The sequence below is a fragment of the Convolutriloba macropyga genome, chromosome 7 (assembly GCF_964194025.1).
Source record: "Convolutriloba macropyga chromosome 7, txConMacr16.3, whole genome shotgun sequence".
Taxonomy (NCBI): domain Eukaryota; kingdom Metazoa; phylum Xenacoelomorpha; order Acoela; family Convolutidae; genus Convolutriloba; species Convolutriloba macropyga.
The window spans coordinates 6633051-6777229 of record NC_134474.1 but is presented as its reverse complement, the minus strand read 5'-3'; the positions used below and the strand labels follow the sequence as shown (position 1 = coordinate 6777229).

At 36.7% G+C, this 144179-nt stretch overlaps 1 protein-coding gene, 1 long non-coding RNA gene and 1 pseudogene across 2 annotated transcripts; 2 read left to right on the top strand and 1 right to left on the bottom strand.

Moving 5' to 3' along the window:
• The first annotated feature begins 11494 nt into the window (after positions 1 to 11494).
• On the top strand, positions 11495 to 21458 carry LOC142342567 (uncharacterized). The gene is made up of 4 exons (XM_075393940.1): positions 11495 to 12183; positions 15133 to 15298; positions 19502 to 19935; positions 20649 to 21458. Exons 1-4 carry the CDS (start codon positions 11587 to 11589, stop codon positions 21012 to 21014), a joined length of 1563 nt encoding a protein of 520 aa, XP_075250055.1. The 5' UTR covers positions 11495 to 11586; the 3' UTR covers positions 21015 to 21458.
• A 22418-nt stretch (positions 21459 to 43876) lies between these two features.
• On the top strand, positions 43877 to 48476 carry LOC142342538 (uncharacterized; annotated as a pseudogene).
• A 25438-nt stretch (positions 48477 to 73914) lies between these two features.
• On the bottom strand, positions 73915 to 142357 carry LOC142342067 (uncharacterized). The gene is made up of 4 exons (XR_012759145.1): positions 142156 to 142357; positions 141464 to 141569; positions 140286 to 140309; positions 73915 to 73959 (listed from the first exon to the last, which is right to left on the bottom strand). It is a non-coding gene; the product is annotated as an uncharacterized LOC142342067 (long non-coding RNA).
• Between the last annotated feature and the right edge of the window lie 1822 nt (positions 142358 to 144179).

Here is a 144179-nt window from a genome sequence, read left to right as displayed (position 1 = left end):
CTTGTGGCAACTTCAGCATTGGCAAAGAAAGAAAACAGTAAACGGCGCAAAAACGGAAATTGATGAACGGCTGCATTATTTTGCGTTAAAGTTACAAAATTCGGATATTGATTACTATCATACACTTTCGGAGGACACTAGGAAGAGCTATGATGAGACCGTAACATTTTTCAGTTAATACTATATTGAGAAAACTGTAGTTTTCCGTTGGAGGCTAGCTAGGAGAGTCCAGCAGCCGGGTGAAAAATTAACAGATTTTCTCGGTTATTTGTAAATTTTAGCCTTGAAAGCATACCCTCAGGAGTCTAATGAGATAAGAGAGCATCTCATTTCGAGCGGATTCCTCGAAGGCATAGAAAATAGTCAGGTGCGACTCGACTTGAGAAAGAACTTGGGTGACGCCGATATGACTTCAGACTAAGCTTTAGAAAGAGCACCACATATTGAAGCAGTCACGAGAATTGAGGATGAGGATAATGAGCAGCGGGTTTCTGTCATCCAGTCGAATGAAAACACTCAGTTAATTAATTCAGTTAACGATTTAGTGCAAACACTTCAGACTAACCAACCTAACAAGAAAGATAATCAAAAGTTTTCATCCCAAAGAGCGAGGCCAAAAGACTTTCTGCGCGGAAGTGAGCCTAGTTCAAGAGAAACCGGACATAAAATTAGAAACTACAATAGCTGTAACAGAAGCAGCGCTGATAATAGACGAACCAATATCGACAGTGGAGCGCAATCGCCAACACCAGGAGGCGAGAACAGAAGCCGATATTGGTCGCACGAGAGTCGTGCTGAGCAGTCAAAGACAGCGGTGAGTTTTGATAGAGAAAAATGTTGCCGTTGCGGTCAGCGAAATCATGCATCTAAGGAATGCAGGAATTGTTTTGAATGTGGGCGTCCAAATCATTTCAAACAAAATTTCCCGTATTTAAACGAGAATTAGCTTAAGATGGGCTTCATTTTCAGCTAGCAACGAAAAAATTTTGCGTAGCGGAAACAGCCCAGTGGAGGCCTTGTTTGCCAAAAATATGATAAAAGAGAAACTTATAAAGGCCCTAATTGGTAATGAAAGTAGTGTTAATCTTTTAAGTAACACACTCTACCAGCAACTGGAGAACTGAGCCAGATTAGAGTGTGCAAAAAAATATAATAGCTGCCAACAATACAAAATGCCTGTGAAAGGTTCAACAGCTATTCAGGTCAAACTTCAAAAATTTACACCTGAGATAACAATTGAGTTTCTAGCGACCAAAACTGAGATAACGCATTGTATTATGGGTATTGAATTCTTATATAATTTTGACTGTAATTTGAACCTCAGGAAGAACGAATTTTTTTTCGGGACAATTGGGAATTCATTACAATTGTCCCCATCCCATCGAAGTGATAAGAATCTGTTTTTAATTGCTGCTGAGGATCACGCACGAATTACCTCGCTGCTGCGAAGGTTTTGTTAAATCCAAAATTATAGATGAAGAAGGTAACATAACACAGCAAACAGAAGAAATTATATGCAAACCCATGAAAGAGTTTCAATACAAATCACACTTATTAATAGCGAAATCGCTTGACATGATTGATGATGTCGTATGTGTCCGATTTTTGAAAACTACATAAGAACTGAAGAAAATTTACAAAAATGCGAGAATTGTATGTGCGGAAAACCTTGAAAAAATTTCAAGTGTACGACAAAATAATTCTTACAATAATGGAAAACATAGGGATGAATTGGACTTTGAGAAACGTGTGAACTCAAGCTCAATGACCTTGACTTGTGAGAAAATGACAAAAATGATGTCATTTTGCACAATATATAAAATAAAATTTTCGCGAAACTCAAATGATATGGGATTTTGCGACCGAATTTATCATAAAAAAACCAAAAAAAGGATGCTGAGTCATTCAGACGTACATACGGCAGCATGAGCTTCAAGAAAAGAAAAGTCATGAATAAATTGTTGAATACTTGATACGAGAGGACATAGTCGAAACAACACATTTCGGCTGGGCAGAACCATCATTACTTGTACCAAAAAAGGATGGAACCTACCGCTTGGTTGTAGACTATCGTGGTCTGAACAGACAAACAGAAAAAACATGCTTGCCTTTACCACGAATTGATGAAGTTATTGATTCACTAGAGGGAAATATGTTCTTTTCGGATATAGTTCTCTTGTCGGGGTACTTTCAGATGACGATTGAGGAAGAGAGTCAGAATTTAACAGCTTTCATAACGCCTCTAGGCCCGTATAAGTAGAAAAAGACTCCCTATGGGACTAGCGTCTGCTCGGGGTGCTTTTCAAAACCTAATTGAGTTATTTTTGGTAGCCTCTCTCGCTAAATGACTCTAGTGTATCTAGATATCTAGATGTTGGTATGGTTTACGGCAGAAATTTCGACGAACATCTGAAACAATTAGAACTGGTTTCCAACGTTTAGCGGAGAAAGGACTAAAGATTAAGGGATCAAAATGCAATTTTTTTTTCAAAAACGTCTTGGGGCACACTATAACCGAGAGTGGAGTCGATGTTGACCCAGAGAAAGTAAGAGCGGTAGAAAGGATGAAATAACCAAAATTTATTCCGGGTTTCGGAAAAACAGCAGAACCTCTTTGCAATTTACTGAATAAGTCAAGTAAATTTGAATGGAGTACAGAGTGCAAAAATGCGGTAACAGCGTTAAAAAAGAAGCTCTTAGACGCCCCAGTTTTAGGATCTCCAAGCGATAAGAATCCGTATACATTTAATACGGATGCTTCGTTGATAGGAATTGGAGCAATTTTTACCCAAAAGCAAGGAACGGAGGTTAGAGTTTTGCATTTGCTAGCAAAACTCTGGGTAAAAGTCAGCCAAATTACTCAGCCGCTGAGCGGGAATTATTTGCAATTGTTCATTTTACCGAGCAATTTAAAGTCTATTTACTTGGTCTGCACTTTTTATTTATAACGGACCACAGGGCGCTTTTCTGGATCTACAGTTTTAAAGAACCAGACGGCATATCATTTATCAATTCAAAAAGTCACCAAATACAGCCCAGCGTAAGTGGTACGGGGTTTTCCACTGTCACTACATATAGACTGCGTCTATAGCACACCACAGACCGCAATATAAGCAACACCAAGTGACTATGTTTTCACTATGAAACAGAGACTACAGGAAACGCATCAGTTGATGCGAGAATATATGGATGTCGTACAAAAGCTCCAGAAGACCTATTATGATCGCAGTAAGTATGGACCGCACTATAAAGTTGGCAAAGGAGTATTAGTTTTCAACCCAACGGTTAAACAAGGGGAAACAAGAAAATTTACTTTTTTCTATAGAGGACTACAAATATTTGTTGAAATTACAAACGAATTGAATTTCAAGGTTTAAGATAAAGAGACGAGGAAAACTATTAAGGTCCATAATGACCGACTGAAGAAATATAAACACGAGAAAAACCATTCACGCCTGAGCCTCAGGCGAAACAAAAAACAACCGTTAAGGAGCAGAAGGATACCGGTTTGAACAGCTCAGACGATGGCGATATAATTGAAATAGAATCATCAACAGACACTGAAAGCAATCTAAACACAGAAAATCAATCCGAAGCTGAGGATGATATCGATTCACTAATTGTTACAAATGACACGTCTGAAAATGAAGCAAAAGAATCAGAGCAAGAAACCTTTAAAGGGCAAAAGAAGGCACAAAATGTTACCAAGTGATGAGGTGCAACTTGATCAAAACCTACAGAATACACGGAAAAAAAGCTGCAGAAACAAAAATTCCAAAACCAGAAAAAAGCCTCAGGAATCAAATAGTAAAACAAAAAGTTCTGAAGAAAAGATTAATAGTGATCCCAATGCACCAAAAATGGCTACAAGTTCTAGCAGCCAATTAAAATTGGTGCCTGAGAAACTAAAGAAATACTTAACTGAGCAAGATGGAGCAAGTACTTTAGCAGCCAGGAAACTGATGTTTTTGTTTCAGGAAAATCCAGAAAGAAATATTGGAATCGAAAAGAAAGACAAGTTCGTCCGGAGCATCGTGTGATCAAGTATCACTATGTTTGTATCTGGCATTACTAGCCATTCTTGCTTCTCAATTTCCTTGTATCAAGCTATACGGTTATGATTTTGACAGTATTGTATCAACAAAGATCTATTCTTTAGATCACAGTACAAACTGTGATAACAAAATTGGAGTAACGAAAACAAAAGAAGAAGGTAGTTTGAGATATGCTGAGGTTCAACCTGAGATGAAACTAAAATTTTGCATGAATGAAGCGGTAGATACGGTGTCGTTACTTAAGAGAAACAACATATACGACAACGTCGTTTTTCTCACACAAAATTCGAGACTATTAAAATCAATATAACCTTTAAAGGAGGTAGTTTGTAGGAAATTTTGACAGAACAAAAACTTTGCTATACCAGGTTTTGGTGATAGGACATTCAAAGTCAACAGGTCGGTAACCGAAAAACTTCTACCACAGACCAGTTAAACCACGTATGTCGAAGAGCATAGTCAAAGCTAATGACAAAAAAGGGCGCGAAAGCGCAATGCATGCGGAGCTTGTAGAGTGGACTTCGTTTACAGGACAAAAAATTATCGGAAATGTCGTAATTAATGCAAAAATTTACATTGGAACAATTTGGGGAAATTTGCTAGAAAGAAATTTATTAAATTTTAAGGATCCGCTAGGTTTCTCCTTTTTTTTTATCAAAACCACATATGTTGAACACGACATAGTGAACTATTTTTTTGAAAACCAAGTTGAGCAAACATGTCAAACGATCAAACACTTTAATAAAGAGGACCCTGCAAAAATTTTTGGTAATAACAAGACCCCTTTTACACCAAAAATTTTACACCAAAAAAAATATGAAGATTTTTCATTAGAAATCTTACAGGAAAAAGCAATTAGTTTGTGTGGACAGGAGGTGAAAAAAGTTCCAGGTGTTTTTTACTCCGAGGAAAGTTGAGAACTGAAAACTGGTAAAGTTAAAAAAACCATGGAAATGTTTCTTTCAAGCGTTGTTGACACCTTATTTTTCGATCTTCTCAAGGCGAGAGAAATTTTTTATGGAAATTAGAACGCTCCAATGCGACATTCAACTACCAAAAATTCAAAATATGGTTGAAACATCAAAACCATTGTTAGTCCATCAGTAACGCTCTACAAGAAAGAAACTCACGAAAAAGCAGGATCTGTGTTATATCTTCATAAATGTGCAAAGATGGTAGCAACAATAACTAAACTTCCTTTTTGCACAGAAGAAGTTCCTGTGTTAGTAGAGGGTCAGAATTTTTCTTCTATTAGATATATGGACCCTATTACTTAAATTTTGTATAATAATTATACGATCGCTGCATGCGACCCGCTGTAACCAAATGTTGTCAAATTAGAAGACGCCATTTTTCAACAATATGGAGAAACGCTGAAGATATTCAATCGTGAGACATATCAGTGGTCGAGGAATAGTAACATAAATAAAAGTGACGAAAACCTGCATCGCAGCCTTTTCTCCATATCAGACGTAAAACAGAGTCAAATTGCTCGAACAACTCGCAATAATAGTAATGGAATTATCAGTCGGGAAACATTCCGAGATTTGGATGGAGAAAAACAGTCATGAAAATTTTATTCACTGGAACAATCAGTTCCAACAACAATTTTTTCTAGCAATTGGAATAACAATTTTTCGGACTTTAAGAACCGAAATCTTATACATTTGGTTAAAAGCGAAGGACTTTGCTGTGTGAGTCTTAACAGACTACCTAATTTTTCAATTTGTAAAAATTTTCCTAAATTGTTCATATAATTAGGATTAGTTATTGAGCGTCTTGGCAACAACTATTGCGAAATCTTGACCCAGTAACCGGAATACGTATGTATAATCAGTTACTCAAATTTATAAATGAACGCCGAGAACAAAACAAATTGATTGAACAAAAAGGGTCTTTAAAGGAATCAGTTGCTTAAAAAAATTGTCTTGAGTTCGAGACCAAAACAAAACTTTGTCTTGAGTGCAACACCAAATAAAGCAAGGAACGTCTTGAGTTCGAGACCAGAAAAAACGAAAATCAAGAACGTCTCGAGTTCGAGACCAAAAATAGGAAAATTCTTGAATTCAAGATTTAAAATATTGATAAACTTTAGAAGCAAAAAAGATTTTTTAATCCAATTTTGATCGACAAAAGAGTACTCATAGGAACGAAAAAGCCAAAACAAACGCCACGGATAAATGTTTCTTTCGAGATTCGGACCAAAAACATTTTGAACCGGCCTGCAAAGCTATACGAAATACTGTTGGTAAAAATTTCAGCTTCAAAAGATCAGATCAGGTAACACTACCACAAAATGAGCCTGTTGACGCACCCTAATGCTGGTAGAGACGAAGAATCCTTCAAGACCATCAACCGGGCATATCGAATTTTGACAAATGATCAGGCACGTGAAGCGTACAAAATATTTGGACTTGACGAGGCAGAAAAAATTATGAACAACCAAAACATAATTAAACTGTCCATATGAAGCTACAAACTTTTTGTATAGTACGTCGTTCACATAACAAGATCTGTGAATGAAAATATTATTTAATTTTGAACGGGTGGTGCACTCTATTCTTGTTAAGAGTGGGCAGTGTGAGTGTCACACATATATAAAAAATTGTACTAAAAATCTTGGGTTTCAAGGTTAAAGATTTAGTTTAAAATTTGAATTATTACCTGATTTATGGCTGACACAAGGTTGATAGGTGTCAGAAGAGAAAATAGACCTGTGATTAGACAAAGCTCGGGCTTCGAGCGAAATAAAAAAAACGTAAAATTTCTTTGTTGACTTTGATTTACCACAATGATAGAACCGATATTGGGTACCGACCAAAGCGAGGAATATATTCATTCATTGAACACCAAACTTCCATCAGAGCTAACCAGTCTATTAAATCTCATCTAAGTAAACGAACTTTTCTTCATAATCTACTTAACAATTTAACTTATAACTTTGCATTTTAACCAAGTATCACGCTCAATTAGCCAAGGACACAGAGTTTTGCGCACGGGCGGCTACTATAGGTGGACATCATGGAACCAGTGAAATAACACACAAATCTGCAAAGCATACTATCACCAAAGCATACTAGCACCAAGGCATACGCGCACTTTTTCACAACAATTCAGCCTAACAAACAAATGCTCTTGCCGTATAATTTGCAGATGTGACAATTGTAACAATTGGAAAAAAAACTTGACAACTGAAACTGGACTGACAGGGGCAAAAATTGAGGCTCCGGGAAACATACCCGAATTCTCTACTACTACTAAATGACTCTGCGTCCCTCGCTGCTATCAAGCGTCCTCGGTACCAAAACCTAACGGGCATCCAACTCAATCAAGTTAAGATCACCCAGAACGAAAGCAGCGGTGCACTTAAGAGGACAAAATTTTACAAAAAAGGGATACTGCACAGATTACCGGAAGACATACTTCACGTTATCCAATAGTCATCGAAAAAGCAATGCCATGCTACGCTACGGTTTCACGCTGACAATCTTGGTTTACGTGACGGTTTGCGCATTCGGTACAATCTTGGAGCAAAAAGATACCCATTGACTGCTCTTGTGGGGAAAAACTCGCTCCTTCAATATTATTAATCCGCTGGCCAAATGTCCAAATGAAATAAAAGAAGCGTACATATATCACGAGGTTTTCAATACTGCTTACACCGTACATGGGGTACACGTCTCCAACACTCACTACAGGACAACTAGCAACAAAAGATGCAAATTTGGACAAATTAGCGTACATTCGCATGAAGATAAGTTTTTTTACGGCCGAGATGTAAAATATTTCTAATATTGTACGGGAGAAATTTCTTGACACATAATTAGTATTACTAATTAAAGATTTTGTCGTGGGTCCTAGAGACAAGCGTATTGCTGTAAGTTTTAATTACAATCCTTGAGTGAGATTTTTATATGCGCTGTAATGGGGGCTTTCTTCAGTTCATTGGGTAGATGCTATCCTTTTTTATTTATGATTCTAAACGCTATCAAATGAATTGAAGTGCTGAGATATTAAGAGCTTTTTTTGTGATGACCGACAAAAGTGAAGGCACAAAATGCGGTTTTACATTAACAATTGCCTGCTTTTGAAGTCCATTTAGTAAACATGTTTTAGTCGTTACTTTTGATTTTTATGTCAATCGACGCATAGTCATCAGAAATTCACTAGATCTTTTTTGGTAAACCTACAAGTTTAATTACAGATACAATTTCGCAAGTTTTCAATAAGCAGCTGTATTTTGAGTTCCAAGTGATATCTGTTCAACCTGTTCATAAATTTTGTTGAATGTTACAACGAGAAAACATCCTGCACTTGGAGAATCTTATGCCTGTGTGGCTCATGCAACCCCCACGGAAAACTCACTAATAGATACCACCAGAACTGTACAAACAAATGAACACTCAATCGGGATGAAAGATGACCCTGGAACTCCAAAAGCCTATTACTACTACTAAATTTATTGAATGAGCAGGTTGAACAGATTTCACGTATTCAAAATACAGCTGCTTATGGAAAACTGGCTAACTTCCATTTGGATTTTTTATGAGTTAGCATGTCAGTTTATCTATAAATAGATCTATTCAACATCTGATAATTGTGTGTCGATTGACATAAGAATCAAAAAGAAAAACCAAAACTATGTTGACTTCAAAAACAGGCAATACCATGTAAAACATGTGCGTTTACTTGTGTCACTCTAGTGCCTAGTAAATATCGACATGGAAAAGCGTTTGATAGTGCTTAGACCAACGGTCTTCTCTATAAACTCAAAAGGCTATAGAGCCAGCGCTAATCTTTTGAAGCTCATTTAAACATTCTTACGAAAAAGAAAAGCTTACATACAGATTGACTCCTTTTGCTATGACGAATTCGAAATCCAATTTGGTCTGCCTCAGGGAAGCATTTTGTCGAAGATCCTATTCATTTTGTTTATCAACGATTCCTTGATCAGTGGGCACAAAGTGTTCAAATATGCAGACGATACATGGGTACTGGTTCATGGGGATTCGTCAGCTAACCTGGCAGTCGAGCTCAGAAATCTGTGCAGTACGATAGAAAATTGCTGCTTCAACTGGAAGATGAAAGTGAACGGATTAAAAACTGAAATGTCGCTCCACGCAGATGAACCTATACCATCGACAATCTATCTCAACAGTAAATTATGCAAAACAAAAAAATTCACTAATTCATTAGGATTAATCATCGACAGGAAGTTGACATACAAAAATCATCTCAACAATGCTATCAGGAAAAGACAGAAAAGTTGGAACTCGATCCAGCAGAAATGTTCGAAGCGTTAGGGTCTCACACTTAACACTCAGACGCTCCTTTTCAAATCCGTTATCCACACGCAACTCATCTATGCTTCCCCAATTTGGGCACATTCTCCCTTGAAAAAGCTACAAATGAAACAATCGCATTTTAAGGTCGATATTCAAGAACTGCATGTCTCCGCCAATGTCTGCCTGTGAAGTGTTGATTGAAGTCCTCCCACTAGATCTTCTGTTCCAGAGCATTAGCTCAAAGTTTTTTTTACAAAACTAAAACAGAATCAACCGGATATAGTGACTGAAGCTCACTTCAACGCACTTGACCACGCGATCGACCGGGCGTCTCCTCGAAAGCTGTCTGAGAAGATTTGAAAACGTCACGGGTAACTATCCTGCTCTAGGATATAATAGTCAGTCAGGGCTTTCATCAATGCTTTGTGGCTGAGATGATGGTCCTCACCTGATAACTTTGCTGTCCTGAGAATGTTCAGAAATACAATGCCAGACTGAGACAGCAAGAGCCCACTGATCCTTGGAAATAGTAGTACTAGTAGTAGGTCAGGTTTGCGGTGTCATGCCGGGGTGTTGTTAGTACCCCTTTTGTATCTTCAGTGGACAATGAGTTTGTTATGCGGGTTGCAGTTTCTATAAAAACATAGTATTCGCCAGAAATCTTTACTTGGCCAACAGAAAATGCACCATGTTTTTGGTAACACCCCTCTTTTCAGAGAATTCAATTGGAGACTGAGTCAGTCTGCAGCACCCCTGTGTATGTGCGGCTTAGCTGAGCAAAACTCGACAAATTACTTCTATTGCCGTCTATGGGACCACTACAGACCAGAGAACATTGAAGAGCTCAATCTACTGACTTACGATGACTGCCAATCCCTCAGCAACTTCATAGAGCTGACTGGATAAGTGAACAAGCAAATCACTCAGTGACCGTTACTCGATTCATTTTATCAACCCCCCAAACCAAACTAGCAATTGAGCTTACATTTCGCTTACAGCTACAAAGTCCCCAAAGAGGGGACTTTCTTAGACTTCATATGTATTTCATATATAGTGTTTGTACTTTCGCTAGTGATTGTACAAACTTTTCGTCTGAACGTTTTTTCGTCTGACCATCTGACTTTTTGTCTTCAAAAACGGTATAAGTTGGTAAAACCCGGAGAATTTTATCTTTATCTAATCTTTACCCGAGAATTTTATCTAATGAGCTTTACGCCTCATTATTTTCTGAGCATGCGATTCACGAAATCTTTTAATTTAAGAGACAAATTCATCGTGGAAGTGTCGGATGCCCTCCCACTCAACCTCGTCCCCTGGCACCGCTTCTCCGCAGTCCAACTGATTGCACCCGTAAGCACGCACGCTCGCACCCAACAGCGCTCGCCTCTCGTCCACACGATCACTCGATGGTCCGCCCTCAATTAAGCCAAACCTGGCCTCCCTAAGGCGTAGCTGATGACAAAGCCAACCACTCGAAATTCTTAGAGTAATTCGCCTGACGGATGAACTCTATGCCATCCTGGCCCCGAATGCCTTAATTGTGAAAGAGGGTGACGGTAGATCCGAACGGGCGTAGAGCAGAATGTTTTAAAACGAGATTTGAAGCCAAATATTTCACGAGCACTGATCGGTCAATTGCGCATGAGCATCTTTTTTGCAGGCATTTTTCGTTAAAACTGCCTGTAAAATTATAACAGAGGTCAATTTGTGGCTGCAACCTCACCAACACCATAAATAATCAAGCATCGAAAACTGATTAATTCGCTTTATCATTTGTAGTGCTTTAATTTAGACCGATTTTAGTCTACCGCTCTGTTTATCTCATTCGCCTCCGTGCACGTCCGACTATTATTCCTAGCTTAAGTTTACTGTTAGAACTTAGCACGACTATAATGCCCTGCGGCGTTGTGAAACAATCAAAATATGTGGTAGAAATATACGAGTTTGTTTAGCTGGGCATCGAAAAGCGTTTCGTTAGAGCTTTACTGGGCTAACAGAGCGAAAGGTAAGCTGATCGAGATTGGGATTATAAAAGTGAGACTCTATAAAGAGGCTAATTAATGTGCTTAGCGAATAAAATAATCGTGTTAGCAAATGTTATTCAAACCTGTCAGTCTTATCAGTGCTTGCGTAGTACTGCTTTACCGTATCGTGAACTAAAGCTATCAACGTTTGCCAAAGGGGGGTTTACTGAGTAAACGCACGCCTTGAAACCACTTTGGTGGCCTAGTTGGTAAATTATATGAATGCAATTCACATTTTATTTCAGTCATTTTATGTTTCATGCTTGTATCACGGTGCTCAGTTTACGTTTATCTACGAATTCCTTGAATGCTTTCAAATTCTTGACCACAACAACTAGCTTTGCTTTACCAACTCTTGCGCCCGTTTCTCTGTTCTCTAACATATCCAAAATTATGACTTCTAGTTATTCCGTTGAACCCAGAGGCAAATTCTATACCGAGAACTACAAATTGTTCTTGAAAAATGAGTTCGGTCAGCCGATTTCACCCTTCCACGATATCCCCTTAGTCGCTTCCGAAGACAATGAAACTTATAATATGGTTGTCGAGGTTCCTAGATGGACGAATGCTAAGTTAGAAATCAGTAAATCGGAGCCTTTGAATCCGATTGTTCAAGATGTCAAGAAAGGCAAAATGCGATTTGTATCAAATGTGTTTCCACACAAAGGGTACATCTGGAATTACGGCGCATTTCCCCAAACTTGGGAAGATCCGAAAGTTGTCCACCCTGGAACCGAAGCCAGTGGAGATAATGATCCCCTAGATGTTTGTGACATCAGCTCCATCATTGTTCCTAGTGGATCCGTCATCCAAGTTAAGGTAAAAAAGTTAACCTGGTTAATGAAAAAAACATCAATTAAAAACAAAACCCAGGTTACTTGGGTAAGGGCACAAGCTGGAAAGAGCCACGTTAATATGTATGTATTAATATAAAAGTTTACCGCTAAAATTGCGTATGTGTTGTGTGAAACTTCGCATAGAAAAATATGTAAAACTTGATAGAACTTCGGAATAAACCTTCATCGAACTTCTCTAAAATGCATACAAAAGACGTTTGGACATATCTAACTTGACCTTCTTAAATAATTTTTCGTGCGCTCGATTTGACTGGCTTCCTTTCCAGTGTTTAGTTGGTTTGATTAGAAATGTTAACCTTTAAGCCTCTCACAAAATCAGAAGTAATACAGGACTAAAAAATGCTTGATTTATCACTGAGTTAGATTAGCTCGGGTGTGCTGGTGTTATGCATTTTGTCTTACTGGTTTCCCTGGCAACGATAACAATTTTGCATTCGAGTGACTTTTTCGGTTTTTTGTGCCTCCAATAAATTGAAATGCATTTTAGTATAGTCTAACACGTTTCGAGATATATTTTATATCGAAAATGGTTCTAATATCATCCTGTAAAGCAACTAAAGTTTGTTTTAATTGCTTTATTTTTTTAATTGCTGTACAGCGATGTATTAAGCAACCCTTTGGGTCCTGCCGGTCTTTTTAATTGCTCTTGAACGAAGTTCATAGCAATTATTGTAAACGTGTTGGTCTTTTTTATGCAAATGTTTTGCGTGACCATCTTGCGCTTTTCTTCTAGAAAATTCTTTTGACTTCTCAAGTGATATTTTCACGCTTTCGCTCTTCATTTTTGAGTGATCGCTTTTGTTCTCACTAAATCTTGTTGCTAATATAAAATCGATTGCAGCAAAGCAAAAATAAAGGCCTGATAGCCGAGTGGGCAGGGCATCTGGTTATGGAGCGGGAGGTCAGTGGTTCGAATCCCGTCGGGGTCGAAAGTTTTTCCACCCGCCTGTCGTTTGAAAGCAATTCTTGCGACATTAGTTGGTTTATGTTTCATTGTTTTTTGGGACGATTCTGAACTCTGTCGAGAAAAACGAAAAACTTGTGAAGCCCGAGGACATAAAGTTGCTTTTCAGTGCTCTTACGCGGCGCTAATAATTATCTTAAATTACCCTGTTCAGGAAAATATGCATCTTTTAGTCCCTTTAATTCTCTATCCTAGCAATTAGGGGTTTTTGATAATTAACTATTTTACACTTTTTGGCTCTCAATCTCATATAAGGCCAATTATCTCGGCGCACCAATTTTCAATTTTTTGAATCTTTTCTATCGTAGTTTGACATGTGGCCAGAATTTTGAAATAGTCTGCGAAACCAAGTAAACATTTTTCATTAAGAGCTGTTGGATGATCATTAACAAAAACAATGAAAAAAGGGGGACCAATGCAGAACCCTGTGGGACACCGTTTATTACGCAGAGCATTTGTAATCTTTCATTGTTCACTCTGAGCCATAGTTTTTGATGGCTTGCTTAAATACGATTTAATTAGACCCAGAAGTTTTCCACCGAACCCTAGCCCAAGAGCAGTAATTTTCTCAAGAGTAGCTCCTACGGAACGTCAAAGGGTTTCTCAAACTTTCTACGTAAGAATCTTAGTGTTTTGTATTTTTTCAAAATCCAGATTTTATGTAGATAAGGCGATGAATTTTTATTAAAGCGAACATTTTTTTCCTAAACCCGAACTGTGGGGGTATGCAGAAGGTCTTTCACCGTGTCATAGATGTAATTAAGTTTCTAAAACCTTAAATATGCAAAAAATTTAATAGGCTTGTGGTGCGGTATCTGCCAATTTCACTATTGTTACCATTCTTGAACATTGGCGTAATTTTGCCTTTTCCATTCTCTAGGATAATGTCATTTGTTGAGGGAAAGAATAAGTTTGAAGAATTTACGGATTTACATATAGTTACTGATAGAGATTTATAGAACTGCTGACCGAGACCATCCGGTCCTGTTGACTTCAGTCCTTTTTTGTATATCGTTTTCATCAATCTTAAACAAATTGTTCTTAGCATTTGCAATTATTTAAGCTTTAATTTGCGAGATGTTTGTAAATACACTGCAGAAGAAGTTTGTAAATACACTGCAGAAAAAGGTTTGACATTTTTTGATATCTGTTTCTAAAATTTTTCTTTCAAATTTGTGTAGGGAAACGAGGACAGTAGGCTTAACGAAACCAGAGATTACTACATGACAAATTGTTCTACCACTAATATATCTAATCTTATTATTTTATTATTTTTATTATAGCTTTGGCACTTGTTTTAAGAATGTTTGGTCAATTCCAAACCTTGTGTTTGCTGAAAAATTTTCAATGACTTTTGAAGGTTTATATAAACCTGTAATTGTTCATGCCTAATTGAAGCACACGGCTGGCTTCTGCGGTTCCGTTTTGGGAGGAAAAAATTATCCGCAGAAGTCCTCTCAGCAAAATTGCTTAGCCAGTTTATATAGCCTAAGTTAACCACACTTTCATGAAACTTATAAAATTTTGTAGTAGTTATATTTACCACAAACCACGGCAGACGTTTTTACTATGTTTTTTTTTGAGAGGTTGGTTAACTTAAAAGCGTTTTCTTCGAGCTCTGGAGGTTGAATAAGTTTTGGGCTCATAATAACCCATTTAGAATTTCTGTCCTCAAGATAATTTTATTTGTAATCTTGAATTGCTCTGAGACATCGTTTGTAGCAATTATTTTAGTCCGGCGGGTCTTTTATGCAATTTTTCTCAAAACAGGATAAACAGGTAACGCCCGGAGAGCATTAAGTTCTCTCAGAATCATACGGTTTACTAGTTACTAAGTATACAGTTGACCAAAACTTTGAGACATAAATTTATAAATTGAGGTTGTGTATGGCGGGTCTCGTGTTGATTAATTTGTGCTGTGACTGATAATAGTACATGTGTTCTCAGGTGCTGGGCATTCTGGCCATGATAGACGAGGGAGAGACAGACTGGAAGGTGATTGCGATAAACACTGCTGATCCTCTGAGTGTTTTGCTCAATGACGTCACAGATGTGGAGAAGTTCAAGCCAGGACTCCTCCATGCCACCTTGGAGTGGTTCAAGTACTACAAGGGTAAGCATTTCGTCGTACTACCACTGTTCCCCGTGAACATTTTTTCAACAAGGCGTGTGAACGAACTAATGTGCGTTTATTAATGGTTATATTAATTGGGAAAAAGGAAACTTTCGCAGTACTGGTATCATTGTTAACAGTTGCAAAGAAGGTTAACAGTTGGTTCTAGAAATTTGGGTCGATATTATTTTTTTACATTAAATTTTTGCATCATTACGTTGACCCCTAGGATACGTGGGCAAATATTATTTTAAACCCCGAAGCTCGCTTTCTATATTTAAACATGAAAATTTATGTAATAGCACGCGTTCTATAACGGGACTCATGACGTAATGAGAGAAAACGGAAAAGAGCATGCCGCAGTTACAAAACATTAAACCTAAACTGTCCGTAGCAAGCTAATGACGAAGCCAACCGCTTCAAACGAAGTCAGTCGTTTGAGAGCAATTCTACCGATTTGGTTTGCTTTTTCATCGGTTGTTTCGCTTTTTTTTATTGCAAAAAGACAGCTGGACTCTAATATCCGTTATATAGCTTTGCAGTTATGACCATCTTTTCAAACCAATTCGCAATGAGCAATTGAAAATCAGGCAAGTAGTTGGGAAAAAGGGGTTGCATTCAAATTCTTGTAAATTGACAAAAAATCCTTATATATTCGAAAACATGACAGTCTGAGAAATGATAACGTGATAAAGATGTCGTAACGGAGAGTCAGCCTCAGTCGGTTATGTTTTAATATAGATCGCGCGGGCGGAGTTGATGTTAATGTGCACCGACTTCATTATTTTTTAGAAATAATTGTTCATTGCGGCGACGAAGTTACTTCGTTAAATTTATAAAGTGGATTTATTAACTTTCATTTCATGGTTAATTTTCACGTTTTTGTTTTTATTATAGTCAATTTTGTCTCAAAATCACGATCTAAACAATAGATTGGAGACTTTTGGCTACCTCTTACCAGACTATTTTTAATTGCCCTCAAACGAAGTTTGTAGCAATTATATTAGTACTGTGGTCTTTTTTAATGCAATTTTTTTGCTTGGTCTGACCCATTTGACTTTTCGTCCTCAAAAACGGGATGAACAGGTAGCACTCGGAGGGCATTAATTGGCCGAGCAGCTCTCTTAAAGCCGTACGCCTAACTAGTTTCTAAGTGTGCGATTCACCATAATTGTTTTGAGGAGACAGTTTCAAGGTGTGAAGGGCGGCTCCTAGTGTAAAAAGTTTGACCCCCCTCAGTATGACTCGGCACGTATAGGCATCAAAAGGCACAATGAAACTACGCTCACGCCAACCTTATGCATCCCTAATCCTCGGATTGCTGCTACCGAAGTCCAGCGCTCTCCAGTGGTTTGTGAGGAATTCGCCCGACGTTAGTCGGTTAAGCTCTTATATTATATTAGAGTTTTTAATTTCTCGAATGAATTTTGAAGCAATTATTATTATCGTGTGTCTTTTTGTTAGCAAATTTTTGCTTGATAAATTTTTTGTTCTAGAGTATTCTCCGCCTGCTTCAGAGGTTCGGCTTTTCGAGTATTTTTTTCACGCTCGGCCTCTCGACGTTTGTGTGATCTAAGTTGCCCTCATGCTTTAATTGTGCTCTCTTTATTTAGGTCAGATTATTATATAAAACTAAGTCGGATGAAGGTGAAGTTAAATTCCAATGGACATCGATTTTTTTGCAATTTTTTGTTCTTGATAGTGAATACTGTGGGAAATTTATTCTGCATATTTCCGATTAATTGCTCTCAACGAAGGTTGAAGCAATTATTGTAAATGTGTTTGTCTTTTTCTTTTTATTCAAAATTTTAGCTGAAATGTTTTGACTTTTCGAGTAATTTTTAGGCCCTTGGTTATGCTTGATCTAAATGTCTCTCGTTCACAAGTGTTAGCAGCTGCATTCAAGTGGCAGCAGTTCACTACTAGAAGTCAAATGAAAAGTGCGCCAAAATTGATGAAATTTTTAAAACTTGGTTTTTTCATTTTTATTAGTGGTTATCGTGGTTCATAATAACCTGTAATGCGTATTTGAAGCCCCCATTAGGGAATTTAGTTACTCCCCCGGACTGAAGCAGGCTGCAATAGATTCTGGCTCCCACTACTAGTTCGATAGCAATTCTTCCGGCGTTTGTCGGTTGTTTCGGTTTATAGTTGCTTTGATTTCAATATTGCTAGATATTTAGTCTTATAGTTTGCCATTTTGTTAGAAAAACTCAACATCTCAAAAGGATAATTTGAGATGAACCGTGAAAAATGCATCCGTTTTTGTCTCAATATAAATTTTTAAAGATTTATCTGATAGATTTTAGGGTTTTGGCAATTCTAATCACGCAGAATCCGAGTGAAACAACGAAATTATATTTGCACTTGTGATATTTTGAAACAAACGTGCATAATTTATACCAGGTCAATAACTTCCAGAAGTAACTCGAAATGTTTTTACACACATCTTATTGTTACACACACATCTCAAACGTTACCCTGAGTGCTTGTCTTAAATATGTCGTATGATTAGTTGATTAATACTAAATAATAGGGCTTTAATAACTCATTTTCCATTAAAGAGATCTTTGGGAGCTTTTCAAGCTGTGAGGCAGCTCATGATTCAACCATGTGATCTTTGTACGTTTTTGGTCGACCATTTTTTTGTGGTCAACTAGTAGCAATATTAGTACATGTGATTTCCTTTGCACAAAAATCAGTTGTGCGTATAAAAACAATCTTTTCAAGGTCAGTGAAATTATCTTGTCGACTTATCTGAAACCTATATACGGGGTGTTCCGCGTTCAGTTAATATAGTCATAATGCAGTAAGCTTTATGTGACATTGCTTAGCGTATCTTAAACTGAATTTTTTCAGAAGCATATATTCACAAACAAATAAAATTTTGGTAAATTTCCGAGTACTTGAATAGTTTTGTGATCTTTGCTAGAGACTGTTTTGACTAGAAATGTAACGTGTTTTTTTAAAGAGACATTACACTCGGTACGATCTGAATAAAGTTAGAGAGGTCTGGCATCTAATGCCGTTGATTTATCTTCCTGTGAGTTATGGCAACACTATTTATAAAGATTGCAATCTTAATCCTTCGTAGTAAAAATTAGGAGACTTAAAGTTAGTGCGCGTGATTTTATCTCAAACTTAAAAACCATGCGGCATCGGAACGCAAATGTTGCTTGTTACGCTGTTTTATGTTTGTACGCACAATTGCACACGCCGTTTGCTAATTCTTAAATAACTGTAATAGCTGCGAAAACACGAATATTTTCAATTTCAAGTTAAGTTCATTTTTCATTGTTCATGTGCTGGTTTTTCAAGATTAATGTTCATGCTTTGGTTGGATAGAAATGTGCCAGTTTTAATTAGTCAGATAGCCTGGCCTAGTTATACAAATCATGCAGTTTTTAAGAAAATGAGACATAGTACTTATAAAATTAGGACCACGCTTTCAAAACGAAAACGTTACTACAAAATTTTTTCCATGTGCGTATGTTAAATTTTTTCCTTTTTCAAAAAAAAACTATGGGAAAGTGCGCCCGGTTCACTTTCTTGTACAAAAAATTGAGACAAGAAAAATACCTCGCTATTTGAGAACAAATGTGACAAAATATTATAATGTAAAATCTTCGCTATTCTATCTCTATCTAAGTAGCGTTAGACAGAATTACTAGATGAGTTATTCGAATTCAAAAAATGGGATATTCATGGTTGAACTCCTTCATGCAATTGACTTTATCGAAATCTAAGGTACATCAGATAATGTGTTGACCATATTTGAGCAATAACCATCATGTCTTCAGCGCTAAATTGAATTGCGTCTACAAAATTTTTTTTTACAAAAGTGCAAAACATGTGGTGGTCTATCTTCCGTTTAATTTCCTGTACAAGTGAAGCGGACTTGATAAATGCTTCTGAAATGAACAGATTCTATGTAGTTTTTGGAACGTAAAATCTATTCTCTGTTCTCGAGCACATTATCTTAAAATCGGAATTTCATGTTCACATTTTTGAACAAAAATGCGGATCTATTCTGTTTTGCACCCCCCCCCGCCGTTACAATTTATATGTTGTTATATAGCACGTTACTATGTAAGAAAATAGAACGTTCGCCTTGGGGGGGGGGGGTGACAGTGATTCTTTCAATGCAATGCACGTTTTTGAAGTGTAATTTGTTAGTTGTCAATTGTTAATTTGCTATTTTAGTGCCCGATGGAAAACCCACCAACGCTTTCGGTTACAAAAACAAGTTCAGAAACAAAGAGTTCGCCCTAGAGATCATCAATGAAACCCACGGATTCTGGAAGAACCTGATCGGAATCGGAAGCGAAGAGAAACTGTCCGAGGAAGACTGCGGCGGTATCCAGCGAATGTCAATCAGCGTGAACGAATCGCCATATTTGATCACATCTGAACAAGCGCAAGAGTATGTGAGCGGCAGTGCCGAGTACGACAGCGAAGCTGCGCCTGTTACTGACCCGAAGGCATCAGAGTTCTTCTTCATTAATGCCCCCACGGTGACCTTTCAGGAAGTGGTAACAGAGGTTGCAGCTCCTGCGGAGGAACCGGTAGTTGTTGAGGAGAATGGTGGTGATGTTGTGGCAGTTGAAAACGGCGCTGCCAATGACGAATCGTCGGAGGTTGGTGGGCTTTGATAGGTTGCTAGCAAATTATGCCCGTTTTTAGTGAAGATTGTGTCTTTTTCTGCAACATTTGTATACAAGGACTGTCGACCGAGGAGTTGATTTTTCGCAGCGTTAAAGCAAGAGTTTAGACTCACGCTTGACCCATTTCAAGTCTGCTGTGCTAAATTTAATATCCTTTTCCTCAAATTGTTGCTTGAGAGCAAATTTACAAACTGTAAATAAGCGCTTAGCCTCGAAATATGTAGTTGATCAGCTGAAGAAAAGGTAGATTTTTAACTTTTTTGAAAAAAAACAGCTAATGATATGAAACAGCTAATGATAACAAACAGCTAATGATAACAAACAACTAATGATAACAAACAGTTATTGATAACAGATTATTATCGCTCAAAGAGCCAAGAAGAGTTCAATTTGTAAACAAATATGCAGATGCCGATTTTTTTCAAAAAGTGGAAATTCATGCGAAAGTAGAACAACCATTGGCTGATACAGTATATATTTTTTAACTAATGGTCAATCAGATCAATAAATCATGTTTTTAATGGCAAAGCGACTCTTGCGTTCAAATTATAATCTATGAGATATTTTTAATATAATTTTAATAGTTTCATTGGGCATTGAAAAAAGAACAAAGATTTCAGTCATAAAGATATACTAAGAATTTAAAAATTGCACTTGCATGAAATTTAGCATAAGTGATGTCCTAGGTATCGGCTGCTGAGCCTTCGGAGGAACCGGCACCCGTAGAGCCAGAACCCGTAGAACCAGCACCTGTGAGCACAGCCGAAGAAACAGAACCAAGCGAGGCAGTGACCGAATCAGTACCACCTGAACCAGTAACTCCGGCCGCTCCATCCGAAGTTGTACCCGAGGAAACTAAAGAGAACGGAGACGTCGAAGTGGCGCTGGAACCGGCCGAGAGTTCGGAAGCTCCCCCAGCAGTAGTTGATGGTGCTGGCGATGCAGTGATTTCGGAACAAGCAGCTCCTGCTAAACCAGTTGAGAGCGAGGAACCGCAAGCGGAAACTCCGGCGGCTACAGAAGTTATGGACACAACTGAAAGCGGGAACTGAGTTGACAAGAATCTGAAGCGAAGGGAATAATGAGTTAGATTACGGGATTTGTTTTCATTAGGCACCGTGAATTCACACAGCTAAAAAAATGGGAAGTTTGTTATTAAGTTTTAGTTGATCTGTGTGTTAATCGAAGTTCGGGTTAATATGCTAGAATGCTATGAAAATGAATCCTTTAAAGTTATTGTCTCATCAATATTTGAAGTCGTCATAATTTATGTAATTATTTGAATCATATTGAATTATGCTAATTGTAATCAAAGCTAACCAAGTGTTATTGAACGTTTTTTAATGCTACCTGAATTTGGTAGTCATATTTGGTTATAGGGTATCTGTTGTTTGATACTGTAACACAGGAATGTTTGTTTGAATACGTTGAATTGAGCTGATTGAGTCAGATCTGAATTTTAAATTACCAAGCGTTAATTTAAATTTTTAATTGCAGTTTTTCTTCTTGACAGAAAATAGCAGTTTTTGCCACGATGCGTAAAATTTCCGTATGGGATTGTATTATCAATAAACAGGTCAATGTCGAAAGCGGTTCATTTAAATATATATTATCGACTGTGTTGACCTAAGGAATGTTTGGCGAACTAATTAATTGCTCTCAAACGAATTTTGTAATTATTGTAGTCCTAATGGTCCTTTTAAGCGAATCGTCATCTGATCCATTTGACCTTTTACTTTAGAAAATGCGACAAGCTTGTATAAAATTGTAAAGTAGAAAATGAGATCTGAATTTACTAGGCAGAATTTGCACAGCAAAACAGACAAATCTGATGGAGATGAGCTTACGTAAAAGGGAAACGATTGATCGGTATCAAGACAAAATGCACAATGCCAAAATGCCCAATGCAACAATATACCCAAAATACACCCAATATTTTATCCTAATGTTAAAACTACCAGAACGATTATTTAGCATAACTAGGTAGTGCATTTGGCCATGCCTCAACGGCCCGTGGGACGACATAAAACACAACCGAACATGGGACTGAATTATGCATCTAATAATGAGAGAACATGTTTGTACTACCGAATACTAATTTGTAATCGGATTAATGAAGGGAAAGATCATAGGGAATAAATTGGTCCTTTGCCCAAGTACCAATTTCCAATGGTCTTTTCCTTTATTAATCGGATTACAAATTAGCAATTGGTATTACAAGCATGTTCTCTCATTATTAGATGCATAATTAAGTCCCATGTTCGGTTGTGAGTTTTATGTCGTCCCACGGGCCGATGAGGCATGGCCAAATGCACTAGTTAGTTATGCTAAATAATCGTTTTGGTAGTTTTAACATTAGGATAAAATATTGGGTGTATTTTCAGTATATTGTTGCATTGGGCATTTTGGCATTGTGCATTTTGTCTTGACACCGATTAATCGTTTCGCTTTTACATAAGCGCAGCTCCATCAGATTTGTCTATTGTGCTGTGCAAATTCTGCCTTGTACATTCAGATCTCATTTTCTACTTTACAATTTTATACCAGATTATCACATTTTCTAAAGTAAAATGTTAAATTCTTATTAATAGCCGCACAGCGATAGCTGGGGCTATTATCGGCCTTCTCTGGGTTTTTTTTTTATCGTCATGATTTTTGTTACGACCATATGACGTCACAGCCACTTTTTATTCATTTGTTCATGCAATTTCAACCAAATTGCATGCGTGACGTCATTTTTCTCTCTTAGTGGAGCGAGAGTTTTTTGTTCATTCGCGTGATTAAATTTTTGGTCACACTTGACTTACCTCACTCTCAAAAATGACTTCCTCACTTTGAAATTGACTTTTATTTACTTTAATTCGAAGAGATAAAGTCAAATGGATGTCTTTCACTCTAAATGAAGGTTATTTGAGAGCAGCTAATAGAGGCAGCAAAAACTTATACAGATTTTAAATCAAAGTGTAACATATCGGCCTTCAATGAAAAGACGAATTTCTTTGGTCTGTCTTTTTTACTGTTTTTTTTAGACTGCCGATCTACGAATCTATTGCGGCTATTTTCTGGCAATCTGCCAGCTATGTTACTTTGATTTGTTTCATTGTCAGATTGAACTGGAATACATAATTAGATTACGAATTTTGGAATCTCTTAAATCGAGTCAAGTTTGATATTTCCAAAAAACTAAACTGAACAATTGAATTATTGAATTTGTAATGTAACTGTAGCTATATAGAAGGTGTACAAATGCAAAAGCCACCTCCAGAGAGATTAAACCACTGAAAGGAATTGGGTTAGGAAACCAAGTATTACAACATCTATTGTTCGAAAAGCTGAATAAATTGACACAAAAATTGATTTTGCCAACAAAGGTTTGAAAAATTGACTTAAACGGTGCTTTTAAATTAGCATCATATTCTAAGTTGACAATAATCAAATTTTATTCTAAAGCTAGCTCCAATTGAAACAAGTTGATAAGATCAATGCTGTAGTCAGCGTGATTAGATGACGGGTGTTCAGTCTTATGTAAAACGATTGTCAAGGATTGTCACGGTTGGTGAGAAACCATTTAACCCGATGGATTTACTCTGGGATTGGCGTGCTATTTATGAAGTGGTTTTGTCTGTGACATTTTCCGGGTACGGGTTTCTGCAATCTTTAAGAGTACAGAAGCGTACGCAAAAAAGAAGTTTATTGACACGAAATAAAATAACTTTTATTTGACATATCTCTCGGAGATGCATATGTCCTAATCCTGTTTTGTTTATGTGCAAGTGGAACCATTGTTCAAATTTATCAGAAAAAATGAAAAAAATTATTCAGTGCGAAGTTGTGCAAATAGGCATCAGATATGGGCTGAGAAATCTCATTGAGAAACAAAGTTTGTGAGATAACCGTGATACTCAACCAATGTGTAGTATTGCATTACTTTAGAAGCTTATTTGCCCTTTCAATTAAAGTTTTCTGACGACCACCGACTGGAAATCTAATTGATATTTTTCTCTTGGCTTTTGGAAGCGAATTTTGAGCTCTTAAGGTAAATTTTTGCAATTAAATTTTAATCAGAAATTTGTTTGCTTCGTGTTTAAAAAACGAATGAAGTGGTGTAACTAATGCTTATAATTGTTGTCGAAAAAAATCTATCTCTTTTTTTTGTAATTGCTCGACTTCCTAATTCCTTATGCAGCAGAATAATAGCACCTTAAATAAACGTTTCCTTGATTTATATATGAGAATAGTCAAAGAAAGTTGTATCGAATTTTTGTGTTTGCTACCTAATTAAATATTATACCTATCCATTGTAAATATGGGCCAGTAATCAAAGAAGTTTTGGGTAACGATATTGGTTGAGAAAAAAATTAAGTTAGGTTGTCAAACATAATATAATAAGCAAAACCTCTTAAAAGTCGAAAGTACAATTCAATATCGTGAACTCGAAAAAAGAAACATTTTATGAGAGTGATCACAAATGTTCAGCTGCGTATATAAACGAAAACTGTTTACAGCTTTATTACTCAAGCCTGCTTTTTATTCATTTTTCACATCATTTAACAAGGTTATTTAAGAACTATTTTAAACAAACACCAAAATTAAAGAAAAAATCGAAAGATATTAGTCGGAATTTTCTCATTAGTCGCGAATTTTCTCATTAGTCGCGAATTTGATGAGATCAAAGAATACATATTAATCAAATTGTAACTAGGTTTCCACAGTAATTTTGAAATTTTTCGATTTCTAAAAGATGTTTTTGTGCAATTTTTGTTTGATTTCTGAACGTTTTTCCGAAAAAGATTTTAATCAATTTTCAATTTTTTCCTTTGCCAGAAAAAGAGACTTCTTACTGGTTTATTTGATTGATTTTTATTCAGCTAGCAGAAAGGTTTTCTTCGATATTGGTTATTTATGTGGCCGTACAATAAATTCGAACCAAAGGCGCATTAGTAAATGAAAATTTGAACGACATTTTTTGTTTTTTTTTGCCCAGCCATAAAATCTTCTGGATTGTTTATTCTGCGGAACTTTGAAAATTCAAGATTATTCCGAAAAGTCAGTTGTGCCTTTTGAAAATTGCTGTAATTGAATATTATGCTACTGAAAATTTTATAATTTTATTATAAAACGAGTCAAGTGTAACTATTGCTTGTAATTGCTGCCAAAAAAAGCTGTTTTTGTTTTAGTATTTGTTGAAGCTCCGAATTCCGTATGCAGCAGAATAATAAAAATTTGAATTAACGTTTTTTGGATTAATTTTTTCTATGAAAATGAATCCTTTAAAGTTATTGTCTCATCAATATTTGAAGTCGTCATAATTTATGTAATTATTTGAATCATATTGAATTATGCTAATTGTAATCAAAGCTAACCAAGTGTTATTGAACGTTTTTTAATGCTACCTGAATTTGGTAGTCATATTTGGTTATAGGGTATCTGTTGTTTGATACTGTAACACAGGAATGTTTGTTTGAATACGTTGAATTGAGCTGATTGAGTCAGATCTGAATTTTAAATTACCAAGCGTTAATTTAAATTTTTAATTGCAGTTTTTCTTCTTGACAGAAAATAGCAGTTTTTGCCACGATGCGTAAAATTTCCGTATGGGATTGTATTATCAATAAACAGGTCAATGTCGAAAGCGGTTCATTTAAATATATATTATCGACTGTGTTGACCTAAGGAATGTTTGGCGAACTAATTAATTGCTCTCAAACGAATTTTGTAATTATTGTAGTCCTAATGGTCCTTTTAAGCGAATCGTCATCTGATCCATTTGACCTTTTACTTTAGAAAATGCGACAAGCTTGTATAAAATTGTAAAGTAGAAAATGAGATCTGAATTTACTAGGCAGAATTTGCACAGCAAAACAGACAAATCTGATGGAGATGAGCTTACGTAAAAGGGAAACGATTGATCGGTATCAAGACAAAATGCACAATGCCAAAATGCCCAATGCAACAATATACCCAAAATACACCCAATATTTTATCCTAATGTTAAAACTACCAGAACGATTATTTAGCATAACTAGGTAGTGCATTTGGCCATGCCTCAACGGCCCGTGGGACGACATAAAACACAACCGAACATGGGACTGAATTATGCATCTAATAATGAGAGAACATGTTTGTACTACCGAATACTAATTTGTAATCGGATTAATGAAGGGAAAGATCATAGGGAATAAATTGGTCCTTTGCCCAAGTACCAATTTCCAATGGTCTTTTCCTTTATTAATCGGATTACAAATTAGCAATTGGTATTACAAGCATGTTCTCTCATTATTAGATGCATAATTAAGTCCCATGTTCGGTTGTGAGTTTTATGTCGTCCCACGGGCCGATGAGGCATGGCCAAATGCACTAGTTAGTTATGCTAAATAATCGTTTTGGTAGTTTTAACATTAGGATAAAATATTGGGTGTATTTTCAGTATATTGTTGCATTGGGCATTTTGGCATTGTGCATTTTGTCTTGACACCGATTAATCGTTTCGCTTTTACATAAGCGCAGCTCCATCAGATTTGTCTATTGTGCTGTGCAAATTCTGCCTTGTACATTCAGATCTCATTTTCTACTTTACAATTTTATACCAGATTATCACATTTTCTAAAGTAAAATGTTAAATTCTTATTAATAGCCGCACAGCGATAGCTGGGGCTATTATCGGCCTTCTCTGGGTTTTTTTTTATTTTATCGTCATGATTTTTGTTACGACCATATGACGTCACAGCCACTTTTTATTCATTTGTTCATGCAATTTCAACCAAATTGCATGCGTGACGTCATTTTTCGCTCTTAGTGGAGCGAGAGTTTTTTGTTCATTCGCGTGATTAAATTTTTGGTCACACTTGACTTACCTCACTCTCAAAAATGACTTCCTCACTTTGAAATTGACTTTTATTTACTTTAATTCGAAGAGATAAAGTCAAATGGATGTCTTTCACTCTAAATGAAGGTTATTTGAGAGCAGCTAATAGAGGCAGCAAAAACTTATACAGATTTTAAATCAAAGTGTAACATATCGGCCTTCAATGAAAAGACGAATTTCTTTGGTCTGTCTTTTTTACTGTTTTTTTAGACTGCCGATCTACGAATCTATTGCGGCTATTTTCTGGCAATCTGCCAGCTATGTTACTTTGATTTGTTTCATTGTCAGATTGAACTGGAATACATAATTAGATTACGAATTTTGGAATCTCTTAAATCGAGTCAAGTTTGATATTTCCAAAAAACTAAACTGAACAATTGAATTATTGAATTTGTAATGTAACTGTAGCTATATAGAAGGTGTACAAATGCAAAAGCCACCTCCAGAGAGATTAAACCACTGAAAGGAATTGGGTTAGGAAACCAAGTATTACAACATCTATTGTTCGAAAAGCTGAATAAATTGACACAAAAATTGATTTTGCCAACAAAGGTTTGAAAAATTGACTTAAACGGTGCTTTTAAATTAGCATCATATTCTAAGTTGACAATAATCAAATTTTATTCTAAAGCTAGCTCCAATTGAAACAAGTTGATAAGATCAATGCTGTAGTCAGCGTGATTAGATGACGGGTGTTCAGTCTTATGTAAAACGATTGTCAAGGATTGTCACGGTTGGTGAGAAACCATTTAACCCGATGGATTTACTCTGGGATTGGCGTGCTATTTATGAAGTGGTTTTGTCTGTGACATTTTCCGGGTACGGGTTTCTGCAATCTTTAAGAGTACAGAAGCGTACGCAAAAAAGAAGTTTATTGACACGAAATAAAATAACTTTTATTTGACATATCTCTCGGAGATGCATATGTCCTAATCCTGTTTTGTTTATGTGCAAGTGGAACCATTGTTCAAATTTATCAGAAAAAATGAAAAAAATTATTCAGTGCGAAGTTGTGCAAATAGGCATCAGATATGGGCTGAGAAATCTCATTGAGAAACAAAGTTTGTGAGATAACCGTGATACTCAACCAATGTGTAGTATTGCATTACTTTAGAAGCTTATTTGCCCTTTCAATTAAAGTTTTCTGACGACCACCGACTGGAAATCTAATTGATATTTTTCTCTTGGCTTTTGGAAGCGAATTTTGAGCTCTTAAGGTAAATTTTTGCAATTAAATTTTAATCAGAAATTTGTTTGCTTCGTGTTTAAAAAACGAATGAAGTGGTGTAACTAATGCTTATAATTGTTGTCGAAAAAAATCTATCTCTTTTTTTTGTAATTGCTCGACTTCCTAATTCCTTATGCAGCAGAATAATAGCACCTTAAATAAACGTTTCCTTGATTTATATATGAGAATAGTCAAAGAAAGTTGTATCGAATTTTTGTGTTTGCTACCTAATTAAATATTATACCTATCCATTGTAAATATGGGCCAGTAATCAAAGAAGTTTTGGGTAACGATATTGGTTGAGAAAAAAATTAAGTTAGGTTGTCAAACATAATATAATAAGCAAAACCTCTTAAAAGTCGAAAGTACAATTCAATATCGTGAACTCGAAAAAAGAAACATTTTATGAGAGTGATCACAAATGTTCAGCTGCGTATATAAACGAAAACTGTTTACAGCTTTATTACTCAAGCCTGCTTTTTATTCATTTTTCACATCATTTAACAAGGTTATTTAAGAACTATTTTAAACAAACACCAAAATTAAAGAAAAAATCGAAAGATATTAGTCGGAATTTTCTCATTAGTCGCGAATTTTCTCATTAGTCGCGAATTTGATGAGATCAAAGAATACATATTAATCAAATTGTAACTAGGTTTCCACAGTAATTTTGAAATTTTTCGATTTCTAAAAGATGTTTTTGTGCAATTTTTGTTTGATTTCTGAACGTTTTTCCGAAAAAGATTTTAATCAATTTTCAATTTTTTCCTTTGCCAGAAAAAGAGACTTCTTACTGGTTTATTTGATTGATTTTTATTCAGCTAGCAGAAAGGTTTTCTTCGATATTCGTTATTTATGTGGCCGTACAATAAATTCGAACCAAAGGCGCATTAGTAAATGAAAATTTGAACATTTTTTGTTTTTTTTGCCCAGCCATAAAATCTTCTGGATTGTTTATTCTGCGGAACTTTGAAAATTCAAGATTATTCCGAAAAGTCAGTTGTGCCTTTTGAAAATTGCTGTAATTGAATATTTTGCTACTGAAAATTTTATAATTTTATTATAAAACGAGTCAAGTGTAACTATTGCTTGTAATTGCTGCCAAAAAAAGCTGTTTTTGTTTTAGTATTTGTTGAAGCTCCGAATTCCGTATGCAGCAGAATAATAAAAATTTGAATTAACGTTTTTTGGATTAATTTTTTCTATGAAAATGAATCCTTTAAAGTTATTGTCTCATCAATATTTGAAGTCGTCATAATTTATGTAATTATTTGAATCATATTGAATTATGCTAATTGTAATCAAAGCTAACCAAGTGTTATTGAACGTTTTTTAATGCTACCTGAATTTGGTAGTCATATTTGGTTATAGGGTATCTGTTGTTTGATACTGTAACACAGGAATGTTTGTTTGAATACGTTGAATTGAGCTGATTGAGTCAGATCTGAATTTTAAATTACCAAGCGTTAATTTAAATTTTTAATTGCAGTTTTTCTTCTTGACAGAAAATAGCAGTTTTTGCCACGATGCGTAAAATTTCCGTATGGGATTGTATTATCAATAAACAGGTCAATGTCGAAAGCGGTTCATTTAAATATATATTATCGACTGTGTTGACCTAAGGAATGTTTGGCGAACTAATTAATTGCTCTCAAACGAATTTTGTAATTATTGTAGTCCTAATGGTCCTTTTAAGCGAATCGTCATCTGATCCACTTGACCTTTTACTTTAGAAAATGCGACAAGCTTGTATAAAATTGTAAAGTAGAAAATGAGATCTGAATTTACTAGGCAGAATTTGCACAGCAAAACAGACAAATCTGATGGAGATGAGCTTACGTAAAAGGGAAACGATTGATCGGTATCAAGACAAAATGCACAATGCCAAAATGCCCAATGCAACAATATACCCAAAATACACCCAATATTTTATCCTAATGTTAAAACTACCAGAACGATTATTTAGCATAACTAGGTAGTGCATTTGGCCATGCCTCAACGGCCCGTGGGACGACATAAAACACAACCGAACATGGGACTGAATTATGCATCTAATAATGAGAGAACATGTTTGTACTACCGAATACTAATTTGTAATCGGATTAATGAAGGGAAAGATCATAGGGAATAAATTGGTCCTTTGCCCAAGTACCAATTTCCAATGGTCTTTTCCTTTATTAATCGGATTACAAATTTGCAATTGGTATTACAAGCATGTTCTCTCATTATTAGATGCATAATTAAGTCCCATGTTCGGTTGTGAGTTTTATGTCGTCCCACGGGCCGATGAGGCATGGCCAAATGCACTAGTTAGTTATGCTAAATAATCGTTTTGGTAGTTTTAACATTAGGATAAAATATTGGGTGTATTTTCAGTATATTGTTGCATTGGGCATTTTGGCATTGTGCATTTTGTCTTGACACCGATTAATCGTTTCGCTTTTACATAAGCGCAGCTCCATCAGATTTGTCTATTGTGCTGTGCAAATTCTGCCTTGTACATTCAGATCTCATTTTCTACTTTACAATTTTATACCAGATTATCACATTTTCTAAAGTAAAATGTTAAATTCTTATTAATAGCCGCACAGCGATAGCTGGGGCTATTATCGGCCTTCTCTGGGTTTTTTTATTATTTTATCGTCATGATTTTTGTTACGACCATATGACGTCACAGCCACTTTTTATTCATTTGTTCATGCAATTTCAACCAAATTGCATGCGTGACGTCATTTTTCGCTCTTAGTGGAGCGAGAGTTTTTTGTTCATTCGCGTGATTAAATTTTTGGTCACACTTGACTTACCTCACTCTCAAAAATGACTTCCTCACTTTGAAATTGACTTTTATTTACTTTAATTCGAAGAGATAAAGTCAAATGGATGTCTTTCACTCTAAATGAAGGTTATTTGAGAGCAGCTAATAGAGGCAGCAAAAACTTATACAGATTTTAAATCAAAGTGTAACATATCGGCCTTCAATGAAAAGACGAATTTCTTTGGTCTGTCTTTTTTACTGTTTTTTTAGACTGCCGATCTACGAATCTATTGCGGCTATTTTCTGGCAATCTGCCAGCTATGTTACTTTGATTTGTTTCATTGTCAGATTGAACTGGAATACATAATTAGATTACGAATTTTGGAATCTCTTAAATCGAGTCAAGTTTGATATTTCCAAAAAACTAAACTGAACAATTGAATTATTGAATTTGTAATGTAACTGTAGCTATATAGAAGGTGTACAAATGCAAAAGCCACCTCCAGAGAGATTAAACCACTGAAAGGAATTGGGTTAGGAAACCAAGTATTACAACATCTATTGTTCGAAAAGCTGAATAAATTGACACAAAAATTGATTTTGCCAACAAAGGTTTGAAAAATTGACTTAAACGGTGCTTTTAAATTAGCATCATATTCTAAGTTGACAATAATCAAATTTTATTCTAAAGCTAGCTCCAATTGAAACAAGTTGATAAGATCAATGCTGTAGTCAGCGTGATTAGATGACGGGTGTTCAGTCTTATGTAAAACGATTGTCAAGGATTGTCACGGTTGGTGAGAAACCATTTAACCCGATGGATTTACTCTGGGATTGGCGTGCTATTTATGAAGTGGTTTTGTCTGTGACATTTTCCGGGTACGGGTTTCTGCAATCTTTAAGAGTACAGAAGCGTACGCAAAAAAGAAGTTTATTGACACGAAATAAAATAACTTTTATTTGACATATCTCTCGGAGATGCATATGTCCTAATCCTGTTTTGTTTATGTGCAAGTGGAACCATTGTTCAAATTTATCAGAAAAAATGAAAAAAATTATTCAGTGCGAAGTTGTGCAAATAGGCATCAGATATGGGCTGAGAAATCTCATTGAGAAACAAAGTTTGTGAGATAACCGTGATACTCAACCAATGTGTAGTATTGCATTACTTTAGAAGCTTATTTGCCCTTTCAATTAAAGTTTTCTGACGACCACCGACTGGAAATCTAATTGATATTTTTCTCTTGGCTTTTGGAAGCGAATTTTGAGCTCTTAAGGTAAATTTTTGCAATTAAATTTTAATCAGAAATTTGTTTGCTTCGTGTTTAAAAAACGAATGAAGTGGTGTAACTAATGCTTATAATTGTTGTCGAAAAAAATCTATCTCTTTTTTTTGTAATTGCTCGACTTCCTAATTCCTTATGCAGCAGAATAATAGCACCTTAAATAAACGTTTCCTTGATTTATATATGAGAATAGTCAAAGAAAGTTGTATCGAATTTTTGTGTTTGCTACCTAATTAAATATTATACCTATCCATTGTAAATATGGGCCAGTAATCAAAGAAGTTTTGGGTAACGATATTGGTTGAGAAAAAAATTAAGTTAGGTTGTCAAACATAATATAATAAGCAAAACCTCTTAAAAGTCGAAAGTACAATTCAATATCGTGAACTCGAAAAAAGAAACATTTTATGAGAGTGATCACAAATGTTCAGCTGCGTATATAAACGAAAACTGTTTACAGCTTTATTACTCAAGCCTGCTTTTTATTCATTTTTCACATCATTTAACAAGGTTATTTAAGAACTATTTTAAACAAACACCAAAATTAAAGAAAAAATCGAAAGATATTAGTCGGAATTTTCTCATTAGTCGCGAATTTTCTCATTAGTCGCGAATTTGATGAGATCAAAGAATACATATTAATCAAATTGTAACTAGGTTTCCACAGTAATTTTGAAATTTTTCGATTTCTAAAAGATGTTTTTGTGCAATTTTTGTTTGATTTCTGAACGTTTTTCCGAAAAAGATTTTAATCAATTTTCAATTTTTTCCTTTGCCAGAAAAAGAGACTTCTTACTGGTTTATTTGATTGATTTTTATTCAGCTAGCAGAAAGGTTTTCTTCGATATTCGTTATTTATGTGGCGTTCTTCGTCATTTAGGACTAGATATAAAAATTGTTAAGCAATTCATTCCACTAAAATGTTATAGTGATTGGAATTGCATTGCGTTTTTTAGTTTGACTAAATAATAAGTGAAAAGAGAACAGGGCTAACTAAATTATGAGGAACAAAGTTTACGGCAAAGTAATGTGTTTGGTGAACAGAAGGTTTCACAAACAGAGGGAAAAATTCATGTTTGAACTAAGATTTGATCAAAACGGTTGGAGTGAATGATAAGACGTAACATAGCTTGGTTCAATTGTACCACATACCAAACGCTTTGGGAATTAATTTCGTTCTTGACATAAAATATTTTAAAATATCAAAATGGCGACAACGTAATTGAAATTCTAATAATTGAGAAGGATCCAGGAAAAATACTAAAGGAAATTGAGCATTAAATCAAATATAATAATTGTAAAGCTGATGTAAGAGCAAAAAACTTTCAGTAGTTAGGAATTAAATGCATCAAATCGAAAAAAATACCGCATATGCAAATAAATCCAAGTTCAATAGTTGAGATATCAAGTCTAGTTGTTGCTTACCATTATCAACTTGAAGACTAGTCATAAACTATCTTTTTATCTTTTTCTAGATATAAAATATCAACGTATCTTTTTCAAAATCTTTTTTAAATGTTAGAGCTCAAATTCTTGCAAATAAAACCTGACTCTCAGCGTCCCAAACTGACTTCAAGACATTCTCTCAGAAGATTGGTCATATACATTGTGGATTCCTGAGTTTTGGGGTCCATTAAGCAAAGGAACGAGATCATTTCATTTTGGGGCTTTTGTTCGGAGATTTTCTTGTTGCATGAGAATGATCAAGCTACTAACTTTTACTGATTTGATCGTCTTCAGTTTTGATTAGGTGCTTTAAGTCCCGTATCTCGTGCTCTCACAACTATTTTCACATGTTTTTGTGGTTTGAAAATAGTTTTAGCTTTAACATCCCTTAAAGTCCTGTGCTGTCATTGGGCGGCTCTTAGAGCTAGCAGAAGAAGCATTCAAACTGATGCGTGTCCGCCTAGGGTGCTTGTGGAATTGGAGCGCAGTTGAGTACTAATTAATTGCTCTCAAACGAAGTTTGTAGCAATTAAATTAGTCCTGTCGGTCTTTTTTAGGCGATTTATTGCTTGGCTGATTTTTCTTCTGACGCTTTTAACTTTTCGTCCTCAAAAGCGGGATAAACAGGTAGCGCCCAGAGGGCATTAGGTGCTCTTAAAACCTTTCAGCTCTGTTTCAGCTTAAAATGTTTTGGAGACTTATACTTATTGTGTGAAGGGCGGTTCTTAGAGGTTGAAGACCCCTCCACTGTTGACACCCCCCCCCACAATTGCCCCAACTCCCCGCGAGCTGTTATCCTCACACCACTGTTGACCCCCCTAACCCCCCCCTCACTCCCCAGTGGCCCTCGGTGCATCCCCCCGTTTCTAGCTGCTGACGAACAACCGCACGCTAAAAACACGCAAGTTTATACTATTTTGCAAATTTTTTCAAGCTTTTTGGGAATTTTTAACATTGACAAAATTACTTTTTTGTCCTCAGCGTTCATTTTCAGCTCGACCGCTTGCCTCCTGCAGCCAGGTAGAAAAATGTGCAGGATTCAAAATCTTGCAATAATCTTGCAACCAGGATTCAATAACCTTGCAAATTTATACTGTTTTGCAATTTTTATCAATACAACATTTTTGATTTTTCTCAGCCCTAGGTGCCACAAAACCTCCTCTAGTTTTTAATAATAGGTTACTGCATAGTTTTTAGTGGTAAGTGAATGGTTTCAACATTTTAACATCAAGAATTTTTTTGACAAAACGTTCAATTTTTTTCCGTTTTTTTTTGAATTTTTACTTTCCTTCTTGGGGTCTTTCCAGACCCAGGGGCCTGAAAACTTCTAGGGTTCAAAAACAGGTTACTGTACAAATTTTTGATGCAATGCAATGTCTTGCAAGATTTTAACATCTTGAATTTTAGCATCTATTTTTACATTTTTTGCCAATTTTTTTTTTCAATTTTTTGACACTTCTAGTCATTATTCAGGTTTTTTGAACCTCAAGGGCCAGAAAACTTGCAATAGGGTTTGACAATAAGCTACTGGAAAATTTTAGTTGCTCATAATTTAATTGTCATCTTTTTAATTTCGCAAGTTCGAGCCTTTTTATTTTTTTTTAAACTTGCAATTTTTTTCAAGCTTTTTTTGAAACTTTTTGCCATTCCTTAGTTTGTCTAACCTCAAAAGCCAGGAAATTTCTTCTAGAGTTTGATAATTTGTTGCTGCATAGTTTATAGATGTAATGGAACATTTTTCAAGATTTTGAAATCACGATTTTAAGCAATTTTTTTTAAACATTTGCTATTTTTTTGATTTTTTTGAATTGAGTTTTTTCCGGCACCAGGGGCCCTGAAACCTCCTTCAATGTTTGACAATAATCTGCTGCTGCATAGTTTCTAGAGTTAACAGAATGGTCATCAAAATTTTTTGTAACTCAGTTTTTGTAATTTCTGGATAAAATTTAAATTTCATTTTCAATTTTTGTAAAATTTTTTATCATGTTCCAATTGTACGGATCTTCACTTTTTGAGCCAGTGATATTAGTTCGGGCATGAAACAGGGATACTGGATAGTTGCTTGAGACAATGAAAAGGTTCTTAATATATTACTATCGTAAACTTTAGCAAAATTTTGTTAAAATGTGCTTTTTTCCCCAAAATTTGTCCATATTTTTTGTCCTTTTCTGAGTTTTTTGATCATTACTGGCCAAAAAAACTTTGGAAGTCTCGGAGTTGTGGTGGCTATTTGAGAGAACTTTCGAGACAAATAATAATTTTTAATTTTTTTTATTGCGAAGTTGAAAACTATTTTTTAATTTTGCCTTTTCAGATTTTTTCTATATGATTTATTTACTAATAAGGCTCGAAAACTAGAAGTTGCAGAGTCGACTCCTACTCCTGTCCTGGAAAATTTTATCTCTCTCTCTTTTCTTTTTGGCTAGCGTATCTTTCCTTCTCTTTTTCTCTTTATCTCTTTTTGTTGATGCCGTACTTCAGCTGCTGTTATGCGGGTTAATGTTATCATCCCTGATCCTCATTAACATTGAGTTATAGTAGAAATTTTTTTTTAATCATAAATGACTTAACAGTCACTTTCTTCGAATTCATTGTTAATTGCTCTCAAAAATAATTTGTAGCAAAAATGTTAATCCTGTTTGTCTCTTTTATGCAATTTTTCGCTCGGCCATTTTTTCGTCTGACTCATTTGACTTTTTTTCAGATACGGGATAGAAAGGTAGCCCTCAGTTTGCAAAAAGTTTTTTTAGAGCCGTTCAGCCCACTAGTTTTCAATTAACAACGCAGTTGGGTAACAATTTTTTCCTTATTTTTTTTCACATCATTTAACAAGGTTATTTAAGAACTCTTTTAACCAAACACCAAAATTAAAGAAAAAATCGAAAGATTTTAGTCGGAATTTTCTCATTAGTCGCGAATTTTCTCATTAGTCGCGAATTTGATGAGATCAAAGAATACAAATTAATCAAATTGTAACTAGGTTTCCACAGTAATTTTGAACTTTTTCGATTTCTAGAAGATGTTTTTGTGCAATTTTTGTTTGATTTCTGACCGTTTTTCCGAAAAAGATTTTAATCAATTTTCAATTTTTTCCTTGGCCAGAAAAAGAGACTTCTTACTGGTTTATTTGATTGATTTGTATTCAGCTAGCAGAAAGGCTTTCTTCGATATTGATCATTTATGTGGCCGTACAATAAATTCGAACCAAAGGTGCATTAGTAAATGAAAATTTGAACATTGTTTGTTTTTTTGCCCAGCCATAAAATCTTCTGGATTGTTTATTCTGCGGAACTTTGAAAATTCAAGATTATTCCGAAAAGTCAGTTGTGCCTTTTGACAATTGCTGTAATTGAATATTATGCTACTGAAAATTTTATAATTTTATTATAAAACGAGTCAAGTGTAACTATTGCTTGCAATTGCTGCCAAAAAAAGCTGTTTTTGTTTTAGTATTTGTTGAAGCTTCGAATTCCGTATGCAGCAGAATAATAAAAATTTGAGTTAACGTTTTTTGGATTAATTTATGAGCATAGTCACAGAAATTTATTTCGAATTTTTTGTGTTCGCCAGCTAATTAAAGATAATGCCGTAAAAGCTGCGAATAAACATTATGCTACTAATATTTTTATAATTTTATTATAACATGTTGCTCTTGTCTCTTACTTTTTTTCGGGTTTTACCCAAGGTTTCAGCATAGCTAAGGATGACCGAACATTTCGGGGGAAATGAAGCACACGTGTTAATGAACAGAGTAACTTGGAGAACCGAATTGCTGAGTAGCGGAATCATTTAGGACTAGATATAAAAATTGTTAAGCAATTCATTCCACTAAAATGTTATAGTGATTGGAATTGCATTGCGTTTTTTAGTTTGACTAAATAATAAGTGAAAAGAGAACAGGGCTAACTAAATTATGAGGAACAAAGTTTACGGCAAAGTAATGTGTTTGGTGAACAGAAGGTTTCACAAACAGAGGGAAAAATTCATGTTTGAACTAAGATTTGATCAAAACGGTTGGAGTGAATGATAAGACGTAACATAGCTTGGTTCAATTGTACCACATACCAAACGCTTTGGGAATTAATTTCGTTCTTGACATAAAATATTTTAAAATATCAAAATGGCGACAACGTAATTGAAATTCTAATAATTGAGAAGGATCCAGGAAAAATACTAAAGGAAATTGAGCATTAAATCAAATATAATAATTGTAAAGCTGATGTAAGAGCAAAAAACTTTCAGTAGTTAGGAATTAAATGCATAAAATCGAAAAAAATACCGCATATGCAAATAAATCCAAGTTCAATAGTTGAGATATCAAGTCTAGTTGTTGCTTACCATTATCAACTTGAAGACTAGTCATAAACTATCTTTTTATCTTTTTCTAGATATAAAATATCAACATATCTTTTTCAAAATTTTTTTTAAATGTTAGAGCTCAAATTCTTGCAAATAAAACCTGATTCTCAGCGTCCCAAACTGACTTCAAGACATTCTCTCAGAAGATTGGTCATATAAATTGTGGATTCCTGAGTTTTGGGGTCCATTAAGCAAAGGAACGAGATCATTTCATTTTGGGGCTTTTGTTCGGAGATTTTCTTGTTGCATGAGAATGATCAAGCTTTTACTGATTTGATCGTCTTCAGTTTTGATTAGGTGCTTTAAGTCCTGTATCTCGTGCTCTCACAACTATTTTCACATGTTTTTGTGGTTTGAAAATAGTTTTAGCTTTAACATCCCTTAAAGTCCTGTGCTGTCATTGGGCGGCTCTTAGAGCTAGCAGAAGAAGCATTCAAACTGATGCGTGTCCGCCTAGGGTGCTTGTGGAATTGGAGCGCAGTTGAGTACTAATTAATTGCTCTCAAACGAAGTTTGTAGCAATTAAATTAGTCCTGTCGGTCTTTTTTAGGCGATTTATTGCTTGGCTGATTTTTCTTCTGACGCTTTTAACTTTTCGTCCTCAAAAGCGGGATAAACAGGTAGCGCCCAGAGGGCATTAGGTGCTCTTAAAGCCTTTCAGCTCTGTTTCAGCTTAAAATGTTTTGGAGACTTATACTTATTGTGTGAGGGGCGGTTCTTAGAGGTTGGAGACCCCTCCACTGTTGACACCCCCCACTATTGCCCCAACTCCCCGCGAGCTGTTACCCCCACACCACTGTTGACCCCCCTAACCCCCCCTCACTCCCCAGTGGCCCTCGGTGCATCCCCCGTTTCTAGCTGCTGACGAACAACCGCTCGCTAAAAACACGCAAGTTTATACTATTTTGCAAATTTTTTCAAGCTTTTTGGGAATTTTTAACATTGACAAAATTACTTTCTTGTCCTCAGCGTTCATTTTCAGCTCGACCGCTCGCCTCCTGCAGCCAGGTAGAAAAATGTGCAGGATTCAAAATCTTGCAATAATCTTGCAACCAGGATTCAATAACCTTGCAAATTTATACTATTTTGCAGTTTTTATCAATACAACATTTTTGATTTTTCTCAGCCCTAGGTGCCACAAAACCTCCTCTAGTTTTTAATAATAGGTTACTGCATAGTTTCTGGTGGTAGTAATGGTTTATAGAATTTTTACTTTCCTTCTTGGGGTCTTTCCAGACCCAAGGGCCTGAAAACTTCTAGTTCAAAAACAGGTTACTGTACAAATTTTTGATGCAATGCAATGTCTTGCAAGATTTTAACATCTTGAATTTTAGCATCTATTTTTACATTTTTTGCCAATTTTTTTTTCAATTTTTTGACACTTCTAGTCATTATTCAGGTTTTTTGAACCTCAAGGGCCAGAAAACCTGCAATAGGGTTTGACAATAAGCTACTGGAAAATTTTAGTTGCTCATAGTTTAATTGTCATCTTTTTAATTTCGCAAGTTCGAGCCTTTTTATTTTTTTTTAAACTTGCAATTTTTTTCAAGCTTTTTTTGAAAGTTTTTGCCATTCCTTAGTTTGTCTAACCTCAAAAGCCAGGAAATTTCTTCTAGAGTTTGATAATTTGTTGCTGCATAGTTTATAGATGTAATGGAACATTTTTCAAGATTTTGAAATCACGATTTTAAGCAATTTTTTTTAAACATTTGCTATTTTTTGATCTTTTTGAATTGAGTTTTTTCCGGCACCAGGGGCCCTGCAACCTCCTTCAATGTTTGACAATAATCTCCTGCTGCATAGTTTCTAGAGTTAACAGAATGGTCATCAAAATTTTTTGTAACTCAGTTTTTGTAATTTCTGGATAAAATTTAAATTTCATTTTCAATTTTTGTAAAATTTTTTATCATGTTCCAATTGTACGGATCTTCACTTTTTGAGCCAGTGAGATTAGTTCGGGCATGAAACAGGGATACTGGACAGTTGCTTGAGACAATGAAAAGGTTCTTAATATATTACTATCGTAAACTTTAGCAAAATTTTGTTAAAATGTGCTTTTTTTCCCAAAATTTGTCCATATTTTTTGTCCTTTTCTGAGTTTATTGATCATTACTGGCCAAAAAAACTTTGGAAGTCTCGGAGTTGTGTTGGCTATTTGAGAGTTCTTTCGAGACAAATAATGATTTTTAATTTTTTTTATTGCGCAGTTGAAAACTATTTTTTAATTTTGCCTTTTCAGATTTTTTCTATATGGTTTATTTACTAATAAGGCTCGAAAACTAGAAGTTGCAGAGTCGACTCCTACTCCTGTCCTGGAAAATTTTATCTCTCTCTCTTTTCTTTTTGGCTAGCGTATCTTTCCTTCTCTTTTTCTCCTTATCTGTTTTTGTTGATGCCGTACTTCAGCTGCTGTCATGCGGCTTAATGTTATCATCCCTGATCCTCATTAGCTTTGAGTTATAGTAGAAATGTTTTTTTTTAATCATAAATGACTTAACAGGCACTTTCTACGAATTCATTGTTAATTGCTCTCAAAAGTAATTTGTAGCAAAAATGTTAATCCTGTTTGTCTCTTTTATGCAATTTTTCGCTCGGCCATTTTTTCGTCTGACTCATTTGACTTTTTTCAGATACGGGATAGAAAGAAAGCGCTCAGTTTGCAAAAAGTTTTGTTAGAGCCGTTCAGCCCACTAGTTTTCAATTAACAACGCAGTTGGGTAACAATTTTTACCTGATTTTTTTTCTTTTTGCGGCATTTGTTAACTTTGTATCAAGTCGTTTAACTATGACAAGGCAGAAAACCGTTGTTTCAAACCATTTTTTTTATTTAGGCTGCAATAAGCTTCACTGATGATTATCAGCCAGATCAATTTTTCCTCGATCCTTTCTTGTTCAACTAAATAATCTATAATGATATTGGTGCTAAAAAAATGCTTTTAATTGCTCTCGAATGAAGTTTGAGGCAGTTATGGTAAACGTGCAGGACTTTTTATAAGCAAAATTTTTGCGCAACGATTTTTTGCGTTTTTGTTCTAGAACATTCTGTGACTTTTCAAGTGTTTTTTTACGCTCCGCTTCTTCATTTTGAATGATTTCAATTGCTCCACTTTCAACCCACCTACCCACCGCCCCACTTCAGCCCCCAATCCACTTTTGCACCCCCGCCGCGCTGCACCCCCGCTGCACTCACCATACGCCCCTTTAATTAATCTTAAGCTAGCCTCACTAAACCGTGGCTACCTACTGACGAAGCCAACCGCTCACCGGTTATTTGAGAGCAATTCGCCCGACGTTAGTAGGTTATGTTTGGCTGTGTCGTTCTGGATTTCGTGGATTTGAGTAAAGCAAGAACACTAGTGATGTATTGTCCTGGTGGCAATGACAAACTAAATTGTGTTGTCTACAAAAATAATTCATTTAAATTTTTTAAAAATTTTCTCGTCTTGGCATGTTTATTGAAAATTTCAACGCCTGTAAAGGCATCATCAAGTAATGTTTTTGTTCACAAATTGTCAAAATATTAGTGCTTTTCAACGTATAATTTTTCAAAATTTCAGCTCACTTCAATGCATTCAAAATTTTTTTGTGCTAATTTTATCAAAATTTTGTGCATTTCAAGTAAATGCAACACATTTCTTACATAATTTCAAGGCAAAAAGTTCACAGTTTTGCGTGCCTACTTTTTTTAGATCAATTGAAACATCGGATCTTTTCCATTGTACCTCCCCCCCCAGCTGCTTAGTGGGCGCATATTATTTTGCTACCCCAGACGCACGTGCCATATTTTTACTTGATGATTTACTATGTAATGCACGTGCTCAGTAACTGGGGGGGGGGGGGGGGCATAACGTACTGGGGGGTCACAAACGGAAAAGATCCGAAATATCTCAATGGATTTCTTTCAACTCCAGCTCTTATCTCGTCGTTCTTAGGAGCACACAGTCTCTCAAAGACCTACACAAACAAATGCAAACATAACCACGCTCACGGACAAGCACACACACACACACGCACAAATCTACTCACACACAGACATAAACAAGTGCACAGACACGCAAGTGCAAAAAAATAACATACAAATGCACACAAACAAGCGCACAAACAAGTACGCAAAACTACATACAAACAAGTTTATAAAAAAAGTAACTACATACAAATGCAGTTACTTTTACCCAAATATAAATCTATACATGAAATAAGACAATAGGTGTCAATTATTATACCATTTCGAAAACGTGCACATATTAAAAATGATTTTTAACCTTCGACTGTTTTTAGTATTTTCCGTTGTTTTTGCTTTTCTGATTTTGCAGTAGGCACGCAAAGAATTTTTTCTGATCAAAAGGAGAGTAAAAATGACATTGTCCCGTTTTTAAAATGTTTTTTCAAAAGCTTGGCGAGCAAAAGGTGTCAAACTGAGAAATTTGTGATTTAGTTTTTTTTTAAAATTAACTTGTCTGTAATATTTTGCTCTAGTTAGTAGAGATAATTGCTATAAATTGGTTCCTAAATAAGATCTCCTTACATTCTCAAACCTAGTTCATCATTTAAAAACGAAGCGGGAAAGAGTTACGAAAAACTCAAAAGAATACCTGTAAAAACATCTCAATTGTAAAAAATGTCTTGCTAAAATATCCTAGACTCCTCTTTATACAAATCAATGAGTGAATTCTCTCATTGATTCATTCTTATGTTGTCTCATTTTTATGAAACAGCTCATACGCTGCAGTGATCAACAACCTATTAACTTTTTTTCCACTAAAGCAAACCTGAAATGATACTTACGCCATTGTTAAAGATCTGTTTGAGAAAAGCTGGCCTAACAACTGTGAGCCAAGTTCAACTGAGTCTGAAACTACATTTATAGTGACCTGCCTCTATTAACTTTAATAATTGTAAGAAATGCGCTGAATTGCACTGTAATTTTTTTATGAAATATAGTCGTATCAACGGAAAAAAAAACTATAATTTAAAAAAAAGATGAAGACTGCATAATGCCTGAGTCGTTCAACTAGTTCGTTAAACGGCGCAACAACCGTCAGCGTTCACCTTAAAACGGTTAATAGTTTTACTTGTTTTTGATTGGGAGGCTAATTGTACAAGTTATTGATGAGACTAAGTCAAAAAACCGCATCTTTTGCGCTCAGATTTTCATTCATGTCCATTTTTTGAACGTAAAATTAGCTGGTAAAAAATTAAAGTTTGATTTGAAATCACATTGGTCTGTGATTATAAAAAAAACAAAAATTTTCAGAAAAATATATGAAGCTCACCATGACATTCCGTTTAATTTTTTTTCTAATAAAACTCCGCGACTAAACCAAAAGTGACCCTGCTGTTTTTGCTCCTCCATTACAATAAAAACTCTTCCAAAAGTTAACAAAATAGCCCATTTGATCAAAAAGTCAGTTTTTCAAAAATAAATGATGAACTTTGGATGCTTATTAAGTTATTTTTACCAAAAAACAACTATGTATCAACTGAAAGCACGAGATAGTTTATAGGTCCATAAATACCAATTAAACATTTAATTCACTATACTCAGTCCTATAACCACAAAAAGAACGTCAAGTACTGGCAAAACTTAAGAATTGAGTAGAAAAAAACCTACGAGAACTATTAGTCGGAACTATAAAAAGTATAAGCTTCACTCATAAAAACTATAAATATCTCATTGGAGACCATTAAAGGATAACAAGAACTCCTGTTATTTGAACTTGGAATGGAAAAAGACTGTCTTTTAATTGGGATTAAAAGATGAAAAAAATTTCATTAATGACAGACCCCAAAACACAATTAGAACCGTTTTTCCTTGCATAAATCAACGATGAGACCAGATCTTATTGTCAAACAAAAATCTTATTTCATCAACAATTAATTGTACATATTTAACGGTTCAAATTAGCAGAAGACCGCAAATTGTTTTTTACCAGAATACTTTGTATGAACCTGAGGTACAAAAAAACCAATTTAGAATGAAGGAAGATTGTGTTGGCAATTTTTATTTCTGCACTACTGCTCAAACCGGACAAAGTGAAACAAGTAGGCATATTTGATGCCAATTTTATGAATTTTTGGAAAAACGCCGATTTTTCAGAAATTTAGCTTACATTTTTGCCGAAAATGTGGCTCAAACTATTCATAAACACTCTTTTACCTTTAAACATTCAGCCAATCAGACTATTGTTAAAAATTTTCTCATAATTTAGCAGAAATCGAACAAAATTTAAGAAAATATTACAAATAAATGTGAACAAAACAACGGAAGTTTGACGAGATTTCTAATGATACCACGCACAAACCTCTACGATGAGTATATCGATCGGCAAAAATTGACTGAACAAAAAAAGCAAGTCAAATATATAGTTCCTCTCCCCACTCAAGTGGGTCGCAACAATGCGCTGGAAGGTCTTTATTGGCGCTTAATATAGCAGGGAAAAATTATCTGAGCTTAGAGAGGTGCTTGATTTCCTAAAATTTTGAGACTCAGAAATTGCTCCGAACGTTGTATAAAATGCACTGAAGATGCAATGTAGTTTCAAAGTCTGGGCGGGCGCTTTTCTAAGCTTGAGTGCGTTCAGCGCATTTCTTACAGAGAAAATGCGCTGAGACGTTGCTGACATCTTGACCCGAGCAACTAATTGCCGCTCAGAAATGTACAATTTTTGCTGTAAAAAGTTTTAGAAACTTCCAATATTTTCCAATTGAACCTCTGCCCAGTTCCTTGTCATATCGTAAGTTTTATATAGAATTAATACCTTTTCAAAATTTTCTCGGGTAAACCATTCTGTATAAATTTGTTGATATAGCTAATCTTCTTTTCTACTACCTTAAACATTTAAATTAACTTTAGATGATTAATTATTGGGTTTTTTTGTGGTTAATAATTAATTAATTGTTAATGCTTTTTAACTCTTGGGAATTTTATATATATATATATATATATATATATATATATATATGTATATGTTTATATATATATATATATATATATATATATATATATATATATATATGTGTGTGTGTGTGTATATATATTCTTTTTGATACCCTATTTGGTATTTGTTGAATTTTTTATACCCTATTTGGTCAATAGTGCAAATAGGGTCTAGGAAATAAACCCCCACGGAAAAAAGCCCCACTTCATTTTAGATAGGAAATAAACCCCCACGGAAATAAACCCCCAGTTTTAAAATTGAATTTTGGTTCAGATAGTTTGTTCGGTTGTGATACTTTTATATCAAGTCCCACGGGCCGCTGAGGCATGGCCATGGCCCGCGAGGCATGGCCAACCGCGCTAAATGCGCAGTTCTTTAATAGTAAAGTGGGGGTTTATTTCCGTGGGGGTTTATTTCCGTGGGGGTTTATTTCCGTGGGGGTTTATTTCCTATCTAAAATGAAGTGGGGGGTTTTTTCCGTGGGGGTTTCTTTCCGCAACCGGTGCAAATAGACAAAAATTGTCACCCTGAACAGCTGAAAATTGAGAGTTCAATTTGTGACGGTAAATTTAATCGAGATGTTTTCACGGGAAAATTACGCAAACTCACCTGTGAAAACAATATTTCACGCCGTGAAATTCAGTTTTGACGTCGACGTTTTAGAAATTCATTTGAACGAGTTGAACGATTTTGTTGATTATTTCGTAATTGCTGAATCAATCCTTGGTCACCGGGATCAAACGCGGAAACCCCTATTGTGGGAATTTGTAAAAAAACCAAGCTAGATTCAGAAAGTTTGAAACAAAGATTGTTCATTTCGTTTTCGATGATTCGGATCTTTCTTCGAAGCTGCCAGAGAGTGACGTATTCGGCTATGAACGTCTGGAGGAGCAACTTAGGTATCTTTTCCTTTTCAATTTTTTTTTACATCCGAGCGAGATCTTGTGGATTTTTTTTAAAACTGTTTGAACCCTAAAATAATCGTTGTTAATACAATATTATTAGTTAATTTTTTTCCAAATTTTTTGTTAGAAAGGTCTCAATTTAAAAGATTACTAAGCATCCAAAAAAGCAAGTAAAAATATATTTCCGTAAAAAGACCAGTAATGAAATAGCGAAAAATTTCAATGCCTTAAACAAAGTCAGGCGCATGTGACATTTTAAAGTTAAACTGTGAAAACGTTTCTTAGGATCATCTGAACTTCAAAAATCCTAAAAATTGAAAACAGAAAAAAAGAATTAAAACATTCTCCCAGAAGTTTGATTTATATTTTTTTTGCTGTCAATCAAACTTCTAGACAACGCAATTTTTTTGTTGGAATGATTGAATTGTAATAATAATGTCTTGGTTAACTTTATGATAGCGAGAACATTTTATCAATCCCAATATTGACAGTTCAGTTTATCGACTAGAGACTCAATTTGAACTCCTCTGTTATTGGTTGATTTCAATCGAACCGAGAAGCTTATATAATTGCTTAGCTCCTCTCTTACAAATTTTTGCTAATTATATATTTTTTTGACATTTAAACCCAACATTTTTAAAGCTTGCAATGCGCAATATACGGTCTCAGTTGTTCGTCTACATTGAAAACATTTCGATTTTTAACCATATTAATCATAATTTTTAATTGCTCTTGAACAAAGTTCATAGCAATTAATGTAAAAGTGTGTGTCTTCTTTTATGCAAATTTTTTGCTCGACCATTTTGCGTCTTTCTTCTAGAACATTCTTTGTGACTTTTTCACGCTTCCGTTCTTCATTTTTGAGTGATCTCTATTGCTCTCACTCCGAAGTAAAGCTTGTGCCATTTTTTTCAATAATTTAGGGTAATTCCTCCCAAAAATGCCAAAAATGCTGGTTTACTTGGAACTCGGCCACTATTATTTTGTTCTATCAATATTTAACGTCAATTATTTAACATTGCTGCCGTTAAGAAAAAAATTAAAAATCCTATAATTAGCAAGTTATTGAAGGGTAGCTTAAATGATAGCGAACAGCATTTTGATGAGACTCATTTGTATATCGATGCAGTGTCAGTTGGTAGTTTTATTGTATTGCAGTCTGTGATTGCAGACCCTTTAACCTCCAGTTTTATACAAATTACCTGTTCTTTTAAACAATTTACCAACTTTTAGAGAGTTTTGCGGGTTTTGTGATCTGCTTTTTTCTATGTTAAGTTATGAGCTACCTTTGTCTTTTTTGTGCCTTTCAGAACCCTTTTTAGACCTAATGAAACTTTATCAAAAATTTGAACTATACAGAATAGGTCTTGGCCAGTTAAATTTTGCAAATAAGAATTGTAAGCAGATATAAATTAAAATTTGTAAGATGTGCACAATACTGCTTAGTGCAAAAAAGAGACAATTCGATTTTGGAATCAGTACAGATTTTAAACATAATGCAATTGCACGTTTTGTCCAGTGCTGAAATCTACTAGGCGTTAGTTCTTAGTTCCCAAAAAGAATTATATTTATATAGATCAAGTGTCTGAATAAAGATAGCAAAACACCAGGAGACTTCCAGGAGCTGCATCAACTTAAAACAATTACAAAACACGCCTGAATTTTTTTAGAATGATGTGCTCTAAAGACCATTTTAAAAAGTGCACTATAAAAACAAAAAGTCTATAGGTTGTGTTACAAGGCTGATAGAGAACAACATATTGTAATTTGTGTATAGGATAAGCTTGACACAGCTTCACAAGAAGTTCTACTTGTTCAACGTATACTTGGCTACAGAAATGAGACCTCGAGGAACAATAAAGAACATGAAGAATGGGTTATAAGAGATGCCCATGTTCGAGAGCCTAAGACCAGTTGGTGTAAATGGGTAGCACACTAGGCTTGCAAGTAAGATATGCTGGTTCAAAATCAGTACTGGTCCATTCTCAGAGCAGTTGCGCCTGCTTTGACCCCATAACAAACTGTTTTTTTATAAAAGAAATTTCTTTTTTCAATCTTGATGAAAATGAAATATATTCCAACCTAGATGGTACAAATTGAAGAAATGGATTGAGTTTCGAGGAATGTCAAACGAGACTCTAATCGGGTTTGGCGATTCCGAGGAAGTTACTGCACGTAACTTAATACACAGAATGCGTCATTGTGAGCTGAAAACATCAGTTTTTGACATCGGAAATTGGTTCACGTACGACGAGGTTCAAACAGCCTTTAAAACCGACTGGCCGATTCGCGGGTTGCCTTATACCTTCGCTGGCGCTTCGTTTTTTACCTTAGCTGAAGCTAAAGAATCGCGACCCTATCCAACTTACAGACGTGGAAAATATTCCCCAAATGCTCTGCTTGGGGGCCAACATCTACCTCATTATAACTATTTGCCATTTTTACTAACTAAAGCTTTAACTATAACTGATGGCAAAAATAACAAATTCGTACAAAACCGGTTTGAAAAGTTGAAGAAATTCGACGACCCTAGAGACGCTACACGCAGTATTTTGGATGAGTTGGATTCGCTTATGAAAGAGGTTGTCGACGAAAGATTCTCCAAAGTGGATAGATTGCTCGCTGATGATCCGGTTTATGAGCATGTTGTAGTTATGCCCTGGTTTCTGATGTGTAACAAAGAAAGATATCCGGCTTGGTTCCAGAAGTTAGACCCTAGACAAATGACATAATAACAAAGACAAAAAATTCAGATTACGTGCATCTTCATCAAGAGACCCGGTATCATGCATAGGTTACGTGACTCTACCTGAAGTCATTGAGAGCTTCTGGCGTTTGTCGAGAACCGCTATGCGGATCATTTTGCTTAGCCAGAATTTTGAAGTGATCTCTGTAGAGTAACGTAACCTGGATAGCTACTCTGTAGAGTAACGTAACCTGAGTAACGTAGAGTAACGTAATATAGAATCTGAATATTTAGGGTGGAGGTTTTACCCTATTCACAATTCCACAATTGTTCCTAGAATCTATCTTAGAGAAAACTACTGGACTGGATAGTAACTTCACAAAACCTACTACTCTTAACTAGACTGAAGGGTTATACCAGGCCCTCCGTTCAAGTCCTAAAGAAAGTATTTTCAGGCGCTATAGAACTGTAGTCAATTGCTAATAATAATGTTATTAAAATATGTTGGTAATGCCTTTCTATGTTATATGATATTTTAGCTTCAAAGAAATGCTTTACAAAATGAAATAAATTGGTGACTCTAAGATTGAGAATTATACCAGGTCCTCAATTCAGTTTCTAATTAATCGATCAACCAATATACTTAAAATAAATAGTAGATGACGTGAAGAGCTCGTCGGTGTTCACTCCACAACCCAACCAGACGAGTATTAACCAACTTGATAGAACGTTAAGACATTGCCCATCAGGTACTTCAGGTTACTGCAGACCTTTTTAATTGTCTACTTGGTTCACCATTCCATACTACATGGGTTAACTTAACTTGCCAAGTCTTCTACGAGCAGGCAGGCCTACCCTCAGAGTGGCTTCACTATGCGGTCTCCTGGAAGGAGCTTGGCCGAATAATACTCTGAGAACTCAATCGTCTTGATGTTGTCCTGGACTCGGTGCTGTCCTCCAGTCCATTAACCTAACTTAACCTAATTATTGATTGGTTGATCACTACTTTACTAGTCACCAAACTAATTTAAATCCAATAAATTGAAGCTAGATTGAGTATGATTTCAGATCCTTAGAGATGTATTGTGAAGTTACTCTAGTTGTACAAGTACGCTTTTGATTAACAGAAAACCGAAAGAAACGATTAAGTTTTACCCAGTCCTAATTATTACAAGACTATGGTTCCTTCAAAACAACTAGTTACAAATGCCTAAGAGTGCCACGTATCAAAGTGTTTAACAAATATCTACTAGATACCAGTTTAAACTCTACTAATTTATATAAGAAAAGGTCCAAAAAGAGAAAGTAGTTGAAAATTTGCTAAGTTAAATTAACGAAAAGTATAACTACCAGGGTATACTAGTTTCAACATTTATTACAAGTTCAGTACCACGACAGAGATCTGTTAACTCACTCCGAAATTTCGATTATCACGACATTATAACTATTTTCAGACTGATTTTGGTTACACAACACGCAACACAACAATTATTCGCACAAATTGTTCTCTTCAAAAATTGGCTAAAATTGAGCCGTATATATACTGCTAATCTATGTTTGGTTATGATAGTTTAGTCCTATTTTTACCAAATGTTCCGAATCTTTGTGCGAAAAATACCTTTTTTGGGAAAAGTTTTCAGAAGGTCATTCATGACTTTGATAACTTAGGCCCCTAATTTGGGTTTCTATTCCAACATTACGTGGGTGAGAATTTTGGTGTTCAATCCATGATATAATCTTTATCAGAATCAATATTTACTTATTCAACCATTCTCATCAGTTTAAATTTCTTTATTATTATTATCTTTGTACAGTTTCAAATTTAGAATTCGCTTTTGTGTTGGGAATAATTCAAGGTCAGTGTTAATTTTGTTCTTTTCCGAAAAAAAGCTTAAGTTTAACTTTCCAATCCTACATCCCACCCATCCGGACTAAACTATTCTCCTGAATAGTACAGTACAGTGAAATTAGAGTATAAAGTAAATGTATATAAAAGCACCATCACCATATTTTGCGGTACAAAATTTTTTATTGGACTTGAGTCTTTTGTTTCGCATTCTCTCTAAAATGTCTAGCCTTTCTTCCGTATGAGTTGTCTTCCCAGCATCTCTGATTCGATCAGTGGGCGGATTCTCCATAGGACCTCTCTTTTTTTGTTCAAGGTATAATGTTTCTCCATAGTCAAATGGGTTGGATGCAGGAATGCACGCATCCATGATGAGGTCTTGAAATCGCCATTTGTTATGAAGTTGGATCCACCTAGGACTTCGTTTTAGTCTGCTCTGTAATCAGTGGTCAACCTCGTGGTATGTTGTTTTCTTCTCTGTGTATATCATCTTGCTTGCGTCACGAACAGAAGGCTCCAGTGATCAGACGACAAGACAGGAAGACTGGTCGGTCAGCTTTGTTTGGGCCTCCATCATGAGGTGGAGTATTACAACTGATGTAATGTAGTGGACCAATCGAATGCCTCAACCGTCACACTGAAGGTGCGAGTTAATGCAAGGTTGATATAATACTGAGTGGAGGTAAAGTTGATCCTCTGAACATGTTGTTTGTTTCCCTTAACTTTGTTCAAAGAAATCCTAAGTCAACTGTGTAAATTCGTAGCCATGGTTGTAGATGAAGAAATGATGAGAGATTTTTATTGGAGTGTGCATGTTCTTCTACAGTCATACCGTTCACTCAAATATAATCAAATGAAATTTAAGCATCTAATCAATTAGGTTGGATACTGCGCCAATTGATTGAGTAATATTCTCTCTATATATTTAGAAGGAATAATACAGAGTTCTGCAAGAGGTCCTTTTTTGTATATCTAGCAAAACTGCAGAAGTTTTGCTATCTTTGTTTTTGCTTTTTTTTCTGCCAGTTGTTACCCCGTATCTCTGAGGAATTGTTTATTTCCTAAACCGTTGCATTAGCGAAGTAGTATCATCTAAATAAAAAGAACCCAATTTAATTTCGCGCTGTTAAAACTAGCATTTATTAACAACGATGTTAAATTCTGGCAGAATAAAATAAAGGTTCAGTACTGGGAGAAAAAGTACTCTGATCAGTGTGAACAATGTTCGAATGTCCCGCATACTGCTGATTTTTATCCACGGTTCAAAAAATTTTAAAGTGAATTCGGAATGCCTTGTTACATACCCAAGTAATCCAGTTTCTATTTTGCGGTTTGGGATTTCTTTTTTTGTTTTTAAGATCGAAATTCGCTTCCAATTGTTTTTGATAAGAGTCGCTTATTCGAGTTCAAAAAAATGTATACTAATCCAAAGAGTTGAACTGATTCCCTCGTTGTATTTCACTGACCCTGCAATCGTCTCCAGAGCATAGAACCTAGGAGAAAAAAACAACTTCTCTTATTAAATTTGGTTTGGAGAACATTTTGGAAAAAAATAATAAGTGATAACTTCTTTGTTTCTTTTGCCTAACGAAACAATACCTTGATAGAAAAATTGTTCGAAAAAAAAATTGTCATTATTTTTTTTAAACAATGTTCAAGTGGTTTGTAATGCTCCTGGATTTTGTTGTTGCTCAAAAGTATTTTTTTCTTTTTTTTAACGTCTCGTTTTGATTGCTTACGGTCCTTTCCAGAGAAAATCTTTCGAAAATTTTTTTTTAAAATTCATTTATTTTGAATAAATGTAAAAGCAACAACTAAAACGAATTTAACAAAAAAACAACAATTGAGTGACTAGATTTTCAACCAGCACCAAACAACAAATTATAAGCAGTCTATTTTATGTTGCATTTTAGAAAGTTTTTATGAATGGACGTCCGGTTTACAATTCTTTTACTCTGGTCTCAACTTCTCTATGTAACTTGGGCGCAACCTCTACTGTAGTGGCTGATTTGCTTGCACTTTCTGCAACGCACTATTCTTCTTGCTGCTGTTTGCTGCTGTTCAATGAGATTCTGTTGCCCTCGAAGCAACCTGTGCATGTCCTCCCGAAGCTGCTGTTGTTCTTTGAGGAGTAGCTCTAGCATTCGGAAAATATCCGTACTGCTGAAGCTCTCATCTATGAGCTGGGTCGCGCCTAAGTCATCACAGCTTCCAGCATCTTGAGGTCTGTTTGGAGTAGTATGGACGATGGCCGTAGTGCTCCACTTGTCCGAGTCGTCCTGGGCTTGCTCCATGGTCAAATCAATAGCCTTGCCTAGGGTTACAGATAATCCAATATAAGGCATCTCTCTCAAATGTTGCCTGAGTTGTTCGTCTCTAAGTCCCTCCAAAAACAACCAGCTAGCGAGGCGATCCAGTTCTGGAGTGCTGATGTTTGCGTCCGTTTTCCGGCACACTTTTACTGCCCTGTCTGCCCAGCTTGTCAAGCTCTCCCCCTCCGCTGGAAGGCTGGCGGGATTTTGGAGGTGGCATCTGTCATCTCTGTTCCTTGCTAAGGTAGCTTCCTGTCTTTTGATTTATTTTTCACCCTCGGAATCCTTCTGGATTCCGATGGTGAAGAACCAATTTCAAAAAACGTAGTCACAAAGAACCAATTTCAAAAACACAAGATCGGACGGAAAACGTAGTTCCTCAAGAATGAAAAATCAATAAAACTATCTTCTAATCAGAAGAATCCCTCTGTGTTCGCCAATATAGAATCTGAATATTTAGGGTGGAGGTTTTGTCCTATTCACAATTCCACAATTGTTCCTAGAATCTATCTTAGGGAAAACTACTGGACTGGATAGTAACTTCACAAAACCTACTACTCTTAACTAGACTGAAGGGTTATACCAGGCCCTCCGTTCAAGTCCTAAAGAAAGTATTTTCAGGCGCTATAGAACTGTAGTCAATTGCTAATAATAATGTTATTAAAATATGTTGGTAATGCTTTTCTATGTTATATGATATTTTAGCTTCTAACAAATGCTTTACAAAATGAAATAAATTGGTGACTATAAGATTGAGAATTATACCAGGTCCTCAATTCAGTTTCTAATTAATCGATCAACCAATGTACTTAAAATAAATAGTAGATGACGTTAAGAGCTCGTCGGTGTTCACTCCACAACCCAACCAGACGAGTATTAACCAAATTGATATAACGTTAAGACATTGCCCATCAGGTACTTCAGGTTACTGCAGACCTTTTTAATTGTCTACTTGGTTCACCATTCCATACTACATGGGTTAACTTAACTTGCCAAGTCTTCTACGAGCAGGCAGGCCTACCGTCAGAGTGGCTTCACTATGCGGTCTCCAGGAAGGAGCTTGGCCGATTAATACTCTGAGAAATCAATCGTCTTGATGTTGTCCTGGACTCGGTGCTGTCCTCCAGTCCGTTGACCTAACTTAACCTAATTATTGATTGGTTGATCACTACTTTACTAGTCACCAAACTAATTTAAATCCAATAAATTGAAGCTAGATTGAGTATGATTTCAGATCCTTAGAGATGTATTGTGAAGTTACTATAGTTGTACAAGTACGCTTTTGAGTAACAGAAAACCGAAAGAAACGATTAAATTTTACCCAGTCCTAATTATTACAAGACTATGGTTCCTTTAAAACAACTAGTTACAAATGCCTATGAGTGCCACGTATCAAAGTTTTTAACAAATATCTACTAGATACCAGTTTAAACTCTACTAATTTATAAGAAAAGGTCCAAAAAGAGAAAGTAGTTGAAAATTTGCTAAGTTAAATTAACGAAAAGTATAACTACCAGGGTATACTAGTTTCAACATTTATTACAAGTTCAGTACCACGACAGAGATCTGTTAACTCACTCCGAAATTTCGATTATCACGACATTATAACTATTTTCAGACTGATTTTGGTTACACAACACGCAACACAACAATTATTCGCACAAATTGTTCTCTTCAAAAATTGGCTAAAATTGAGCCGTATATATACTGCTAATCTATGTTTGGTTATGATAGTTTAGTTCTATTTTTACCAAATGTTCCGAATCTTTGTGCGAAAAACACCTTTTTGGGAAAAGTTTTCAGAAGGTCTTTCATGACTTTGATAACTTAGGCCCCTAATTTGGATTTCTATTCCAACATTACGTGGGTGAGAATTTTGGTGTTCAATCCATGATATAATCTTTATCAGAATCAATTTTTACTTATTCAACCATTTTCATCAGTTTAAATTTCTTTACCATTATTATCTTTGTACAGTTTCAAATTTAGAATTCGCTTTTGTGTTGGGAATAAGTCAAGGTCAGTGTTAATTTTGTTCTTTTCCGAAAAAAAGCTTAAGTTTAACTTTCCAATCCTACAGGTTCCAGAAGTTAGACCCTAGACAAATGACATAATTGCAAAGACAAAAAATTCAGATTACGTGCATCTTCATCAAGAGACCCGGTATCATGCATAGGTTACGTGACTCTACTTGAAGTCATTGAGAGCTTCTGGCGTTTGTCGAGAACCGCTATGCGGATCATTTTGCTAAGCCAGAATTTTGAAGTGATCTCTGTAGAGTAACGTAACCTCGCATAAAACGCGACACTAACATTTTTCAAATGTCAAGATTTATGCCAGTCAAATCAAAATATTTATCCAGAAACTTCTGGCACGTGATCTTCAGATTTTCGGCAATTAAAAAAACGAAAACATTGAATTCCAAAATGTTACACACCTTAAAAGTGTCAACAAAATGGCAATGTACAAATTCTAAAATACATAAAACAAAAAGAATATATTTTATTTACAACGTTTGGAATACTAAAAACATAAAAAAAATATATTGGATAATAAGGACATTAAAAACAATGAAAAATTAAAAAAGGTCCCTCAACAAATCTCTGTATTCCAATGCCTTTGGGTCCTTCATATATTCCTTGAAATAGAATTCTTTCAAAAAACCTTTGATGTTTTTAACCTTATCGAGTTTTTGTCTTTGTTCATATGGAAATTCATTGTACAATTTCATGGCTTGCAGCATCAATGATTTATCGAGGAATTCCGAATTACTTTTCATAGCCGAATAAATTTTTCCCGTTCTCGCATTCTGTTTACAATTGGAAGTTTGCAATACATTGTTGTTAGTAAAAGCTGGTAATTGTTTCCTAACATATTTCAAGAAAAATACCATACATCGATATTTGAGAAGGAATTCAACAGGCATGATTCTGTTCTTTATTTTTAAATCAGTCGAGCGATCATACTTTTTTCTTTTGAAACACACTTTTTTCCCCAATTAAGTTGTTTTTCTAATGTTATCTTGAGATTTTTTCTGATACCAACAAGCATAAGAGATGAGTATTGAATGTGACTTAAAACAAGTGCGTTCAATAGTGTTACTCTAGTTTTTATAGGAAAACAGTTCCCTATATCTTTCAAGATTTTGATGCTGCACGCCATTCTGGAGAGTATTCTTTTGATCTCTTCTTTGAAGTTTAATTTGTTGTCTAATATTATTCCTAGATATCTTGACCGACGAAGATTCTCCTATGTTCACATCGTTAACATTGAGATAAGACGGAGTTCGTGCTTTTTTTGATGGAGCAAACACGATATATTCTGTCTTCTTATTGTTCATCATTAATTGATGTGATTGGAAGTAAAAACATAGTTTTTCAATATTTTTTTCCAAATAACTTCTGGCTATATTTTCATTAGTATGAGAAGAATAGAGAAAAGTGTCATCGGCGTACTGGATTACTTGACAATTGTCATTATCAATAGCTCTATGAAGATCATTCACATAAATGTCGAACAATATTGGTCCTAATACTGTCCTTTATGGCACACCTCTGTTAAGTAAAATCCAGTCGGTCTCATTTCCCGAGAAAACTACTTTTTGAGTTCTGTCTTTCAAATATGATCTAATCAATTGTGTAGATGTTCCGTCGTTGTATCAATTGTGTAGACATCCAAATTGTTTAGGTGACAGCAAGTTATTTGAGGTCAAATAGTCATTAATTTGGTTCCTTATAACTCGCTCAAAAATTTTTGCCAGTGCGCCGGTTACTGATATTGGACGATAGTTAGTGGGATCTTCTGTGTTTCATAAAGAGGTGAGACCAAAGTTTTTTTGAGGTCAGTCGAAAAAGAAGACTCAGAAATAAACTCGTTTATGCGAAAACAGAGATGCTCCGCAAGGACCGATTGGGCATCTTTCAACGCCCACGCGGGAATTTTTGAAGGACCCAAAGGTTTGTTCACATTCAAACATTTTATTAAATCATGGACTTCTTTACAAGTAACATATTTGAAGAAAAATCCATTTGCATTTCCCGTATCAGCTGAGAACAATGTTTTATCAAATTTTTTACTTTCGCCAAAGTATTCCCCCAAAACTGAAAACTTGAAGTTCAAAAGATTTGCGATGTCTTTTCCGTTCGTAATACGCTCACCGAAGCTGTTACGCAGAGTGTCTATTACAATTCGTTGTTTTTCATTGTTCCTAACTTCTTGTATAAATTTCCAGCAACTTTTTTCTGTGTTCAGAGAAATAAAGTTTTTTAACAAGGAAACTTCTTTTTCTGATTTGAAATTTTTTCCAGATAGGAAATTTTTTCTGTTCAGGAAAATTTTCGGTTTATCATTCCTCACAAAAAAAGATTTTAATGGTGCATGCACATTTATTGCTTGCTCGACTATGATACAAAATTGGAACATCATTTCATTAGCATTTTGTGACATCCAGAAAACACACCAATCTGAACTCCGAATATATTCCTGGAATTTTTCTTTAGAATAGCTTTTTTTGTCGAGGAAAGTTCTTTTATTGGCATTTGTTTCCTCATCATTTTTCTTCTAATATAGCAACTGTTCCGTAATGATCACTGTTCAAGATGCTCTCTGTAACAAAACATTTATTGAAGTTTTCTGTGATTATATAATCGATCAGTGCAGTCTCTTTGATACTCTGTCTTGTCCCTATCTTTGTGTTACATGACACCAAACCGTACGGAATAAATAGCGTTTCTAGTTTTCGTTTTTCGTTCTTCTGAAAAAAGTCAATATTGTAATCGCCCATCAAAATTATTCCTTTGTTCTCAGCTGCATCACAGTCAATTCCCAGAGCCAGTTCTGACAGAAACATTTCAGAAAGCTGTTTGGTCGGGCAGTACGAAACATTTATCAAATACTTTTTTTTATTGAACTCACATTCTACCCAGATGCTTTCGAAACGGGATTCCGAGATGGTGGTAAGATCTGAACGTTATTTAGGTTTGAATGGTCTAGGTATAGAGAGCAGCAGACCACCTCCACTTGTTTTGTCATGTAATGAAAGATTCCTATCTTTTCTGAAACATTGGAAATTTTCACTGCGTACTTCCCAAAAACGCAATCGTCATTCATTTTGAGCCATGTTTCTGTAAAGCCAAAAATTGTGTTTTTCCCAAATCATCCATTAATTGCTTTAAGGTGGAGTTCTGACCAGCAATACTTCTACAATTGAGGGAGAAAATCTTTACATTATTCTTAAAAGACGCGCCTACTGTTTTAACGCACTCAGCGTATTTCAGAACTGGCCCTAGGTTTTGTTCTACATCTCCACATTGAACCATGATAGCAGCCTTAACTATTAAGACAAAACAAATATTTAATACACTGGAAAAAGAAATTGGAATGAAATTAAAAGGCGTTCCCGATGTTCTATTGTAAAACACGAAAAGTGGCACCTCATGAAAATTGTCGTATACCAATTCACTTGAAGATACAGTTCGTGAGATAAAATAAGTAGAATAATGAGACTGATTCTCCATTTCCATGAAGTGCCTTCTCTAAACATCGATATCAAATTTGAAATATAAAACAAGCAATACATCATCCCGCGTTACTATACGAATTATTAAAAATGATTATTTCCCCTGGTGTAGTAATACGTTTGGTTGAATGGTTTGCGTTGAAAGGAATGGAATTTATTTCTATTAAACGAATGGTTGAATTTGCGATTGTATTGAGCGTTTGCTATAATATTGTTTGATGTGAGAATTATGTGGTACTTCCTGATCTTTTTTGTATGTTGCCTGATCACAGTCCTGTCTCCTTTCTTTGATGTAAGTGCTGCATTGTATAACATAATTCTTTATAAGGTCATCTTTTTCTTCAACTTTTTTGAAAAGGTCAACATAAATTTGATAAAGTTCGCATTTAGAGAGTTTCTCGAAGGATTGGAAGGATAGCATTGCGGTAGAAATGTACAATTTGTTTATTTACAGATGAAACAATATTAACAATAAGGGTATAATTCGTAAAAGCAAGCAAAATAATGTATCTAATCTAAGCAAAAATCATCTCATTAAAACATGGAGATTAAAAGAGCAATTCTAGTCAAAACGTAGAAGCAACTGTACAGTAAAATGAAACGTTCGCTTGTGAAACGTTTCATTTTACAGTACAGTAAAATGAAACGTTCGCCTTTTGTTTTTGCCTTATAATAATAGCGTTTTTGTCAAGATTGGTTTTCCGATTTTTGACCCCGTCCCCCCCATCTTAGTGAGTGCATATTAGTGCTCCCCCCAAGAGCACGTGCAATATTATAATGGTTTTTTTCGTAATGGCAGGTTTTCTGTAAGGGAGGGCACAAACAGTAATGATTTCAAAATTGTTTGCTTTTGAGGCTTTTTTTTGTACTTAGCTGGATTCATTGATGCTTGCTAATGTGTGTAAGCGAGTGCTTTAATTGACTATCCGAAAATTAATTTTAAGTTACATAAATCTTTCTCATTCGAGGCCCCCTATCGTATCTTAGTATGAATAAACTCCCTCTTTCGATTGTTTTGAGTATATATTTATTGTGATTATCATTTCGAGGTCTGTGGTGGGGGGGGGGCTGTTGGCCTTTTGTTTTTGCCTTATAATAATAGCGTTTTTGTCAAGATTGGCTTTCCGATTTTGACTCCGCCCCCCATCTTAGTGAGTGCATATTAGTGCTCCCCACAACAGCACGTGCAATATTATAATGGTTTTTTTCGTAATGGCAGGTTTTCTGTAAAGGAGGGCACAAAAAGTAATGATTTCAAAATTGTTTGGTTTTGAGGCTTTTTTTGTACTTAGCTGGATTCATTGATGCTTGCTAATGATTAAATTGAGTAAATATTATATTGATTTGGGACTCTAGTAAGTGACTCAATGTTTGACTCGGTGTCACAGACGAGGTATTCAAAATCTCATCTGCTAATGTTCAAGAGCCAATGACGTAATGGTTAAGTGACTCTGCTTGAAGTCACTGAGAATTTCTGGCATCTATCGAGAACCGCGTAACGAATCGAGATATTAAGTCAGAATTTCGAAGTGACTTCTGCAGAGTCACTTAACCATGCTTAAACAACCAAACGCGCATGTTTTAAAGTGACGAGAGTCAACGAAATCTAACTTCTGGCTAAGTAGCAACTTCTGGCGTTTTGACTTCTGGCACTGCAGACTTTCGGCTTTTTAAAATGTGCACGTGAGTGTTTTAACTTATATAAAGATAACGTAGAATTTGATCGATCAGTGTCTCCGAGCTTCTATTGGAACGGGAGCTGCCGGTTGGTTCAAGGTCCGTTCAGTATCTAACTCCATGGCATTAAGAGTCAGCTCATTTTTAACTCGTCTCACCTCATCACTTTATTTTTTTGTTGAATTAAAAACTAGTTAAATATATTGAAAGTTGAAATGTTAATAATTAGATTAATTTCCCAAAACGCTTACAGAATTGTCTCAGGGTTTGTCTTAGGAATCGTCTTAGAACAATAACCAGGTACTAACCAGGTAGAAACCATTTTAATAGAACAAGAAACCAGGTACTGTAAATAAAAACAACTTTGCGAAGTAGCACGACAATAAATGAAGTCAGCGAGTAAAAGTTTATAATGATTATTAGATAAATAAACAGTTCAATAATTTCTGACGAAAAAGTAGGACTGATACATTACCTCTATTAGGATGGACAAATAATTGTGTCTGCAACTTTCTTTCAGAACTCAAGGACGACCAAGAGGTGATAAAATATGACTGCGGTTTTGTTTTTGTCGTCTTATATTTTGCAGTCGGACACCCCAAAGCAGTTCATAAAAAAGGGAGCGCATATATTTTTCAACTGACAGAGAAAAAATAAGCATGTGAATAAAGAAAACTTCAAATGCGGTAGAAAAACACCAAATGCGGTAGAAAACCAACCTGTGCTCTCAATTTGTGTGGTATATCAGGCAAAGTTTAATTCGCTGAGAAAGAGATTGAATCAAATTCTGAAGATCAACTATCTGGTGACTTATCATTTTCATTTACAAATTGGTTATGATTAGCAGACACAGTTGCATTAAAACTCTGCGTACAGTTTTTTAAAGAGCAACGCAGCATTTTGCTCAGAAGTTTCTAATCATAGTGCAAAAAAACTTGAGAAAAACATCAATGCAAACTCGTACAAAAGTTTTTTTAAGAAGTTTAATATCAGTCTAGCAAAAACCCCATGAGAAAGGCCTCTGCGCAAAAACAGATTTTTACGTGAGAACAAATAACCCGCGAAGTTCTAAGACTGTTAGCTTAATTATAGTGCACCCTTTAGCGCAATAACTGCAACGGGTTAAAGAGCACTTGTTGCGACTCGCTGCAAAGCGAACAAGATTTTCAAAGAACTATTTTGAAACTATCCAGCTCATATTCTAAGATACACAGCCAGTTGAAAAAGCAAGACATGACTGACTATACTATTATTATCGTCATCAAAAGTGTATTGCAGGTTTCGGTCTAAAAGGATTTAAAAGTAGTTGACTCACAAGAAAGTGAAGCATCGATTGTAGTTCAACAAATAATTATTCAGCCCTCGCAAGTCACAATTACTTCGACTCTTAAAAACTCCAGTTGGGTTCAAAATTTTTTAGGCATCAGTTTTTACTGATGCACTTTGACTGGACTAATGAAAAAAGTTTTAATTCAGCACCTGACGAAATGAAATAAAGAGATGGAATTTCAAGCGGAAAATCATTTGAGAGACAATGATTGGTGTCAGGAAGCATGTCAGAACCCATAAAATGCTGGCAGTTACCATGTCATTGGACATCTGAAACTAGTTTTGGCATTGATAATTTTGCAAATGGATATATTTTCCAACTACCAGACGGGGAGTTGAATTAAGCCAAAGTATATGAGAAGTTTTATTTTCCGTCTAAAGTTAAAAATAGTATATGCAATAGAAAAATGTCCTGTGCCCTCAATATTTGATGTAATATGTGAAAAATATATTTTAGCTGAGAGTTAGACTGAATCAAGCACCAAGGTTCCAGTTTCTGGGGCATTATACCTTTCATTTGTAAATTGGTCATGATTTGCTGGTACGCCCGGGTTGCTCATCATACACAAATCTTAGTAGTCATACTAGGTCATATATGATTCCTAGTATTCATTCAAGGTCATATATGATTTGTATGATTTCTTAGTAGTCATACAAGGATCATATATGATTTCCTAGAAATCATACAGGGATTATACAACAAAATTCAAAGCCTAAAAACTGTATATCTTTCATTTTCTTTTGATATTGAAAAAATTTCTCGGAAATCATACAAGGTCATATATGACAAATAAAACATTGATTGGTTCCACAAATTCCCGCATAATGTAGTCAGAGGACATAATAAATTATAATATCGCATTTGCATTCCACATTTGATTCTTTGTGTGGGCGAAAAAATTAACTTTCCAACTTAAATATATTCAGAAAAGGAATTTGAGGTTGTCTGCAAAAATTGTTGCAAATATTTTTCTTATAAATGAGCATTTATAGGTATAAACTGGCTTCAGAGAATATCAGAAATTTATTTATGTATTTGGACTTACTGTTTAATTGCGTGCCCAACTTTGCATATGATATTGTACGTTTGGGTCTATTGGCGGATCGCAAAGTGATGCCGGGGAATCACATAAGTGAGTCCTTGCCAAATGAAAATTTTAAAAGACATAAATGGTTTAAAAATTTATGAAAAATAGATGTATGATTCTTGGTATTCATACTAGGTCATATAGGATTTCTGTATAGTCATACAAGGTCCATATATGATTTCCTAGGAGTCATATATGGATACAAGGATCGTACTAGGAAATGCGTTATGATTTGTATGATACCATATATTCAGCACCTGACGAAATGAAATAAAGAGATGGAATTTCAAGCGGAAAATCATTTGAGAGACAATGATTGGTGTCAGGAAGCATGTCAGAACCCATAAAATGCTGGCAGTTACCATGTCATTGGACATCTGAAACTAGTTTTGGCATTGATAATTTTGCAAATGGATATATTTTCCAACTACCAGACGGGGAGTTGAATTAAGCCAAAGTATAAAAGAAGTTTTATTTTCCGTCTAAAGCTAAAAATAGTATATGCAATAGAAAAATGTCCTGTGCCCTCAATATTTGATGTAATATGTGAAAAATATATTTTAGCTGAGAGTTAGACTGAATCAAGCACCAAGGTTCCAATTTCTGGGGCATTATACCTTTCATTTGTAAATTGGTCATGATTTGCAGGTACGCCCGGGTTGCTCATCATACACAAATCTTAGTAGTCATACTAGGTCATATATGATTCCTAGTATTCATTCAAGGTCATATATGATTTGTATGATTTCTTAGTAGTCATACAAGGATCATATATGATTTCCTAGAAATCATACAGGGATTATACAACAAAATTCAAAGCCTAAAAACTGTATATCTTTCATTTTCTTTTGATATTGAAAAAATTTCTCGGAAATCATACAAGGTCATATATGACAAATAAAACATTGATTGGTTCCACAAATTCCCGCATAATGTAGTCAGAGGACATAATAAATTATAATATCGCATTTGCATTCCACATTTGATTCTTTGTGTGGGCGAAAAAATTAACTTTCCAACTTAAATATATTCAGAAAAGGAATTTGAGGTTGTCTGCAAAAATTGTTGCAAATATTTTTCTTATAAATGAGCATTTATAGGTATAAACTGGCTTCAGAGAATATCAGAAATTTATTTATGTATTTGGACTTACTGCTTAATTGCGTGCCCAACTTTGCATATGATATTGTACGTTTGGGTCTATTGGCGGATCGCAAAGTGATGCCGGGGAATCACATAAGTGAGTCCTTGCCAAATGAAAATTTTAAAAGACATAAATGGTTTAAAAATTTATGAAAAATAGATGTATGATTCTTGGTATTCATACTAGGTCATATATGATTTCTGTATAGTCATACAAGGTCCATATATGATTTCCTAGGAGTCATATATGGATACAAGGATCGTACTAGGAAATGCGTTATGATTTGTATGATACCATATATGATCCTTCTATGACTACTAAGAAGTGGTGACCCGGGCGGTTGCGAAAATTATTTCAATCACACGAGCAAAAGGCCCATGTATGTTAAGCCTAAAATTAGTCCAACAAAAACAATTGGTACAGAAGCCTTGACGCAAAAAGAACTTTTCCTAAAACAACAAATAACTTTTAACTTCGTTTGCCTAATTACTGTGCACTTTCTGGCGCAAAACTTTCCCAACACTATTTGTGAAATCTTCAGCTCATCAGAGACGCTTGGACTAAAGGCACAAAGAACGGGATAAGAACATGAACAATAATGAACGGGATAAGAACATGAACGGGAGTTTGAAAAATCAGTTCTCAACCGAAATGATGCATCGCTAGTCGTTTAGTGTCCAAGTCCTTGCCCTTTGCGTCAATTTTTTATATGAGAAAAGACGATCGGAATGCAATCGATTTGAGCTACTGAAAATATTTGAATTGTAAAGACGCTTAGTCTGCATGTAGTAACCTGTTGAGTCAAACGTAATTAGCGTATAAACCGGATAAACAACCTGTTTGATTCTATTCACTAAAAAAATTGCAAAACTTTTCCACACAAAACAGGAGCTTCTTCCGAGAAGTTTACGAATTTTGAAATCAGTCACTTTTTGCGCTTTAGTGAAAGCTAAGAAAACACTTGGTGCTTTTTGTAGCGTGTATGCCCGCGCAGGATCGAGATTCCAGGAAAAAATGGTGCAGTCCACGTTTGAATCCATAGGCGTAACTCAATTTAATATCATCTGACATTCCCTGCAAATTTCAATAAGAAGCGAATTTAGTACATGATGACGCAAAAGGTGCGCATTAATTTACAAAAACTCTATTTCATTACCATAATTGATTGGTCAACCTTCACAGGACACGTTCTCTTAGTCTTTAAAAACTCAAAGTGAGTTGCAAAGAGTTTTGGGAAGAGGATTTAACTTTTAAAATTAAATTGCACTCTGATTGGAGTTATGATTCATCACGTTATCTGACTAACTGATTCGGACTAACATCTGAGCAAAAGTGCGGAAATTTTGAGGAACCCTTATAAAAGATCGGGCAACTGAAATATCGTTTGCACTGGTGAAGCAAAAGTTAGGTTCAACCAATTCAAATTTTTGATGTCCTATGAAGAACGCAATCAGCTTGAAGTAAACTTTTGCGATCTTTAGTATAGAAAACATGGTCAATTAAATTAATGCAAATCTTGATCCAGCGCTTGATTTCTCACATTTAGAACTTCTTGGTAAAACAAAATTCTGCTAGTGGAAGAAATGAAAACCAACTACACAAGGAAAACTCATTTAGGCACAAATGCAAAATTTGAGGGGAAATGTCGGCAACCAATGGCGTGAATTCAAGCATATAACTGTCAAATTGAAAGCCGAAGAATCTTTGGTGCATGAAAAGCAGTTATTTTCACAATAACTGAACGGCTAGAGTGGTTGAATTGTCCAAAAAAATTGACCATTGACATAGTCTTTTATCATCAAAAATCTGCTCTAGAATTTTGTTATTCTTACTTTTTGTGACTAAAGCACTCTTATGTTTTTTATTTTTGCTTCAATGACCGACTCCTCCAAAACTCCTTCAAACAATGGTTCATAATCATCTTTTTTAACCTTGATTTTCGGTTCTTATATTTTCCCTTTATTAAGTTTAGCCACAGTTTAAACATTTGATTGTTAGCCTTGAATTCAGTTTCATGGTTCCATTTGTAGCGTAAATTCGCTTTCTACTTGTTGATTTCAATAACTCTATGAATTATGGTTGTGATATACATTACTTTAATCAACTTTTTACTCTATCTAACAATAGTTGGCCTCGAAATCCAAAACTTTACGTATACATTTGTAGAATTTATGGAGGCTACATCGAAACTACATTACATTGAAGCTTTGAGTTGTTAATTAGTTTGCAGAGTTTAGGAGCTGATCTTGCGCATAGTGACTATGTAAACAAAAGAAACGAACTCGAGCGATGTAAGTTGGGGTCGAATTTATCTTTATTTGTTACGTAAACAAACGAGAGACCAGCTTCATAAAGTGATTAAGTTGCCAGAAACAGTTAAAATGAAACTCAGAGGTCATTAATCTAAAGGAAACAAGTATGATTACAGCAAAAAAGAGGAATTGAAGAGCTTGGGAAAAACAATGATTTTTTTTAATGAATCCCCCCAAATCCAAAATCACACCTCTAAAAGCCAATTTGGTATAATAAAATTGAGTATGTATTCCTTATAAGCAACTACAATTCTGAGGTTAATGTTTAGTGCTTTATGGAACCAATCAATGGGTATGTTAACCAAAAAATACTATAAAAGAAGAAAAAAAAAACAATTCTGCTCTGACGGATTCATGGGTCAATTTTTCTGCATTTTTTCAAAAAAGGATGTTTATTTGCCCCGAAAGATTACACATAGCATGGAAAAGAGAAATCAAGGACAGTCAGATAAAAGTTTACAAACTGTCACAAACTTTATAGACCGAAAAATATAGCGTACCGTTTGGTAAAAATTAAACTTCCCAGTTGTTTTTATATTGCGTCTTATCGGAGCAGGGACTTTTAATGATTAAGAACTGATAAATTTATGGTCAATTCAAAAAATCTTGGTCTCCTAGGCGTTACAGCTAAATGGGCAGGGTCCCATAACAAATTTAAGCAGAAGAGAAGGTTGGTTGAAGGGACATGCATGAAGGAATGAAAAGACAAAGAAAAAGAATGGGAAAAATGTTTTTGTTTTTTTTTGCAATTGTTGTTTGGATCCATGCCCGGTAATCTTTTAGTGGTTGAACGAGTTTGAGTAAACTTTCAGAAGGAAATTTGTATTTGCTGGAGAAAATTGGTAGAGAATTATAAGGATAACTTTGAGAAAACCAAAGTGTCTACTTCGGAACCGGAGCCAGAAAAAAGCAATATTACCACAGTTTTGGTAATTTTACAGTGCATGGACTCAATATCATCAAAAAAGCATTTAAAAAATTATTGGAAGATCAAAAAGTGTTAAAACGGATTTTCTAATAGTAATCATAATTTTTGAATGAAGTTTGACAATTGAGGTACATAGAAAGAACAGAATAATTGCTATAGCTCTTGCTAACACCTATTTGAAGCAACCAGAATGATACAAGGGTTGCTAGAAGGTAATTCTGATAGCAAGAAACTAATTTTTTTTTGAAAAAAAGCGTCCATGATTTTGCGACCCACCGCAAGCCCTCAAAAACCCTACTTCCTAAAGTCCGATCGACCTCAAATTCTAACTGGTGACTCCTGGGATATTTGCTTAAGCAATGCGCAAAAGAACGAGCCCTTTCCGGTAACCCAAAGATGTTTCGTTTGCTTTTAAAACAAACAAACAAAGAGGCGATAACTGATTCTTTGTAATAATTTCTATGAAAGAAACAACATTCTAACCAGAGTCAAAATATCCAACAAAAACCACATTCAAACGTAGGAAACGCAAATTAGTCATTGTTCAGTTTCACGGCATTAACGTTGACTAAAGTCCTACAAAGGTAAGGGCGGAAAATTCTAAATTTTCCCTGGTTGTTACAACATTGTGATCATAAGAAGAATTGTTACGAGATGGTTGAAAACAAACATTGTTACATCATAATGTGAAGCAATGTACCCTTAGGAACAATTAGACATATGTATAGCTGTGAAAACATAACGCCTAGCATGCATGCATAGAGGTTAAGTAACATAAAACATGATTTTTGCTGAACCCTGAAACTATCAAACTATTTGAACCACCGACCTGCGGTCAATTTTTACAATAGATAAAATGCATCTCGTGACTAAACTTTTACGCCCACGATTGCAGTTTTACGTTAGGTCAAAATTTTCTAAAAGGAATGATACGATACTTCTTGCTGATAAAAACTGATATCTTTGAGTACCCTTAAGCACAAGAAAAACCAGCAGATGAAAGAGAGAGAGAGAGAGAGAGAGAGAGCGAGTCTAGGAGACAGACTTATGAGGCTGAAGAACAGCGGTTCGTCAGTCAAAAATGAAAGAGCGAAACCTCAAGAGGAGCAATTGGTTCTCAGAGTGAGGAAATCGTAGTTGTTTAGTGAGTTCTTTGCGAAAGAACATAGTTTTCCAGTTGCAGTGAGTGAAACTGCAAAATTATTGAAAAACTATATGTTGCGAAGATTATAAGTTTTTGGTCAGTAACAAAGCTACTGGGAGGAAGAATTTAGTTAAGTTTTTCGAAATAGGAACCATTAATTGGTTTCAATGGAAAAATTCCTTCTGATTGTTGAATTTACTCAATTAACTGTATTTGGATATAGCATAACTTGTTGCTGGTATTACATATTTTGATTATTAATTCAATTATCCAGTGTGCATTTTTCAAGCAGTCGAGAGAGCAAATTTATTTGGGGACAACACAGTACACTCGCTACAAAAGAAGAACTACCAAATAAATCTTTTGGAATTTTGATGGGGTTTTGAGCGCTAGTCAGTCCCCAGCTAGAATTTTTCTAACGAAAAAAAAAAATAGAAAATTCTTCACCATTGAATTCTGCTAGATACATTTTTCAACGATTCCTATTTAGCAGGAAAAAAGATGCAAATATAAATAGTTGCACCGTGTTTACACTCTTTTCTCCGCTGTTTTTACACCCATTGCAAGGATTGCAATTTAGGGTGGGATGATTAAGATGTTCTACTTTTTTTCACCACTATTTATTTAACCCCCTATCTTTGAACCCTGACTTATTCACCCCTCTATCATTTAACTCCTCTATCATTTCACCCCTCTATCTATGCATTCCTCCAATTAGCAGTTGACATTGAAGCTTTTTTGTCATTACTAAGTGGATAAACTAATCTCAAGTTCGGTTGTGATAGTTTCATATCAAATCCCACGGGCCGCTGAGGCATGGCCACATGATTATTTTGCTATTTTAGTAATTCTTGTTTTATAGAGAGATTAGAATCGAGGTGAAATGACAGAGGGGTTAAAACGTAGAGGGCTTAAATGATATAGGGGTTAATAAATCGGGGTTAAATGATAGGAAGTTAAATGAATAGGGGTGAAAAAGCGGGACACGAATTAAAAAATTATACTCATACATAATAACTTTTAATTACTCTCTTTCCCCCTTAATTGAGCGGAGAAATGGGGTGTATTTTGGTTATTTTGACACTCTTTACTTTGTTTCCCCCCGTTATTTTTCGTGACCCAAGTAGGGGGCTGAATAGATTTGGTCACCTCACTTTTTTCAGAAACTGCTCAAACTCTGGTCCATCAGCATGATGAATCAAAAATTGGACCGATAAGCTCAGAACTCACAGCAGTATATAAAAAGCTGACTAAAACCTTAACGGGGAGGGGGTGTGGTGGTTGTGGCGGGGAGGCGGACACATTTTGCACCCCGTTGTTGCCGGGAAGAGAAAATTGCGTTGCAAAAAGTGTCCCCCCTGTTGAGGTTCTAGTCAGCTTTCTATACTACTCACAGCTAAAAGCTTGAGAAAAGAAATCACCACCCAATTATAATTCACCAAGATTATAATTCACCAAGAATCACCACCCAATTATAATTCACCAAGACATAAATAATTATCATTATTGATACACAACAACATTCCCGGGTCGTAAAACGTAAGCAAGCAATCAATTTTATGGAGATTTTCCTAGGCGAAGACTTTTTGCCAATATATGAGTTATATTTAAAGAAGCTTGCAGCTATCATAGCAAGCAAATTTTTAAACGGATTTAAAGCGATTTAAGAGTTGTCTTGGTTTCTCGCGACCGATTTTTATCCAATCAGATTTGAGCAAAATTTAGCAGTGCGAAAACACAACCGCTATTACAGAGATTTGTAATTTCAATTCAACAAATTTGGCTTTACATTTTTTGGCTCCACAATGTTCTTTTCCAGATTCAAAATAAGATTTAAGGTTTGTAATTTTAATTCAATAAGTTTGGCTGTACGTTTTTTTTTTGGCTTCAAAATCTTTCCAGATTCAATTTGATAATCAACAACAAATCACACCTCAAATCAACATCAAAAGCCCAAAAATCGCTTAGTTCAATTTGGTTTTTTAAAAGTTTTAATTCAACTAATTCATTTATCGTTGATTTCAGGCAAACGATCTCCAAAAAAACCTGCACAACAGTAAGTCAACACCTTCAAAAATATACGAAAATTAGTCAAAAATAGGTCCGCTGTTGCAAAGGTACTGCATGGAGCGGATGGACTGAAACTGATGGAAAACGGATGGACTTGAAATGTTAAATTAAATTTTTCAAAATACATGAATTGTTAATTTATACTTAAAACTATATAACGGTTTTCACTGAGAGGAGAAACTATAGTAAAAATATATTATAATCTATTTAATGGAGTTTTCGTAGCTTATTTTTAAATCCATTTCAAAGGTTTTTTAAGCAATTATAATCCATTTCAAATGAATTAAATAGATTTAAGACGATTTAAAACGTTAAAATGGTCCCAGATTGATGCCGTAGAATGGATTTGTTGATATCATTTTATTGATGAAAACCGCTATAAAATCGATTTTTAATTCAATTATTCCAATGCGGTTTGATTTTTAATATAGGGTGGAATGATTAAAAAATTACACTCATACATAATTACCATGAATTACACTCTTTCATCCTTAATTAAGCTTAATTAGGAACCTAAATAGAGGGGAGAAATTGGGAGAAATAGGGGGAGAAATAGGGGTGAAATAGCGGAGAAATAGGGGCTACAAAATTTTTCAACAAAAACACTCACGGTGCTGGGAATTGGCGCCGAACGAGCGCAGAGTCGAATAAGAGCCGAATGCTTAATTCTGATTGGCCGAATTATGTGGTTTGATTAAATTGAGGGGGAGGGGGGGGGGGGTTGAGACAACGGTTAGACCTTCGTTACGCTAATTTGTAAGTATTTTTTAAACAAAAAATTGCCTTTAAGGTACTGAGTCAGCCAATCAGAGCAAGGGAAAAATTCGGCTTTGAATTTCATTTTAGGGCATTCTGCTCTGCGCCCGTTCGGCTCTAACGGCGTCCTCAATAATTTACACAATCTGCACCCAAATCTAGCACATAGCTCAGAAGGAAAAAATTAACCATCTCATGTACATAAATATGTTTAGTTTAGTCCCAGTCACACACCCAGTTAAGCGCCCTGATTAGCAATAAATTATCAATTTTATCAACCTTTGATTTTGAAATGTCGGATTCTGTTCAGATTTTCTGAATTTTTCTTGATATTAACTTAGCATAGTGTATACGCAATTGAAAAGATGTTGCAATAGTAACTTTTGTATCGACTTGCGGACCCAATACAAGAGCTATGCAGTTACCTATTCACTCTATTATTACCTATTTACTCGATCATACCAGATAAAACGGGATAATCAATTCTTCGACTCTTCTGACATCAGCAACTAGGTGTACTCGAAACTATGGTTTAACTGCAATGAATTCTAATCCGACGCAAAAGAAACTATGCAACCATTGTTTGGTATGTTCGGTTTCAGTCGTAAGAAATGCTCGGTATGTTCACTTTGAATCGTAGAAATCGTTGGTTGTTCTATGCAAAATTTGAGGTTTTTTGTTTATAATTCAGTCGAATGTTATTATAATTTTCTTCAAAAGTTTGAGAATTGATTGACGTTCTTTTTCAGCTCATTTATAAAACCAGCTGTAAAAATATGAACTTTTCGTTTTTCTCCTCAAGTTAAAAACATAACATATTTGTTGAAAGTTGATGCGTAGATACTTGATTCAATCACACTCACTTATTATTGGGATATTTTTCGTTTGTGCCCCCCACCCTCCCAGTGGTGACCGGACAATAGATCGAAAGGACAACAGATCGAAAACAGAAAAATTGTACAGAACATGTTATATGCTGTATAATATATGAGCGCTCAAATCTGATTGGCCAATACGCAACTTGAATAAGTTTATTTTCGATCTATTGTCCCAATTTTCGCTTTCGATCTGTTGTCTTTCGATCTATTGTCCTAGCACCCCTCCCAGTACGTTATCCAGCCGCAGTTACAGAGCACGTGTCATTACTTAGTAAATAATTAGGTAAAAATATTGCCCTTGTTTCTGAGGGGTGCTTCGTTTCAAAACGAAAAACCCGAACTAAGAGTGACTAGCTTATCGGCGATTATCTTACTTCCGAAACTGAACATAGAGAATTTAACGCATATCAACTTATAGGTTCCAGTTGCTTTATGTCTATGTTCCTTTGTTTCAGTTTCATACAGATATTGTCGGCACATGCGAGACTGAATGTCACAATATAGCTCTTAAGGTAGCTGTCAGGAAATACCATATTCATGCCAACCCTCGTCATGCGTTGCAACCACCTGTTCATTTTCTTTACCTTGCGGATTATGTTTGCTTTTTCTTCTCGAGGTCCGCTGTAACACTGTAATTCTTCCCTACATATGTGAACAGAAAAGATAACCGGTTATAGGAAGATGGAACAATACAAAACTTTAACTAAAAAATTGTTTTGGTTGTATTCTCAAAATCTTCTATAGTTGATTATTTGTTTGTAACTCCGCCGTAGCCGGTCCTCAGTCCGTTTGAGAGAAAGAAGGAGGGGGGGGACGCACCAAAAACATGCTGGAAAATCTCATAAAAATGTTCGTTAGTTCAACTGTTGACATTTTTCTGACAGTATTTCTCCTATTTTACATGTTTTAGCTCTCGAAACGTCCTCTGATCCGACTAAAGTGCGTTCGAAACGTCCTCTGACTAGTGCGCGCTCGAAATTGCCTCTGATCAGACAAGGGTGCGCTCGAAATTGACCCTGATCAGCAGACCGTCCCAGAGGGAAGTGACCTCTGATCAGATTAAAGTGCGTTCCAAACGTCCTCTGACCTGACTGGTGGGCGCTCAAAATTGTCTTTGATCAGACTAGTATGCGCTCCAAATGGTCTCTGGTCAGACCGTCCCAGACAGACCGAAGTGACCTCTGATCAGATTAAAGTGCGTTCGAAACTTCCTCTGACCTGAGTAGCGTGCGCTCGAAATTGTTTCTGACGAGACTAGCGTAAGCTCGAAATTTTCTGTGATCAGACTAGTGTGCGCTCGAATTCGTCTCCGATCAGACTAGTGTGCGGTCGAAACTGTCTCTGATCAGACCGTCGCAGACCGAAGTGACCTCTGATCAGACAAGTTCCAGACCACTGGCCAGACTAAAGTGCGCTGGAGTCCTTTTCTAGACCACGTAATTCGAGCGCACCGGGAAAATGTGCGCGCTCGAAGTCGTCTGATCAGAGGTCACTTCGGTCTGGCAACCTTGACCTGGGAAGCCACAAGTGTATTAAGTGACCATGACCAAATTGATCAAAACTCCAGTTCCGAAAATAAAAAAAGACAAAAATTGCATAAATCTGCGGCGTTATTGGTTGGTTCCTTTTGTAAATTAAAACGTAAATTCCAACTAATTCGACAGCTATTTAGATAGGATAGCATGCATAGCACTTAATGAAACACCAAAGATGATCTCAATTTTGGAAATTAACGCAAAAAAGAAATTGAAAAACCAACTAAAAACGTCTGAACTTGGACACGTGAAAAGTCACATCTGAGCTTTTTTAGGCAATATCCGACTTGAAAATTGTGACTAACTGAGGGCAAACGTCAGCGTCAACGATAAAAATTATTAAAATGAAATGAAATTTAATATGATTGGGTTGAATTTTTTGCTTAAAAAGTGGCCAATGCTGCAATTATTTGTCTTTCTACCCCTTATGCGGTAATAATAGTTCAACCACTGCATATAATAAATTCCTCAAAATTTTCTCCCCAACTGATACGAAAGCTCATTGAAAAAACTTTTGGTAAATAATGTAAGAATTGTTGTGAAAGAAGGTAACGGTGGTGAAAATTTTTTTTACTGTAAGAGCTCTAATTTTCAATTCACCAGTTTTTCGATGATCGCGAGCATCTAATCCGGTTTGCCTGGTAGTCAGTTGGAAATTATAATTTAAAAAAGTGTTTAGATCGTCAGGCAGTGAGGTCAACACAACTATCGCTGACTACCAGAGTGACGAAGAGCTGCCCAAATTTAGGTGCGCGACCCTAGACTGCTCTAATCAGACCCAAATTACATGGTCTGAGAAACGCTTGAGTTGCACGATGGTCTGGACAATGGTCGCACTACGGACTGATCAGAGGACAAAGTCGCACTATAGTACAGTAAGTAATCCACAGCAATCTACAGTAAGTAATAAAACACAAAGAAATAAACTCTGAATTATTACCTGAAGTGTTCCATGTCCCACTCAGCTTGAGGCACCTGAAGATTTTCACCACCTGGAAAAGAGTTTTCGTTTTAGTTTAACAAGTTTGAGTTTTAATAAATGATGCAAAATTGGGGAGAGTTAGCTACCCATCTTTCCATGCTTTTTTCAGCTCAAACGTTTCACCATCCTCGAAATAGGGCACATAAGAGGAAGTTTTTTTCAGGGCTGCAAATGAGCAAAAAGCCAAGTGCTGTCGAAGTGATCTTACCAAGGGAAGTGATTTTACGAAGTGAAGTGATTTTACGAAGCAATCTTATTTTCTCGTCACAATTTTCGGAAAAGAATAGTGCATTCCATCGTGTTAGTTCAATAATTTAAACAGTTCAAGAACCGTCTAATACTTTTACTTTGTTCACTTTTTTTACCAACCCGGGTTGGTAAAAAAGGTGAACAGAGTAAAAATTGAAGGCGGATCTTGAACTGTTTAAATTATTTTGAACTAGCACGACGGAATGCACTGTTCTTTTCCGTAAATTGTGACGAGAAATTAAGATCGCTTCGTAAAATTCATGAAAGGTTGCCTATTTGGAGTTTAAGATTTCTATTATGGGATGAAAATTGTAACTGCAATTACACTAAGGTGCTCTACAAATCAGTTGCTATACAAATTGGTCGGAGCAGATTATTTGTAAACCCCATTAATATCTCGCCTTTTATAAGACAACAAACTAATATATATATATATATATATATATATATATATATATATATATATATATATATAAACACACATATATATATATATTTATATATATATATATATATATATATATATATATATATATATAAATATATATAAAGAAAAAATCAATGTCCTTTTCTGTATGGAGAACTAAAGCAAAAGCAGCAAACACTAAAAGAGAATTAAGTTTTGATTGACAGCAATGGAAAGTTCTTGGCGAGGATTATTAATATTATTATTATTAAATTGACTTGGTACCCGCGATGCGGGAATCACTTTGTTAATTAATTACAAAAACAGGACCAATTAACAGTATACTGATAGTTTTTAAAGTTCAAAGCCTTTACTTTCAACAGAAAGTTCAGCTGTTTCCGAAATAACACTGTTGGACAAGTCCAGTCAAAAGTTGAGATGTCATTTCGCTGGGTGAGAACATTTGCATATTTCACAACTCTCAAGACAAAATACTCTTCCAATTTGACTGATTTTGTCCAATTAAAATTGGTCCTCAAAAATTGTTTCGCTGCAGAACGGTTACTGCGTGGTCCCTTGAAAACTTTCCAATAATCATCAAACTTAAGGGCAGTATCACAATTGTAAATTTTTTTTCAGCCCAAGAAGATCATTTCGAACCAGAAGAAAACTGATTGGCAGCAAATCGTTGTAAATGAGGCTCTGATTGTAGTCACTATCTGTAAAAACTTTCTTATTCAAAGCCCACTTGAGCGCTCGTTTTTGCATCTTTTCTAGTTTTCTGTAGTTTGGATTAAGTTGATGTCATGGCCCAGGTCTAGGTGCAGACTCAAGAAAAGACTTTGAAAGTCCAATAGCGGGGGTCAATACTGATTATAAACACACAGTGCAGCAAATAGTTAGAGTGCGGCTGAGTTCTTCTCATGGGTCCAGCCTAAGACTTTTCATAACCAATTAGAGTCGAGTGATTTCTTTTCATGGGTCAACTATTAGTTTTTTCATAACCAACAAAATCAAGATAAGGTCTTTTCATAGATCCACCATTAGGCTTTTCATAAGTCTGCGTTTTTGTGAATTTGGATTTTTTTCTACTTCTCATTGCAGTAGATTTCTTATAGCTCAAATAAGTCGAGTATGGTCTTTTGAATAGTACATTTTGGTTGCGCAGTGTCTTTTCATAAGTCTGCACCTAAACTTGGGGGAACAGCGGGAACAATTTTATGCCCGGCCATCAATCGCAATGAAAACGTGGCCGTGCATAAAATTGTCCTCGCTCTTCGCCCAGTTTTAGATACAGACTTATGAAAAGACACTGCTCGACCAAAATGTACTATGCAAGAGACCACACTCTACTAATTTGAGCTATAAAAAATCTACTGCTATGAGAAGCAGAAAAAAATCCGAATTCACAAAAAAACAGGCTTATGAAAAGACTAATGGTGGATCTATGAAAGGACCTTATCTTGATTTTGTTGGTTATGAAAAAACTAATAGTTGACTCATGAAAAGAAATCACTCGACTCTAATTGGTTATGAAAAGTCTTAAGCTTGACCCATGAGAAGACCTCCAGCTGGACTTTAACTAGTTGCTGGACTGTGTAATTAAAGTCAGTATTGGCCCCCGTTACTAGACTTTTAAAGTCTTTTCATGAGTCTTTTCAAGGTTTAAAAAGGACGAAATTCGACCGAAATTTACTATGCAAAAAACCATACTCAACTCATTTGAGCTTTAAAAAGACTACCGCTAGGAAAAGCAGAAAATTTTTCAGAAAAATCCGAATTCACAAAAAAACAGACTCATGAAAAGACTAATGGTGGACCCTTTAATGGACCTTAACTCCATTTTGTTAGTTAAGAAAAAACGAATGGTGAACCCACAAAAAGATCTTGCTTTTTCTAATTGATTCAGAAAAGACTTTAGCTGGACACATGAAAAGACCTCAGCTGAAGTTTAACTAGTTGCTGGAAAGTTGAATTATAGTCAATATTGCCCCCCCCCCCACTATACTTTAAAGTCTTTTCATGAGTCTGCACATAGACATGGGTCATAGAATCAACTTCAAATCCAAGAGTTTCTGATTAGCGTCATCTTGCTCGCCTTACATTGAGAGAAATGCTCGAGGCGGAAATAACACAACCACGAAAACGAAACAAATAACCTAATAAAATATAATGCAACATGAGAAAAACAAAGATAACAACATCCCAGTAACATTTTTTTGAAACTCGCGTTAGGCATAAAAAAGTTTTCAATTATCCAGAAGACATTTAATTATAGTGCACCGCCACTTACTACTTCCCTAGTTTAATTTCAGTGACAACAAACATATAACACTTTAATAAAGACAGACCGGTTCCAATGAGGCAAAACTTCACTAAATCAGTTAACTTCGGTTCAAAAAGTTTCACCAAACGCTACAAATACCCGGGTTGACCACCATAAATCAATCGTAGATACCATATCAAAGTCATGTATGGTTCTTATGGCATCTTACCCGGGCCGAGGATTTTCCCCAAAAATAACGGGGAAGAGAGTGTAAAGAGTGTATAAATAAAAAAATTACCCCCCTATTTCTCCGCTTAATTAAGGGTGAAAGAGTGTAATTATAAGAGTGTAATTTTAAAAAATAAAGGTGGAAGAAGGTAATGAGAATTGATCCCCCCATCTTCCGCCTGTCGAACATGTTACTTTAATTGTCTGCATTAACCATTGCGCCAACTGACACTAGGATCAGATGTTTCAATTTGGTTATATTAGTAATCGTGTAAGAGTGTAATTTTTTATCAGTTCACCCTAAATTACACTCTTTGCAAAGAGTGTAAAAAGAGTGGAGAAAAGAGTGTAAATACAGTGTAATTTTTTAAAATTACACTCTTACCCTCTTTTCCCCTATAAATAGGAGTGGAATACGCATTACACACTAATCCCCGCTAATTAGGAGTGGATTAGGGGTGAAACCTCGGCCCGGGTAGATACCATATCAAAGACCCTACAAAAAACAAGGGACATACGTGAACGTTCCTACGTGAATGTAGAAAAAACTCGGGAACTCTCAAAGGTTATTATGCGTTGTAGTTTTTTCAATAAAAAATCGAACAGTCTACTGAAATGCGCCGCACTCAGTAACTTAAACATTACAGTTAGATGTTATTATTTTTTTAAGAAAAATACGTTGCGTGAAGCCTAATTTGAATTAAACAAGTTCCGTTGCGTAACGTGAACAAGCAACTGCGTAGTTTTGAATGACTACTATCCTGAAAATGCAAAAACAAACCAACTAGTCAAAACCAAATCAATAATGATATCACTACCAAAACTTATATCTGGATTCAAAAAAATCAGAGACCACTTGTCCACAAGAATGAAAGCAGCTTGAAAACTCAACTACCCACTTATTTTTGCTCAAATAACTTGAGTTATAAATTTTACCTAAATTTTGTTACTAATTGCTAAAATCTGAACTTATTGAGATGGTTTCCAATTTTTTTTCTGACAATTTTTTGGGTTGTAAAATTGACCAAATCATAAAATAGTTTAGTCACAACTTAAACGAAACATTGGATTTGAAGTATTTGCAATCTCGTTTTAAAAACTATTAATTCTTGCTTAGTTAAAAAAATTAGTCTAATTCATTTTTTACTAAGTCAATGTTATTCACCTGATTCAACGTAACAACTTTGTCACTTCATTATTGACTCATATTTGATGCTTCTCAATATAATGTCGTCATGTTAATCTGAAGTGCTAGTAGTAGTGAAGATGCCTGTATTTTAACGGGGGGGAGGGGGGGCTGTCCCCCCGTTAAAATACCGGCATGGCCTTTTTTAGGTATCCTCTTAGAATTTCCCTAACTTAGACTGGAATAAAACTTAACTGTTTCATTTAGTTCTTCGGAAAGTTTCATGCTTTGAGTTGAATTTTGTTTTCCCCTTTCTAACCATGAAAGTCGGTTGGTGTTTGTATTAACAATTTCTGCTTTCGTGTCGAAGATAAAAGTACAAGTGAATTTAATTAACTTCAAGGCGTTAGTCCCAACTTTTGTTTCTAATCAATAACCGTTAGGAATAAAGGAAATGCGGGCTAGTTTTGCCCTGCACATTATCAGCACACATACAAAACTTTTATTCCATAAATTTTACCAGTTCTGTTCACAAAATTACCAACATGCAAAAATTTTAAAGCAAGTTTTTGATTGTTTTCAGTTGGAGTCAGTACTAGATTCATATAAAATTGCACGCCGTGCACGCTTGTGAGGAAGAACTGGGGTGTCCTTGTCGCTCTCTTCAGCTTCAATTAAAATGAATTCGTTATGACTGGGTGTGTGTGGTTCCTCGCTCACTTCACAGCTGTTTACTTCCAACTCACTTTCATTGTACGTGCGTCGAAGGAAACCCCAATCTGTCTCCTTGAAACTGTTGTCTGACCTATCACCCAGCGTGCTTGAATTCAAAATTTTTATTTCCTGGCGTTGGTCGCGGTTACCAAGAGCAGTTTCTGCCCCTTCATTATTGTTGGTGTTGTCCTTATTTACGTCCCAGTTATCCAGATTTTCACGCATGAAAACGTCGTCTACAATTTTATGGTGGCCAAAAGGTAAGCTTGTTATACCGTCGTCAAAAATAAATCGTTTATCATCGTAGGCGGACAAACGGTAGTTCGCTGCACTTTCAGTTGGCTGTTGCTCAGGGACTTTTTTCAAAGACTGGTGATTGCATGATTGAATAAGCGTTGTGTGGAGATGGATATGCCCTTCATGCTCTTTTTCTGGGTATCTAAATGAGAAAAACAAATCTTTTTCCCCGTTTTTTGTTACCGGATTTTTGTAAGCACTTTGGTTTTATATTAAAGAATTTTGAGTTGTCTGCTTTGATTAAACATATCTAGAAGCCTCAGAATTTTAAAGAACATAATTGCAAAGTTTTTTGGATAAGTAAAACAATTGGAAAAACATACCTGCTGTGATTATGGAGTACAACTTGGATTTGATTCCAACAAATTCTGTCATTACTGATCCCGCCAGTTCATCTTTGAATTTGAGGACTTTCTTTTTATTGGTCGGGTTGTAGAGGCTTGCTTCCTTTGGGTAGTTCGAAAAATCGAATTCTTAAGAGACAATGGGATTGTTTTTAAGGTCAGCGTAGAGGTCTTCTGTCATAATTGCATACGTCAGGGAATCTGTATCACTGTACAAAAGTTTGCAAGCAAAGTTTTCTTTCATTATTTTATAATGAAACCTGAACATAAAAATCTTGGAGAGATCCAGTAATGTGGCTCCAATGATCAACGGCTTTGGCCAAGTGAACTCAGTGCGACGAAGAGTTACTGCAGCCAGGTTTGGGTTAAATATTTTGAACGACTTAAAGTTAAACTTTGCGCTTTGTTCTAGCAGCTCTTTCTCGGATCTTACTAGCATGACGTTGGTACGTTTTCTCGGATTTTCACACTTTTTCGCGTACACATTATTTATCATTAATTTGAAGAAATTCTCGTCAAATTTGTTTGTAACCTGCTCTCTCTTTCTGCTATTTAACTCTATATAGGGAGCTAACCAAAATCCTTGCAAAAATCTGAGCACTCTGTGAACTTTAGTCACTTTCAGACCGAGCTCCGAATACAGCTGTAAAGTCAAATAAGGTAAGGTATGGTGGGGCTTGGCAAACATAGTTTGGAGCAGTTTTTTGCTCTTCGTACTAACCCTTACATTCATTTTCTCTCTCAGATTCTCCTGGTACTGACTCAACCAGATTACTTCGACAGACTCTCTGGTTGGAGCAAGTGGATAGTCACTCAGAATGTCGTGCAATTCCGGGGGATATTCCAGGTCCACCTCCACGATGAAGCCGTATGGTGAGTCTTCTGGGGTTTGCAGCATCTCACTCAGTGGCATCTCAACGATTTCAAATTTCAATTGGTAGACAACAGGTTTGCATTATGCCAGAGATTATTTGCGTCGATTGTGAAACCAAAGGAACTCTCAATTGTTTTATCAAAATACTGCAAATATTTGCTGTAAGCTTTGAAAAGTCTACTCGAGTAAACTGAGGACCTGCCACCGCGCATAAGATTTTCAAGATTCTCTCTCTCTCTACAACAAGCCTAACGTTAATATTACATGTTTTCAGATATGCATCACCCGCTAAGTTTGCTGCAGAGAAATACTGAGCGCAATCAAGGCCATCAGTTTCATAGCACACTTTGCTAAATTTTTCAAACACACGAGCCAGCAGTAGGTTGTCAATTGTCAGATACAAATCGTGGTAATCGCCTAATGTTTTGCAATTAAACGTTCGGAAAACTTGGTTAGCATGCGCCAGGTTTTCGAGTGTTATAGAGACTTCACCGCCAGCTAATGTGTTTTTCCACTTGTTTAGGGGAGGCAAACGTTTTCCACTGAATCTTTCAAAATTGTCAAAGTAACTTTATGGGTAGAAACTTTTTTGATGCAACAATTTTATTTGCTTTTTGCAAATTTCTCTTCGAAATGGTTCTCAATATTTTTAAATCCATCTGTAGGCAAAAAAGACACCAATTTTTCAAGTGACATTCCCATGAATCGGAAACAGTCGAGAAAGCGCATATTTTCGAAAAGTTCCATCAATTCTCCTTTTTTTGTTTTTGTACTCGTCAACCTTTACTCTGATTATCAGACATATATATTTTTCATCTGTTTGAGGGATAACTTGCAGTTTACTATTAGAGCTGAAATATTGAATAGCTTGACATATATGATGCAAGTCATAGTTTGATAGGTTGTGGGCAACCACAGGGGTGAAATTTAGACTTCTACGCTTCAAGTTGCATGTGTTGTGCGCCCAACCGAGGCAATCACCCGAGTAGTGGCAATGATCTAACACTTTGATATCTTGTGCATTGAAGTCCAAACCACAGATCCAGCAGGCTTTAACTTCACTTCTGGTTTGATCGAGCTGACCAGTGAAGATTTTATGTTGTTGTTTTCTGTTGTGAATATCATATGCTAGACTTTCTATTGTTTTGATAAAGTCGGACATACAGTTTGGTGAGCGTACCAATTTGAACATTAGTTGTTTTTGTGTGGACTGTTCAATTGCATTTATACAAAAGCCAGACGGAACATGTTTTTCAATGTTGTTACTTGAACTTATTTTTGGGTTATTGAATGCTGTGTGCACAGGTAGTAGAAGCGACTCTAGGTCGAAATATAACACAGTCGGGGCAAAGGACCTGGCTTGAAACTTTTTGAATTTTAGAATGCACGCATTCTCTTTCGGCATTTTAATGTGGACCGCTTCATAGCTGCTATAAAGTCTTTGTGTCTTTCCGTTACTTCAATGTTGCTACTTACATGAAATCAATTTCGGCAAATTTGAAAACGTGGATGAAGTTTTCTACCACGAACTTTCTGTACTAAATTTACCAACTCAGTGATGAGGACGTAGTGGAAAATTTTGCCGTTGCTTAGTAGCAGATGGTCAACCACAAATTCCTGATCCCACTTCTTGGAAATTTGATACGGTATGAGTTCTTCATTCTCGTTAAGTTTGAAACAAAGAAAAAAAATTGCTGTTTTTTGGATCGTAGAAGAATGAGTCGACATTGGTACTAAAGTTGCTAAATCATAAAATAAGTTAAATAAAGCTTGACTCACCGAAAAAACTTTTATTTGGACATCGTTTTCTTTCGTTTTCGAATATACCGGTTTCGTCCACAGGCATTGGCATCTGGTGATTACCATACGGTTGATGAGCTCTTGGGTCTTTTGGTCCGTACAGAGAAGGACTTCGCTTTGTTCGCCAAGTGGTGTCTTCGTTCACGATTGTGGGTCCTTAGAATAAGTGGAAAGCAGCCGTGTAGCAATACAGAAAGCAGTTTGGATCTTGGTAGTTCCTGATGTTCATTAGCGATTGCTCTGATTGGTACTTGACTGGCAAAGCAATGTAGGAGCCAGCACGAATTGGGGAGAACCTTGACAATTTTATTTCGAATTTCAATTGGTAGACAACAGGTTTGCATTATGCCAGAGATTATTTGCGTCGATTGTGAAACCAAAGGAACTCTCAATTGTTTTATCAAAATACTGCAAATATTTGCTGTAAGCTTTGAAAACTCTACTCGAGTAAACTGAGGACCTGCCACCGCGCATAAGATTTTCTGCCATATCAAGATGCTCTCTCTCTCTACAAGCAGCCTAACGTTAATATTACATGTTTTCAGATATGCATCACCCGCTAAGTTTGCTGCAGAGAAATACTGAGCACAATCAAGGCCATCAGTTTCATAGCACACTTTGCTAAATTTTTCAAACACACGAGCCAGCAGTAGGTTGTCAATTGTCAGATACAAATCGTGGTAATCGCCTAATGTTTTGCACTTAAACGTTCGGAAAACTTGGTTAGCATGCGCCAGGTTTTCATGTGTTATAGAGACTTCACCGCTAGCTAATGTGTTTTTCCACTTGTTTAGGGGAGGCAAACGTTTTCCACTGAATCTTTCACAATTGTCAAAGTAACTGTATGGGTAGAAACTTTTTTGATGCAACAATTTTATTTGCTTTTTGCAAATTTCTCTTCGAAATGGTTCTCAATATTTTTAAATCCATCTGTAGGCAAAAAAGACACCAATTCTTCAAGTGACATTCCCATGAATCGGAAACAGTCGAGAAAGCGCATATTTTCGAAAAGTTCAATCACTTCTCCTTTTTTTGTTTTTGTACTCGTCAACCTTTACTCTGCTAATCAGACATATATGTTTTTCATCTGTTTGAGGGATAACTTGCTGTTTACTATTAGAGCTGAAATATTGAATAGCTTGACATATATGATGCAAGTCATAGTTTGATAGGTTGTGGGCAACCACAGGGGTGAAAATTAGACTTCTACGCTTCAAGTTGCATGTGTTGTGCGCCCAACCGAGGCACTCAGCCGAGTAGTGGCAATGATCTAACACTTTGATATCTTGTGCATTGAAGTCCAAACGACAGATCCAGCAGGCTTTAACTTCACTTGTGGTTTGATGGAGTTGACCAGTGTAGATTTTATGTTGTTGTTTTCTGTTGTGAATATCATATGCTAGACTTTCTATTGTTTTGATAAAGTCGGACATACAGTTTGGTGAGCGTACCAATTTGAACATTAGTTGTTTTTGTGTGGACTGTTCAATTGCAGTTATACAAAAGCCAGACGGAACATGTTTTTCAATGTTGTTATTGAACTTGTTTTTGGGTTATTGAATGCTGTGTGCACAGGTAGTAGAAGCGACTCTAGGTCGAAATATAACACAGTCGGGGCAAAGGACCTGGCTTGAAATTTTTCGAATTTTAGAAAGCACGCATTCGCTTTCGGCATTTTAATGGGGACCGCTTCATAGCTGCTATAAAGTCTTTGTGTCTTTCCGTTACTTCAATGTTGCTATTTACATGAAAACAATTTCGGCAAATTTGAGAACGTGGATGAAGTTTTCTACCACGAACTTTCTGGAATAAATTTACCAACTCAGTGATGAGGACGTAGTGGAAAATTTTGCCGTTGCTTAGTAGCAGAAGGTCAACCACAAATTCCTGATCCCACTTCTTGGAAACACGATACGGAATGAGTTCTTCATTCTCGTTAAGTTTGAAACAAAGAAAAAAAAATTGCTGTTTTTCGGATCGTAGAAGAATGAGTCGACATTGGTACTAAAGTTGCTAAATCATAAAATAAGTTAAATAAAGCTTGACTCACCGAAAAAACTTTTATTTGGACATCGTTTTCTTTCGTTTTCGAATATACCGGTTTCGTCCACAGGCATTGGCATCTGGTGATTACCATACGGTTGATGAGCTCTTGGGTCTTTTGGTCCGTACAGAGAAGGACTTCGCTTTGTTCGCCAAGTGGTGTCTTCGTTCACGATTGTGGGTCCTTAGAATAAGTGGAAAGCAGCCGTGTAGCAATACAGAAAGCAGTTTGGATCTTGGTAGTTCCTGATGTTCATTAGCGATTGCTCTGATTGGTACTTGACTGGCAAAGCAATGTAGGAGCCAGCACGAATTGGGGAGAACCTTGACAATTTTATTTCGAATGACAGAAGCTTTTCGAAACGCCGTCCGCTTCAATTTGTTGTTATTGTCGAGATACTGTTTATTAATTGTTCAACTTCATTCCAGAACATTTCATCTGTCAGATTCTCTCCAGGGTAGACGATGGTCATTTATGAGTTTATGAAAAAATTGAAGTGTTCTGGTTCTTCTTGTTCAGATACGTCTTTCAACATTTTTAATTTTGCTGCAAATTGAATTTTCTTTGGTCCCGCTCCAGTCTCACTTCTGACGATCGGTTGAATATCATGTTTTTGATTCATGAGATACTCAAGCATGTCGTTTTCGTTGCCTGACGTGTGCAATTGAATCGACTGTAAGTTTCCACTTATTGATGACATCACGGGTAGGTCACCATTGTATCCATTTTTTCTCAACTGGGGCGTTCCGTGATTTAGTTTTATATGATCTTCGAACACTGATTTCAGCAGGAAAGTTTTGCTGCAATAAACACAATATGAATGGTGTCGGATCCATGCAGTTGCTTTGTATGTTGGATCCTTCCGACTAGCGATAGTGATTCGAAGTTGCATTCATTGCACTGAAGTGGCTTGTTCTGGGTTTTGATGTTGTGTATTGCCTTTCGATGTCTCCTTAAGTTGCGGAAACTTGAGAAAGTTTTATGGCAGATATCACACTGGCAGCTCATTTCCGCAAATAGCTTTAGGCAAACAGTAGGCAAAGTTTGAGTTTGATCAACTTTCTGATAGCAGCCAAATTTTGCAAATGAGTGTTTCGTTAGCAGAAGAATGATCAAATAAAACTACTACGCCCAATCCTAACGGTGTTCTAGCTTGAGAGGAACTTACGTAGACTTCAGTCACACCCTCGTTTCTATAAACAATTTTGTTCTTATCGGTTCTTTGAATTTAACCTTAACATTTGGCTATAATCTGTGTTCATTTAGTTTTCGGAAGCCTCTAGGACCTCACTCGAAGTTTTTACGATTGATTCGGTACCCAAAGGGTATGGAGCTCAGACGCAACCCACTTAAAATCAATTTGAGTTGAATGGTCACCACTCCTTATTCGTAATTCAATTGTTCAACAATGTTTTGATCAGACGTACCGCTAGTTTATGTTTTACGAGATCAAGCTCTGGGGTGCCAAGGTGCGGCCTGCCGCTCGATTGATGTTCCACAGGATCAAAGCCAGCGGTAACAACTGGTTTTCTGTATCATGTCTGTTTGGAACCCTTTTTGTTAGGAAATTTTATTTTTGTTTGGGGTTTGGTTATATGTGTTAAATATTGGTAGTAAACTTTTATTAGTAGCTGGCAACCGGAAGACCACCTAACCTCATTTTCCAAATTTTGCATTTAAGTCACACTTCTCAGTTTCGTTAGTTTATTAACTCTCTTTCAAATTCTAATCGCAATTCTAAATTCTAAGTTAAAATGGATTGTGAACAAAAATCATTCTCGTGCCCCTATATCTTCCCCTACAGAAAACATATAATCAGAGAAATAACGGTGATATTCGATGAGTCCACCCCTCACAAAAAATTGATACAGGAATTCTTCTAAAAAATATTGAGGGGCTGGTAATGATGCTCGACGTTGGTGGAAATGAGAACTTCCGCCTGGTTGATCTTATGAAGTACCAAAATTCGTTACCCCCGAAGAAAAGAGGGACACAAGACTGTAAAACCTTTTCTATATTGTGGTTGCGCCAATTCACTGCGGTTACTTCTTCGGTACTCACTAAGTTCAATACCCTACCCTTACTTTAGTTTAGTTTTTTTTCCTTATTAAAAATGCTTCGCTTTTTTTAACTTGAAAAAAATGTGCGCTTTTTTTTACACTCTGATTAGAATATATACTAGAAATATAGGGTGCTTAAGATTTAGGACCTCATTGAAAGAGGGAAAAGCCCCCTTTTTAAACTTTCTTTTTTCGTTTTTACTTTTCTTTCAGAGCACAGTGTTGTATCCTATAGCCATGGGGTTCCAAAAATCTTTAAAAACTTTAACAAAATACGTTAAAATTGGGTCGAAAACGGCGGCCAGTCCTTGTTTTCGAGGTCACTGATTCCATTAATCGTGTTTTCAGCTCTGTAGGACTTCGGCTTCACCTATTTCTTGAGGTTTCCGGTTTCTATCAACACTTATGCATTTTTTGAATTTGTCAAAAATTTAGTTTTCAGTGTTCATTTTCTGGCTAGTAACCCCATAGGGTGGGTACGTTGCAGATATAGTGTTGTTTTTTGATGATTTTTTTTTCATTTTTGAAAAATTTTGAAAAATTTTCTGATTTTTTAGTAGTTGTTTTCTGTTGAACTGATGTTTTTTAAAAAATAAAACGGAAAACATTGATTCCACTGGGTCATTATTCAGACGTTAATTGTTGCACTGCGTCTGTGGAACAACCTGGGCAAAAAATTTTTCCTCAAAAAGGAAAATAAATTTGGAGATTTTGTATTTGTTTGTTGTGCAAAATTATCGAGATTTTTTCATTTTATTAATTTTGTCCACTTTTTGTTTAAAGAAATGTTGAATGTATTTCAACAAAAGAGCAACAGTATAAGCAGTATTTTTTACAGACACCCGCTGACACAAGAGAAGATTTTCTTTTAAACATTTTCAGAATTTTGCAAAGTTTTAGTCGTCTTCTCAACTGAGCACCTATTATGGTTTTGTTTTGTGATAAATGTTGAATTTGTTCGATTTCTTTGATCTATCTCTTTTCTTTATTGTTTCACCTAACAATCTACCAAGTACTAGTCCCAGTAATATCCCTCTGTTGCTTTCCAAAACATTTATTGTAGTGTTTATTCTCAAGAGTTAGCTACAATAAAAAAATTTCAAAAGAATGTACAATCTCATTCGTTTTTATATTGGCTTAGAGAGTAAGTAAGATTGAATAAATTGAACATTATAGCAGTTTATTCTCTTCAATATGGTTTCATTCTGTTCATCAAGTTTTTCTCTGGATCCGATTTCTTCAACTTTTGTCAGAATTACTGACAACTTTTCGTTTTTTGGGTGCAAGACATCGGCATGCGGGTGGATTCACTTGACTGTCCGAGCAGTTGAGATCATCTACTGATCGAAGCACTGGTGTAGTGGTAGTCTGTGGTGGGAAATTCAGATAGTTTTCACTGTCATTAAATTCGCAGTCGGGGCTATCAAAATTGGGAATTTTCGAGATCTTTCGAGATCTCTCCAATATCCTTCTTGATTTTCGTATAAAGGTATTTCTTTCAAGTCGTAGTCATAGAAGATCTTCCGAACATTTGCTTCAAGAACAGAGTTGTCAAATATAAACTCTCTGGTGTAATTTGTTACGAAATCCAATGTGTACTGGGAGCGTTTTAGTATTGCCTTTTCTAAACGAAATGACTGGAGGAAATCTAACATAACAACCGGAAGAGACATGTGATTTAATGTAACCCAGGTATCGTTTGTCCATCGTTGTTCAATTTTAACGATTGTTTCTTTCCTGTATGTTTCGTAAGCTATTGTTCTTTTCTCTAAGCTTTTCTCGCTTTTCAGAATAATAAATACTGGAGACATTTTATATTTCTTATTTCAAGAACTGCAATGAAAATTTGACTGTTGAAAACGACAAAGTGCTCAAGGAATTTAAACAAGGAATATGTTCACTTTTCAACACTTGCGCATTGTGGTTGAGAACTGTATGTCGTAAAGTTTTATTTGTTTATACAAAGTTTTGCACTAAGTTAAATTCAGAACAGGTGTAAACCCAGACTGATAAGCGATTGCTTTTGGCAAACAACTTAACATAGTGTATTTTATTATGTTATAGTTTTGACATGGACCCCAGAGATAAAGTTTATTATGTTCAATAAGTTGGATCAATTGCGTTAGGTTTTTATGGTATTTGGTCTTGTTATTATCACTCCTGGATCAAAGTTCAGTTTCTAACCTTTGCTTTTATTTTATTGTACTTGGCTGTCATGAAAGCTATGTACTGTAGACTATAGCTAAAATGAACTAGAGTTTCATCGCAATTATGCTTTTATATTAATATGATTTAGGTTCTGAGGAATTATTGTCGACCAATCACATTTTTATAGTGCTCAGAGTCTAGCTGCTCTGTGAGTATGTGTTTTGCATAAAGTGTAGTACTTCAATTTTATTTCCTTTCCCAACCATTCATTTGATTTTAATCTCTTGTAATGAACAGTATATCAGCTGAGTGCATTAAAATGGAAAAATCTGAAACCCTCAAGAAAGACATAGAACTCTGCGATCAGTTTATTGATATCTCGGAAACTGCAAAAAGAATTGTAAGGGTCTCAACTAAAACCTATGAAACTTCTGGTACCTATGTTGCAATAAGGCTGTTCAGTAGGAACAACCAAAGTGATGATGATTACAAATTCTCCCAAAGGGTAAACCTTTCTCGTTCAGAATTTGATAGACTAGTGGAACATTTCCACAGAATCAGAGATCTGATCGATTCAAAGGACACAGAGGTTCCTTTAAGAGGCGAGAACGATAGATTTTCACAACCAACGATACGAATTTGGAAGACGAGAGTCAACCCCTATCGAAAGTCAAGAAAAATCTAGCACAGAAAAAAACTTAGCCTACAAGATAGAAAAGTACAATGGCTGAAGCAATGTACGAACGTTCTCCAGATTGTTTTCGACAATTTCAAAAATCATTTCACTTTCTTCTTTCTTTTGTAAACCAAACTTGGACAAAAATAAAATTGCTAATTTTGCGTTTGCATACCACCAAAAAAGTCTATTTTGTCACAACTCTTCTGTTCATTACCATGTCCTAATTCCATCTGAAAATCTATCAAGCGTAGAAGGAACCAACAGCTCAAAAGCTTATGCAATACCTTGTTTATTTACATGCTTTAAATGTCTCATTTATGATTTTGACGGGTTCGTTGTTCACGGACCAACTTTGGAAAAACTTATTGACGCAGTTGACTACTGTCTACAACAACAGAATCTGCACAGAAATTTTTTTTCTGTGGAGAAACTACCCAGCATTTGCCATGCTGTAAAGCAAAATGTTCAAACTCAAACTGACTTTATACCATTTTTGACTAATCAACGCTTTGTGGAGATATATTACAATGAACAGTACGCTGAATTTTCAAAAATTATTGACATTATACTTAGTGGTTATGGTTCGCTTAATGTTGAAAGTGAAACGTTGATTGTAAAAATTGAATTTGAACAAAAATACAAAAATTAATTTTTCTTTGAGATGACTTATAGCATATGCTTTGCAAATCGTAGTAAGTCATCATCATTCATGTTCATTGTGTAAGGGTATATATTGCTAAAAATAACATGAGCAATATAAATAAGAAACAGACCACATAGTTTTGAGTTATTTTTTTGAATTGGCATCAATGTACACAGTTGAATCACTTCTCCATAGAAACTGTTTAGCCGTTTGTATACTGCAAAGTAGATTTCCAGCGAATTTCCCAACGGGTCAGCAAAATAAATTTTGTCGTTTTTTTACAGATAAGTAGCCAATGAGATCCAATAGTTCGGTTGCATTAACTGCAATGAAAGGGTCTGCAAATAGCTTAGAAAAACTATCAGCTGTGAATACTCCGCAAAACAGAAATTTTAAATGAACAGATTTGTTGATCAATTTGGCAATTTTGGCATTATCACTATTATCCATTAGTCACTGGGTATGTAATAAGAGTGTTTTTTGTGACTTTTTTCTCAGTTGACACGTAAAATGTGGAACTTCGTTCTCCCAAAACAAAATTTCAATGTTATCTGTCAGTGCTCTCGAAAAAGTTAACTCAACTGAAATTGAACACCCTGTCACTTCAGGGTGAATAAAGTCGTGCGATGCTTCCTTTGTTGAAGTTAAGTCAATGGCCATAATAAAATGTTTGGGATAATCTTATAGAGATATACCAGGACCACCCTTATCAAGAAAATCCAAAGCCTCAAGCGTTTTAAAATAAAGCTTTTGATTAAAGGCGGTTGAAATTGGCGTGCCAACTATTGGAAGTCCGTTACGATAACAAAAAAATTTGACTCAGATCAAACTTCTGATAATGAAAAGGTGTTGTTCGATTTGTTCCAAGGTACGCGCGGTTTGTTGTCATTGCGATAATCATTCTTCGAATTGGTTCCTTTGAGAAGACATCTTCTTGTCTCGAACTTTGAACACCAGTCGTAACTAAAAATGTTCTTGGTAAAACATCTGTATAGCGATACACTGCAGGTGTTTTTAGTAGAGTTTTCTCAATTGCCGCCAAAACATGATCCGATACTGTCATTTTTCTATCATATAGATTAGCTTCAATTATTTTAACTTTGTAATGTTTGTTTGACTCGGAAAAAGCAACAAAATCATTTGTAGATCTTCTGAGTAATACCACGAATACCACGATATTCTCAGAGTAATACCACTGAGCAGGTGTTTATCACACGTTAGATTGTCACTTGATGGTTTCCAAATGAAAAGGTTTTCATTCGAGTTGGCTACGTGGGCTTCTCTTGCTGTAACATCCTCGGCGCAACCGTCGGTGCCAACAATTTTAGCTGGCTCATCCTTGTAACAATATCCTTCACAAACTAGCCATGTGTTTTTTGCAGTTTTTCCTGAGGAAAATTCTGTTTCAATGAATGCTTTGTGCGCATAATTTCCGTTTGTGTTGTAAATTTCAACACCGTTAGCAGATACATTGCATTCTGAAAATAAAGAATGCAGTGCGTTGTTGCTTAAGTATGGCAAGCCTGTATTTGTAGCATCAGTTCCTGTCCTTAAATCACCGTCAATTTTTCGGGAGATTTTGCATTTAGTTTCAAGGAGAAGTTTTTGCAAATCTATGAAATTGTTCCTGTCACCCATAACTTCAAACTCAAGCATTGGACCATCCGGGGAGTAGGAAGGTCCATTTTTTGAGTACAAGCATTATCAAAAGCAACTAGCAGAGGTTGTTTTTCAAATAAATCAAGTGTGGTTTGTGTTGCCTCTGCGGGCAATAAATTAGTAAACATTTTGAACTTTTGAGAAGAATTGAGACCGAACTGTTGTCGGAGGTTGTTTTCTGTGAACGGTCTTTGAACGGCTTTTCATCTGTTTTTTTTTGATGTTCTTCTTTTTGACCAATGAACCTCCAACTTGTTTTTGTACAGTTTTTCGAACAATTGATTTCAGTGATTGTTTGGAAGTTTTTTTCTTTTTGACAACCTCTACCAGCTCAAGAGCTGCTTGAACAATTAATTCACGTCCAATCTTTTTTGCGTTAGACCAAAGAAATTTTCTTGCAATCGGTAATGCGGCTCTGCCAATACCTGCTGCTAAAGCCCCAAAACCACTTCCTCGTTGGCGATAGTGTCCTGAAAAGTATGGTGATACCGATTGCTGTTGATAGTAGGCTTCCATTTAGTCGAATTTTTTAAAATTTAAAGTCAAAATAACTTTTCCTGTTCCAGCGAATGGAACTTATTGACCGGTTTCTGTCCGCAATTGAATTTCATTTGACTGAAAATTTTTTGACAATAACTTTTTTGTATTCCAAGTTGCTGACAACTATTCTGTGTGTTGGCTCTATTTCGCAGGGGTTACCGTTTTTCAAGCGTTGTTTTTAATCAATGACTCGAATAAGCGGAATTTTAGTATCATCTTCGTATTGATACTCAATTATGTTAACGTAAATAAAAATCGGTTGCTTCCGTGCAGACAAATCAAAAGGATAATCACCATCAAAACTTTTTCCTTCGTCTTCTGCCATGGTCAGATTTTCAAACGTGTCCAACATCTTGTATCCAATATGATAACCAGACCCATCATAAATACTGTTGAAACCTAGGATACTTGGAATTTCGTTATCCGGAAAAGTAATTCCTTCGTTTTTACCAAAAAAGAGGAACAAAACTCCATTGATTTTGTTAAATTGATAGTCAAAATGAGGCAATCCGGTAGCTCTTCTTAAGATCTCAAAAGATGGTAACCGTTTTCATAGGAGCCAATTCCAATGATAGCTGGTTCTCCTCCGTATGGCCTGGAGACGGCATCAAATGGAATACTTTTCTCATAAAACTTAAGGCCTTCAGAAGAAAAATATCTTCAAATCACTTTTGTTCACTTGGTTTATTTTTGCCGGAAAGATAATTTCACTTAGAGCAACTCGCCGATCCCCCTCCAAATTAATTTCTTCATTGAAATAATTTTTGAAAGAAGACAAAGTGTTTTGAAGGAAAAACTTCATAGAGGCTGATGAAACTTAGTGAACCGTGAATATATTCATGTTTTGCTATTCCACTACTGTTGTCTCTAAATTTGACCAACTCTAATTCATAAAATTTTCCTTTGACTGGCTCTTGGGATGCGTCAATGAGACTATAAGTAGGGGTATTTGTTGTAGGTATATCGTATATCTCAAAAACTTCGTTGGTAAATGTTTGCTTGTATCCTTTTCTAAAAGGAAGATCCGCTTTCGATATTCGCACAAAGTCCCCAACGTAAAACTTTGGTGGACGAACTTTTTTGTCACTTTATTCGGCGCCAATTTCGTTACTCTGTTGACTCTAGAGTTAATGGTTTGAACAAAGCTCTGCAATTCATTAATTTACGAGTATGTCCATTTGTCTTCTAAATACTTGTATATCAAATTTTTGAGCGATCCGCAAATGCTGATTTTTTCTCGCGGAAAGTTTTATAAACTTCAATATCTTTTTTCTGATAAAAGAGTGCTGAATGAGCCCTTAAATTCTGTTCCAGCATCTACCCACACTTTCTTAGGTCGCTTGTTCTTTATCATTTTCTTCAACGCATTTGCTGTAGTTGTGGCGTACTTTGATTTTAAGAGTTCGACTCGTAGATAACGTGAAAGACAGTCTACCGCAACCAACAAATATTTTTACATCTTTGTTCTCTTTTGCTAATTTATCCACATAAGCCAAGTCTAGCGACCAAATCTCGTTGATGTCATAAGCAAAAACTTTCTATGTTGGAAATCTTTTTCTATTTTTCTTATGCGTTGTGTGGGTTTTTTTACCCTCTAGAAACAATTGCACTTTACTTGGTTTCAATTTTGTGCTTTTTTGTAGGTTTTTTATGCTTCCGTATGCTGCGGGACCTTTCGTATAATTTAACTCAAGCAATTTTTTTATTCGTCGAAAAACTCCCAGTCCTTCTCCTCTTGCTGAGTCCTGTCTTCTTTTGAGGTTTCGAAACCACTTCCGGCGTCTGAGGATTCCTCTGTAAGTAATCGGCTTGTTTCTTTGTGCTTAATTTTTTTTGGCGCAAAAGTTTTTTTTTCTTTTTTTGTTTGGTAACTCCTAAAAATTAGACTTGTTGAATAACGCGAGCTGATTTGAACAAAATGATGTGTTTTGTGTTCAATTCTATTGTACGAGACCACTTGCTCCGTTGATAAAAGTTGTGCTTTATATAAATAACATTAATGTTTTTGTGACGCCCTGCAGTGGCCATGTTAGCAAATTCTTTGTCATTGTAAATTTTTTCGCACGAGTCGTCTATTATCCGGAGACAGTTTGCAAGGCTGTTCAGAAATTTTAAATTGGCGTACTTTTTAAACGTAACACCTATTGTTTTCTCCATTTTGATGTATATCTGTTGCATTTCTCTGTATAAAAATATAATGTTGTTAAATTTTGGATAAAATGTGTTTCCACTCAGCATTTTGAAAATCAACTCTGTTTTGCCACAACCTGAAGGCTCTACAACGGCCATGAAGACCCTGTCTTGCGTAGATATAACCTTATTCATAGTCTTGGATTTGGTAAAATGTAACTAAACTTAACAATATTGATATCCAAACTGATGTTTCTTCACAATTTGTTTTTAAAATGGTTAATTTAACAATGCAAAGTGATATTAGCAGTAATATAACAAACATTTGAACAAAAAATACAACTTCTGATCGTGGCAACGTGGTTTAATTACAAAATTTCCATGAAGATTTGCTGCTACTTTCTTCTTCAAAAAAACTTTTTTCTACAGCAGCGTCAACTTGATCAACTGTTACTCCCTCCATCTCGAGACACAAAATTTTTTTTTAAAAAAAAGTGTATTGAGAAAAAGTCACTCTACATAAAACAATTCATATCAATTGAACTCAGTTAGAAAGTATTTCATATGAACCATAAAGCACTCCGAGAGTCTCTCAGTTTTGTCATAATGAACAATTTGTGCACTCTGTCTTCCTTCACCAAGTGTTGAATCTCTTTTGACAGTGATGGATCCTTCTTGTCAATTTGTTCACCAACCGGGTGCTTCGACATCAGTAAGAGTCTCGGAGGACAGACTCTGGGTTGAGTTTTTGACATTTTGCTTTCTCCACTGAAGAAAATGTTCAATATAGTATACTCAATGAGTGATTGAGCGATTTTTGTCCTTAGTCAGCAACAATTTAACTTTTCTCAGTAAAAAACTGGCTTCCGGTTTTTATGGTTTCGTCTTTGAAAATTGAAAGACTCAGATACCCGTCCCCTGTAATCAAGGCGCAAATTGTTGAACTCGGTGACAAGGGTGCTTCCACTTTCGTCAATTCCTCTCTCATTTGTTAACCAGTTGAAATAGAATATGGCTTTTTCTTTTGCACAATGTTTTTTGAAAATGTTTTTGCCCTTTGAATGATTTTGACAGTTTTGTGTAAAATAGTTCATAGATATCGAAGGACACGCGAGTGAATTCAGACCAATAATAGAGCACTCAAGCAAATCTGACAAAAATTTTACTTTTTCCTCTCCCTTAGCTTAGAATATTGCACCCGGATTCCTCAAGCGATTGCTTCGAATTATTTGTGTAAGATAAAAACAGGGATAGTTTCCTGTAACCCACTCAATGCCGTGCAAATTTCTAGTCAACCAACTGACAGATTGCTTTTGTTGAGTTGTTAACTCACTATAACTTGTAGGAGGTAAAAATGACACGCAGTCGAGGTAGTACTCGGTGCAAACACCATGTTCCTTACCAATAAATTTGTCTTTTCTGTGACGAAACCCTTCAACGTCTAACACAACTGTTTTGCTGCTCACCATTCCAATAAATGAAAAATTGACGGATGAAAAACTTTTATATGTAAGCAAAACCATATTACCAACAAATGACCTCTAAAACAATTGCTGCTTTTCCACGGAAGCATATAAGAGTATCCAGGTCCTTGGTTACATTTTTCGTATATAAAACCCCCAGCGTCGTGCAGAACTGCATGTAACCGAAGGACTTTAAAACTTTTAAGTTGATGATCTAAAGACGAGTTGTCAATTCCAATAAGACCACCGTACGGTCTAAGTTTAAGCGCAATATCGCGATCAAAATTTTCTTGTTCGTTAAAGAGCTCACACGCTGATAAAAAGTAATTTAGGCGAATTGAGTTTTGTGGGAATTTTTGCGCTACTGTTAAATAGTTTTTGTGAATAATGGGTAAATCTTTGCTAGCAACAGTTGGGTTGTTAAAGTGCATTTATCAAAAAAGTGGAGTCAACTGATTAGAAAATGAGAAACACAAAAACTGTTTAGAATTTAAAACTCTTTGATGTAGGTTTGTTTTTTTGGTACCTTGTATTGGTTATTAACTTCAATGTTTCTAGTTTTGCCAGTTTTCGTTTTTTTTTATTGAACGAGCGATATTAATTCATAAGAAAAAGTTCATTTTTTTCATAGTTATTACCTTAATTCTCCATTTTATTATCGATTTCTTTCTTGATCCCGTCTTCAATTATCCAGATGTACCAGGTTAGTTACATTATAAATTTTATTAATATCAAATTTTATCTTAAATTTGATTTGTCTAAGTTCTTGCTGAGACAAGAAAGCAGAAATTGTTAATACAAACACCAACCGACTTTCCCGGTTAGAAAGGGGAATACAAAGTTCAACTAAATGAAACAACTAAGTTTTATTCCACTTAGGGAAATTCTAAGAGGAAATACAGGCATTTTCACTACTACTAGTGCTGCCAACTATCTCACTTATATTTTGCTTATTCTATTGAATAGGCTAATCTTTTAGTAATACTCAAAATGATGTCATCGCTTTTAATATTATATATTTATTTTGAATTAGTTGCTTTCTTACAAAATTTAACTTGGTTCTGATGCTGAAAAAACTTTAGTTCTCACTTCAGTAGTTGAAAAACTTATACTAAAATCTAATTGTTCACTGCGATATTTCACAAGCAACGATCCTAATAAAGATTTTGGTTCTCTGCACAGTATAAATCATTTTTTATCAGTTGGAACCAAGCTGACGCTGCACATCAGAGCTACGATGAACTGCTGCATTCCTTTTTGAACTCACTTTTAACTGGCGCAGCTCTGGAAAGATTTGTAACTGAAATGATTCTTTGGCTTCAAAATCTTTTCAGATTCAAATTGATAATCAACAACAAATCACACCTCAAATCAACATCAAAAGCCCAAAAATCGGTTAGTTCAATTTGGATTTTTTAAGTTTTAATTCAACTAATTCATTTATCGTTGATTTCAGGCAAACGATCTCCAAAAAAACCTGGACAACAGTAAGTCAACACCTTCAAAAATATACGAAAATTTGTCAAAAATAGATCCGCTGTTGCAAAGGTACTGCATGGAGCGGATGGACTGAAACTGATGGAAAACAGATGGACTATTATTATTAACGAATGGATTATAAACGGATGGATTATAATTATTAACGAACAACAGCGACTGGAAAAAATTATATGACGAATTCACTCAACGACTCAGAGACGGCAAAAGTTAGTACCCGCTCAGACTCCAGTTTGAGAATACATTTCGATTAGAAGGAGAATTAAAGAAACTCTCTATATTAAATAAAAACCAATGTAGAAAAATTATGGTCATGAAGACGCAGTCAAGTGCAACGCAGTTGAAAGTATATTCCCGTACTTAAGGTTCAGTGACAATCAGTACTGACTCAGAACAAGCAAAATGTGACCTGAATTAGACTCTGACTTAGTACTGAATTTGGCTGAGAGTTAGGTACGGGTTGACTACGCTACCAGGGGATTAGAATCTCTAGGCTCAAAACGTAAATCTAATGGAAAAAGAATGGAAAGTGCTAGCTTTAATTGCAGAAAGTTTGGAGATTATATAAGGCGGCAAGTTTTAATTTTTTTCTGTAGTTGCTAAGGTTACTGGAGAGTAAAAATTGGATACAATTAGAAAAATATCGATTGAAACTAGCGACCTTAATAATTATCTCAAGGGAAATGATGCAAATGCTTTGCATACTACTTGACCTTGAGAGCAAAACATAAAAAGACGACTCAACAGTAAGCATTTTTTTTATTATTGTAGGAACAAATGCTATCTCTCGGAGCACAGAGTTAGACGACAATTTCAACAAACTAAGAGAAGAGCTGGATGAGCCACGAAAGAAAATATCACGTTCTCTAATGATCATGGAAAGAGCAGCAGTAGAAATTCAAGGTGTAATGATCCGGGAAACCAAAATTATTAATCAGTATGTGCTTATTGAAACCAGAATCTTACATTCTTTTGACCAAACTACCGGTAACAAAAAACATCAGTAGTGACAAAAGCGGGGAGGGGGTCTGTCACACACTTTTAAACACATTTCTAACAAAGCCGCTCTCTGTGCGGGATTCGAACCCGCCCATCCGAAAATTCAATCTATTTCCGGAAGTTACCACTCCACCATCGGATCCATGACTGACTATTTTTTCCTATAACTTTGAATTGCATTTTATGCTAAGCTGCACTTTTTGCTTTATTTGAATGCGCATCAGGTTCATTAATGTCTATTTCTCCTATTAACTTTAAATTGCTTGTTATGATAAGTGTCCCCATTGAAAATTTTCAAAAATTTTCAAACAAGACCACTTCCTACTTCACTTAGCTCAATGGAAACTGTTTCTCGAAGTTTGACATCAGAGGAATACTAATCACATGTGGACAAAATTTTGACTCATATTTATATTTTCTGTTAAGGTGGAAGTGCTTGGGTAATTGATCGAAGGGAAAATCTTGATGGGAAAACAATTAAATACAGTCCATTGGGGCCTGCAAACCTACATTCCAACCCCAAAGAAACTGTAGAAGTTGAGAAGAAGTTTCCTTGACAAAAATAAAGTGAGCGATAGCTTTTGGTTCATCTGTTGTGTTCTGGCCGCGCTATTTCTCGATCAAAAAAATCAAAAACCTCCGAGCAGCTATTGATCAAAATTTGATGACCTCAAATTCAACAGAAAAAACATGCCAATACCTCTATCAGCTATTCCAGCTTTTGAGAAAAAAAATCTTGCTGTAAATGATTAGGAATATAACGGAAATGAAATATACTCTAACTATCGGACGAAGCAAAAAAATGTTCAAATAACAAAAATACATCTTTTAATTTTGTCGGACGATCAGAAACCTCATTAATGCCGTGTCAAAAATCCCAATCCACTTCTCAAGACGCTGTTGCGTTCCAAGCGAACAGCGAGTTCAAAAAATATGGACATAAAAAATTCTGAGTGGTATCTCCAGGGTATTGACAAGGAGAAACTGATGCGGCATCGGCAAATTTGCTCTGACCAGAAGCCTCTGTTGATCCAAATGCCAAATAAGCAAGACACATTATATTTCAAAAGCTTCAATCGCCAAATCCTGTGTCTTTTTGTTGTCTACGCCGACTTGGAGCCATTTGACGTCAGACGAGAATCTTTCAGCGAGATGTTGGAAGACTAATCCAACAGCACACTAAACGACTTGAGTAAAGTAACCCTGTATATTCAAGATCAGCATCCAAGCAAATCTGGCACTATTTTGATTGATGTAAGTAGTGGGAAGGCTGAGAAACGAATTTTTACCGCCGAGACCAAGCTATAGAGGAACTGTTGAAAACATTTCGGAGGTGACTGAAATGGGCTTACGGGAGTAACAGAAACTCGGAACACTTAAAATGAGTTTTGCAGAAAAAACAAAGCATTTATCATCTTGGACAGCTCCTTGTTGCCTATGCAATGAGGAGTTTGATGATGATGAAGAGTAAAGTAGTTCATCATTGTCATTTGACAGAAGATATTGCAGAGCGCAATATTAATTGCAGTGTGTTGCAACTTTTTCCAATGTTCTTCCACAATTTGTCTCGCTACGACTCTCACCACATTATTGAACAGTTAGAAAACTGCAATGGGGAAGAGCTGAATGCAATTGCGAAAAGAGATGAGACTTAAATGCATCACAAGTGACATCCGGTTTTTAGACAGCTTGATTTTTATGGCTTCTGGGTTAGATGCACTAGCAATAACACTCTCTGACGACAATCTTAGTCTTCTGAAAGACCTTTTTTCTATCAATTCAGACCCAATGTTTAGCATAATTAGGAGGAAAGGATTTTTCCCAAAGGCTACTTGGACAGGTCTGAAAAGTCAGATGCGCCCTTTTCAAATTGAGGATCAGGCTCGATTAATACGTTCTCGGGAAAGATTGTCCTTACGTTGAAGCGGTACCAGAAAGCCCATGTACCATTTGATGGGCTGTAAAAAATTTGGAGATTATCAAGATGTTTACCTGAAAATTGACCCACTTTTGTTGGCGAGCGTTTTTGAAAAGTTTCGCGACGTCTGCTTGGACGTATGAAATCTGGACCCTGCTTGCTTTTACAGCGCTCCTATTTTAAAAATTTCAATAACAATTCATCTTTCATTTTTGGAATTTTGTTCAATATTATTTCTCTTTACGCTGGAACGATTATGAAAAAAATGCCGATTGGTTCCTTTGAGTAGGATAGTACAATGACTGTGGAGATGATTTCGGCCTACAATTGCGAGGGAGACTACGTTTGTTTTGTTGAGGTTGATCTTGTCTATCCCTCTGAATTCAATAATGATAGTCAAGATCTACCCCTTGTGTTAAAAAAATTTGTGATACAGTCTGACTGCCTGTCAAAGTACTGTTCTGACTTTAAGCAAAAAAGTAATATCGATATTCCAAAGATTGTTGAAAAACCTTATAAAAAAGAATCATAATCGCTATTTTTTGCCATTTGCTATTTACTTGCAGTTTTATATCGAAAACGGGCTTCAGATTGATAATACTCATAAGGCACTCATATTGATGCAGACAAATTGGCTATCAAAATATATAGAGAGAAACACAGTGATGCAGAAGCAGGCCAAGAGTCCTTCTGGGAAAAGTTTTTCACAAAACGACGTTGAATGCTTGCTTCGATGAAAGAAGAAAAACAAGAGAAATCAACGGAATGCTCATTTTGTAAGTTTTGTAACCAACAAACAAGAAGCAATGAAATTAACAAGTAAACCCACATTTATCTTTTGAGATTATCACTGACAATTTTTGCTCCGTGTCCATGTCACAGCAGAAGTTTTTTGTGACAAGCACACACCTGATGGGGTGGTTATTGGTGATCTCTCTAAGTTGTCGTTGTTTGGTTTTCATTACAAAGAGAAGAAGCCACGTTACGGTCAAAATACTTTTGTGACATAAAAAGACACTGACTCTCATCTATACTGAATAGAAACAGGTTACATCTATGAGGACATTAAAGAATTACTGCTCAACTTGTCTGACTATCCCTCAGATCATCTACTATTCGATCCAACGACCAAAAAGATCTTTTGACAATGACGGAGGAGCTCAATGAACAAACACTAGAGGAGGCCATCACTCTGCTTTCGAAAACGCACAGTATAAACTATTGAAGTAGTGCTTAGCAGAACGCAAAAGGAGTGCAAAAAATTGTGAATTTGAGTTTGCATCATGAAAAAATTGTTAAATGCTTGAGGGGCAGAAAAACAGAGAGAGCGCCAATGACACGCATTACAGCAGAGAACCATCAGATCATTGTGATAATGACAAAAAACAATGCGTTGAGTTGTTTCCACATCAAACGGTAGTTTCTTGAGCCAGGAATCCAAACCATGCCAAATGGATGTTTTTGGTTGGACCAAAACAGGGAGGATACAGATTTCCCGATAGATCCAGCTGACGACCGTGTCACCTAACTCAATCAATTTTGCAAGAGCGACGATGGTCAAAAGAGTGAGAGCGAATCAGCGTTCACTCAGCTATCGACAGTAGGCCAGAAAAACAGTGATGAACGCGAATGTTTCAACAGTCCACCAACTGATTCTTTTGGTAAGTAGATATCACCCCTTAAATATCCTTGATACCAAAATTGTTTTAAAACTTTTTTGCTTCTGCTACAGATGCTCCAGATCGGAGTTCAAAGCGAACAACAAGTTTATTCCTGATTTCAGTAGCAATAAAAGTTGCGTTTTTGGAACTGTCTTTAAATTTAATTCTCTTTACGCTGGAACGATGATGATTCCGGCCTACAATTGCGAAGGAGACTAAGTTTAATTTGTTGAGGTTGATTTTGTCTATTCATCTGAATTGCATATTGATTATCAGGATCTACCCCTTGTGCCCAAAAAACTTGTGATACAGTCTGACTGGCTGTCAAAGTACTGTTCTGACTTTAAGCAAAAAAAAGTAATATCGATGTTCCGAAGATTGGGGAAATACCTTATAAAAAATATATTTGCTATTTTCTTGCAATTTGCCATTTACTTGCAGTTTTATATCGAAAATGGGCTTCAGATTGCCAATATTCAGCATGCACTCCGAATGATGCAGACAAATTGGCTATCAAAATATATAGAGAGAAACACAGTGATGCGGAACCAGGCCAAGTGTCCTTTTGAGAAAAGTTTTTACAAGACGACATTGAATGATTGCTTTGATAAAACAGCAAAAAACAAGAGAACTTGGCTGAATGCTCATTTTGTACACATTGTAACCAACGAGAAAAAAAATCAGTGAAATTTACAATTAAACCCACACTAATTTTTTGAGACTTTTATCGAGAATTTTTTCTGAGTGTCGTTGCCACAGCAGAAACTTTGTTGTGACATGCACACACCTGTTGGGGCGGCTATTCGCGATCTCTCCAAGTTGTCGTTGTATGATTTTCATTACAAAGAGATGAAGCCACTTTACGGTCAAACAATTTTTGTGACTTATAAAGACTGACTCTCATCTATATCGAATAGAAACAGATGACATCTATGAGGACAATAAAAAATTAAAACAGCTGCTCCACTTGTCGGACTATACCTCAGATCATCCACTATTTGACCCTACGACCAAAAAGATCTTTTGACAATGACGAACGAGCTCATTGGACAGAAACTAGAGGAGACCGTCACCCTGCTTTCGAAAACGTACAGTATAAAGTATCGAGGTAGTGCTTAGTAGAGCGCAAAAGGAGCGCAAAAAACAGTGAACAGGAGTTTGCATCATGAAAGTTTGTTAACTGCTTGAGAAGCAGAACAACTGAGAGGGCGCTAATGACATGCATTACGTCGGAGAACCATCAGATCATTGTGATAATTACAAACAACATTGCCTTGATTTGTTTCGACAACAAACGGTACTTTCTTGAGCCAGGTATCAAAACCATGCCCATTGGACATTTTTGGTTGAATCAAAACAGAGAGGATACAGATTTCCCGATAGATGCAGCTGACGACCGTGTCAATTTACTCAATCAATTTTACAAGAGCGACGATGGTCAAAACAGTGAGAGGGAATCAGCCTTAACTCAGCTATCGACAGTAGGCCAGAAAAACAGTGATGAACTCGAATGTTTCAACAGTCTACCAACTGATTCTTTTGGTAAATAGATATTGCCCCATAAATATCCTTGATACCAAAACTGTTTTAAAACTTTTTTTGCTTCTGCTACAGATGCTCCAGATCTGAGTTCAAAGCGAACAACAAGTTTAATCCTGATTTCAGTAGCAATAAAAATCGCATTTCTGGAACTGTCTTCAAATTTATTTCTCTTTACGCTGGATCGATGATGATTCCGGCCAACATTTGCGAAGGAGACTACATTTAATTTGTTGAGGTTGATTTTGTCTATTCATCTGAATTGCATATTGATTATCAGGATCTACCCCTTGTGCCCAAAAAACTTGTGATACAGTCTGACTGGCTGTCAAAGTACTGTTCTGACTTTAAGCAAAAAAAAGTAATATCGATGTTCCGAAGATTGGGGAAATACCTTATAAAAAATATATTTGCTATTTTCTTGCCATTTGCCATTTACTTGCAGTTTTATATCGAAAATGGGCTTCAGATTGCCAATATTCATAATGCACTCAAAATGATGCAGACAAATTGGCTATCAAAATATATAGAGAGAAACACAGTGATGCGGAAGCAGGCCAAGAGTCCTTTTGAGAAATTTTTTACAAAACGACATTGAATGGTTGCTTTGATAAAACAGCGCATAACAAGAGAAGTTGGCTGAATGCTCATTTTGTATATTTGTAACCAACGAACAAAAAGCAGTGAAATTTACTGGTAAACCCACACTTACCTTTTGAGATTTTCGTTGAGAACTTTTGCTGAGTGTCGTTGCCACAGCAGAAACTTTTTTGTGACAAGCACACACCTGTTGGGGTGGCAATTCGTGATCTCTCCAAGTTGTCGTTGTATGGTTTTCATTACAAAGAGATGAAGCCATATTACGGTCAAAAAATTTTTGTGACATATAAAGACACTGACTCTCATCTATACCGAATAGAAACAGATGACATCTATGAGGACATTAAAGAATTAAAACACCTGCTCGACATGTCCGGCTATCCCTCAGATCATCCACTATTTGACCCTACGACCAAAAAGATCTTTTGACAATGACGGACGAGCTCAATGGACGAAAACTAGAGGAGACCGTCAGTCAGCTTTCGAAAACGTACAGTATAAAGTATTGAGGTAGTGCTTAGTAGAGCGCGAAATGAGTGCAAAAAATAGTGAAAAGGAGTTTGTAACATGAAAATTTGTTAACTGCTTGAGGAGCAGAACAACTGAGAGGGCGCTAATGACACGCATTACGTCGGAGAACGGTCAGATAATTGTGATAAATACAAACAACATTGGCTTGAGTTGTTTCGACAACAAACGGTACTTTCCTGAGCCAGGTATCGAAACCATGCCATTTGGACATTTTTGGTTGAATCAAAACAGGGAAGATACAGATTTCCCGATAGATGCAGCTGACAACCGTTTCAATTTACTCAATCAATTTTGCAAGAGCGACGATGGTCAAAACAGTGAGAGCGAATCAGCCTTCACTCAGCTATCGAAAGTAGGCCAGAAAAACAGTGATGAACGCAAATGTTTCAACCGTCCACCAACAGAATCTTTTGGTAAATAGATATTGCCCCTTAAATATCCTTGATACCAAAATTGTTTTAAAATTTTTTTGATTCTGCTACAGATGCTCCAGATCTGAGTTCAAAGCGAACAAGTTTAATCCTGATTTCAGTAGCAATAAAAGTTGCGTTTTTCGAACTGTCTTCAAATTTAATTCTCTTTACGCTGGAACGATGATGATTCCGGCCTACTATTGCGAAGGAGACTACGTTTAATTTGTTGAGGTTGATGTTGTCTATTCTTCTGAACTGCATATTGATTATCAGGATCACCCCTTGTGCCCAAAAAACTTGTGAAACGGTCTGACTGGCTGTCAAAGTACTGTTCTGACGTTAAGCAAATAAGTAGTATCGATATTCCGAAGGTTGTGGAAAAACCTTATAAAAAATCACCTTTGCTATTTTCTTGCCATTTACCATTTAATTGCAGTTTTATATCAAAAATGGGCTCCAGATTGCCAATAGTCATATTGCACTCAAAATGATGCAGACAAATTGGCTATCAAAATATAGAGAGAGAAACACAGTGTTAAGGAAGCAGGCCAAGAGTCCTTTTCAGAAAGGTTTTTACAAAACGACATCGAATGATTGCTTTGATAAAACAGCGCAAAACAAGAGAAATTGGCTGAATGCTCATTTTGTACACTTTGTAACTAACAAACAAAAAGCAATAAAATTTACAAGTAAACCCACACCTACCTTTTTGAGGTTTTCATTGAGAATTTTTGCTGAGTGTCGTTGTCACAGCAGAAACTTTTTTGTGACAAGCACACAAATGTTGGTTTGGCTATTCGTGATCTCTCCAAGTTGTCGTTGTATGATTTTCATTACAAAGAGATGAAGCCACTTCACGGTCAAAAAATTTTTGTGACTTATAAAGACTGACTCTCATCTATACCGAATAGAAACAGATGACATCTATGAGGACATTAAAAAATTAAAACAGCTGCTACACTTGTCGGACTATACCTCAGATCATTCACTATTTGACCCTACGACCAAAAAAATCTTATGACAATGACGGACGAGCTCAATGGACAGAAACTAGAGAAGACCGTCACTCTGCTTTCGAAAACGTACAGTACAAAGTATTGAGGTAGTGCTTAGTATAGCGCAAAAGGAGTGCAAAAAAAAGTGAAAAGGAGTTTGCAACATGAAAATTTGTTAACTGCTTGAGGAGCAGAACAACTGAAAGGGCGATAATGACACGCATTACGTCGGAGAACCGTCAGATCCTTGTGATTATTACAAACAACATTGCCTTGATTTGATTCGACAACAAACGGTACTTTCTTGAGCCAGGTATCGAAACCATGCCATTTGGACACTTTTGGTTGAATCAAAACAGGGAGGATACAGATTTCCCGATAGATGCAGCTGACGACCGTGTCAATTTACCCAATCAATTTTGTAAGAGCGACGATGGTCAAATCAGTTAGAGCCAATCAGCTTTCACTCAGCTATCGACAATAGGCCAGAAAAACAGTAATGAACACGAATGTTTCAACAGTCCACCAACTGATTCTTTTGGTAAATGGATATTGCCCCTTAATTATCTTGATACCAAAATTGTTTTAAAACTTTTTTGCTTCTGCTACAGATGCTCCAGATCTGAGTTCAAAGCAAACAACAAGTTTAAGCCTGATTTCAGTAGCAATAAAAGTTGCGTTTTTGGTACTGTCTTCAAATTTATTTCTCTTTACGCTGGAACGATGATGATTTCGGCCTACAATTGCGAAGGAGACTACATTTAATTTGTTGAGGTTGATTTTGTCTATTCATCTGAATTGCATATTGATTATCAGGATCTACCCCATGTGCCCAAAAAACTTGTGATAGCGTCTGACTGGCTGTCAAAGTACTGTTCTGACTTTAAGCAAAAAGTAATATCGATATTCCGAAGATTGTGGAAAAACTTTATGAAAAAAGAATCATGTTTGCTAACTTCTTGCCATTTGCTATTTGCTTGCAGTTTTATATGGAAAACGGGCTTCAGATTGCCAATATTCATAATGCACTCAGAGTGATGCAGACAAATTGGCTATCAAAATATATAGAGAGAAACACAGTGATGCGGAAGCAGGCCAAAAGTCCTTTTGAGAAAAGTTTTTACAAAACGACATTGAATGATTGCTTTGATAAAACAGCGCAAAACAAGAGAAATTGGCTCAATGCTCATTTTGTACACTTTGTAACCAACGAACAAAAAGCAGTGAAGTTTACAGGTAAACCCAAACTTACCTTTAGAGATTTTGATTGAGAATTTTTGCTGAGTGTCGTTGCCACAGCAGAAACTTTTTTGTGACAAGCACACACCTGTTGGGGCGGCAATTCGTGATCTCTCCAAGTTGTCGTTGTATGGTTTTCATTACAAAGAGATGAAGCCATGTTACGGTCAAAAAAATTTTTTGACATATAAAGACACTGACTCTCATTTATACCGAATAGAAACAGATGACATCTATGAGGACATTAAAGAATTCAAACACCTGCTCGACTTGTCCGACTATCCCTCAGATCATCCACTATTTGACCCTACGACCGAAAAGATCTTTTGACAAAGACGGACGAGCTCAATGGACAGAAACTAGAGGAGACCGTCAGTCTGCTTTCGAAAACGTACAGTATAAAGTATCGAGGTAGTGTTTAGTAGAGCGCGAAATGAGTGCAAAAAACGGTGAAAAGGAGTTTGCATCATGAAAGTTTGTTAACTGCTTGAGGAGCAGAACAATTGAGAGGGCGCTAATGACACACATTATGTCGGAGAACCGTCAGATAATTGTGATAATTACAAACAACATTGGCTTGATTGGTTTCGACAACAAACGGTACTTTCCTGAGCCAGGTATCGAAACCTTGCCATTTGGACATTTTTGGTTGAATCAAAACAGGGAAGATACAGATTTCCCGAAAGAAGCAGCTGACGACCGTGGCAATTTACTCAATCAATTTTGCAAGAGCGACGATGGTCAAAACAGTGAGAGCGAATCAGCCTTCACTCAGCTATCGACAGTAGGCCAGAAAAACAGTGATGAACGCAAATGTTTCAACAGTCCACCAACTGAATCTTCTGGTAAATAGATATCGCCCCTTAAATATCCTTGACACCAAAATTGTTTTAAACTTTTTTTGCTTCTGCTACAGATGCTCCAGATCTGAGTTCAAAGCGAACAAGTTTAATCCTGATTTCAGTAGCAATAAAAGTTGCGTTTTCGGAACTGTCTTCAAATTTAATTCTCTTTGCGCTGGAACGATGATGATTCCGGCCTACAATTGCGAAGGAAACTGAGTTTAATTTGTTGAGGTTGATTTTGTCTATTCATCTAAATTGCATATTGATTATCAGGATCTACCCCTTGTGCCCAAAAAACTTGTAATACGGTCTGACTGGCTGTCAAAGTACTGTTCTGACTTTAACAAAAAGTAATATCGATATTCCGAAGATTGTGGAAAAACTTTATGAAAAAAGAATCATATTTGCTAATTTCTTGCCATTTGCTATTTACTTGCATTTTTATATGGAAAACGGGCTTCAGATTGCCAATATTCATAATGCACTCAAAATGATGCAGACAAATTGGCTATCAAAATATATAGAGAAACACAGTGATGCGGAAGCAGGCCAAGAGTCCTTTTGAGAAAAGTTTTTACAAAACGACATTGAATGATTGCTTTGATAAAACAGCGCAAAACAAGAGAAATTGGCTCAATGCTCATTTTGTACACTTTGTAACCAACGAACAAAAAGCAGTGAAGTTTACAGGTAAACCCAAACTTACCTTTAGAGATTTTGATTGAGAATTTTTGCTGAGTGTCGTTGCCACAGCAGAAACTTTTTTGTGACAAGCACACACCTGTTGGGGCGGCAATTCGTGATCTCTCCAAGTTGTCGTTGTATGGTTTTCATTACAAAGAGATGAAGCCATGTTACGGTCAAAAAAATTTTTTGACATATAAAGACACTGACTCTCATTTATACCGAATAGAAACAGATGACATCTATGAGGACATTAAAGAATTCAAACACCTGCTCGACTTGTCCGACTATCCCTCAGATCATCCACTATTTGACCCTACGACCGAAAAGATCTTTTGACAAAGACGGACGAGCTCAATGGACAGAAACTAGAGGAGACCGTCAGTCTGCTTTCGAAAACGTACAGTATAAAGTATCGAGGTAGTGTTTAGTAGAGCGCGAAATGAGTGCAAAAAACAGTGAAAAGGAGTTTGCATCATGAAAGTTTGTTAACTGCTTGAGGAGCAGAACAATTGAGAGGGCGCTAATGACACACATTATGTCGGAGAACCGTCAGATAATTGTGATAATTACAAACAACATTGGCTTGATTGGTTTCGACAACAAACGGTACTTTCCTGAGCCAGGTATCGAAACCTTGCCATTTGGACATTTTTGGTTGAATCAAAACAGGGAAGATACAGATTTCCCGAAAGAAGCAGCTGACGACCGTGGCAATTTACTCAATCAATTTTGCAAGAGCGACGATGGTCAAAACAGTGAGAGCGAATCAGCCTTCACTCAGCTATCGACAGTAGGCCAGAAAAACAGTGATGAACGCAAATGTTTCAACAGTCCACTAACTGAATCTTTTGGTAAATAGATATCGCCCCTTAAATATCCTTGATACCAAAATTGTTTTAAAATTTTTTTGCTTCTGCTACAGATGCTCCAGATCTGAGTTCAAAGCGAACAAGTTTAATCCTGATTTCAGTAGCAATAAAAGTTGCGTTTTCGGAACTGTCTTCAAATTTAATTCTCTTTACGCTGGAACGATGATGATTCCGGCCTACAATTGTGAAGGAAACTAAGTTTAATTTGTTGAGGTTGATTTTGTCTATTCATCTAAATTGCATATTGATTATCAGGATCTACCCCTTGTGCCCAAAAAACTTGTAATACAGTCTGACTGGCTGTCAAAGTACTGTTCTGACTTTAACAAAAAGTAATATCGATATTCCGAAGATTGGGGAAAAACTTTATGAAAAAAGAATCATATTTAATAATTTCTTGCCATTTGATATTTACTTGCATTTTTATATGGAAAACGAGCATCAGATTGCCAATATTCATAATGCACTCAAAATGATGCAGACAAATTGGCTATCAAAATATATAGAGAGAAACGCAGTGATGCGGAAGCAGGCCAAGAGTCCTTTTGAGAAAAGTTTTTACAAAACATTGAATGATTGCTTTGATAAAACAGCGCAAAACAAGAGAAATTGGCTCAATGCTCATTTTGTACACTTTGTAACCAACGAACAAAAAGCAGTGAAGCTTACAGGTAAACCCAAACTTACCTTTTGAGATTTTCATTGAGAATTTTTGCTGAGTGTCGTTGCCACAGCAGAAACTTTGTTGTGACAAGCACACACCTGTTGGGGCGGCAATTCGTGATCTCTCCAAGTTGTCGTTGTATGGTTTTCATTACAAAGAGATGAAGCCACGTTACGGTCAAAAAATTTTTTTTGACAAATAAAGACACTGACTCTCATCTATACCGAATAGAAACAGATGATATCTATGAGGACATTAAAGAGTTCAAACACCTGCTCGACTTGTGCGACTATCCCTCAGATCATCCACTATTTGGCCCTACGACCGAAAAGATCTTTTGACAAAGACGGACGAGCTCAATGGACAGAAACTAGAGGATACCGTCAGTCTGCTTTCGAAAACGTACAGTATAAAGTATCAAGGTAGTGCTTAGTAGAGCGTGAAATGAGTGCAAAAAAGAGTGAAAAGGAGTTTGCATCATGAAAGTTTGTTAACTGCTTGAGGAGCAGAACAATTGAGAGGGCGCTAGTGACACGCATGACGTCGGAGAACGGTCAGATAATTGTGATAATTACAAACAACATCGGCTTGATTTGTTTCGACAACAAACGGTACTTTCTTGAGCCAGGTATCGAAATGATGCCATTTGGACATTTTTGGTTCAATCAAAACAGGGAAGATACAGATTTCCCGATAGAAGCAGCTGACGACCGTGTCAATTTACTCAATAAATTTTGCAAGAGCGACGATGGTAAAACAGTGAGAGCGAATCAGCCTTCACTCAGCTATCGAAAGTAGGCCAGAAAAACAGTGATGAACGCAAATGTTTCAACAGTCCACTAACTGAACCTTTGGTAAATAGATATCGCCCCTTAAATATCCTTGATACCAAAATTGTTTTAAAATTTTTTTGCTTCTGCTACAGATGCTCCAGATCTGAGTTCAAAGCGAACAAGTTTAATCCTGATTTCAGTAGCAAAAAAAGTTGCGTTTTCGGAACTGTCTTCAAATTTAATTCTCTTTACGCTGGAACGATGATGATTCCGGCCTACAATTGTGAAGGAAACTAAGTTTAATTTGTTGAGGTTGATTTTGTCTATTCATCTAAATTGCATATTGATTATCAGGATCTACCCCTTGTGCCCAAAAAACTTGTAATACAGTCTGACTGGCTGTCAAAGTACTGTTCTGACTTTAACAAAAAGTAATATCGATATTCCGAAGATTGGGGAAAAACTTTATGAAAAAAGAATCATATTTAATAATTTCTTGCCATTTGCTATTTACTTGCATTTTTATATGGAAAACGAGCATCAGATTGCCAATATTCATAATGCACTCAAAATGATGCAGACAAATTGGCTATCAAAATATATAGAGAGAAACGCAGTGATGCGGAAGCAGGCCAAGACTCCTTTTGAGAAAAGTTTTTACAAAACATTGAATGATTGCTTTGATAAAACAGCGCAAAACAAGAGAAATTGGCTCAATGCTCATTTTGTACACTTTGTAACCAACGAACAAAAAGCAGTGAAGTTTACAGGTAAACCCAAACTTACCTTTTGAGATTTTCATTGAGAATTTTTGCTGAGTGTCGTTGCCACAGCAGAAACTTTGTTGTGACAAGCACACACCTGTTGGGGCGGCAATTCGTGATCTCTCCAAGTTGTCGTTGTATGGTTTTCATTACAAAGAGATGAAGCCACGTTACGGTCAAAAATTTTTTTTTTGACATATAAAGACACTGACTCTCATCTATACCGAATAGAAACAGATGATATCTATGAGGACATTAAAGAGTTCAAACACCTGCTCGACTTGTGCGACTATCCCTCAGATCATCCACTATTTGGCCCTACGACCGAAAAGATCTTTTGACAAAGACGGACGAGCTCAATGGACAGAAACTAGAGGATACCGTCAGTCTGCTTTCGAAAACGTACAGTATAAAGTATCAAGGTAGTGCTTAGTAGAGCGTGAAATGAGTGCAAAAAATAGTGAAAAGGAGTTTGCATCATGAAAGTTTGTTAACTGCTTGAGGAGCAGAACAATTGAGAGGGCGCTAGTGACACGCATATCGTCGGAGAACGGTCAGATAATTGTGATAATTACAAACAACATCGGCTTGATTTGTTTCGACAACAAACGGTACTTTCTTGAGCCAGGTATCGAAATGATGCCATTTGGACATTTTTGGTTGAATCAAAACAGGGAAGATACAGATTTCCCGATAGAAGCAGCTGACGACCGTGTCAATTTACTCAATAAATTTTGCAAGAGCGACGATGGTAAAACAGTGAGAGCGAATCAGCCTTCACTCAGCTATCGAAAGTAGGCCAGAAAAACAGTGATGAACGCAAATGTTTCAACAGTCCACCAACTGATTCTTTCGGTAAATAGATATCGCCCCTTAAATATCCTTGATACCAAAATTGTTTTAAAACTTTTTTGCTTCTGCTACAGATGCTTCAGATCTGAGTTCAAAGCGAACAACAAGTTTAAGCCTGATTTCAGTAGCAATAAAAAATGCGTTTTTGGAACTGTCTTCAAATTTAATTCTCTTTACGCTGGAACGATGATGAGTCCGGCCTACAATTGCGAAGGAAACCAAGTTTAATTTGTTGAGGTTGATTTTGTCTATTCATCTAAATTGCATATTGATTATCAGGATCTACCCCTTCTGCCCAAAACACTTGTGATACAGTCTGACTGGCTGTCAAAGTACTGTTCTGACTTTAAGCAAAAAAGTAAAATTGATATTCCGAAGATTGTGGAAAAAAGTTATAAAGAAGAATCAAATTTGCTATTTTCTTGCCATTTACTTGCAGGTTTATATCGAAAACCGGCTTCAGATTGCCAATATTCATAATACACTCAAAATAATGCCAACAAATTGGCTATCAAAATATATAGATAGAAAAACAATGGTGCGGAAGCAGGCCACGAGTCTTTTTGAGAAAAGTTTTTACAAAACGACCTTAAAGAATTGCTCTGATAAAACAGCGCAAATCAAGAGAAATTGGCTGAATGTTCATTACACTTTGTAACCAACGAACAAAAAGCAGTGAAATTTACAAGTAAAGCCCACACTTATCTTTTGAGGTTTTCATTGAGAATTTTTGCTGAGTTTCCTTGTCACAGCAGAAGCTTTTTTGTGTCAAGCACACACCTGTTGGGGCGGCTATTTGTGATCTTTCAAAGTTGTCGTTGTATGGTTTTCCTTGCAAAGAGATGAAGCCACATTACGGTCAAAAAATTTTTTTTCCGACATATAAAGACACTGACTCTGATCTATACCGAATAGAAACAGACTCTAATCTATGAGGACATTAAAAAATTAAAACACCTGCTCGACTTGTCCGACTATTCCTCAGATCATCCACTATTTCACCCTACGACCAAAAAGTCTTTTGACAATGATGGACGAGCTCAATGGACAGAAACTAGAGGAGACCGTCACTCTGCTCTCGAAAAGGTACAGTATAAAGTATCGACGTGCAGCTTAGCAGAGCGCAAAAGGAGTGCAAAAAATTGTGAAAAGGAGTTTGCAACAAGACAAGTTTGTTAACTGCTTGAAGAGCAGAACAACTGAGAAGGCGCTAATGACGCATTACGCCGGAGAATCGTCAAATCATTGTGATAACTACAAAGAACATTGCCTTGAGTTGTTTCGACAAAAAACGTATTTTATTGAGACAGGTGTTGCAACCACGTTACATGGATATTTTTGGTTGAACTAAAACAGGGAGGATACAGATTTCCCGGTAGATGCAACTGATGACCGTGTCAGTTCACACAATCATAACAGTGATGAACGTGAATGTTTAAACAGTCCAATAACTGATTTTTTTGGTAAATAGATATCGTCCTTTAATTATCGTGGACACACAAATTCTTTCAACATTTTTTTGCTTCTGCTACAGATGCTCCAGATCCTGGTTGTCTCCCACACGACTTGCACGCTGACAGTCATGAAAGCAGTTTGTTGGTGATGAGAAGTAAAGTAGTTCATCATTGTCATTTGACAGAAGATATTGCAGAGTGCAATATTAATTGCAGTGTGTTACAACTTTTGCCAATGTTCTTCCACAATTTGTCTCGCTACGACTCTCACCACATTATTGAACAGTTAGAAATCTGCAATGGAGAAGAGCTGAATGCAATTGCGAAAAGAGATGAGATTTTTTCTCTTTTTCTCTACAAGTACCTGTAGGAAAATATATCAACAAACGACGCCTCATTAAATGCATCACAAGTGACATCCGGTTTTTGGACAGCTTGATTTTTATGGCTTCTGGGTTAGATGCACTAGCAAAAACACTCTCTGACGACAACCTTAGTCTTCTGAAAGACCTTTTTTCTATCAATTCAGACCGAATGTTTAGCAAAATTAGGAGGAAAGGATTTTTCCCAATGGCTACTCGGACAGGTCTGAAAAGTCTGATGCGCCATTTCCAAATTAAGAATCAGGCTCGATTAATACGCTCTCGGGAAAATTTGACCTTACGTTGGAGCAGTACCAGAAAGCACAGGAGATGTACCATTTGATGGGCGGTAAAACATTTGGAGATTATCAAGATGTTTACCTGAAAATTGACGCACTTTTGTTGGCGAGCGTTTTTGAAAAGTTTAGCGACGACTGCATGAACGTTTACAATCGGGACACTGCTTGCTTTTATAGCACTCCTAATTTATGCTGGGTTGCAATTCTTTTGATACTGGTGTCGAGTTAGAATTGTGTCAAGACTATGACATGTTCTCATTTTGCGAACAAGCAATCTGGTTTGGGCTGAGTGTCGTCGCTCCTAGCTGTACTTCAAAGCAAACAACAAGTATAATCCTGATTTCAATGGCAATTAAATTTTCGTTTTCGGAACTTTCTTTAATGTTAATTCTCTTCACGCTGGAACAAAGATGCACAAATTGCGATTGGCTCCTTTCAGTAGGATAATACAATGACTGTGGAGATGATTTTGGCCTACAATTCGAGGGTGACTACCTTTATTTTGTTGAGGTTGACCTTTTTTATCCCTCTGAATTGAATAGTAATGATCAGGATCTACCCCTTTTGTTAAAAAATTTTGTGATACAGTCTGACTGCCTGTCAAAGTACTGTTCTGACTTTAAGCAAAAAAGTAATATCGATATTCCAAAGATTGTTGAAAAACCTTATAAAAAAGAATCATAATCGCTATTTTTTGCCATTTGCTATTTGCTTGCAGTTTTATATCGAAAACGGGCTTCAGAATGCCAATACTCATAAGGCACTCATATTGATGCAGACAAATTGGCTATCAAAATATATAGAGAGAAACACAGTGATGCAGAAGCAGGCCAAGAGTCCTTCTGGGAAAAGTTTTTCACAAAACGACGTTGAATGCTTGCTTCGATGAAAGAAGAAAAACAAGAGAAATCAACGGAATGCTCATTTTGTAAGTTTTGTAACCAACAAACAAGAAGCAATGAAATTAACAAGTAAACCCACATTTATCTTTTGAGATTATCACTGACAATTTTTGCTCCGTGTCCATGTCACAGCAGAAGTTTTTTGTGACAAGCACACACCTGATGGAGTGGTTATTGGTGGTCTCTCTAAGTTGTCGTTGTTTGGTTTTCATTACAAAGAGAAGAAGCCACGTTAGGGTCAAAATACTTTTGTGACATAAAAAGACACTGACTCTCATCTATACTGAATAGAAACAGGTTACATCTATGAGGACGTTAAAGAATTAAAACACCTGCTCAAATTGTCTGACTATCCCTCAGATCATCTACTATTCGATCCAACGACCAAAAAGATCTTTTGACAATGACGGACGAGCCCAATGTTGGTAAATAGATATTGCCCCATAAATATCCTTGATACCAAAACTGTTTTAAAACTTTTTTGCTTCTGCTACAGATGCTCCAGATCTGAGTTCAAAGCGAACAACAAGTTTAATCCTGATTTCAGTAGCAATAAAAATTGCGTTTCTGGAACTGTCTTCAAATTTATTTCTCTTTACGCTGGATCGATGATGATTCCGGCCAACAATTGCGAAGGAGACTACATTTAATTTGTTGAGGTTGATTTTGTCTATTATCAGGATCTACCCTTGTGCCCAAAAAACTTGTGAGACAATCTGACGGGCTGTCAAAGTACTCTTCCGAATTAAAGCAAAAAAGAATTATATTTGCCATTTTTTTCCATTTGTCATTTAATTGCAGTTATATATCGAGAACGGGCTTCAGATAGTCAACATTCATAATGCACACAAATGTGTCAATATGCAAAATCATGCAGACAAATTGGCTATCAAAATATATAGAGAGAAACACAGTGATGCGGAAGCATGCCAAGAGTCCTTTTGGGAAAACTTTTTAGAAAAAGTTAATGAATGCTTGCTTTGATAAAACAATGAAAAACAAAAAAAAAATGGCTGAATGCTAATTTTGTACATTTTATAACCAACAAACAAGACGCAATGAAACTTACAAGTAAACCCACATTTATCTTTTGAGATTATCATTGAAAACTTTTGCTCCGTGTCCGTGTCACAGCAGAAATTATTTTGGGAAAAACACACACCTGTTGGGGTGGTTAATCGTGATCTCTCTAAGGTGTCGCTGTATGGTTTTCATTACAAAGAGATGAAGCCACGTTATGGACAAAAAATCTTAATGACAAATAAAGACACTGACTCTCATCTATACCGAATAGAAACAGATGACCTCTATGAGGAGATTAAAAAATTTTAAACACCTGCTCGACTTGTCTGATTATCTTTCAGATCATCCACTATTTGTCCCTACGGCCAAAAAGATATTTTGACAATGACGCACAAGCTCAATGGACAAATAATAGAGGAGGCCGTCACAATGCTTTCGAAAATGCACAGTATAAAGTATCGAGGTTGTGCTTAGCAGAGCGCAAAGGGAGTGCGAAAAATTGAGAATATGAGTTTGCATCATGACAAAATTGTTAACTGCTTGAGGGGCAGAACAACTGAGAGGGCGCCAATGACACGCATTACGGCAGAGAACCATCAGATCATTGTGATGATGACAAACATTGCGTTGAGTTGTTTCAACAACAAACGATAGTCTCTTCAGCCAGGAACCGAAACCATGCCACATGGATATTTTTGGTCGGACCAAAACAGGGAGGATACAAATTTGCCGATAGCTGCAGCTGACGACCATGTCAGATTACTCAATCATTTTTTGCCAGAGCGACGATGGTGAAAACAGTGAGAGCAAATCGGCCTACACTCAGCTATCGACAGTTGGCCATAATAACAGTGATGAACGTGAATGTTTCAACAGTCCACTAATTAATATTTTGTTAAATAGATATCGCTCCTTAAATATAGTGGATACCAAAATTGTTTTAATGTTTTTTTTTTGCTTTTGTTACAGATGCTCCAGATCCCTGTTGTCTTCCACACGACTTGCACGCTGACAGTAATGAAAGCAATATCGCTGATTGGGATGCACTCAGCTCTACTGAAGAAACCAACGAAAACAACGATAGAACTTTTCGTAACCACTTCATTGATGACGAAGCAATCGAAGACAATGAAGCCTCCTATTGTATGGAGAATGACGCATATGAAGATGTTGGTGGTAATAATGCCTATGATGACGATGAAAAAGAGCAAGAAGAAGTTAATGATGTCAAACTTTCTTCCTTTCAAAGATATAAGCGGAGGAGATTGACAACGTTGCTGGATTCAGAGTGAGTACAAAAATAGTATACTTGAACATTTCAAGTTAAATGAAAGTAAAGCTAAAATTGGCACTTTATTTAGAATTGAAAAACCACACCAATTTATATTCACGTAGTCCTTTTTTTTCAATCAAGATCAAGACATGTTTTGCGCCTAGAAGTTCATCAACAGACACTTTTTATTCAAGGTAGTAGGTGGTTTCAAAAGGAACAAAAATGTCGCGTATATGCAATGCAAACCGCAAAGAGTTGATGACGCTTTCTCTAGTGATGAATATATTTTGTGCAAATTTTAATCTTTGCTATTAAATAAAGTTTGTAGCCTGATATGATCATCAAAAAAAAGCACGTGGTAAATTTAAACTATTCCAGTTAATAATATTTTGACGCCAAGTTTTTGCCCCTTCTAATGAGACATGTGCTTATAAATCTGCAGATTTTGAAAGACGGCGCGTTCTTTTTCAATTTTTGGGAACTTCCCAGCCGACCACACTCCTGCAAAAACGAATCTGAGTTCCTGGAATTGTTTCAAAACTGCAGTAATTGAACGGTTATCCCTTTAGTCGATAACTGTTGTTTTTTTGAATTTTATTTTTGCTGACATTTCGAGAGCTGTTATAAAAAAATGTCTAAACTTTTCACCAATCAAATAACACTCTATGGCTTCTGGCAGAGTTGTCCCAATCAAAAACTTGAGAGTAACTGGCGCTCCGGCCAGTTCCCGGAAAAGTGTGAGCGACTTGGTGGCCTCTTGTGACAACTTAGGGTCAAGCGTTGGCTGAAAGTGAACGTCAAAATTGTCGAGCTTGATACAATTACCTCCGTTTTTGAAACCCAAAGCCGTCAAAGTGATATGATACAGTCCAGAATTATTCTGAGTTTCAACGGGTGTCCCAGCGTTTGGCAAACCGTTTTCGCGACTGATTTTCAAACGTGTTAGTCCAAATTTGATATAGTGGAACGGGTCAGTTGCTATTTCACCCCTAAAGCTTGCATTCGCTATCATGAACATTGTTATTTTCCGGATCGTTTAAAACTTAAAAACACACTTGTTGACAAAACTGTTTTGACCTGAATGACATGAATTTACATTTTGCAGATACTTTCAATGTAAAGATATCTAGCTGGTGCTTTCAAAAATGCGCGTTCAATAGAGAAATTAACTGATTCTATTGGTGTAATTTTTGTGACGAAAATTGACTCTTTTTCGAAGACCACGGTAAACAAGTTTTTGCATCGTCACCCAAGCCATTGTGAATGAAGTCGTTGTCGGAACGATAGAGCTTGATCCGCATGCTAATACCCGGCAGCAGAAGTCTTTCACACGTAAAATAGTCAACATACAGAGCTCAATATAATTTGAGCTAATAATCGGATTCTAATTTGTTTCAGTCGTTTAGTGTACCGCTCTGTTGGAGTTATCTGGGATCGAGTTGGTACGTGAAGCCTTGACACGCAGCCCACGCTTCACTACTATCTTTTCTGTCGTAAGCTCATTCTCTAAATTTGAAAGATGGTGATACGTTGTTGCTGTCTGATATCAAGCAACCGTTCAGGTAAAGCTCTACTTAAGGTAAAAAATATCAAATTTATTCTTTGTAACGAAAACTGCCGTGCCGTTACATGCTTTCACTTCACCCTTACTGTCTGCACCAGTTCAGCTTGCTACTAGAGACAGATGATTGTGATTCATGTCAATGCAGTGCCTATTGTCCCCACAAACTACAAAATCAAGAGTAAACCCATTTGGTCTGTACTGCGTGAAATTCTCTTGATCAAAAGCGCTTTCATAGTTTGCCAGAGCACTAGGTATCTTAAAAAAGCCAGAGCCGTGTGATTTACTGGGTTGGCAATATCGGCTGCGAGAATTTTGAAAGATGTAGTGTTTGGTGCTCCGAGTTCTTTTGATAACATGATTAGTTGAATTTCAAATTTTCAAGGATATCGGCTAGGGAGGCAGAGAGTCGACTGCGCTTTGAGGGTGATTTTGAGGAAGCGCTAGTATTCAATTTTTTTTTCATTTTTAACACATGTTATCGTTTGTTTGCATGAAGTGTTATTTTCTCTCAAACGCTCCGGACTGCCCCACCCCCGCGCCTGACCGCCCGCCCGCGACGCGCGTTGACCTGAACGCGCCCCACGAGGGAGTTTCCACGTTGCTGCAGCGTGTGAGCAATTCATTTTTGTACAGAAGTTTTGAGGGTGCTCTTAATCTCTTTTCCCTCGCAATGTCCCATCTCTGGAATGACTGCTTCTATAGGGTTACGTCCAAATGTTTTGGCTCGAAGAATGTGGCTTTTCTCGGCCACAGAAGTACTGTCCGCCACTCAATATACCTTTCCACCACTGTATATTGAGTAAGCTCGAATTTGTGCCTCATAATGTGAGTCCACAACGAGAGTTGATAAGCTAGTACGTTGTTGAGAGTTACTTTTTTTTCGGTTTTAATGTTGTCAAAATGATGCTGCAGAATTCCTCTGCGGAGGAAACTTTAGAGTAAGGGATATTCAACCGCTTGACAAAAAATTAACAATAATACGCAATTCTTTCCGTAGACTGACAGTTTTTGGTTGAATGACTGATTTTAAAAAATATCTTTCCCCTGCAACTCTGCAAATTAGCGATATTAAACGGCGGACAATCCTCTGTCACTGTCGTTTTCATGGGTCAACGTAATTCTACGATGAAGAGATGTGCCCATGTCGCTCATGACCTCCTTTTTAACCAAGTCACAGTAAACTAGGATATGTGCAGACAAGCGTCAATGTTTTCCGGTAAACAGCTAGCGGGATCGTAGTTTTTGAACGATTGTACGCTCAAAGTAGTTACCCCCAAGACATTTAACGAATTGGCAGATACCAGTCGTATAAAGAGTAGAGGTGGGATTTCTGCTGCATGTTATTCATTTGATGGAGAACTATTATCTGCTGCATGTAACTCGAGGCGTTGAATCTGAGCCCTGAATGTCCTGGAAAAGGGCCAGCGACAAGTTTTCCTGTTGTTGAATGCCTTTTGACAGAGCTCCGTCATCAGGTCGTCAACAGAATTGTAGCGGCCAGCACCTTTATGATTTTGTGAATGCTGCTGCCTTCTCCGCTCTCAGCGTCATTGTCTTCGTCGTTCGACCAGTTGTGAAAAGACAATTGATTTTTGCGAGAAATTGTCCCAGCACCCTGAGGTAATTGTTTTTTCTGTTGTATCATTGTTGTTGATGCTTGCAATAAGTTTTCTTGCTTGATTTCCTCTTAATCCTCTTCTTCCGTATTTTCAAAATCATCTTTGGATAAGTTTCAAGAGTCGTCGTCATGTTTGTTGAACGCATCATTGGTTTCGATGGTTTTGCAGCATGTAACGATAAATTATTGCCTTTAGTGACCTTACATTCGGTTCTGCGAAAGCACTCTTTTTTTAATTTCAACTCTGATAAAATGCATTTTTTTTTCGATTGGCAGTATTTGATGAATGCACCCAAGAACTCTTCACCGTCATCAGCCCACAAGCGACCGGAAGCAACCCCACTGTTTTTAAAACCTTTCTTGTAGTAATCATTCGGAAAACTGCTTGTTTTGTTGTTATTGCGTATTAGTGATTCAAAACTTTGACTCTCAAATAGTGGCTCAGAGTTTCAACAGCCTCGAAAAGATACCTAACACCGTTGTTGAATGACTGGACAGATTTGATGCCATTTCGATTGGCCAGAATTCGTTCAAGCGACATGATAGAACTTTAAGGCGTGGAAAATGACGCCTGGTGTGCTTATGCTTTGTGTAAGTGGAACTCGTAGATAAATACTTTCGAACAGTTGATGCAGGCAATCCAATTGTTTTTGCGGGTGATTTGGAGTACTCAAAAGAACTGCTCAAATGCGTTACGTCAGATGCTACGTAATGATTGTGCGCTTTATGAAAACTTGAGTTTACTGTAAGCGCTCGAGAAACGACTTTCGCCCGAGAACATCTTGTGCAAGTTACCATTTTTCCATCGTACTACCTGACACTAGTCAAACCAGTACAGACAAAATCAACCCAGTCACAAATGGTACAACAGAGCAATGGCTTTGTTTTAGTGCTATTCTCAAAGCTCTTTCCCTACATGAAGCAACAATTCTTTTGGAGGGTGTGGCTCAAGGCCTCCAATTATTAACAAGGCAGATGAAGGTATGCAATTCCAGGTAGGCATCAAAGCCGTATTTGGCTGATGCTGCTGTCCATGTGACGTGTTTGATGAAAGTTTGACTACTCTCCTGGCAAAAGAATTAGCAACAAAATGAGGTAATAACTGCAATTGTGAGTAAAACTCAAGGTCATTTTTTGTCAATTTTTTTTTGCGACTCTGTATACCAATGAGCTTCTCAAGTAGATTACTGGAAGATTTGTACTGTCTTTGCCTTGTATTGTACTTGATTCACTGTCTAAGGTAAAATCTCTTTGGCTGACAATTTTTAGAATACGCTTGGTTTGCTCAATCTGACAGCCTGACTTGACTGCTTCTTGACTGCTTCGTCGGGAATAAATTCATTTTCAGGCAAGCTAGCACCTTTGTGATCTATTGTGCTGCTGGCGTCTTTATTTGTATTGCTATTATTGACGAGTTGAGACGAAACGCTCAACTTTGCTATTGCTTCTGAGTTGGATAGGCTGCTAGGGCTTGCACTCAAAATGTCAGTTTTTGCTTTGTCTGATTGTTCCTCCTCTAAGTTAACTGAGGAACGTTTCAGCGACAATAAGTCGTTTTAGTAACTCAAAGATTAAAGAACATGCTTTTCAGTGCCGACTTATTTCTTCATTTCTTTGTTAACAAATGAAGCGGGACATCTGGGGAAATTAATTTTACGAGTGCTCTTCCCTGATTAGTCGCCAAAAGACTATGCTTTTCAGAAAAATGTAATTTTTTCTGACGTACAGTATCAGTAATGTGACGAAAGCGTTTGAAAGTAACATTTTGGTTTGACGTTCCCCTTAACCGCATTAAAAACGCAAACTATTCAAAACTTTATAAATTTTAGAATCCACATGATCAACAAAAATTTCTGTTAAACTGTTTTGACAGTTGTAAGAAACTGTAGAATACTTTTATTTTGTAAGAAAATCATTCCGTTCAATAAAAAATTTTTTAGAGTTTACATGAAAAAATGCTGGCAAGTTGCCCGCAGCGCAAATATTTGAAATTAGGCGTAAAAAGTTGTCTTAGCGGGAACCCAAGTCAATCAGATGATGACCAAAGGGCTCCTCTGTAGCTTATCGGTAAACAAACAACAAAAGATCTTGATCTCCCAGATTTCGCCTTAAGCAGTCAATTTGGTTTACGTCGCGTGCGTTTTTAGCAGCGTCAAGTGGGTAGGATTCAAGCCGATTGTTTTGCGTTTTGAGCTTTGTGATAGAGATAATGTTTCAGGAAAATAAAGTGTTGGTATTCGCGGCTACCAGACACAACAAGTTTCAAAAAACTCTAACGAGTTTGTCAAACACGTAATGAAACACCAGATGAGCACTTGGCACTCAAAATTGCTGCAAGCTTCTTCCAATCCGCGCCATTGAGGAAATTGATTTCTTTTTTGTTTGATTTTGAGGCAATGTTGTCATAAACGGGCTGCCAATGCTGAGAGATGTAGGTCATGCAATCGAAATTGTGTCGAAACAATCGACGATCATTCACCAGTAAACCTGCAACGAATTTTTTTTCCGCGACCACTGGGACCAACCACGACCATCAAGAAATGTGGATCAGTGCTGAGGATTTTGTTAATTTTATCAAAATTGACTGTTTTGAAAGAGAGTAGTGCGACGCTGTAGGGTTACTATGGTGTAGGAACAAGGCAACCCAAAAAAAACCAAGTACAGACCAGATTTGATTTGGGGGTTACTATACTGATAATACGTTAATGACATAAAACAAAAAGTGATAGTAATGAGTGAGAGGAAAGAGTGGAGAACACATGTGATTAGAGGACGCTCTAAACGAGGGCAACAATTCTTCAAAGGCGTGCGCTCCTGATTCTTTTTCCAAAACCATCTGATTGCCGCGATCAATAGCGCAGTCTGGATGGTCTGTCATTATCAGCCAAATGTTACACGCTGAGGTGGTGTTTGCGGACCCACTTTAGAACAGGCCTTTGATTTAGAATAAAAATATTTCAAAAGTTTTATGGCCTCTCAAAGCAACTTGTTAGAATATCGATCAAACTATAGTCTTAAACTTAGTGAGAATTAGAAAGAAAGTTTGACTTACCAGATTAGAAAGACAAGCAATGACTTCGATCAAAGAAATTATATAAATGAATCGTCAAGAAATGGTGCTGAGAATCAATATTCGGTTCAAATTGGTGAATCTAGATAACTATTATTAGAGTTAGATTAATTGATGTAAAATCTTCCCAGCATGTATTAAATGATGATGATATCTCCGGAAGTGTGAATGAATCCTTAGAAAAGTGCAAAAGCATTCCATTTATGGTTCCCTTTGCGACTGATTTGCAGAAGCAAACCATATTGGGTAACCCTTGCGACCCCCACTATAAATCACGGTGCTAAGATTAGTTTTGTATCTTGACTTTTTCGCACTGATAATGGGTATATATACAGCTGATTTTTGAGTCCTTTTTCATCCCCAAATTCAAATCACCATCTTGATCTATTAATCAGATCTCTCCTGTAAATCTCTAAATTCTACTGTAAAATATCATTTTGTTATTCTCTCATTTTTGAGAAATTAATTCTTTTACTTAGTTAAAAACGCTTTTTATTCCGCTTGCGAAAGTCCATAACCCAACAGGTTATGGGCCCAGCAATTTTCTAAGTCATAAAATTAATTTCTAAAACTAAACTAAGTTGTTGTTGACAGTCATAATCCTTTTCTGCTTTGTACCTTTTCTTTTCACAACTGTTTTTGCCTGCTCAAACTTCAATGGATCAACAGACAGTGAAGCTGCTGACCTACACAGGAAAGGCACAGGACTTTCCAATCTGGAGCACAAGATTTGTGGCGATGATGCAGACGAAGGGACTCTACAAATCACTACTGGGGACAGAGGAGCAACCCAATGAGCCTGCGCCACTGGCCAATGGGGCAACCAATGATGAGAAGAAGAACCACAAGGTGCTGAAGGATGCATATGAGAAGGAAGTTGCAGACATCAAGGAGAAACGGAACAATGTGTGGTGTCATTTGGCACTGACCCTAGATGCAACAACCCTCATGCTGATGAGACATGACTGTGTGGGAGATGATGGCATTGGAGATGGAGCAAAGGCTTGGAAGCTTTTGCAAGAGAGATTTCAGAGTGTGGAGACGCCGACAGTGGTGACTTTGGTGGCACAGCTTGCTCGACTGCAGCTTGAGGATTCTGAGGATTTGGACAGCTTCTTCATCAGAGGACAGGAGTTGCTCACAAGGCTACAAGAAGCAGGAGAAGCAGTCTCAGAGACCCTCTTCAACGCCTTGGTCCTCAATGGTCTGCCCATGAGGTATGAAAGTTTTGTTATACAGGAAAGCTTCAACCCGGCAACGAACTTCACAGAGTTGAGGAAAAGGCTGCAGAACTTCCATGAGAGCACGGTGCAGAGACACAAGGGACAAAGTGGTTCAGTGGCACTGGCAGTGAAGCGTGACTTCAAGAAGGGACCGAAGAAAGGAAACTGCTTTGTGTGTGGGATCCCTGGACACTTTGCCAAGGACTGCAGGAAGAAGGAGACAGCACAATGCAGCAAGTGTGGTGAGAAGGGTCACCTAGACAGGGCATGCAAGAGACAAAGAGATGGAGGCAAACATGAGTCAGTGGCAATGGGTCCAACATTGGCTACACCAGACGAGGAATGCTGGGCAGCTCTTACCCAGTGGAAGACAGCAGGCATGCTAGTGGACAGTGGTTGTACAGATCACATTGTGACGAACATCGATGCGTTCCTGGACTTTGTGCCCATTCAATCAGTGGTCAGAAATCCCAACGGAGAGGCTTCCAGAGTGGTGGGCAGAGGCTGTGTGAGGATCAGCATACCCTCAAACAAAGGGGAATTCCAATGCGAACTCAAAAATGTTCTGTGTGTGCCGGACTATTCTTCAAACCTCATATCAGTCTCAAGATGCACGGAGTGGGGACATAGCTTCACTTTAGAGAGAGGAAACAGCTGCATGAAACTCCAGAAGGGAACTCGGGTAAAACTAACACAGGAAAATAATTTGTTTTACTTACCCTGCAGCGTTCTAGAGTTCAAGATGAGTTCCAACAGCGTGAAACTTGACAGTGCAAGGAAGTGGCACAGACGATTGGGTCATTTGAATCAAGCGGATGTGGTCAGGAATGCACCAGAGACAGTGGGGGAACTCGATGATGTATGCAATGTGTGTGCATTGGCCAAGATCACAAAGACTCCAGTAGCAAGAGTGGCAGAGACCCAAGCAGAAGAGAAGCTGGAGAGGGTGTTCACAGACGTGATGGGACCTTTCAGAGTAGAGTCACTGTCAGGGTTCCGGTTCTGCATTGTGTTTGCAGACCAATACACGAAGTTTGTGTTTGTGGACTTGCTAAAGGCAAAGAGTGAAGCACTGGCCAGCCTGAAGAAATTTGTTCTCAGTGTGGGGACGCCCAAGAAGCTGAGGCAAGACAATGCGAAGGAGTTTCTCTCAGAGCAGTTCAAGACGTACTGCTTAGATGCAGGCATTCTACAGGAGAAGACCATACCAGAGACGCCACAACAAAATGGGTTAGCTGAGAGGTGCAACAGGACACTGCTGGAGATGGCAAGATGTTTGCTCATTGACTCAGGACTTCCCAAGATGATGTGGGGAGCAGCAATTCTTCACGCAGCAAGGATCAGAAACTTGGTTGTGAGACGAGGAGAAGAAAAATGCCCAGCAGAGCTGATGAGAGGTATAAAACCTAAGCTTCCAATTAGTAAATTATCTATTTTTGGTTGCACAGTCTTCATGAGGAAGAGGGACAGAGACGTCAGCAAACTTGAACCCAAGGCACTGGAAGGAAAGTTTGTGGGTTACACTGAAGGAGAAAACGGATACCTGGTGTACATACCCAACACACGCAAGGTGATGGCAGTTCGAGATGTGATCATCAAGGAGTCTGAAGTGGGCTCAATCCCTGACAACAAGGAAACGGCTGACCTACTAGATGATGGGTCGGAACTGGGAATCTGGCAACCAGATGATGGTCATCAAGACGATGACAACAGAGAACGACAGGACACATCTACTGCAATAAAAGAGGAGTGGCATGACGCAGGGAGCGTGAATACTCAAGAAACAACACTGAGACAAGAGGCCTCGGATGTTGGAGAAACAGCACTAGATGAAGGATCTACTGCAACAAGAGGGAGTCCCAGAGACTCAGAGTCACTGGAAGACAGTGACACAGAAGACTTCTCACAGTTAGAGACAGTTGGCTTCAGTGAAGATGCACTGGAACACGCGGACAGAGCAGAGCCCAGACGAGGGACACGAGCAAGAAACGTTCCGCTATTTTTTGGAGAAGTCAGGACCCATCTTGCTGTGACTGAGGGTGACTATGTGGAACCCAAAACAGTCTACGAAGCCAAGCAAGGTGACGATTGGGACCAGTGGCACCGGGCAATGAATGACGAGGTCAAGGCACTCCAAGACAACGAGACTTGGGACCTAGTGAGACCACCCACAGACAGGGACGTCATACCTGGCAAATGGGTCTACAAAGTGAAATTGGGACCCAGTGGTCAAGTGGACAAATACAAAGCACGCTATGTGGCGAAAGGCTTCAAACAAGTGGAAGGACTGGACTATTTTGAGACTTTTGCGCCTACCTGCAAGCCAGAGACATTCAGGATTCTACTTCAGCTATCAGCGAAGCAGGGCCATGTGATGCACCAATTTGATGTCAAGACTGCTTTCCTGCACTCACCAATCGAAGAAGAAGTGTATCTGGAACAGCCACAGGAGTTTGTAGAACGCGGATCAGATGGGGAAAATTTAGTATGTCGACTAAATAAATCAATTTATGGTTTGAAACAGTCTGCTAACAACTGGTACAAAGAGTTGGCAAACTTCCTACTGAGACAGGGGTTCACCAGAAGCAGGAACGATCACTGCTTGTTCGCAAGATCAGAGGCAGAAGATCACACCTTCATCTTGGTCTGGGTTGACGACATCATTGTAGCATCAAGAAGTATGACAGTGATCTCCGATGTCAAGAAGGCACTAGAGGCAACCTTTCACATGGAAGACAGAGGGAGACTACACTGGTTTCTGGGTCTAAGAATCAAACGAGAAGAGGGCAGAGTCACAGTCGACCAAGAGCGCTACATAGAAACAATGCTTGAGCGGTTTCAAATGGATCAATGCAAACCCTCAAGAACTCCAGCTGATTTGAATTTGAAACTTCAGACAGCACAGAACGGAGACGAAGAAGTGGACCAGAGGATCTACAGAAGCTTGGTTGGATCACTTCTGTATCTGGCCAAACAGACGAGGCCAGACATCATGTTCACAGTCAACATTTTGTCCAGACATATGAATGCACCTACCAATCAACACTGGATGTGCGGAAAACGACTTCTGCGATATCTTCAAGGTTCAAAAGGTTTAAAACTCACTTACACAAAAGAAGCTAGTTATGATTTAGTGGGGGAAAGTGATGCAGACTGGTCTGGAGATGTGAACGACAGAAAATCAACAACGGGCTATTACTTCAAGCTCAACGGACGTGGCGCCGCACTCAGCTGGGGTGTCAAGAAGCAGGCCACAGTTGCTCTTTCTTCATCAGAAGCAGAATATCAGGGCATGGCAGCAGCAGTTCAGGAAGCACTCTACCTGAAACAACTGCTAGAGGATTTTGGCATCCAACAGAAACGTCCAATAGCAATTGGAGAGGACAATCAAAGTTGTATCAGACTTTGCCAAAACCCAGTCATGCACAAGAGGAGCAAGCACATCGAGACAAAGTTTCACTTCATTCGTGACAAGACGGAGGATGGGACTATTTCAATTCATTACGTCCCTACAGACAAAATGGCAGCGGACATCTTCACAAAGTCCTTACCCGTTTCGAAAGTGGAAACATTCAGAGCAGTTTTGATGGGAACAGACTCTACGCAATCAGCTCAAGTCTGAGTGAGGGTGTTAGAATATCGATCAAACTATAGTCTTAAACTTAGTGAGAATTAGAAAGAAAGTTTGACTTACCAGATTAGAAAGACAAGCAATGACTTCGATCAAAGAAATTATATAAATGAATCGTCAAGAAATGGTGCTGAGAATCAATATTCGGTTCAAATTGGTGAATCTAGATAACTATTATTAGAGTTAGATTAATTGATGTAAAATCTTCCCAGCATGTATTAAATGATGATGATATCTCCGGAAGTGTGAATGAATCCTTAGAAAAGTGCAAATGCATTCCATTTATGGTTCCCTTTGCGACTGATTTGCAGAAGCAAACCATATTGGGTAACCCTTGCGACCCCCACTATAAATCACGGTGCTAAGATTAGTTTTGTATCTTGACTTTTTCGCACTGATAATGGGTATATATACAGCTGATTTTTGAGTCCTTTTTCATCCCCAAATTCAAATCACCATCTTGATCTATTAATCAGATCTCTCCTGTAAATCTCTAAATTCTACTGTAAAATATCATTTTGTTATTCTCTCATTTTTGAGAAATTAATTCTTTTACTTAGTTAAAAACGCTTTTTATTCCGCTTGCGAAAGTCCATAACCCAGCACAACTCGAGCTCTAAAATTTTTAAATCAATTTCTATTTTCATAATAACAGTCTTCCCATCAACGTTTCCACAACACTGTTTCTGGGTTAGTAAATTGGGGTCACGACAACTAATGCCCTGAATGGTAAACAATCAAATACCTTGAAGTTTTGGATTCTATAGTTTAGCTAGTCTATCACAAGACTATCACTTGTATCAATCATTCCACCAGAAAGAGCATTTTCATTCACTTCGCGCAGTCTGCACATTGGATCAATTGTTAAACAAACTGCGAGAAAGGCATTATTTGTGTCTGAGTTGTTTTCGAATAGAGAACGGCAAAGGGAAAAATTTTCTAAAACTTTATTTAATTTTTGATCCGGAAACATCGTACCAAGACAAACTATTTTACGTGACAAGTTTACTAATTATGAATACGTTTTGAAGTTTTATCAGTAGTCTGTTTGCTGTGACAAACACATAAAAGTGTTTTAAATTTTTTTTCTGATCCTTCGCTGTTGGTTAAGTCTTCCCAACACTCCCAGCAACTATAATGCTCTTCTGTGAGTCCACATTTGACTTTTAAAGAGGCTGAATGTTCTGACCTGCTCACAATCCCGTAAAAACTGCCCAAAATATCAATAAAGGGTTCAAGCGATTATTTAAACGAGAAGTCGCTGCTCTAAAGATTGTCAATTCTCGCAAGAAGGCGGCGCTGATCCTCTTTAAGCGTAGTTTTCTGCAAGGGTCGTACTATTGCGCGCACCTTTTCGTTTGTTCGCTTGTCCGGTGTGAGATCATCTGTTCTCAAGAAGTGTTTAAATTGTTCTTCGCGACAAACAACAGCACCAATCCAAAAAAATGAATTATAAAAGTTAGAAGTGGCCACTGCGTATTAAACATGCGTGACCGTTTTTCATACAAGACTTTTCCACTTGATGATCTGAAGTTAAATCTTCACACCGGCGGAAGCAACTACCAGTGTTCTCTGAGCCGACCTTTTGAAAAACAACTGATAAGTCGAATTCGGTGTGAGAAACAATCCACTGATTTAGGCCACAAGTTTTATTCTGGATGGAGAGTTTTATTCTTTTGAGTGACGGCTGTTTCCAGCGAGATATTCGCAGGAACAAGTAAACTTACTGAATGTATATAATTATATAAATATATATTAATATATATATATATATATATATATATAAATATATATACATATATATATATATACATATATATATATATATATATATATATATATATATATATATATATATATACATATAAATATATATACATATATATATATATATATATATTTACATACATGATGAAGCGGTAAGTTGTTGGAGAATATTTTGAAATATTCAGCTGTACAACTAAATAAAAAGACATCATTGATGCAAACGGAGAAAACCTTTTTAGTAAGCTTTCCTGATAAGATATACCAAATTATGTTTAGGAATGGAATTTTCTTCTACAGAAAAGAAGACATCCCGGTCTTTCAGGATTTGAATCACATTGAGGAGTATCGTACATGTGTAGCATTCAACCGTGTTTAGAAATTTTTAAAAGACCAAGGTGCCTGGGTTTTGAACAAAAATTCAATAATCTTTTAGTTGGTTGATTTTAAGAGAAACTGTAAGTTTTGACCCTAATTAGTGTGAACTAATTTGTGAACTAATTTGTGAACTAATATGGACTCAAAGAGTACAGCTGATGATGGGATTTTTGTTTAAAAAAGCTTGTAACAATTTTTAGAACATGGGTTTTGGCGCAGTGGTTACGCCTAATTTCAAAAAATATCGAGATGGTGCGGGCGTTGGTGCGAAGCCCGCACGGAGCGGGGTTTTGTTTGAAATGTGTCTAAAAGTGTGCGACAGACCCCCTTTTTTATCACTACTTACATAATTTGGACACAATGGCAGTAGTCTGAACCAGTCAAACGAGCAAACCATCCCTCAACAAAACAGCTATAAAACTTACGAGCCAGAGCCTGAGCAACGACAGCCACAACACAGTACCAAATCACATGTAGGAAATGGGAGCAGCAGCTTTTAGCAAAAAGAAGTAAAATCCAACAACATTCAACAACAAACAAGTCATTAGAATTTTGTGAATGATAAGATGTTTGCTAAATTGCCATTAGGAAATCGTGAGACTAAGTTCTTCAGATAGGACCCAACTTGATGGGTTTAGTTCGTATGATATCAGTTGAATAAAATTTTTTCGAATGTATTTTTGGTTCAGTTCCGCTGAAGGAAGCGCCTTTATAGAACTTAAAAGCAATACTACCCTAAAGTAATCTGAATTGGAAAGAGATGCCGATTAAGAAATTGTCTGACTACATAAACGTTTTGCAACCTGAAAAATTTGTATTAGATTTCAATGCTACAGTTCCGAAGCCAAACACTTGACCAAATAATCAAGGGAGTGTGTTTAGGGACATGGAAATAAAGGATCTTCTAAAACCTGAATTCACGTGTCAGGTGAAATCGTTCTAAGGCAAAGACTCTTGAAAAATGATGGTATTGCAGCCCACTCTTATTTGGCAATTTCACTCTTTCATGGCAATTTTCTAATCCCTCAAAAGTCTTCCCATTGCAGCTCAACTCTTACATCATTTTACCCCCTCTGAACAAATTAGCCCCCTCCCCCACTCTTACAACATGTCAAGGACAAGATGACTTTTGATCGATTTCGACGATAAAGCCGGCAAAACGAAAACACAATTATCGTCAAAACCTGACGGAAGTAGTCGACTTCTCAAAACCTTTTATGGCAACACACAAGTGAAACAAAACGAATCAAATTTAATTTTACTTTAATAATACACAATCAAAATAATCCTAAGCATCCCCCCAATCCCAACACTATTCATTAACATTTTGGCACCAACCCAACAGCTTCGAAACCACACCTAAAGAATATCCAAAGATCAGAAATTAGACTTGTTTAAAAACAATCAGACTATGGTGGGGTAACTACACAAAAAGACACAAAAAGACAAAGATAAAGATTGCAACATTCAAAACTTTATCGATATTTAATTTCGCTTATTGCTTTTCGGTTCGTCTGGGGTTTTAACCACCCAGAGGACAGCCTTCTGGTTGCTCGTTTCCCCATCCCCCCACGTGCTTTTCGGTTTTTCTGGGGTTTTACCCACCCCGAGGACCCCCTTCTGGTTGGTCGTTTCCCCAACCCACCACTTGCTTTTCGGTTCTTCTGGGTTTTTACCCACCCCGAGGACTCCCTTCTGGTTGGTCGTTTCCCCAACTCCCCACTTGCTTTTCGGTTCTTCTGGGGTTTTACCCAGCCCGAGGACCCCCTTCTGGTTGGTCGTTTCCCCAACCCCCCACTTGCTTTTCGGTTCTTCTGGGGTTTTACCCACCCCGAGGACGCCCTTCTGGTTGGTCGTTTCCCCAACCCCCCACTTGCTTTTCGGTTCTTCTGGGTTTTACCCACCCCGAGGACCCCTTCTGGTTGGTCGTTTCCCCAACCCCCCACTTGCTTTTCGATTCTTCTGGGTTTTTACCCACCCCGAGGACCCCCTTCTGGTGGGTCGTTTCCCCAAACCCCCACTTGCTTTTCGGTTCCTCTGGGGTTTTACCCACCCCGAGGACCCCCTTCTGGTTGGTCGTTTCCCCAACCCCCCACTTGCTTTTCGGTTCTTCTGGGGTTTTACCCAGCCCGAGGACCCCCTTCTGGTTGGTCGTTTCATCAACCCAACGCCTTCTTTCCAGTTCTTCTAGGGTTTTACCCGACCCGAGTTCCCTTTCTGGTAGTCCCTATTGATAGTATCTGTCCTTTGGTAGGTAGAGGTAGGTTCAGGTATTTGGTAGGTATCGGCTTTTGGTAGGTATTGGTTTTGGTAAGTATAGTTAGTTTCCGTCTTTTGGTAGGTTTTGGTAGGTTCCAGTATTTGGTAGATATTGGTTTTGGTAGTTTTTGGTAGGTCTCGGCTTTTGGTAGGTATTGTTAGGTTCCGGTATTTGGTAAGTAATGGTTTTGTAGGTATTGTAGGTTCCGGCTTTTGATAGGTATTGCTATTTCGGAGGTATTGGTTGGCTCTAACACTTGTTAGGCATTGATTTTCATAGGTATTGTTAGCTTCTTGCGGTAACAAAAAACTACTGTAACCACCAGAACAATTCTGATTCTACTTGGTTTGTCTACACAACTCTGACTTCTCATTAATGGTTGAGACGAGGTCAACCTCAAGCAATACAGTGCCCAAAATGAGTACTAATACATCCGATTCCACAGATGAAACAATGTTAACTCAACAATCCATTGGTACCTCAACATCAATCAAGTCAAATGAACAGAAGTGATTAGAAACGTCAAAACTAATGATTGAAAATGACATAAAGCTTTATATTGACTACATGCTTTCCGAAATTGAAGCTTCGGACGATTTGGAAAAATTAAACGAAATGAAAGAAGACATTAGAGCAATGCAACAGAGACTTGACCCGATAATTTTTGAATTGCTAAATTTCGTTGAACTTGATGAACAAGATCAGATGTCCAGAGACTTCAGTCGGCTAAAAATAGACATAAAAAGGACCTTCACGCTGTTAAGAAAGCAACTTAAAGAGGTAAACACAAGAAACCAAAAAGAAATGACTGCTTCAGAGCCAGACTCTAAGAAAACCATCGTCCATGATGACAATATAATGCCACGTCAACAAAACAGCCTCGCCTCAATTTTGTTTTCGACGACTCCGTTAGTAACCAAACTCATTCATTTAATTCCGCTTCGGCGCCGGCTGGAAGCTCTTTTGCCGTTAGTTCAAGTTTTACTGCACCCGGTGGTTCAACTTATAATGGCCACACAACATCTTTTTTTTTGAGATCGTCAACTGCCCCCTGCAGCACATCTCAACCGTCTTTCGTGAGTGTTCCAGTCGGATATTCGTCGACAAATGTCACATCTCTCTGTCAAAACTATCTTAACCCATCCAATCCATCAACTTTCAGTAGTTTTTCACAACCTATTGTTTCACAAATGCCACAATTTTCTGGACAATCAGTATCGATGTCCACTTGTTTACAGGAATCTGTACCGAAATTAAATGCAGATCATTTCAATGGTGATCCTTTGAGTTGGATGAAATGGTTCAGCACATTTCAAGCTACTATTGACGGAGCTCCAAAGACATCGCCCAAAAAAATGATTCATTTACAGTCGCCTTTAACCGGCGAAGCCAAGGCCCTTGTAAACGGTTATGGTTGCAACGGTGACTTATACGTTTCAGCAAAAAATCGCCTCCAAGAGCATTTTGGTAACCTAAAAACGAATAGTAAACGCATTTCTCGAAAAGCTCTCAAGTTTCAAAGCCCCAAACCTAGCCCATCCGGAAAGCTACACACAGTTCTCTTCTTTCCTTTTAACAATGGTGGACACTTTCTCACAATTAGGTTTCATCCACGATCTACATTCAACAACTAATTTGAATGTTGCACTCGCAAGTCTTCGCAACCCTGTACGGCTCGAGTGGAACAAATTTGTTTTGGAGAAAAACTATCAACAACGGTCTCTCCAAACACTATCTGAGTGGCTCCTCAACTTCTCTAAAGCATGTTATGATTTGAACTCTATAAACATGGTTACGCAAAACAACTTCAAAACACCTGGGAAGCCAACTTTTTTTGGCGGATATAATAACGCTACCAATGACAAGAAAAATAGTTACCAGAGGCAATTTCGAAACAACGTAAGTGATTAATCGCAGTCTGAAAACAAACAGACAGCAATCAGGCCATGCCCCGGCAATGAAATTTGTCAATTCTTGTATAAATGCACTCATTTCCGTTCTCTTCCACCGAGCATTCGAAGAGACCACATAAGAAAACTTAAGTTGTGTTTTAACTGTTTTGGAAGTCACCACATCGACAAGTGCAACTCAAAAAACGTCTGCCGTAATAACAATTGTGGAAAAAAGCACCACACTCTGCTTCATTATAGTTTCGATATAAATCCTGGCTCTTAGAAAATTAACGTTAAAGCAGTCCATTTACAAGGAACAGGTCAAGTCGCCGTAGTTCCTGTGCAACTGAAAAATGGTGAGAAGACCTTAAATACATATGCTTATTTAGACAATGGTAGCTGTCAGAGCTTATTGCTTAAGTCAGCAGCCTCAGAGGTAAACATTGACATGAAATTAATTGGAAAAATGCCAATCAGTGGATACCACATGACAAAAGAAATTGACTGCGCTCCTGTAAAAGTTAAAATTAAGTCACTGCAGTCTGATCAGCAATCTTTCCTTCTAACTGACGTAATTGCTGTCCCGAATCTGAATATGTCCCCTGTCGATACAGAAAAATTGAACTAACTCTGTGCGTCGTTCGAACACCTCAGTCATATCAGTTTTCCTGAGATTGGGAATAACTCTGTCTCAATAAACCTTGGAATAGACAATCTTGATCTGATTCACTGCAAGCAAATAGTGAAAGGACCCAAGAATGATCCTTGGGGAGTAGAGACCCAGCTAGGCTGGACATGTGCAGGAAAACATATTTGGCACTAGACGAAACATACCCCGTACAGTTCACTCAATTGAATAGCCACCCTAATATGGATGAACAAATGTTCCAAAAGGTATCAGGTTGGATGAAAATCGAAAATTTAGGCATAGCTTCACCTAAAAAGGCAATGTCCAAAAATGATAAAAGAGCCCTTGAAATACTGGAGAACACAACTCAACTCATTGACGGACACTATCAATTTGTTCTTCTCTGGAAGGAAAATGCAAAACTTTCCAATAACAGATGGCTCGCTGAGAAGCAACTTGACCAATTGAACGACAAAGAATCAAAAAACCCACAGCTCAAACAAATGTACGAAGGAACGCTTGAGAAGGATCTACTAAACGGATATGTCACTAAAGTTGATTCTGATACCGGGGACTGGGATTCGATTGCTTCTTTCCTACCTCACCATCCAGTAACCAACGAGAAAAAGCCCGTTAAAGTGCGGAGCGTAGCCAATGCGTCAATGTTTTTCAAGGTCAGTCCTTGAACTCGAATTAACTGAAAGGACCAGATCTGCTTAGTAACCTTACCGGCGTTATTCTGCGATTCAGAGAGAACAACCTTGCATTATCCGCAGACATTGAACAGATGTTCATGCAGGTCAAAGTAACTCCTGAAGATCGAAAATTTCTGCTTTTTCGCTGGATTAATGATGTTCGCGTTGATACATAAGAGTACACAAGCCATAATTTTGGCGTTACGGACTCGCTTTGCATTGCATCATATGCACTGAGAAAAACAGCTCGTGACAATTGTGAACAGTTTCCAGATGTCATAAAATACATTGAACGCAACGTCTACATGGACGACCTCTATGTTGCTACTGACTCAATAGGAAATGCACAAAGAATACTACGTGAATGAGAGCAACCTTATCAAGAGGAGGTTTCAACCTCACCAAATGGAATTCTAACAGTTCTGAGTTCCTTGAAACTGTAGAGCCTGGCATAAGATTGGACACATCAAAAGTTCAGCCTCAAAATCAAAAGGCACTTGGATTACCATGGAACCCAATAACTGATCGCTCCATGATTGAAACTATGCTCTTCCGAAAAATCAATTTAAATGAGGATATAACACAGAGAGAGCTACTGAGATTTGTAGCGTCCCTATTTGATCCACTTGGTTTTATTCCTTCTTTAACTATTCCACTGCGGAAGGTTTTACAGGCTGCTTGGAATCAAGGACCGAAATGGGATAAGCCAACTCTTTTTTAAAATTTTCCAGATTTTGTCATTTTAAGGGATGAAATCCCCAACTTCAAGGACCTACAGATCTCCAGAAACTTCTTTCTAGACAAACCTATCCAATCAGTTCAACTTCGTACGTTTACTGATGGTCCGAATTTGCTCTGTCAGCCGTCTGTTATATCAGGGTTAAGTACACCGATCAGTCAATTGCCGTTAGATTCGTTATAGGAAAAGCTCGTGTATCCCCGCTGGAAAAGATGACTATTTCAAATTTAGAATTGCAAGCAGGTGTGTACGGTGCTCAACTTGCAAAATTTGTTAAGGAAGAACAAGATATAGATTTCGCCGAAAGCATTTTTTGGTCTGACAGCACAACTGTTCTCTACTGGTTGCGAACACCTGAAATGCGACACAGAATTTTCATTGCTAATCGCTTGGCCAAAATGTTGGATGTCTCATCTGCTTTTGATTGGAGGTACATTCTATCGGCAGCGAACCCTGCAGATGACGGAACTCGAGGTTATAGTGTTTACAAAATGACATCGGAATCTCGCTGGATTTCAGGACCGTCGTTTTTGAGTAAACATAGATCAGACTGGCCCAACCAAGAGATTCTGCAACCGCAGTATGTGAAGATAGCATCTTTCCCTTTCTCAGTATCTGTTACAGAAACTGTTGTCGATTTGAAGAGATTCAGCAGTTGGAATAAATTAATACGTGTAATCGTCTTTTGTTTCTTCTTTGCCGATAAGTGCAAGAAGCGTAGTAAAGACATTCAGTTAGGCCACTACACTAAAGCGTATCTGCATATCATTCAATCAACCCAGAAACAAGATTTCAAGACAAAATTTTTTGCTTTGAAGGAAGGTGATGATACATCCAGCTCTAGCAGACTCAAACTTCTATCCCCGTTCATAGACAAAACAACCAACTTCAAGCAAGAGGCTGTTTGTCAAAAGCAAGCCCCTTGATGACTTCTCGTTACCCCTTGATACTCGACGGCAATAATACTGCCACTAGATTGTTGATACAGCATACACATGAACTTAACGGCCGCTGTGGTCCCGAACAAACTAGGAATATTCGAATGGAGTATTACTGGATACTTCGATGTCGAGCGGTAGTAAAACAAACCATTAGACACTGTCATTCTCGTCGCCGAACAATCCAAGACGTTAGCATTCCTAAAATGGCAGATTTGCCTCAGGAAAGGTTGCCTAAAAAAATTAATTCGTCTTCGAAACAACTGGACTTGATTTTACTGGACCGTTTCCTGTTAAGAACAATGGCAAGCTGTCTAGTCGTTACGTACTACTATTCACATGTCTAGTTTTCAGAGCAGTCTATCTCGAGGTTTCAAATGACCTTAGCACCGACTCAACAATTAATTGCATAAGACGTTTTGTCAGCCGGAGAGGAAAACCCCACAAATTCATTTCAGACTGCGGAAAATCGTTTGTTGGTTCGAACAACAGCCTCCAGTCCAGCATCGCCGACCTAAAAGCCACAAAATTGAGACAAAATCGTTTGCGGCAAAATTGCTCCTTATGAAAGTGGAAATTGTATGGAAATTCAACTCTACAGCGGCCCCGCATTTCGGCGGAATCTGGGAGCGATTAGTGTAGATTTTCAAATTGTCTCTCTATAGGGTCATTGGGTCACGAACGCATACAGATGAAATATTATGCACAGTTACGTGTGAGATAGAAGCAAATATGATCTCTAGGCCCCTAACAAACGTTCCAAGTGATATAAAGGATCCTTTACCTCTTACGCCAAACCACTTTCTTCTAGGCAGGTCTTCAGTCAATTTGCCTCCTGGCGTTTTTATTGGAGACGAAAAGAACATTTCGAAAGCTTGGCGTACATCGCAACAAATAGTTGCTCACTTCTGGAATCGATTTTTGCGAGAGTACACAGAAGAGTTCCAGGCCAACAAATTCGTTCCAAATGGAACAAAAGTTCGAAGAATCTGAAAGTGGACGACCTAGTATGGATCCTTGAGGACTTCACCCATCGAGGCCTTTGGCCTGTTGCCCGAGTAACGCAAGTTTTTTCTGGAGATGATGGGATCATTCGATCAATCAAACTGAAAACCCCGAGCGGTGAGCGTATTAGGCCCGTCGTAAAATTGAGCAAATTGTTTTCTGATTAAATTTCGAATCCAAAGGTTCTACTATGCAAAATGCAGTTAACGGATTGTGTTTATTGGATCCCAATTTTACCAATACATCGACACCATCACTTATTATTCCCTTTGCACCAATTAAAATAGTTTCATTGTGAAACCGTCATTGTAGCAATTGCTTGCATACATTTGGTCTCATACGCTTTCATAAGTGTTACCTTGTTTTATTCCCCACTACTTTGGACTACCTTCGCGATTACTTTGCTCTTATTAAAATAACGCTTTCCAATTGCCAATGATTGTGTTATATGGCGAATTCTTATCGATCTCGTTCGTGTTAACCTTTTGTTGATATTATTTCTAAGAGTTTCATCTCACACCCCCTGGCTCTCATTTGACAACTTAGGTTATTTCGTTTGGTAATTCCGTAATTAATTTAGGTGAATTGTTTTTACGAACCACCCGATTAGGTTTGTACCCTTGTATTTCCATTACCCTTATTTTGAATTTATTTCATTTTTCAGCTGGATGGATGATTCAACACTTACTCCAACAGTATTATTCATTTTTGCAATCCCGCAAAGGGGGCCGGTGATGTAAAGGACAAGTTGACTTTTGATCGATTTTGACGAAAAAGCCGGCAAAACAAAAACACAATTATTGTCAAAACCTGACGGAAGTAGTCGATTTCTCAAAACCTTTTGTAGCAACAAACAAGCGAAACAAAACGAATCAAATTTAATTTTACTTTAATAATACACAATCAAAATAATCCTAAGCATCCTCCCCAATCCCAACACAATTCATTAACACAACAAAATGGGGGGACTTAAGGGAGAATATTTGACCAGGGATGTTATCTACATGTAGAGCTTTGCTTTTTCCACTTTATAAGCTTTTGCAACACGACTGGTAATTTTGTCTTATTCAAGGAAATGTCAGAAACTGAAAATTGGACTTACCTACACCCAGGGCTTTAGCGACAGCTGAAACATAAGAATACATGAGAAACTGACTCGAGAGATTTTCCATAGAATTCACTAGATTTCAATCAAGCTTGGTATATAGCAATCAGATTTGCGGGATATTTTCCGTTTGTGCCCCCCCAGCTTAGTGCGCGCATTTTATTTGCACACCCAGACCCAAATTTTTACATTATGATTTACAGTGTAATGACACGTGCTCTGTAACGGGGGGGGGGGGGGTGCATATCGTACTGGGAGGCACAAAGGGAAAAGATCTGATTTGTGATTAATGTTGGTACATAAAGTTGCCAAACGTATTATTAGATCGAATAAATTTACTCGAAAATGCAAGTTTAATCAGCAACCATGTTTTAGGAATAGGTTTATTAGGTTTAGGTTTACCTCAAAATTTTTGCCAATTTTTTTCATGATTCAGCGTTTCTGAAAAACAGAGAATTTCAGCTTTTTTGAAAAATATTCCTTGCATGAATTGAACACTTCAAATATTCAGCAGAAATCTAACATAATTTCAGCAATTCAGAAAAAGAGAAAAGGAGAGATTTCCTGCACTTTCAGCACGTTCCCTACATTGTAAAATCACGCCACGCACTCCCCGTCAAAAGTGCACTGCAAATAGTCTAAAACTTATAACGAGGACATATTTTAAAATGATCTACAGAAGAAGTTTATTGGCAAAAGAATTGCCTCGTACGTTTGTTGTTAAAAACTTGATAGTGCGAGGGATGAGGCAAAAATTGGAATTGAACATATTGTGAGCACTTTAAAAACTTCAGATGTTGGAAGAATTTAAATCCGTAAGCCTCTCAAGACTTTTGCTACTTTCGATTCATAGTTCAAAGAAGGGTAACTTAGTAACATAGTAACATAGTAAATCAGCGCTGAATCATAGTATTTCTCAGTCTGTATTTTACTATGAACAGATTATGATCATGTCACTTTTTACACTGTTCAGACAAAAAATCATAGTAAAAAACCGGCTCTCTGAAAATACTCTTAGGATAGACTGATACAGTACTGGGCCGACGATATACAATTGGAATACAATGTTTCAGTACTGAGATACTATGGGACTAGGAAATGCCATTTTTTGGTATAGGAAATTTATACAGGTTCCATTTGTTAGCAAATACCAGCACAACATTTAAAACACTAACATCTCTGCTCTATGTGGACTTCGGTAGTGTTGGGTACGATGAAGGTTCCATTCGGTCCATCGCATTTCAAGACATCAGGCAACCGTTTTACGTCGTTTAACTTAAACTTTAATGCGAAATTGTTATCGTGTAATGTTTTTCTTTCAAATTATTAAAAAAGTCTCTCAAAATATATTTTGCGCAACAGGTTAGTCCTATGAAATGGCTATTTCAGTTTTCATTATACATATTTGTAACATTATGTACAAATCTTTCTGTAAGTTTTTAGCAAAAACCCGATTTACTTCGTTTAAGATTCTGCAGAACTGTCTTTTATATATATATATATATATATATATATATATATATATATATATATATATATATATATATATATATATATATATATGTTTTGAGTTGGTTAATGGTTGGCAGATTTGGATTGAGAACAGCTAACTGAACTATCTAGCTAAGTGGAGAACATTGGTACGTACAACTTCAAATTTTATTTCAACAGAGTTATGTTTTTTGCCAGATAATGGTTTAAATTTCGTTTCAAAATAAACAGCATGTATATTATCGCAAGATATATAAAGATATATGTATAAAGATATATGCTATACTATTTCATACTACTACTCTACAACTATATTGAATAAAAAATCTGATAAACTTTTTTACACAATCAATTTACACGATAAAAATTTACGAACACTTGGAGAAAATTTTTCTAGAACTTCTGTTTCAAATGAAGAAGTTACTCTAAGAAGAGCCGCAAGGTAGAGAGCATTGTGAGGGACCTCATTTTAAATTGTTTTACCTCAGTAATAGCCCAGAATTTTATCAAATTTTATGTGTGAATATAATAACCGAGAATTATTCAAAGAATCAAATCGAAGCTTTAATAGGAACTGAGTTGGTGCTCACAAGAAGTGAGAAGTTCGATGCTAAGTCTATATTTATATATTCTTGCAAACAGAAGTTGCCACGTGTCACTTTCTTTAAACAAATGTGTTTTGAAGGTACTTCAAAAGATGAATGCCGACAAAAAAAAGGTGTTAGCTTACGATGATTACCGCTTTGTAAATACCAACTGTATTGCTTGATCAATTAAACATGCCGATTTTTTTTTAACTTCTTTGTAAATACCAACTGTAAAAAATAGCATCTGAATTTATTATTTAAAAGCTTACGATGATTAAATATCGTCGGCTGAAGTTGCAACTAGTCACTTTCTTTAAAGAAATCTGTTTTGAAGGTACTTCAAAAGATGAATGCCGACAAGCGAAGTTGTTAAATTACGATGATTAAATATCGTCGGCTGAAGTTGCCACAAGTCAGTTCTAAGAAGAAGGAAGAAAAAGCTGGAAGGGTTTCAATAGAAAAATTCCGACAGAAGTGAGTGATTTCGGCGCCATTTCTATTTAAAATTTCGATGAAAAGGAGTGATTTCGTCACTGTCTCGGTCTGAAAAGTGTTTTTGTGGTTGCGCTTTATTTCATCTTATAAATGATATTTGCTTGATGACAAACTGACAATGAACATAAGTCAATAGTAATGTTCAATGGAAGAAATTTCGGCGCTGAAAAATTTAATTGTAAATATGTGACATATTTAAAAATTCAATAAAAAGGTCTGGCACACAGAAAAAAAAGAGAAAGGGATCCATTATTGGTTTCCCTCTAAGACCCATTATTTTTATGTGCACCTCCGCATCCGGACAAAACAGTCCCAGACAAAACAGTCCTAGACAAAATAGTCCCAAATAAAATATTTAAACAAATGTATATATAATCTACAAACAATTAACAAACATAATCTATAAGTTAGGCTTCTGAATGCCTTGTTTTTAATTTATATCAATTAGGACTAAAACAAAAAGTGGTTTAAAAATACATTATTTGTCAAAAATTATGTTGTAATCTGCATAATTTTCGTTCAAAGAAATATACAATTATATGAATACTTTAAGGGGTTTCTTTCTTAATTGATGTGCACATTTTTCACTCTATTATTAGTTCCGAATATTTTGTCTCGGAATGTTTTGTCTGTTTTCTTGGGACTTTTTTGCCTGGGACTGTTTTGTCTGGGAATATTTTGCTACTTGGAACTGTCTTGTCCAGGAATGTTTTGAGTAGTATAGTGTCTTCCTGGGCACGCAACGGGGGGGGGGGGGGGCATTTGTGTAACCCTGTTTTTGCAACGGGGGGGGGGAGGGGGAAAGGGACACGAAAAATTTTCGAAAAGTTGGTATTTATTTGCGTTTTAGAAGGAGCGGTGCAAAACGCCAACAATACTAACTTTTCGAAAGATTTTTTTGTGCTCACCCCCCCACCCGTTGCAAACACAGGGTTACACAAATGTCCCCCAACCGTTGCGTAACCAGGAAGACACATTTTTGGTAAAATTTGTTAGTTTTAGACGTTTTTGATGGGTGTGGCTTGTTTTGGTTGTTAGTTGGGAAGTATCACTGCTGTTTTAGTGGTTGTCATTTTGTAATCAACCCAGGTGAGCCGACTCAAAGACGATTTTTTGTTGAACTCATCTTGCCTGGTGAGCCTCATCATCGGAAAAAACTTTGAAAAATTTTGAAAAAATTTAAAAGTTTTGAATTGTTAAAATTGCGTGAAATGAATTTTGCGCTGGGTTTCAGGACTTAAAGACAATTTTTGACCACATCTTACCTGGTGAGCCTCATCATCAAATAGATTTTTAATAATTTCGGGAAAATCCGAAA

What these genes read in the sequence shown, in the direction of transcription:
- LOC142342567 (XM_075393940.1), top strand. Translation starts at nt 11,587, where the DNA reads ATGCAATTCACATTTTATTTCAGTCATTTTATGTTTCATGCTTGTATC. An exon ending in GATCCGTCATCCAAGTTAAG is followed by an intron (nt 12,184 to 15,132) that starts GTAAAAAAGTTA and finishes ATGTGTTCTCAG; the next exon opens with GTGCTGGGCATTCTGGCCAT. An exon ending in GTGGTTCAAGTACTACAAGG is followed by an intron (nt 15,299 to 19,501) that starts GTAAGCATTTCG and finishes TTGCTATTTTAG; the next exon opens with TGCCCGATGGAAAACCCACC.